The following is a 111,733-nucleotide window of genomic DNA, read 5'->3' on the forward strand; positions in this document are numbered from 1 at the left end:
ATAGACCACCGGTTCCTTTTTCACAAGGAAGCATCTTTTCACACTCAAAACCGGCCTTATAAAAGGTGAGTTTCTGATGAAGACGTTTGCAGCTCCATTAGGGTGTGGGCTTTCACAAGTATTCTTGGAGAAAGGAGATATGTCCTCATTTTACCCTTGACAACCTGCACAGGTTCTAGTGGTCTTCCTGTCCATTAGCTAAATTAGGAACAGATCTTTCCAGCTGGAAAAATGCCTGAGTAGCAGGGCAGGGTCTGATGAGATTTCAGCAGAAATCTGCAGACAGAAAATCTTTCCATCAACATCTGTGTCATCAAGCTGTTGGTTATATGGGCCTTGGGAAAAAGACCATGCTTTGCCTCTGAAGCGTGAGATCCTAGCTGGGAACACTGGGAGGGAACAATATTGTGGAAGGTTTCAATATCTAGACTTCCACTCTACTGCCCTTGTGAGCTGAGGGAACTTTCTCAAGATATCCAGGATCCAATAACTTGACTTTATTCCCTTCTTTTTAGGGAATGGTGCTAATGAGTTGGTTGCCAACAGACGCTCATTTTACAGTCCTCTGAGAATGCCTCTCTTGCTCGGTGCAATAAACATAGAAATAAATTCCAGATGATGTCCTGAAGGCAAAAATTAAGTCATTGGAAGGTTTATAAAACAGTTGCAAACCAGGACATCATTCCCAAGCAAGATGGTTAACAATCCAGAGGGGGAAAGATGAAAGTAGGGTGGAAAAAAATGAGGTGATGTGAAATCAGGCCTGTATCGGCTTATAGTCTTAGATGCATATCAGAGTTAGCAGATTCTCCATCTACCAGGGGACTTCTATCTTTTGCAAAGGATGAAAATAGTCTAAACATTAGCAGCTGGCTTTGACATTCCCAAAGATGGGGGATCTAGCTACTTCTTTGTTTTTTCTGCTTCCTAGTAAGGCCTGGAAAAATCCTTGACACAACACAGCACCACTGTAGACTTGATCGCACCACTTTGCAAGTACGTGAATCTTGTAATATATTATTTAAGATTCATCTGGCCCCAATAGGGTTTAAAAGCAACTCTATGTCATTTTTTCCCCCCGACCCTTTTCCTGGATTTGTAACCATCTTGCTTGACAAAGTATTTTTGGAAACTCCAAGATAGGAGATATTCTATAAGCCTGGAGTTGACCTAATAAATGTATGACTTCGAGATGGATTTGGGAATTTTTTTCTCCGTGTCATGATCAACACAGCTGTTTTTGCTTCTCATTTCGTACAGGCAGTGCAAAGGACCTTGGGGATCCTGAGATTTGTCTGCTCTAAAAATAAAAGTGGTATTACTTCCTGATATGAATCATTCCCAGAGCAAGCAAAAGAACAAACTCCATCTTTTTCACACAGGCCAGATACCCAACTCCAAGCATCTTTTAACATCACATTCTCCACCCACGGAATTGCTTTCCTACAGCAATCTCATTAAAACAATTGTCGTTGAAATGCAAATGTACAGCAAATGATCCATAATTGGGAACTGGCCACAATTTAGTTACTGGGCAATTCATCTTTCTTGAAGAATGTGCAATAAGTACCTTTTTGAAATCTTTCTTTGACTTATTACTTCTATAAAAGTAATGCCCAGTCATACTGCTTGTATTCGTTTCTGCTTGTAAGTGCTACCAAAACAATCTGGCAGAGTTTCTAAATTGCTGTTTTTAAAGAGAATAAAGGCAGGTGACTAAAAATACACCACATGGCATCTTGTTGTCCTGATAGACATTTTCTATCAGTCTGTCTTTAAGGATCACTCCCCAAGGGTGTCTGCAGAGCAAGGCACCTCATTGCAAGAAGGTTTGGTAGGAGATCCAGGGAATGTCCAAGGGAACAGCTCAGAACGGAGAATCAGAGCAAATTCAGGGGGTTCAAACAGGCAACCCACATTTTCCAAGGCCAGTTCAAACCCAGTAAGCCATTGTTTGGGGTAATGACGGTTTCTTCAGCAGCCCACAGTGACTCGGTTGACACACGATGACCACGTTTGGGTGACACGAATAACCAAATCATCTACAACGGGCCAAATCCAAAGAAAACATATCTCACAGCTGGGTAGTTTTACAAACTGTTCTTCTACCTTTGCATCTCTGCTGAAAATTTAGGCAATTATATATTATACTTTCCCTACACCAGCAAGAATTTGTCCGGTATGAGGTCATTACTTGAACTATAATGCTGTTTTCATTGTTACAGTTTTATGGTGTTTTTAACTGATAGCCACCCGGCGTCGTGAATTTGAGATGGGTGGCCATATAAATTGAAATAAATAAACAAACAAACAAATAAAATGTTTTCAGCACAGTCGGAGCATAGCCAACTACTCACTCTTCAATGATTGGGATATTTAACTGGGCGACTGCCCGGGCTAGCAAATTGGGAGCTTGTCCAACAGGCTTACAGAAGTATCTGTCAGATGAAAGAACACCAAATGCAAATCCTTTAATAATAAAATCTATGTAAAGACCGGAAGGGCAGGAAGGCATTTGAATGAGTTCGAACAAAACTGGGTATCAACTTTTTTTTTTAACTGCCATTTCCCCCCCTTCTTCATTTCCTTTATGTGGAGTCCAACCGCTCATTTGAAGGCCAGATGCTTTATTCACAGAACAGTACTCCTAATAGTTTGGACAAAGCCAATCCTTGTTCATTAGTGGCAATTCTTGAGAAGTTGGTGAACCAGCTGTTTTGGCACTGGGGAGAAGGCAGAAGGTTGGGTATAGCAGCATCGCAGGTGCCAAAAAACGACTTGGAAATCTAATTATGAAAGTACTCAAATCCTTTTTTTGGACACATACAGAGTTTGGTCTTCCTTGTTCATGATAGCCCTAAGTTTGGGGTTTCTTCTTCTTCCCCCTCATTTTTTTCCCTTGATTGTTTGTGACTCCTAGGCAGTCTTTTTTTAGTTATTGAGGCTTCTCTTTTCCCAGGCATCTCTGTTACATTTCTGTTTGCTCCCTCCCTCTTCCCTTTTGACAACATCACTGCTGAGACCATGTGATGTTCCCCTGGTTTATTTTAGGAGCCAGTATGACCTCCGGTTGGAAGAAAGGGAAGGCTGCACACGCTGTTCGATCTGGAATGAGAATCTGCCCTATGGAGGCTTGCAGGCTGGGTGGCACAATCGACCATGCCCGTTGCAGGGAAATGCGCTCCTGCCTGTCACAGCCTGTGTTTTCATGCAAGAGCTAGCACAGAAAAACAGGGGAGACAGACCCAAAATAAGCTAGGATCAGCCAAGTTCTTCCAGTCCCGGGTGGACATTTTGCTCTGATCTGCCTGCAGGGACCGAGTCCCAGAAAACAACAGGGGCTAAGGGCCAGGGTAACCCCAACCCACATCAAGGTTAAAGTCACTGAAGTGAAATGAATAATGGAATGATCTTCCAATCATACATTTAGATTGTTCTCCCCTCTCATTCTGCACCTTTAACCATTATAATTTGATGACAGTTCCTGGAGTCCTTAGGACAAGACTTGAAATGTGGGCTCTCAAGCCTCAAAGTGGGTATCTCTGATCAAAGCTGCACAACACAGACTGAGCTGCAGAATCTTAAGAACTTGATTTGCCCTGCTGTTCTCGTCCTTTCATCCTGAGCCATTTCCAGCAGGCTGAGTATATTTACCAAGACAATTTCCCACAAGGCCCTGATGTTATGCTCCTGGGGCATTGTGGGAAATTAACAGGGCAACTGTCAACCACCCAGGGCTGCTTTTCCCCTACCAACAGCCACTGCTGAGAGATAAGCTTGTGGTCCCCAGCAACTGATTGGAGAAATCCAGGAGGAATGGACTTTGTCAAGGCAGGTAAAAAATGGACTCAACCCTTCCATATTTCTGGGCCAATGGTACCAAGGAGATGAAGAAGTGGGATTTTTTTTAAAAGTAGTTTTTATTAAAAGATTTTTACATATCTAATAAGAAATACATTCACAGAAAAAATACAGTAAATGTGAAAAAGTAAAAAAAGAAAGGAAAGGAAGAGACAAAGAAAAAAGGAGATAGAAGAAAGAAAAAGAAAATAAAAAAACAGAAAACATGAAAAGAAATATAAAGAAATGGCTTCTGATCTTCCTCTCGGCAGTTATACATACAATTCTAATCATAATTCCCTTCCTTCTATAACTTATTATTTCTAATCATCAAAACCATAAGTCCCAAAATCATTTTCTTTTTTATGCAAAAAGTCCATAAGGGGTTTCCAGTCCTTGATGAATGTCAGCAAGGACCTTCCTCCAATCAAAGAAGTCAGTCTGTCCATCTCAGCAAGTTCTGTCCATTTCACCAACCGTTCCTCCGTGGGGGCTCGTGCCCAATCTGTCCATCTTTGCGCATTTTCCATTTGGGATTTTAATTGCTTTTTCCTCTCTTGTTATTTGCTCTCCTCTCCCATTTTAGATCAGGGAGATAAATGTTACATTCCTGGATGTTGGCCCAGAGTAATTCCCTTTTCACAGTTGCTCTATTCATTCTTAGGATTATTTGGGATTAATAACAATGTTAGTGATATTCAGAAGATGATTTCAGCTGCAATGAAATGAGCTGGACTTACTGTCCAGCTCGTGACATGTCAAGTGATTTGCTGACCACATGCTGACCATGACCTTCAATGGGTGGAGGTGAACATGGATCTTTTCTACACTGTTTTGCATTAGTGTCACCCAATGCCTTGTTCAGAGAAGGGATGAACCCCACTATAAAGGGCAGAGATGGGCAAAAGGCAAAGGTTTTGGGATGCAGAAGGACATGGAACAATCTGACCCCCTGGGAAATACACTGTGTTGTCACACACACCCAAACGGTGGTGCACGTGGAGGAGAATTCCACAACGTGGCATTTCTTTTCCTGGTGGGTGCAGAAAACTCAAACCTCAACAGTTTTCTCAGGTCAAGGTCTGAGAAATTTCAGCTCAGTCTAGTTATTCATCCGCTTCATGCATTTTTCAAATTCCTGATTACGGTAAATGGAGCTGCTAACATAGACGTAACTGTCCGTTCAAATTCATGCACGCTATTTTTTTCTCTAACATTCAGATAATCAAGGAAGGTGACAGTGAACTGGCCTCTGAAAGCTCAGCTCTGATTGTAACTGGAGAAGGAACACGGAGCAAAAAACTCAAAGTCCCACCCCTTATCCAAAAAGAGAAAGACTTAATTTCACCTTGTCCGTTTTATTATCCTTAGATCAAACAGTTATGTAACAAGAACAGCCACACATATAATTCCAAGAGATTACAAAGATAGAGAGAGGCATAATTTTATAGAGTTTGGGGATGGCATAATCCTGTTTTCTCTGTTCTTCCACTAATTTGCAATAAGAAGGGCAGGTCCTGGTCACCCTCTTGACTTTTTTGACCCTTCTCCCCTGAAAATCCTGTTTTTGGTCTTGAAAATGCTTTGGGAGAAATCAGCTTTGAAATGCTCGGTGTATGCATATATGATACATACATTATTTTATATAAAAAATGAAAAGTAACCTCCCCGGTCCCAACGTGATGTGGCCAAATGAAGTTTCTGAGTTTCCAAGATATCTGTATTACAAAAATGGTTAAAACCCCTCAACTTGTCCCTTTCAAGATAGGGTGGTTTGCTGCTTTGGTTCACATATTGCTCTAAGCCTCTTGTATGAGCCAGGCTAAGTTGTAAACCCTGGTTAATGGCTATTGACCCCAGCAAACTGTGATTGAAACTATGGGAAAATCCCAGTCAAGGCTCAGTGGGCGCGCTCTTTAACAGCCTTAGCAGACTCGCTGCTCTCCAGCTGGACCGGAGGACAGCTCCCATCCTCCCCAGCCAGCCAGCCAGCTCGGCGAGGGACGAGGAGAGCGGCCGCCGGCGCCTTGCGAGGGCATCGGGTTGGAGGAAGGGGGGAGAGGCGTGTCACGCGCCGGGCAGGGGAATTGGGCCGATTATCCGGGGCACACCGCAGAGCAAGCCCCAGACGGGCGTGCGCCCCTCCGGACCGCAGGAGACGCCGGGACCAGCCACGGGGACGGAGCGGAGCCCCAGGGGACCGTGCACGGGCCGCTGCCCGCCCGGACGGCTAACGGAAAAAAAAATCCCCGACCCCCACCCGCCCTTCGCGCCCCGAAGGAGTCGGGGTGCGTTTGGCCCCGAGAGGCGCGGCGCCTTGCCGTGCTCGGCTGTCGGGCGCAGGCTGAGCCGCCGCGCGCGGCTTCCCCTTTGGGGCGGCTCCGGCGCGAAGAAACCGCCCGCCCGCCGCGCCCGCCGCGCCCCCACCCGACCGCGGGCGGCACCGGCGAAGTCGGAGGGAAGCCCGCCCGCCCTCTCCGCTGGCTCGCGGCTTTCGGGGAAGGCGGAGCAGGGCGCGGGCCGCCGCCTCCGAGCCCGCGCACCCCTCCGGGGTCCTGCAGTTGCCGGCGCTTCCCGGGGCCCGGCCGCTGCGGCCAAAGCGAGCCGGACTGCGGCTCTCCCCAGGGGCTGCCCGCCTGCCAGGCTGGGCTGGCCGGAAGCCTCGCCCAGTGGCGGCGGTTCAGCAACTCAGCCGGTGCGCTGGCAGGTCTGAGCTGCGCCCGGCCAGCCTTGGAGCGTCGGCCTCCCCGATGCCAACAGGGGCCCGCCATGGCACCAAGCACCCCTTCTGCCAGGCGCTCCAAAGCCTCTGCTTCAGACCCAGATTTGTGGAGGAAATCATGAACAGCATCTCTTACGGGGAAGAGAGGAGTCTTTGGTTTGGAATACAGGTAGTCCTCACTTACTGACAGCAATTTGGGAGCAGCAACTCCATTGCTAAGCGACACGGTCATAAAGTGAAACCTCACATGACCTCGCCCAACCTATGACGGCAGTTCCAGCTGCGGTTGTTCAGCCAATCCCCGTGGGTCGTGACCGCCACTTGCGACTTCCTGCCGGCTTCCCCATTGACTTTGCTTGTTGGAAGTCGGCTGTGAAGGTTGCAGATGGCAATCATGTGACTGCGGGACGCTGCAACCGTCGTAAATGCGCAACAGTTGCCAAGCGCCCAAATTGCAATCGTGTGACTGCAGGGACGCTGTGACAGCTGCAACTTCGAGGACTGGTTGTAAATCTCCTTTTTGAGCACCGTTGTAACTGTGAACCGTTGCTGAACGAGCAGTCGATAAGCAAGAACTACCTCTATGCAGTAATGATCCAGAGACAAAACATAACCCTTTTCCTTCGACAGAGTGACTTTACTCGATATTTTGGCACGCAGAGTTACTTTGCCTAAAATAGTCCCAGGTAAATCCTTCTCGCTGTCACAGAAGTGTGGTGAGATTCCTCAGCCTGGCACCCAGGAGCACTGCACAGTGATTGTCAAACTGTTAGGGCAGAGACCTCAAGAATTTTGCCAAAAAACTGGGGTGGGTCACAGAGCCTGGCACTGCTGTTGAATGTGACGGACAGAGTGGAGCATAATTGGAAAAAAACAGGTAGTTTTGGGATAGATGGAGCATAATCCATCCCTTTGGTCTAAATCCGCTTAGACATCCAAATCAGAGATTTTCTGAACCGGTTCAAACATCCAGATCAAACCGGAGTTCGTTTCCAAATGAATTCAAAAACTGAATTGGACTTTGCAAAACCCGGGGATACTTCCCTCCACCCCCCAACCCCCCCCCCCCCCGGTAAATGAAAGAATGGAATAAACACCAACTCTCTTGCAGGGGTCAGAAAATAGTTTATGAAGACATTTCTCTGTCAGATTTTCCATCTTCCCTCAGTCAGGACATCCTGCCTGAACACCACCCTGGCACAACCCACTTGTAAACCTCTTGTTCTGGATTGCGCACTACAGTATGCGACTTCGACAAAACCACCCTGAGTTTAGTCCCTGCATGTTAAATGCTCGACAGCCCCTAATGTTACTTAACTTACTTAATGTTACTTAAATTCTATTTTGCCAGGCAGAAAAATAAATTAGGCCATTCAAACGTTGACAGTCTATAAAACTTCATACTCCCTAAAGTTTGCTCCTTCGGTCTGGGTTTGCGGATGGAACTCCACAACTCCCAAGCGCCACACCAGCAACTCTTAGGCCCAGTTACACAAACGGGGTCGAGGCTGCGATTGTCCTGCGCTCGCTGGTTTGAGGTACGGAGGCTACCAGGCACGCTCCTGGCAACCGGTCACTGTAAAGTACACGCTGAAAAAGGCAGGAGAGAAGGAAATTGGATTAAGCCTGAAATGAATCCCTTAAAAAAAAACCCGAACCACACTACTTTCAGGTTAGTTATAGCCAATTTTAAAGCTGATGTTCTAAATGGCTGGTTCGGGCTGGATTTGTTTCAAAGAAAATAAAAGTGTTATGAAAGGGAGGCGGAACCAAGATTCTCAATGTCCTTTTTTCGCCGGTTCAACTTGGAATGCAACGAAGATTCAGGTTCTTGGACGACGGAAGCCAAATTGGAGGAGTCGTTTCCTTCTGTCTGTTTTAAATACGGGGTTCTCGACACGCCACGAGGGTTATTTTTTGGCTGAGTGGGATGGGTGAACCTGGTCACTGTGGTTTGCAAATCACGGTTTATCAATTCTTTTGTGTGAGAGAGACTGGTCCCACTGAGGACAGGATTCTACACTTGGTGTGCACTCACACCACTCTCCTGGTGTCTGTGCAATGGGAAGTTTCATTCCTTTTGCGGAATAAAGTGCGGACCTCTAGCCAGATCCACACATTAAACCATGGTTTGTTTGGCCATGGCTAACAGAGTAAAACCCCACGTGGCTGGGTTCCGGCAAGAAGCTAAGCCAAAAATGAGGAAACCACATTATGGCTAGTGCAATGTGTGGACAAGGCCAGTGTTCTGTTTTGGAATCACAAACACTACATTTCTGAGTTACATCTGGTGGCAAGCCTTTTCTGCGCGGCACCCACTCTGTGGAACCTCATTCCCCCTGAGGTGAGATTGGCCCCATATTTGCCAACCTTCCAGAAGTCCCTTAAAATGTAGTTGTGTCAGCAGGCTTGGGGATCTCAGGGAAATGGAGAATTGCTGAGATGGCCACACGGTGTGTAACCCCAAAGATGCTCTCTCCTAGTTTTTTTTAAATAATATTAACATTTTTATTATGGTGTAATTTTTAATGTTTGTTTTCTATGGTCTGTTTTAATTGTACGCCACCCCAGAGTCACGTTCATGGTCTGGGTGGCTGTGCAAATGTGATGAATAAATAAATATAAATAAAAAAACAACCTGAAAAGCCTGCTTTGAGCACCCAAGGATTTGTGACACCTAAAAAAATACAAAACACCTTAAGGATTGAGAGAGAGAATGCTTCTGGAATTGACCGGCATTTGCAAACGAATTCTTTGCAGAACTTCGGCTACATTTGCGGGGGATCTCTTTGAGTCAAATTCGGCCCTTGGCAACTGTCTGAACAAGTCACTGTAGTTTTCTTGGCAAATTTTTAAAAAGTGGGTTGCCCTTGCCTCCTCTCTAGGGCTGAGAGAAAGTGATAGCCCAAAGTCATCCAGTTGGCTTCGTGCCTAAGGCAGGACTAGAACTCACCATCTCCTGGTTTCTAGTCCGGTGCCTTTAACCACTATACCAATGTTTCTCAACCTTGGCCACTTGAAGATGTGTGGACTTCAACTCCCAGAATTCCCCAGCCAGCCATGCTGGCTGAGGAATTCTGGGAGTTGAAGTCCACACATCTTCAAGTGGCCAAGGTTGAGAAACACTGCACGACATCAACCTAGTTCTCTACATTAATTTGGGTCCATCCAATTCTAGCCATGATGACTGGAGTCACACAATACCCCACAGATCACATTATTGCTTAAGGCAACAGGCAACCCCAGCCAGAATCTTAAAACCAGGGAAAGCAGATGGAGACAGGACATGGGGCACCAGTTCTAAATGTGTGTCCAAAGAAGAGAAGTCACTCGCGACATCAGACTTACAGTTTCTCACAGACTCGGAGAGGCCCTCATTTCCGATGGACTCGGCTTCCCAACGCGACTCCTTGATCTGTAAGGAAAAGAGATCGTGGTTTCTTTTGAGCTTCTAAGTGTCCCGGAAGCTATAATCTGCTCTCCTGGAGCCTCACCTAGTCCCTTCAGCTGCTAGAATTTAAGACATGCCACCTCTGAACATGAGAGCTCTGCTAGGTGCATGGAAAGCCACTCTTGCCAGAGCAAACTAAACGCTGGATATTTCAAGAAGTAGGACACAAAGGCAACGGAGCAAGTCCTGATTTGCTCCCATCCCTTCTAGGCCAACATTCAGCGAAGCATGGGAAATCTCCAGGGTTTTCATCTAGAAGCCAAACGGAGATGCAAGGCCCATTTGACTGAATGGCATGGTGGCAAGGGTACCCAGAGGTATCCACAGATGCCCACAGATGCTAGGGTGATTCCACCACGATGGAGAAGTGATGGCATTTCCTTGGACAGGCGATTTTACTTAGGAACTGAGTTCAGGGCTTCCCATTATTTCAGCTCCCACACTATTCCTATGCTCAGACTTCTAGAAAGCCATCTGTACGCCCACAATGCCTCCAATAATTTCCTTTTGCCACCGCACTTATTTTCACAGTCACCTCTGCTCTGGGTTTTAGGCGCATCCTGATTTGCAAGGCAACTGAAGCCAGCTCCATCCCCCCCATACCTTGATCTGTTCTTTCAGATATTCTGCTCGGCCCATCAGTGTCTGGATCTGCGAAGACAAATGTAAGCTCACGTTTGTATTTTCTTTTTTTAATTGACTGCAAACTCTTTTGAGAATTAGGAATCTAGGAAGCATTCTTGGAATGTCATCAATCAGTCAGTCCTAAGAAAGCACCAAGAACAACCTTGTTGGACCAACCTCTGGGTCCATCAAGTCCAGCACTGTCCTTCCCTCAATGGCCATTGAGAGCATTTGGGAAGCCCATTGGCCTGGTCTGGAGGGCTAGAACCCCTTCTCCTATCCCTTCCCAGCAAACAAGGATTCAGGAAGTAGAACCTGCCCGATCCCATTTGATAACCATTCAAAGTGGGTACTATTACCACAATTTTGAAGTCATACATACATATTTGCAGGTGTGAGTGAAAAGCAAGGAATGATCCCACCCTGCTGCTAAAGGAAAGCAGGAATCAGCCTGGTCCTGGGTGGGATAGGAGACCCTCCAAGAATATTTATATATGCCCCAGCAAATACATGGAAGAAAATGGGACTTTTCCAATTCTTCCAGCATTCAACATTTAAGCGCCAACGCTCTGGTGGCCATAACAGCACTACTTACCCACCAATAGTTTAGAGGTCCCAAGTTTATATACAAAAATGCCTAAAGAGTAGACCCTCAAATAGCTGAGTGTTGGTGGGCATGTTGAGTGTGGGCTGGTGTGCCAAAAAAAAAATGCATGCAGAAGATAAACGGGTACCGGGAAGAAGAATGGAATGGAGTCTAGAAGGAGGAGCATGGAAGTGACTGGAGAACGGAAAGGCTCCTCATGCTGCAATGCTTCGTGGCAGTCCCATTGCTGAACACATGCATTCAGCCTTTCTACACAAGGGTTTTCTTCTTTATATGGGGCACATGCAGACATGCGATGCACCCACTCTCAACCAACAATAGCGAATGCCGCGTGTGTGCTGTTGAACTGTGGCTCCTGACACAGGGGTTTTCCCTTGAATGCCACAGCCCTGCCTGTCCTGTAGGGCCCCAGATTCTGTTCCAGCGAGAGACCCAGAAGATACCTCGGCGTGTAGCAGCTCCCGTCTTCTCCCTGCAGGTTCCGCTGGATTTAGGAAACGAGAGAAAGGGGAAAGGGCGGAGTTTCATTGCTTAAAAACTGAAAAATGAATGCAGCGAGTCAGGTCATAAGCCTACCAATTACAGCAACATTATAGGGCTGTTCAGAGATCTGGATTTGAAAGATAAAATGTGACTTATTTATGAGATTTACCTATTGCCTCAGTCCAGAGGAACTCAAGGCAGATGCGCTGCACATATCGCCATCAGGAACACCTTAAAGCAATTGTGTCTTTTCCTGGGCTCATGCAGCTGCTCTCGGGAGCTGATGTGCGATCCTGGTTAAAGACATGTTGGTTTAATGTGTTCCCAATGTTGCATGCTTGGTTGAACGTGTTCCCAGCAAGAACATTTTGCCCTTCCAGTCTGACTCTGTGCACAGACTGTGGCGAGACTCTTACACGCGCAAAAATGGACGGATTTACAAATACCTATTGCTGAGGAATGGATATTGAAATCAATGGAAGTGGCAGAGATGGCGAAACTCACTGCTCTCCTCAAAGGGAGGGCACTAATTTTGTCTCTACTTGGAAACTCCTCTTAGACTTTTTGCTTGATACTCAGAAAACCCAACTCTGATTTTGGGATTTGCTGATGGATGTTATACTTACAGAAATAGCTTGTACAAATTATATGTATTATCCAAATAGATTGATTTTAGGAATCTTCTTGAATATTAGATTAAAAACTATTTTTTACTATGTAAACTTTTAGATATTAGAGTAAGAGGCAAATATATTCTATATCTGTACCTGTGCCAAGGAAAGTCGGAAGCTCCTCTTTCGTTCTTATGCCCCCCCTCCTTCCCCGCTTCTTTTTCTTTCTTTTTTTTCCTTCCTTTTTCTTGATTTTTCTGTATTTTAACTTTTTTTAAAAACATAATAAAATGTATGAATCTCTGCACAGCCGAGACCTATGGGTGATGGAAGTTGTACTCCAACTTATCTGGAAGACACCAGATTGAGGTTAAGTTTATTTACTGGATTTGTCTCCTGGTTCCTCGACTTTTTATTTATTTTTATTTATTTATATTTCGAATTTAGACACTGCCCCTCTCACTTTCCTTTTGCTTCTTACCTGTCTCCAGTTCAAAAGAAGCTGCATTTCTAAAACTGCCTTACGCAGACCCTGGATATTCACCCATTGAGTTCAGCAATATCTACTCAACTTGAGCTCACACATCACAGTAAGCCTTTCTTTGTTTTAAGCATGGGTGGTTGACTAAGCCACAATGGGCTGGGTTCTCACAGCCTGCTAAGTCATAAAGCACAGTGTACCGACCACGATAACCAGGTTCACAATATCCTGCAACTAAATCAAGGATGCCGTGCAACCGTTTAATGCAAAGCATGAATGTAGCCCAAAGCTCTCCCAAATATCCAGATGCAGAAATATTGCAATAAGATAAATTAAGCTACAGAGCTTGGGGCTGAATCTGAGTCTGCCTTGTCCAGCTTACCTCCTGTCAGCCCTGCAAGGTAGACCAGACTAGGAAACCCATGCCAGGTAGGTCAGTACTACTTTTACTGCAGAGCGAGTAGCAGAAACTTGCAACTCTGTGTGTGTTTCCCCCCTCCCTCCCTCCATCTTCATGTGAACTAAGGAGGGGCTCATCTGAGACGCTTACTCAGGTTACAGTACTGGCCCGGACTTAGACTTCTCTTATCTGCCCGTTGCCTTGGCAGTTGCTCTTCCTCCTGTCCATCAAGGGCTCTTCCTCCCTCTGCCCTTTACACCTCCCAGGGTCCCCGTGCAGTAGCATCAAGTAGGACTTGGGTGTCTCCATCCCTGACAAGCCCATGTGCTTCAGAAGCAACACCTGGTCATTTCCAGCCATTCTCCCGCCCCCTCCAGCCTTTTCCTGGTATCTCACGGCCAACTTTTCACTCACCAGCCAGTATCAGCAGCAACTCGCCCAAGCTCTGCTGATACAGATCAAGCGTTTCACTGTCATCTTTGCCTTCCTCTTCCTGGAGCCAAGAGAGATAGCAAACTCTCATTCTTCTCTTCCTCACCCTCTCAAAACGTGGGGTCATTGGATAAAATTAAGGGCGGGGGTTTAGGAGGGAGAAAGGACAGATGTCTTCACACAATGCTGAGTTAACCAGGGGGACGCCGTTGCCTCAATTCCTTTCTGAGTGCCACTGAACGCATTCCCACTTGAGGAGGCTGCAACAGCAGACAGGCGGGGCGGGGGGTGCAAAGTCTTGGCTGAACAGGTTTAGAGCAAAAAGTTCCATGAAACGCCTCTCCCATCATTTACATCAGGTGCCAAAAGTGGGGCTAACCCATCTCCCTTTGAGCCCCCCCACCAACATCTGGCCCTTATTTTTGCATTTCTGGACTGAGGGGCAGTTGAAGCGGCTTCGGACCCCCATTTCTTCCCTTAAATTAGTTAAATAAGTTAGATAGTTAAGGTAAACGGTGCAAAATGTTAAGCTGTAAAATGTTAGAAGGTTCTACTCCGTGAGCTGCCCAGAGTCCCCCATTAGGGGAGATGGGCGGAGATAAATTTAATGTCGTCGTTGTCATCCCCTGGACCCTTCCCCAGCCAAAGAAGTCACGACTCGGTTCATTTGGGAGTGCAGCCGGCCATGTGCCAAGCAGAGCCCTTGTCGCCTTTGAGCGGAGAGTAACTGCAGGCTCCCCGGTTCAACCAAGGAAACCCCACCGGGCTCCCCCCGCATCTGACCTTAGCCACAGCAGCCGATGCTACTTCCAGAGCAGTGTAAAGGCGAGGTTTGTCCTTGGACATCTCTGAAACAAAAGGAAAAAGGGTTTGCTGCTGAGCTGCAGAGGAAGAAAGACAAAATTCCTGGGGGTTTGGGTGGGCGGAGATTAGGAGCTGTTTTTTCCTATATAGAAAGCGAGGTGTAGGGAAACTGGTCCTCCTCCTCCTCCTCTTCTTCTTCTTACCTTTCTTCCTCCTCCCTCTCCTCTCTGTCTCTTCCCGCCCTCCCAAAGGTGTCCTCTGTGTAAAAATAGTCCCAGTCAGCGTGAAGACAGCTGCGCCTTGAAAAAAGGTTTCCAAGCCAAACACGGCCCTACGGAGCCTCAACTTGCCCGTCTAAAAATGGGGGAAGTAGCAACACAACAAAACGAGGTATCAAGGATTAAGCATGGTGCTGGAAAGAAAATGTTTCTTGGGCAACCCCCCCCCCGCCCGAAATCTATTGGCTCTCTTGGAAACCTACAATGTAGGCAAACACAACATGCCTCTCTTTTCCAGGCTCTCTCCTAAAATAGTAAATTTTAGGAAACAGAGGAGGCATCTTGATTGTAGGGAATGTAGGAAATGATTGTAGGGATTGTAGGGAATGATTTTGGAGAACTCAGAGGCTGTGAAGCAGCACCCTCTGGTGGTCCTCAACACTCCAACACGATGGACAGGGCAAGTTTTTAGGACCACCTTCAGGGGAAGGAGGAAAGCTGATGGAGCTGTGCCAGATGTGGCTATCCATCGCTCCAGCCAGTCTAGACGGGACGGGCACATGGAAGGCATCAGGGCAGGCGAGGCTGGTACGTGCAGACCACTTACGATGACGAAAAGACCACAAGAAACTAAAGTGGGCTTTCCCCTTACTTACCGACCACACTGAGCCACTGCTATATCCATTGGATGAAAGAATACTAGGGCCAACATTCCCATTTGCCCTTGTCTTCCAACCAGAACTACTGCCCCAAATATCTAGGATCTCATTGCAACATCTCATTTCTTTCCGGTGATCTCTTCAAAGTCCACCCTTCTGTGAATTTTTAGGCCCAACTCCCTCGTTCCCACTAATGCGTCGATGTTCAAGGGTGTTCCCTTCCCTTGACTTCAAAACAGTTGCAGCTACCTTCACTGGGTTCCTGGTATTTGGGCTGCGTGTCTTGCAGTTCGCCGCCCCGATGCACACCAGGGAGCCTTTCGAAGTGGGGGAGAAAAGAACCCCAAACAGGGCAGAGGGTAAAAACAGCTCTCAGAGAGCACTGAGCCCATTTATAGGGCATGAAAAGGAAAGGTGGCCACAAGGAGAGAAAAAACGGAGCATCCTTCGGCAAGGACACCAAGCAGGAAGAATCCACATGGCATCGTTTTGCAGCAGATCCCACTTGCTTATTCTCAACAATATGTTGTTTCAAGCAAGGCCCTGAGGGCACTACCCCACTTCAGCTTCTCTCCCTTGCAAATTACCTTTTAAAATGTCCCGACCAGGACAGCCTTTTTGCAAAAGAGCTTTGTTGTCTGATGCGACCAGCACCTTGAGCTGCTCTGCCCGTGAGATGTATTCACTCACCTGGGCAAGAGGAGAAACGGGGCATGAGCACAAAACTTCAGGCTTAACAGGGTGAGAACGTAGCCTCAGCTGACTGACCCGGCTGGTTCAAGGCAGCAGAAGAGGAATGCCGAAAAAAGAGCTCTTGTTATTTGCACCAAAATAGGCGCCGTGCAAATGGAGATGCCTGTTATTTTTTTAATTAAAAAAAAGGGGGCAGGCTCAGCCTGGCCCAAGGGCTCCTGGTGCAGAATAAGAAATAAACTGTTTCTGCGGTTTACGCACTGGCAAACTGCAATGGAATTTTACGCATTTAGGCATTGCTAAAGGCAATATATATTTATATAAATTTATTTTTATATAGATATATATTCCAAATTTGTCACTGCCCATCTCACCACAGAGTGACTCTGGGCAGTTTACAGGAAAAAACACAATAAATGTTAATTAAAATAGATAAATATTTATTAATTCATTAAAATATGCTTAAAAACAAGCTTCCTATATGATAGTTCCAAGAGGATGATGTTAATTAGGTGTTAATAAACTCAGGGCGCGTCGTCAAGGCGCCAGCCATCCCCAGGGCTGATTGTATCTTTCCTCACCCCACGCAAGTTGGCAGAGCCAAGTCTTCAATTCCCTCTGAAAAATTGGGAGGGAAGGGGCCCAGTTCACCTCTGGGGGACATGGTTGCTAAAAGTTATTCCCAGTTGGATTTAATTTTGACGACTTCGCGTGGATAAATGTGTTAATGATATTTTTGGACAACTGGGGCTACTTTATTAGTAAGGCAGGATATGCATTTAAAAAAAAAAAGAATGAATGAATATTTACATGCCTACCAATATAACAAATTAACCCATAGTTACCAGAGTTCACCCAGCTACTTAATTTAGTTTATTTTACTAAGCCTGTTCCGCAGCTCACTTTCCAGCCTAACTGCTTTTTATACATCTCAAGAGGAAACATATCAGGAGAAAATGCCAGTGGGGTCCATCTCTCCTCCCTGCCTAAGGCAGAAAGCCTTGTCGGGACCTGCACGCAAAGCACCATTTCAACCTACCCCAAAGGCCTGCATGAAAAGTTAGCCATCTGGTCGGTTGGAAAGCAGGTGGTCGACTAACCTTGGATCGGATCGCTTCCTTCCTCTGGGCGTCCCGTTCATCTGAAGACAACAAGGGAGACTGGGTGGGTGGGGGGTGGGTGGGGAGCAGGCTGCGTATTACACAGAGAGGCAAATGCCATGGTTTGGATAGATGGCCTTTCGAGGCCTCTTTTAAGAGTGATTTTGTCAGCCAATGTAGAAACAAGCAAACAAGGGACTCCAGGAAAACGAAAATCAGGTTGAGATGGAGAATGATCTGGGGGAATAGGTTTGTCCAGCAAGAACTGAACCAAGGCAGGGAGAGACCAGCCCGAAATGAAAATAAATCGATTCCCTCCAACCCAGACTCAGCTCTACGATGGCCAAACTGCTACCATCTCAAGCCCTTTGCTTTTACTCAAGAGTTGGTTGACTTTGGAGGAATGAAGGAGGGGGGAAAGCAAAGAGCAACTGGGCTACTCACAGCGTAAGGCAGGAACAAAGTACTCCAGCGCTCTGGAGTAGAGTGAGAGTGCAGCGGCCAGGTCACCTTCTTGGTCCTTCTTCACGGCTTCCATTACAAGTGTGGTCTGAAAAGAAGCAAAAAAAACACTAGAAGATGTTAAGAGAAGGGACAGTTGGCCAAGGGGTTCTATCCTCTGAAGGAGCCCTCTTTTTCTTGAAGGACAACGTAACTTCTCATGCAGGGGGGGATGGAAAGGCTAGTCCCACCTATCCCAAGCCTTCAAGGGGCAACGATCAACTCCCATCCATCCACCCCTTGGAAAATGTTGCAGGGTGAGAAGGTAAGACAAGAACCAATGTGTAGTAGCTTTAGAGCAGTGTCTCTCAACCTTGGCAACTTGAAGACCCGCAGACTTCAACTTCAACACAGACACCACACACACAGAGACACACTTGCCCCTTTGCTGGTACTCACGGCTTTCCCCAGACATTCCGCATTGGGCATATGCTCCATGTCCACAAATGGGTGAGCAAAGAACGCCTGGAAGGAGATGCGCTGCTGGGGATCCCTTTGCAGAAGACGCTGCAGGAGATCCCGGCATTCCGGCGAGAGACGGGGGCGGCTGGGGAGCTGGGAAGGCAAGGTGGGAGGAGTAGGTTAAGTCTTAAAAGTCTCCCCTTCCTGACCAGGGAGCATTTCTACCACTCAGCTGGAAGCCAAGATGGGCAGATGTTCTATAAAGCAGCGGGGATGGGGGTTGTGCTATGGATCCCTTTGAGGATCTGGGGAAACCTGTGGATCCCTTCTCAGAAAAATGCATAACTAAAGGCAAAAATAAAATAAAATAAAATAAAATAAAATAAAATAAATAAAATAATGTATAGAATAGAATAGAATAGAATAGAATAGAATAGAATAGAATAGAATAGAAAAAAAATAAAAAAAATAAAAATAAAAAAAAGGCATAAAGAACCAGTTTGGTGCAATGGTGAAGGTGCTGGTCTAGAAACCAGGAGATGGCGAGTTCTAGGCCTCCCTAGATGATGGGTACTGTTATCACTAGAGACATCCTTTTTCAGAATTTTATGACATAGTATTGTTGTTTTGTCCAGAGTGCTGGACAGCGTCAGCTGAACCCCCCAAAAAGGAGGTGTTTATCTTAAGGAACTCAGCACCTAAAGCAGAAGAGATCCCCCATGTCTCCTGAACCCCTTTTTCTTGAACTCCCAAAGCTCCTTCTGAACAAAATCAGCAGCGTGCATTTAGGTCATGCTGAGATAGGAAAGGTGCAAAAAAAACCCCAGAGGTCCTAAAACAGGTTTCTGGTGAGCGAGGCTTGAAGAAAGATTCGACTTCTGCACTGGCAAATCACACCGGCATCCGTTCCCTTTGAGTCTCCATCTGCAGCCTGGCGCGGTTACCTCAATAGGTTGACTGCTGCGGATCTTCTCCTCCAACTCAGCAAACGATTTGGAGGCAAAGGGAGGACGACCAAAGAGCGCCTCTAGAAGGAAAAACAAATAACTCGGTTAAGGATCTGACGTCTTCCATAGACGTCAGAAAGAATCACGCGGAAGCTGCAGAAAACGAAGCCACGTGCACCGTTTTCAAGTCACTTGGCCCCGGATGGATTCCAAGAGAAATGAACGCAGGGCATCGGGGACGTCCACCTCGGAGTCGGTGGTTGACCGCGTCATGTCAAGACCTTTGGCTTTCTGGCACCGCTGGAAGCTTTTGAAAAATGGGAGAAGCAGGTGCCGCAAGAAGTGGGTGGGATCGTTGCACCCCAACCACAACGAGGCAACTGGTTGAACGCCTGCCCAAATCACAACGCTGACAAGCTGACAACTGTGGCGAGTGGTAAAGGTCCAAAGCAAGGCTCTTGGGAAGAGACCAGAGTCACAACACAGGTCTCTGTGCCTCTCTTTCTAAAATGGGGCCAAGTTTCTAGCCCTTAGGGCAGTGTTTCTCAACCTCAGCAACTTTAAGCTGAGTGGACTTCAACTCCCAGAATTCCCCAGCCAGCCAGGCTGGCTGGGGAATTCTGGGAGTTGAAGTCCACCCAGCTTAAAGTTGCTGAGGTTGAGAAACACTGCTCTAATCATCTGTCCAACATCATGAGACATTAGAATACCCAGATATCCAGCCATCAATCTCCTGAGCCAGTTGTCTTCATAATTCATCCATCCCATTATGAAACGTAGACAGCCGTGGGAAGACAGCATCTGAACTTCACCCCTGATGTCGAAGATGGACTTACCGTAGAGGATCACCCCAACCGACCACAAATCTACTCGAGCATCGTATTGTCGACTGCACACCATTTCCGGGGCCATGTAAAGCGGCGAACCTCTCAGCACATGCTTCTCATCTCGGGGGGACATGTGCTGCGCAAATCCAAAATCTGGGGGCAAAGAGGGACGACTGATTAAAAACCTTCAAAGTAGGGGTCATCTCATCCCTGCATCTCGGGGGGATTGTTTGTTTATATTTTTTTATATTTCCAATTTGGTCACCGCCCATCTCACAAGGGAATCATGGTATATGTAGCCCCGGTGCAGAATTCCAGAATCTAGAAAAACGAGTGGGAATAACAATAATGTCAATGAAAGGAACACACCAAAGACAAAGGAATCTATGGAGTTTTCCTTGCTGTGGTTTTGGGGCACGTTTTGGATGTAAAACCCCCCACATCAAATCAGCTTTTTGCTTCAAAACCATTCTGGAAAAAAGTTAAGGGCTGATCACTTCCATACGACTGCAAGTGGACAACACAGATACATCTACACAACCAATATATAGGGGCATCTTCACTTTTCTTCCCCCTTTCCTTGGTTGGAGAAGGGGAAGGAGAAGGAGCGAAGTCCTACTGCTTCTGTTCATTGTGAGCAAAATCCATTTGAGGAGGGTTTAATGAGAAACTGAGCACATCCTCCACCTAACGTTCAAGTCCTTCCCGTACCTGCCAGTTTGAGATGAGGTTTCTGCAAAGACCTCAAAAGGATATTCTGGGGTTTGAGGTCCAAATGGGAGATATTCTTATCATGAAGGAACTTCAAGGCACAGGCTGCTTTGAAAAAAGAAATTGCACTCAGAAACAGTCTCTACTCTTTATGGCTATATCCCTAAAAAGTCAGTTTCTTTATATGATCTCAATCCAAATCCCAAGATTTGATATCCTGTCCTATTACACCAACTCCAGGGCTAAGCTAAACATTTCATGCAGAAAAATCCCCAAATTCTTAAGATTGAGAATAATGTTGATTAGACACCTCAGCAGATGCTGGAAATGTAATGCAATTGAAGGCACTTGGACACATATGATTTGGGTGTAGACTCTATGGCAGTGTTTCTCAACCTTGGCAGTTTGAAGATGAGTGGACTTCAATTCCCAGAATTCCCCAGCCAGCATGGTGGCTGGGGAATTCTGGGAGTCGAAGTCCACATATCTTCAAGTTCCCACAGTTGAGAAACACTGCTCTATGGCTTTCAGCTGATTTCAAACATTATGATTTTGGAAACAGAAATACAGTTTAAGATATTCATGTGATGTTCAATTATACACTGAAAATATGGAATATATCCGTTTACGAAGAACTTCGTATTTCTTAGCCTTGAAGCATAACTAAGAAGATGGAAATATCTACTCTGGACTTAAAATCCTGGACTGATTATTGTTTATGAACTGCTATAGTATAAACCCATTGTAATACATGCAACTTATTTCTGTGTGTGTGTATATTTATCTTGGTTTATTTTTTTAGCTTTTAATACATGTTCATTTGAATGCAGGTCCTAATGACTAGATTCACACAACACTTTAAACCACTGTTTCTCAACCTCAGCAACTTTAAGCTGGGTGGACTTCAACTCCCAGAATTCCCCAGCCAGCCTGGCTGGCTGGGGAATTCTGGGAGTTGAAGTCCACACATCTTAAAGTTCCTGAGGTTGAGAAACACTGTTCTAACCATATTCTAAAGCTGAATATGGCCTGGTTCTAGAACAACCGGATTCCCATGTCATGGTGAACCTCAAACTGACAGCCCTGCTTTCTCCCAATCTGGTACGAACCCAGCTTCAGTGGAGAAAACTATGGGTTCTCCCACTGAATGACGGCCAAAAGAAGAACCAGGTTTCTGGCCCGTATAATAAATGCTCTCACTAATGAGTTTTACCCTATTTCTTTCCTTGTTCCTCACCCAGTTGCTGTAGGAATATACAAGCCACCTTTTCTGGGAGAATCCTCCGGGTATGAATGAAGCGGGACAGATCACCCCCAGCACAATATTCCATGATCAGGTAGATGTACTCCTTGTCCCACTAAAAGAGAAGAAAATAAAAAAAAAATCAAGTTTATCAGAAGCACATCTTCTTTCCCATCCCCATCAAGCCACCCTCTTTATTCAAGTTCCTAGTCCTTATGGAGGCAAGCTGAGTGATATCTCGTCCCAGGTGGCAAGCCTGGGACTTATTGCTGAATAAATGTGGGCAGAATTGCACCATCAATCTCAGGAGGTGGTGCTCCAACTAGCTTAGTCATGGAAATGGCTGCCGTTCCTTTATCGGTACAAAAACATATTATTCTTGTTTAAATGTGTAAGTCCTTGTTTTAAATTTGAGAAGTGGCTTTTGTGCCACTTAACTGGAGATATGCTGGTCACAGGTGCTGGCGAAACGTTAGGAAACAAAACTTCATGAACACAGCCACACAGCCCGGAAGACCCACACCAGCCATCGTAACTGTTGTGGTTTGTTCCATAAATGGTGGTTAAGCAAACTAGGGCCTAGGACATCCCAGGTGGTTAAGCAAACTAGGGCCTAGGACATATGTGAACCCAGGCATCCTAACATTAAAAACAAGCTGGGGATGGTGGTGGTGAAGACTTAGGGTTTCAAGCCAACCAGCTTTCTTCTAACCGCATTCAACCTCAGATCGGCCACATTTCCCCCTTCTGCTGTGTACCTGGAAGTCCTTCAGCTCCACAATGTGGGGATGCCGAATAGTCTTGAGGATCTCGATCTCCGTCAGCAGGTTTTCAACAGAGGCCTTGTTCAGATTCTTCTTACTCACGCACTTGATGGCCACCACTTCCCGGGCATTCTTCTAACAAGACAGAAAGGAAAAGGGTCTGGAATTTTCTAGTAAGGTGGGACCATGACAGGCAAGTCCATGTTCTACCTCCTGGAGGCCAGCTAATGTAACCAACGTGGACTGTCTTTAATCAACTTCAAGGGAAGATTAGAGGAATTCATGGAAGAGGCCAGTGATGATCCTCAAGATTTAAAGGCAGCTGGGTCCCTATTTTGGGGAGCAGAAGATATCACTAAGAATAGACTCATTCCACCTGCCTTCCTTGAGGAGAGCTTTGTAAGTCTTCCCCAGTTAAGAGCTAATATTTAACAGACAAAACTGTACAGCATAGGGAATTCTGGGAGTTGAAGGCCACACATCTTAAAGTTGCCAAGTTTGAAAAACATTGTGTTAGACAATTAAAACTGAGTCCCATGTCCTATGTTGGAGTTAAGGTGACCTTCAAATCCAATAAAATAACAAATAATAATAATTTACTCAATAAATCTAAGTCAATCTTAACTGGTTTAGCACCACAGATGAACCTGGTACACAATCTTCCCTACCCCATAATGATTTGTTCGATTCCGGCTTAGCATGTTAACATAATCCCAATTAATTGTGGTTTATCCAAGGAATCACAATTAAGTAAACTGTGGCTCAGTGTGAGGCGTGAACCCAGTTTAGGGCAATGATCACACAGCAGACTTAACTGAATCAGAAGCAGAAGAAAATGTTCTGCTTCAAAAACACAAAGAGCCCCAAGTCCAGCATTCCTGGCAAGACACACAAAATTATCACCAGATTAACACTGCACGGCTAGTTCACACAGCCAGGCCGCTATCTTCAACACACAAAGGGAGCATTTGTCTAAATCAATGTTTCTTGAAGGGTGGACCTAGGACCCCTGCGGGTCCCCCTCTGGGGTCCTCAAAATTGAAATCAGACATTGAAGATACTTGCAAAACTGTAAAACAATGTCCCGCTTCTCATTATTATGTTTTACGTGTTAACAAAATATAGGGTTTTTTCCCATGAAAAATATTGCATTCCTCTTAATATTTCATGGGTTTCCTCTCGTTCTTTTTACAGGATTCAATAAACAAACATTCTATGAATTTTTGTTTATTTTGTTTATTATTCATTTTCATTTTTTAATACCGTCAATATCCATCGATATAACCCTTACTGACCAAAGCTCTTTTGGGGTCTTCCCTAGTTTGTAAAAGTGGGAAGGGGTCCTGAGAGCAAAGCGTTTAGGAACCAACAGCACGGACTATCTGTAGCTCAGGGTTGGACTGTGGAGTCCCTGGTGCGCTCGGTGGCTGGCTCGCAGACGTTTTACTACCCGACTAGGTAACATCTTCAGCGCGTGTGAATGGGGGGGTTGCTCCCTGTTTATATACAGTAGCTTGCCCCGTCAGCGCCAAGTAGGGATTAACACCGGACAAACAGCCAAGCAGAGAACGATACCCTAATCGAGGAGCCGCCAAGGAGAAAACCACGCTCCCAGCGACACTGGCGGGGCACGCCGCGGCATATAAGCAGGGAGCCAACCCCACACTCCCTGGCACTGATGGTGTGACCTAGTCGGGGAACGAAACGTCTCCAAGCTCAGAGAGCTCCAAGGTCTGCAGCTGGGGAACCCCGGCTCTAAATAACCCCCAACTCCTCCCCGGCTGCCCCCTTGCCCGCGCGTGCTTCGGGCGTGCCAACCTAGCCCGCCGGGCAGTGCCCCTCGCAGGTACTCTCCGTCGCGCCGGAGGCTCCGCTTCTGCTGGGCACGGCGCCCGGCTGGCCTTGCCCGCCAGACCCTGGAAGGGGCGCTGCCCGCTGCCCCGGCCGGCCCCCGCCCCGTTACCTTCCTGTAGGCTTTGAAGACGGTGGCGTAGGTGCCGCTGCCCAGCCGCTCGGTCAGCAGGAAGTCTTCCAGCTGCGGCGGCGCCCAGCCGGCCGCGGCCATCGCCCTCCACCGCCCGGCAGGCGACTGGGGCCCGCAGCAGGCGGGGCGGGGCGGGGCGGGGCGGGGGCGGCGGAGGCTCCTCCCGACGCCGCTTCCTGGTTGGCAGAGGCCACGCTGCCCGCCCGGCCGGGCGGCCGCCTTTGCTCCGCGCGCCCGGCAGCGCGCCCGCCCCGCCGCTTCCCCGGGCAGGAAGGTCCGGGGAGGGGCGGGGGAGCCCTGCTCCGGGGTGAAGGCGGAGGGGGAACCCCCGGCGCGGTCTGCCCTCCCGGGGAGCAAAGCCTGTTGCAGGGCATGGGGCAGCTCGGTTGGGAAGGGTCCCCACCCGCCACCCCCCGATTGCGGAGAGGCTCCGGCTCCCTCGGCTGTAACCTGCAGCACAAAGGGTGCTCTACTGAGCGCGTGGCCAAGCCAGCGGGTGCCCTTGGGCCAGTCGCTCCCTCTCAGCCCCAGGAAAGCAGGCAATTGCCAGGGAAAAAAACCTTGCCGAGGAAGCTGCAGGAACTCATCCAGGCGGCTGCCAGGTGTCGAACACTGACTCCAAGGCACAAAAGAATAAGAAGTAAATCAAATGACAAAGACCAGGCGTCTTGGGCATCTTCCCAAGGGGTTCTCCTTCCTAGGCTGATGACCACCTCCTTTCTGAAGCTAACCCCCAAGCTTTGAGGCGTCCAGGATGCGCGTTTCTGGTTTGCAAGAGAGCCTCTCAGCCACTGCTCCATCCAGGAGCCCGCCTGACCTGTGGATGTTCCCATCTTGGGGGTCCGGAAGGAAAGAAGGGGGGGAGTGGCGTAAGTGGGGTGCAGGGTAATAGTTGCATTTAAGCCAGCGAGGATTTTGAGGGGGAGTAAATCCCTTGCGGGTAGCATCGTGCGTTGCATGAGCCCAGCCTGTGTTAAGTTTGTGACTCAGTGCGTCTTGTAAAGCCAGAAAAGTGGATGGTGGGCAAACAGCCACGGAGATCCAGTCTGTCAGGGGATGCATTAAAATGGTGTCTTCAAGTTAATCCATCCTTAGGAGAGATGTCTGCTGAAATCTCTTTGCATCACTCCTGTTCATGTTTTGAAGACCGTCAAGGACACCTTCGGATCCTCTGCTGAAGGCCTCTGCCATGCCAAGTCATTGGCTCCAACCCTTTCCGCTCCTTTCTCAAAGGTCAGAGATCAAATGCTTTCCCCCTAAACATGAGGGCTAAGCAGGACACAGACTCAGAGATCCTTCAGGCAACGGCTCTTTATTCTGCCACCGAGTTTCAGCAAAGAAAAGTCTTTCCCATTGCACTCTGTGGGATACTTTTTAGCTAAGGACTGAAGCCAGCCTCGTACAAGGACAGTGGAGTCTCAGAGGGCGACTCAGGCCACAGGGCTTGGTTCACGTGGGCCAAGCCATCATTTACCTGGGGCTTACCGAATGAACTTAAGTAAGCCATAAGCCAAGATTTGGAAACTCCAGAGACTGCAAGGAACTGCAAGAGCCAAGTAAATCGCTTTATGGAGTAGGGTGATGACCCAGCCTCTATTTGGCCTGCTTCACAGGGTTGTTGTGAAAATAAAATGGCCCAAGAAACAATACTGGTGATAGAAATAGAAGATGATAACACAAGGAAATAAGAGAAAAGCAAGTGCTCCGATGCTTAATGGCATTCAAAAAAAGCACACAACTAAAAAAAACAAACCAAATTCAGAAGTTTCTACTAAGTCTTCATATTTTTATTCTGTATTTAAGCACAAAAGTTTGACATATACATTTTTTACATGAAAAAAAAAGATGGAAAATACATCCGAGAGGGGAAGATATTTTTTTAAAAAAATCTCATTTCTGCCATCATTACATATATTCAGAGAATAATAATAAAAATAAAAAAGAGACAGAAACCAAGAGATACCTCCCTAGGATGTACTGGGCTACATCCAACCTCACAACAGGTTTGGAAACATCTGGGGGGGGAAACCTACGTACTTTTGGGGAGGGGAGAAACACACCAAGTTCATCTAAATGAGTAAAAAGCAAGGAAAAAAATGGTCAGCAAGACTGCAACTGCATCTTAAGTCCTCTGAATATTCCCCCTTCATCAGACCTATCCAAAGTTATTTGCAAGCCTCTGATATACATCTTAGTTCCCTTAAATTATGTGGAGGAAAAGTAACAAAGAGTGACAGATTTAGTGTTTTTGAGAGCTACACTTCCAATCCTCTAGTTCTCCCCGAGACGGTATAACTCTTGGGGAATCAATCAAAACCCCAAACGTATCAGATGGGGCAGCTGAAGTTTTGCTTTGACGCTGATTTGTTTGCAGAGCCTAAAACGGGCCTTTGAGGAGTGACCGAACGCTTGTGAAGCCTGTCGCGCATCGCTTGGGTTGGATAACATGAGGATAACATATTGTACGCGGCTCCCTGTTGTCCAATCCTCCCCCAAACAAGCGTTTGCTAAAAAGGTCGTACTTCTCTCCAAACGGTATTTTGAATCCAGAGGTGCTGGCAACCGGGAAACCTATTTCTGTTCCTTCGCTGCAGTGAACTGAAATCAAACTTAAGACCTCCACCCACTCGAGAGGTGCAGAGGGGCTCTGCCCGTGGCATGGAAGAAGCAGAAGCACTGCCGGATTCGCAATCGGTTGGCTACCGAAAATCCTGCCAAGCGAATGGACGTTGCTGAATCGCGCCCAACTCACTGCGGTTTCAAGTCTGGTAGAAAGCAGGTGAGATGTTTCCATAGGCCTGTTTTTCAGAAAGAGGGGCTTTTGCTTACATGCTCTTTTTGAAGAACCGTTTGGTTTAGCAGTGGCATGGGGGGTGGGGGTGGGGGGAGAGAGCTTTTCGAAACAGAAATGACAGCATTAGTAGAATCAGCACAGGATCACTGAAAAGCCTTAAAAAAGGTGATTTAGAAACAATTGCCCCCTTCATCTCAACGTTTACTCAGTCGTTTGATCTGAAACCCCATCACCTCTACTCAAGATCCTAAGACAGCGCTCCAACCAGGTTGCTAACTTCTCAGGGGCCAATATAGCTGGTGAAATTATCCTCCCTGGCGCTCTAAAACTTCAGTCACAAATAGGAAACCTGCTTTTTTGGAGGCTGTAGGGGGGAAAATGAGCAAGGAGTGTATTTCTCAAATCGTGTCCTTCGCGTCTCGCAGAAAACACACACTAGGAAAAAAAAGGAGCAGGCCTTACGCCCATCCTATGCTGGCAGGTAAAGGTCTTCAACTAATTAAAAATCAGCAAGGGCAGCAGCTTGGATTATGAAGGGAGAGAAGGAAGGTAACTTCATAAATGCTTCCAGTGGGACAGTCAAGAGTGCAAAATCGCCTTCCCCAAACACCAGCAATGGAAGGAATGGAAAGTGCATGAAATATACACATATAAGTCAAAGGGACATATTTTGGAAGGGAGGGAGGGAGGGAGGAAGGAGGAAGAAAAGAACACACCAAAGGTTAGAGACCCCGATCTTTGCACTTTCCAACAAGACGCGGATGGAGACAGGGCAAAGTTTGAGAGAAAACTCCCACAAGCCTCTTGGGAGTTAAGGCTTGCACCCGTGGGAAAGAAATGCCTGAACATTCACGATCAGGTACCGATTAGAACAAGCATGGAGGGGAAGCGACACCCGAGCCCACACCGGGAAATTTCAGTTTCCCCGGAAAGTGTTTTGAGCGGCCGCAGAGGCTGCCCCGCTAGCAGCAGTCTGAAAGTTCCTGTTGGTGAGGATTCCTTGGGAGAACTCTTCCTGTGCTCTCTGGAAGCTGGCGCCCGTCCGGCGATAGAGCGAGTGCACCTTTGGGAGTGGAGAAAGCAGGATGAGAACAGAACTTCGCCAAACGCCCCACCAACAAGTACAGAGCTGGCCCTGCTCATCCAGTTCCAGTGGAGAAGCCCCCGGCCCCCCCAAGCAGGGTGATGGTGGTGGCACTCTGGCCATTTATGCAAATATTATAAATTAGCCATTGCAAATTGGATGGTCTGTCGATAATCCACAAGCTGCTTTTTGGCAAGTGCTTCACGTTGTACTTGCAATACAGTACAGTGTGAACGTTAGAATAATCCTAAAACATTCAAGGGTAACAAACAAGTGAACGATGATACGGTCCTCTTTGGGCCATGTAAGCTCAAAACTAAAACAATGATCATTGAGAAGTTCACCTGCTCCTGAGCATCCTGTGTATAAGAATCTAGCATTTCAAGGAGTAGGCTAGCCAACAATCAGCCTTCTATACGTAGGATTGTTTTCTTGGAGAAACATTTGAACAGACTTTCTCCCTTCCTGTATTCTGTGTTGGAAGATGTCCAGGAGAACTTGGTTTAAAAGGGGAAAATGTATACAGTGGTACCTCGGGTTACGAATTTAATTCGTTTCGTGACTCTGGTCGCACCCCGAAGCAAATTTTCCCATAAGGTTCAATGTAATTACCGTTAATCCATTCCAGCGTCCACGGACGACATGTCAAGGGCGGAAAAACGGCCGCGGACCACGTGGCACGGGAGGAAAAATGGCCGCGGACCACGTGTCAGGGTGGAAAATGGCCGCGGATCACGTGTCACGGCGGAAAATGGCTGTGGATCTGGTTCGTATCCCGAGGCGGAGTTTGCACATCAAGGTAAATTTTTGCGGCTGGAGCTGGTCGTATCCCGAAAAGTTTGTTAGCAGAGGCGTTCATAACCCGAGGTACCACTGTATACAGTATTTCTATTCCCCATCCCCCCACCCCCAATCAGGGAGCTGAGGACAGTCTGACCTAACGTAAGTGATGAAAAAAGAGTTGGGAATTATTGTAATGCATTGTCAGAGGGGTAGGCAACCAGTCCCCTTTCAGATATTTGGGACCATGGTATCCATCAGCCCCATTCAGCCTGGAAAAGACAAGGAGTGGGTGACCTCCAGTTGCTGAAAGGTTAAATCTGCCTCCCCGCCCCCCGTGTAAAGAAGAGGGAGGAAAGCTACATGAATGAATACATGTATGGAAATGACTGTAGAACCCTGGACCATGGTAGAGTTTTTACCCTTCTGCACCCAACTCACTCGCTTTAGCAAGAAGATGGAGAGAATAGCACAGGATGTGAAGAACACGGCCACCATCATCATGATAATCTTCACTGCCAAGTTCTGAGTCCCGGAGATTGCTAAAATCCAGCCACTGGAAGAAAAGCAGAGGGGAAAAAATACTGGGTGAGCAAGAGGAGAGCAGGAATCCAGACTGCACTGGGAACAGGGAATCAGCACCGCGGATACAGGAGACCACCTGATTCCCTTATTGGTTCGTAAGAAGCCACTTGAAAGAAAAGAAGAAAATTCTGTGCCCGAGCATCTGCTCTAGAGAGGCCTGTTTGGTCTACGTGTCTCATGTTATCATAGGTAGTAGCCAGGAATAACCAATTCCGAGCATTTAATTCAAGACTGCCCACAATTTGATAACTGTGGAAGGGTCTTTCTGCTTTTAAGTCCAGAGTGCTTTGCTAGTTGAAACAGAAATTAATTTTCATACCCTGCCTTGGCCACACACGTGGTTTGGGGTTTTTAAAAGACAGAATTTTAAAACAGTACTCTAAAACAAAGCTCCTTGGTGGGAGAGGTATGCAGAACCCACCAGCTTCCTCAAGGAACAGCGTCTCAAATTCATTTCTGAACAGAAAAGGTTCTGAAAGGGAATCCCATTCTTCTTTCTTCAACTCTTTCTTTTCTGAGCCATATATCTGAACTTAGCAAGGTTCTGAAATACTGGGCAATAAAAGGGTGAATGAGAAAAGAACATCGTCTTATACCAAGCCAGACCCACTGAGCACAACCAACTTGGTTCACAGACGCAGTTTTGTTTCCCAGCCGTTCTGGCATATAAATTGCGGCTGCACGAAGTCCTACGCACCGCTGGTAGATTTTGCACATACAACTGACACACGCAAGATCCAGAAACGCAAGACGAGCTTTCAGTTCTGTGCAAAACTGCATACTTCACCTACAGCTCCAAAGATGCCCTAAGAACCATTTCGTAGGGAGCCCTTTGTCTCCTCCTAATATAAACCAGGTGATGCCGATCAAAGGACTTAGACACCCAGTGAATTTGCAAAGCCCGCTTCACATGAGATCTTGACAACTTCTGGCCTCTCTACGGTTGTGTCCCTCCCCTGTTGCCTTGTTCCAGTCAAACGATTTCAGGACACGCAAACACCCCCAACAGACTTGATTCAGTTGGTTTCTTGAGGAGGGTTACAGAGGAGGGTTACAGAGATGAATGTTGAGGACCGTTAAGCCCGGAATGCCTCAAGATAGCAAGAACTGAAAATTCAGCCAGTGATGGAGAGAAGGCTGGTCAAAGCCACGGCAATCGAGAGAGAGATGGGCCGTTCAGGCACAGAAAGCATGCAAGGGGCAAGCACAGCACGGGCGGGATGCATGAGAACAGGTTAGAGGAGATACAGGCCTTTTGGGCGAAGGACTGAGAGCAGGAAGCATGGAGTTAGAGGTGCTTCAGCTGGGATCTGTGAAAGCCGCAGACCAGGAGAAAAAAGAGAGAGGCTTTAGAAGTGGGTCAGTAGGGAACCCCCAAGGCAACACTATTTTTGCCTGTGGGCAAAGGAGCCTGCTCTGTCCATCACAGCTTTTGGGTAGCAGCTAGGCTTACCTGTTCCCCCAATTAACCAAGCCAATAGCCTGGATGATGTAGACAGCTATTTGGCAAAAAAATATGAAGAAGAACACAAAGAAACTGAAGGAGCTGTCAGACCTGTGAAGAGACAGGGAGAGAGTCAAGCCGGGAGGCTGTCTTAGCAGCGAACCATTGACAACAGCAGGCGGCTTCTTAGCCAGAAGCCAAATTCTGGGCCAAACTTTATGGATTTGGCACGAGCACACCGTGGATCCAAGGATTCTTTTCCAGAACAAATAACTCTTAACAGTGAGCCCAACACTTTTACGTGACTATGCCTTTGAGGCAGGGCTGGTTAGCTTTAAGGGGAGCACTAGAACCACAGCAGGCCAAAGAACAAAGAATAACCCCTTTCGTCCCCAGAAGGTGTCCTGCCCCATTCTAAATGGCCCCATTCTTTTATATTTGTATAAAAGAAATTTCTTTATAAAAGAAATAATTGTATTTCTTCGTTTTTTTTGTGAGCCGCCCAGAGTCACCCGTGGGGGAGATGGGCGGCATACAAGCCGAATAAATAAATAAATAAATAAATAAATAATTATTTATTCAGTTTTTAATATCCTGCTTTTCCTTGAGGAGCTCAAGGTGGTGTTCAGAGCAATCTCTCCTCCCAACCATAATCCTGTAAGATTGGTTGGGCTGAAGGGGACTCACTGGCTCAAAGTCAGCCAAGTGAGTTTCTGTGGTTCAGTGTCTCCCGGGTCCCATCCAACACACGGACTACTAACCCACACCGTACTTAATGACACGGCTGTCTCCCAAGCCCTATGGCCAACATCATGCCATCACTGGGTTTCTTAGTGGAAAAAACAAGGGGCAAGTGGACCCTGTCAAATGATTCCCCAACGTCTACATCCAAGGATTAGGATGCTAAGCATGGAACAGTCACCTAGACAAGCAGATGTTCCCAGAGGCAGACTCCTAAAGTTGCCCAACAGCGAGCCATATTTGGCGAGCGTACTTAAGGCCCAAGCTATGAATTTCACTGCGAGGCCTTTTGCAACCCACAAGTTCTTAACCCAACTCTTTTTAATAGGGCTTTGGTTTATTTAATTTATTCATTAAATTTATATGCTGCCCGACTCCCCCAGAGGGTGACTGCTGCTGAGCAGGGACTACCCTCGGCCAAAGGAAGCGATAACCAATGTAACAAGCAGGTGGCCATGAAAGAGCTCTCTTCCTTCCCAGCTTTTTATCTGCGCAGTTTGTATCTCAGTGAGTTTTCTCAGAAACGTGCTTGCTATACAGACAGCGATGTGGGATCTCTCCATCCAGAACAAGGGAACTCCCACGACATCACCCTGTGCTTATGGCCCCTTTCAACAATAGATACCGCCCTGCCCCTCCGAGAGGAACGTGGTACTTGCCTGAAAGCCTTGTAAACTGGCCGATACCAACACAGGAAAGCACAGGGGGTGAACAAAACAAACCATAAGATAGACAGGCCGAACCCTGTTCCTGCGCTCTCGGGTGACACGATGAACAGCGCCAGGCAGGCAAGTAGGTTTAACAGCAGGGTGACTGAGTGAACTGGCCAGGATAGAAAAGAAAATGCAATCAGCAAAAAGGCTTTGGTGAAGATCTGAAATGCCTGTGAAGCTCTTTGAGGCCTGTGGGAAAGATAAGTATGCGTACTGTTGTATCAAGATTTCAAATTCTAGAGTGGTAACACGGTCTGCATCGTGTGGATGTTATGCAAAAGACTGTTTTATCTGAAAACACAGTCTTGGCCAAGATCCTACAATCATACCTCCACTTGATGAACTAAGCTGTCCAAAAGTTTTTTGCCTACAGGTAGTCCTCGACTTACGGCCACAATTGAGACTGGAACTTCTGCTGCTAAGCAATGTGGTTGTTCAGTGAGCCGCGCCTGATTTTATGGCCTGTCTGCCATAGTCATTAAGAGAATCACAGTGGTCGTTAAGCGAATCCAGCTTCCCCCATTGACTTTGCTTGTCAAAAGGCCCCTGAAAAGGTCACAAATGGTGATCACATGACCCGGAAATACATGCCAGTTGCCAAGCGCCCAAATTTTGATCACATGACCACTGCAATGGTCCTAAGTGCAAGGAATGGTCGTAAGTAATTTTTATTGCTGCCATAACTTCGACTGATCATTAAACGATCAGTCATAAGTTGAGGACTACCTGTATGTGGGACCTTTTCCTCATTGCTGCAAAAATGCCAGAAAATCTGTAATGAATTTGAGCTTCTTGTCACATCGGAGCCCAAAACTAAGGCTAATTTTGGAACAAGCTGGGGTTTAAAACTTTCAGATTGCGGTAAAAGAACTGGCTTGTTCCAGATCTCACAATTTAGAATTTTCTGACTTGCATATAATGGGAAATGGGTTACTGGATGGCAAATGGGAATATCTGATAGTGTTAAGAAGGGAAGAGGACTGTACGTATAGGAACAAGATTCATTTGTGTATCATCTTATATTTCATTACATTTAAGCTAAGTTATGATTGTTCCATCTAAGTTGCTGAAAAGGATAATTCTACCACTAGCGGCCTCTGGTTTGGGACAGATGATTGTTTATAAACACTGCAAGTAAGAGGAAGCCTAGGATGTCATCTTTTTTCTTAAAAAGGAGCACCAAAGAAGTGTATGCCATTTAGGGTCCGCTATTACGCAATGCACCCCAATCTCAGATGGAGCATGCAGAGCGAGCTGTGAGTTTCCCACCGTTCTTTCACATCCACATAAGTAGCCACAAATGCTGCCATGTCTCCAATGTACAGTTACAACACTGATAAGTCACTATCTATGATTAATCTAACTGCAGCCTTGCGCATGACTCATTTTGATAGCCGCTGGGGGAAAAGAAACCCAATGCAAAAGACAGAGCACCCCGGCAGATATCAAAAGGAAATACCAATACTCTGCAGTTCCCAGTTAGCAGCTCCCAAGCCTGCTATGATTTCTTTGCAATTCCACCGTCAGCAACCAGCCAATCCAAGCGAGGATGCCAAGAAGACGCCAAACTATTTTTATGGAATGCCAGGGCAAGGAATCTCTTCTCTGAACCCCAAAAATGCCCAGTTTAGAACTTCCTAAAGTGTCATACACTCTCACTGGCTCTGTGGCTCAATTAAACCAATTAAAAGTGGAAATCTTTTGCGCTACTCATAATCCAGAGTACAATGAGAGAAAATCCTTCTCCTGTGCCTGGTGCAAAGCCTTCAGGAGAGGCAACCCTGAGTTCAAGGAGAGGTTAATTCACGAACCAAATAAATTTTTATGGACCTCTGGACAATACAGAAGTGCTTCCCCCTCCAGCTTTTTAAACCTTTGTTAAATCTGTGGCATAATAATATAATAGCTGTGCTTTTCATGTTAACTTATGCCCCCTCCTCCCTCGTGCGAGAAGAGATCACTTATGGAAACAGGCATTACCAACCGTGCACTGGGCACTTTCAAATGGGCGTTTGTACCTATCTTTTTAATTTTAAAAAAGGGGCAATTGTTTCATTATCTTGGAGAACGCTTCCAAGCCTCCCTTCGCCACTTTTACTCACACATCCACAGGTAATACAGCATTTTGCAAATCTGCTGATAGTCGGCTGGGATGTCCGCAGAGAAATCTTGATAGAAGCAAGGTTTGATGGGGCAATTCTTTGGAAGTGGGGGCCAATTGTTCTGTTTGGCTGGGGGGAGAAAAGAGAACACATTTTCTGGAAGGGCTTCCACCACCACACCTGGATTGGGATGCCTGCCCTGAGGAGAGGGTTTTTATTTATTTGTTTATTGTATTTATACAGATGCCCATCTCACACAAAGCAAAGCAGTTGGAGTAGATGTCCTCCTCCACATTTATTATTTTATTGGGGCGGGGGGAAGGCCTGCATTACTCACGGTTGAAGCCTGCCGCGCTGTTCTGCAGCTCGCGCTCCTTCCTGTCCAACTCTGCAGCTTTCCTTTCTAACTCCTCTTGCTGCTGCAGAAGCCCAGCCTGTGCTGCTGAGGCAACAGACTGAAGGCAAGGAGAAGCAATAAAAATGTATTAGAAAAGGGGAGGGAAGGCTCAAAGTAAAGCTTGGGGGCAGGCAGGGGTGCTAGCCCAGGAGACTGTATGTATAATCGTTTTGGAGTGGAGGCTGTGTTGCTTTCTACCTCTTAAAACAGTGTTTTCCAAACTTGGCAACTTTAAGAGGGGTGGACTTCAATTCCCAGAATGCCCCAGCCAGCATGCTCCTTGCAGAGCATTCTGGGAGTTGAAGTCCACCCCTCTTAAAGCTGCCATGTTTGAAAAACGCTGCCTTAAACGCATCTAGGCATTCGGCAGATCTAGCACTTTCCACTCTGACCCAGCAAACAGCTAAACAGTGGCACAATTAAATACTCATGTTTTAGCATTTTGGAAGAATTTGGATATCTGTTTCTAGGTTTCTCCAAGGAGCCCATGGGAGCTAAAAAAAATCTTTCAACACACACACACACACCCCACAGGCCCTCAAAATATATTGCCTTCCAGTGTTTTGTGACAAGCTTTCATGACTTCCTACAAAATTGCAGACCCACGTGCAAATGAAATAAAGAATTTCAGAGGTGCAGATCCAAGACCTTATTCAAATCTCTCCCTCTCTGTGAGCAAACACTGCCATTTCTCCTGCAACACATTCCTCTGAATCTCTAGGTCCTTGTCTCAAATATAATTCCAGCTAGCATTAAGCATCAGGAAAGGACTAATATTTCAGAAGAAAAAGGGGTTTTATGGACAGGAGGAGTAACATTGAAACATAAGGTAGGTTCCTCCCTCCCTCGCTTTGGGAGAAGCAATTACATTTCTAGAGGGAGGGGTGCAACGTTCTTCGGGTGGGATTCCTACCCTTCCCGTTTTACCTGGTGGTGACTCTGAGAGCTGCTGTCTTCTAGCAACTTCTGCCTCTCTGAACCTTCTGAACTTGCTGAGATGAATTTAGGAGTCAGGTACTTGCTGGCCTGTCTAAGCAGCAGCTGTAACACACAACTAGGCTTGTTCTAAGCTTATGGGACGGGACTGGTCTGCTAGCTTCTGGAACTGAGTAACTTGCACTCGAAACAGGTTAGGGAAGTAGGACAAGGGCAGGGGAAGAGAAGAACGTGCGTGGGAAAACAGACCACTAGCAATATTTAATGCATCTCTTCCTTCATCAAAATGCAACAACTAAAAGAAAATTAAATATCCCTCAGATTTTATTTTCTTTGGGGAGGAGATTCAGGCAGTCACTGTCATCCATGGATAAACTGATCCTCGTGAAGTTTTTGCAAACCTTTTCTTTGTGTCGTTAGTTTAAGCTGGGAATCAGGAATCTGTGGTTCTTGGCACACTGGATGCCAAACCCCATCAGCCCCAGCAAACAAATAAGAAGGTGTCTGGCAGGCAGGATACCTAAGACTGAAATGCTGAAGAGGAAGAAAAAGCCAAGGCAGTGAAGAAACTACACTGTGGGAAGCCCAAAGTCAAGGGAGCAAGAAGCTGAAATACAGAAGTGTGAAGGACGTACTGTGAAACAGGTAAGAGAGAGAAGCAAGGAATGAACCAAGGGGAACCAAGGAAGTTCAGGCAAAGCCCCTTAAATGGCCAGTATACTTCTAAAAGAAGAGAGGGATCTAGCAGGAAAACTCCAGGTCAGTAGAGTGAAATGAAGGTGACAGTGGCAGAAGGTTGGTTTAATCCACCCAGTTCACATGTTACATTAGCCTTCTTCCACTTGGCCCCTCCTCCAGATGTGCTGAGATCGCAGCTCCCAGAAACCCCTGCTAGCTATGAACCCTGGGAGTTGGAGTCCCAACCTAACCGGACGAGGGGAATGGCAAGGAGTGTTCCAGGTTGCTGAAGGCTGTGTTACATGTCCAGAACACAAACTTGTTTTTCCCTCTGACCTCCTCCTCATGAGCAGAGCCAAAAAAAATCCACAGAAAAGTATATTAAGATCCCATTTCTGGAGGTCTACCACCCTGATCAGCATTACATGGGCCTATTATGGTAGCAGGGATGGAATCCTGCAGAGACAGTATCCAATAACATAAGGAGTAAAGTGGGGGGCACACCTGTGGGGTGGGCTCCACAGAAGGCTGCAGCACAGCAGGTTGAGAGGCACCAGCAGGCTGTGTTGCTGGAACGGTCTGAGCTGCATTCGCCTAAAGAAGGAGGGAAATATCAGAAAGTGAGAGACAGAAAATCTCAAACCAACTCCCAGTTGCAGAGCATCAAGAATATTACTCCCAAGCTCCCACACAGGGACTCAGCCATGATAGCTCATTCAAGGCTGAATCTAACCCTGAACTTACCAGCCGAGAGTTCTCCGAGAATGGGTTGAATTCATTCAGATTACCTTGGTTAGCATTGGTCAGCTGGGTGACTGAAGGATCCTGGAAGAGAAGCAGAGAGGAGGAGGAGGAGGAATAGTGATACATTTCCTGGAACATGCCACTGGTGTATGTTTAATTTTAGATGAGGTTCTTGGACCCATTCAGTTTACGCCTAGAGGAAATAACGGGAAAAACAGAGGAAGGGAAGAATGTGGCGAAATGCCATCATATTTACTTCAAGATGGGTCAGAACAGAACAGCTTGTCCCAAGCTGCTGCTCTTTGGATCTACTGAATGGCCCACGTTCCCTTTTGACTCTGCCGGCTCAGCTTAAATGTAAGCTGCAATTCAATGCAACCTTAAGGCACCAGCTCTGGGGAGATCAAAGAAAGAAGATAAGCTGTGGGCTCAGTGGAAAAGGGATTGGAAAGAGAAGGCTAGGTTGGCACCACTTGAATACTGAAAAGACAAGAGCATTTTAAGGCAGCAGGAAACCTTCAGCCAACCTTCTGAGGGAGGGACAGCAGACATACATGGGATGCAACAAGAAAGATGAGGTTGGGAAAGGAAGGCATAGCTTTAAAAGTAAAGACAAGGAAATAATGGGAAGGGACTGCTGGTCTACCAGAACATTCAGGTCTAATACTGCACAGACAGAGCCATTTGGCAGCTCTTTATCCCATCATCCACAGCTCAGTTTGCCTATCACAGTAAGCTTTGCTTTGTTTGACCATCCTTTGATTTACTAAGGCATATTAGCTTGGGTCTTAGCATTAATCAGCAAACTATAGTTAACCATTCAAAATGGAGGTTCCCACCCATCCTGTAAAGACAGGTGGGCCATCTGCATCTGACAAGACCCTGTTTTGTGGCGACAGAAACCCTCTAACCATGACTGCTGAGAACCAATGGCATTCCCAGGTGGATAACTATAAACCCTAAAACAGGCACATCAGTTACAAAATGAAGAACATTCACAGAACTCCCCCAAATCCAAGTCCCACCAAATGTGGACATACCTACTTTGCCACCCTCACTCCCCCAAAGTAAAGGGGGCCCTTGGCCACCAATGCATTGCTCCTTCTGTGCAAAGCACAGCAAAAGAACCTCTATTACAGCTTAGCCCCATAGATGAACTCTGCAAGCTCCCATTTAATGAATAACTTCAGGCAAACAGTCCAGGTCCTGATACTCCCACACTAAGCATGTTGTCATACAGCTTTGTGAATCACTCTGGGGAGGGAAACAGGTGCAAGCAGCAGGTAAGGAAGCCTGGAACCCATCGCAATGTTGTTACTATGGAGGTGGCCTGCTGAATTCAGGGTGACTTGCCTGGAAACGAGCACGAATGCTTATCCTGCTGCTTTGCAAAATTCAGAAGCCGCTGCTGAGGAGCCCGAAAAGAAACCGATGGAACTCGACCAAATTCTTGGCACTAAGACTTCTCTGCCACCCAACCCAGAGCGTTAAATCGGATGTAGTTCTTCCAGCAAAGTCCTTCCATGCAGGAGGCTGTAGCATGGCAGGGATTCTTTGCGGCCAGGCCATGCTACAAAATGAAGCCTTCTTGCAAAACACTTGCTTTGGATGCGAGCTGCTGAGGCAACGTTGCCCCAAACGCGGCAAAGCATATTTACTACTGGTCTAGTTGAACGTTGCCTACATGGACGGGAAGTGCTTCTCTAGGACTTTGGCAACTCTAGCTGGAGAAGCCAAGATTTGAACGTAGGAACGTCTGTGGGCAAAACGTGCCATCTGTTTGAGAGATCCAATCGCTCCTTTGTGACTTCTTGTGCTTCGAAACCTCACTTCTTCCCTAAGCATTGTGGCTACATTTTGCCTAACGTGACTGCTTTGGAGATGTTATTTTGAGTGAACAGCTTAGTTTTTAATTACTGTATATAAAGTAAGGAAATGAAAACACGCCTGTAATCTATTCAAACACTTCAAAATCCCACTGATAGACAACTAGGATTTTACTCGTTTGCTAAGAAAGCAAATAACTGGATTTTGTGCCAGATATAAAAGACTCTCCAATTTGCAGAACGTAACAGAGCAGCCAGTCTTATTGACAAAGAGAATACTGGTTTTTCTGTACATGCCGGAAAAACGTGTAAAGCAGGAATCATTACATTTTAGTAAGGAATTTCATTAAATGATAGAAGAACATTAAATGTTCATTAATTCTTATATATAATATTTCCCCAAACACATTATAATTTTTCTATTGTTATATGTCCTAGAGATCATAATTAGAGCTTACGGCAGGGGTAAATTTTGATTTTAAAATTTGCAGTTCATCTTTTTCTGATTGATTAATATTCATTTTGATATTATTTAGCATTGGTTGGTACAAGGTGGTTCACCCACTAATCCCAAAGCACAGCTCCTGTGTGTTGCAACCTACAGCTTTCCTGAAGTACTTATTTGGGTTAATTTTTGTAGAGAGGCAAGTTGCTTGATGCATGGGATGGAAATAAAAGAGAACAGCATGTACTGAAGAACATCTACTAAAGAAACAAGCCACAGGGAAGATCCGTATCATTCAACCCTCTAGCTAAGTCCTGGATTGAAACTTCACAGAAATGTTTCCCTTCAAGCATTTTCTCTCCTTCTCCCTCACTTGAAGAACAGCAACTTCTTTTGTGGGACCAAAGATAAGGGGGGGGGACCCACAGAGAAACTAAAACACCCACCCCATTCAAAGACTTTATATAAGTGCCCTAAGGATCAAGATAGCCTCGGGGTAGGGTGGCCCCTGTTTTTCTTGGGTGAATTGTGTTTGCTTTTCCTGGTTTCTATTGTTCTTTAGAATGTAAGCTGCCCAGAGTCATTTGGCTTCTGAAATTAAACAAATAAATGAATAAAATAAGGAAGCCCATAGACCCTTTTCTTAATCTTTCAACTAAAGTTCCCAATAGTCCCAGACTCTTCATATTTTCATTGAGATCATGGTTTAGGGTTTTCTCTACAAGGATGCAAAGGTCTGTAGAGAGCACAGAGCAGTGTTTTTGCCAAATCTGAAAAACACTGATATAGAAGATGACCTTGACAGAGAGAGGAGAGAGCAAAACTTTTTTGGGGGGGGGGTCTGGCTACAACATGGGGTTGACATGGTCTGATTCACTGGAAAGCAATACCAAGGTCTGGCTCAAAATACCTGTCTCCATAGCTGATTTCCCCAGCTATGGCCTCTACTTGTAGGGCTAAAAGTCAACTGAGTCAAATGGATCATTGAAAGTACTCCAAAACAGTGACTTTAAAATGATTATATTTTAAAGTTTGATTATATTTGATTTCCTTGACCAAGGAGATACCAGTTCCTTTGGAGAAAGTAAAAAAAAAAAGTTAATGTTAAGGCCTTTAAAAAAAATTAAAAAGGGAGAGAGGGGAAGAGAACCTAATAATATTAATACTGAAACATGGATTTCACTGAATATAGACTTAAATCTAACTGACGGGACAGGTTTTTTTTAAAAAACCAATTAGACACCAGAACCCTAGATTCTGTTTTAAGTACCAATAAAGCTTATCATCATAGGAGAAGCAGCGTTCTGAAAAAAACATCATGGGGCAGGCTGAACAACTTGAAAGGCTGCTATGTGATCGGCAGCTTTACTGAAATCACAGAATCCTCCCTTCGGTGAAAGGAGAGGAGGAGGGCTGCAAATTGCATCAGCTATTTTGTCACACCAAGTTTGCCTAAGTGTGAAAGCTTGACTTCCGGAACAGGTTGGAATAGGAGCCTCTATCCCATGGGGGAGGTGGTGTGGCGCCAACACCAGGATGCCTCCAGACAATTTTCTTAGTGGGCAGACTACCCGCTCCAGAGGATGTTTTGAAATCCTTTTTTTTTTAATTAAAAAAAAAACAAACTTTAAAAGGAAGCTGTGTTGCAAAACAATCTCCTAGCATTGTTTTAATTTGTAAATGTGTCTTCAGGCTTCACAAGAGGAACTGTGAATTCACCTTCAGGTTAAGGGAGGTTTTGTGACTGCCAGGACATATCCTGCCAGCTTTTGTTTTTCATTTAAGCAAGTCTTCCAGAACAACTATGGTGTAAAGGCCTCTACCACGCCCTCTCTAATGGTTACCTACCTGCGTGGTGTGCCACAGAGACTTTCCCTACAATGCTTGGGAATCATTCCGTTATGTATTACAAAGCCTATGCAGAACACCATAGGAAGCATTAGCCGCTGCCCCACACTCACACACCCAGTTCAACAAGATTAGGAGCTCAGAATCCAGCTGCCCACTCCCTTAGCAAACAAAGAGACGTTTCAAGGATGGACCAAAAAAATCTTTTTATTAAGATTCAAGCTGCATTCTAGAAATGGAGAAACTCCCCGGGGGATTTACTCCCCACCAAGCAGCTCTAAGACAACAAGGACTAGCAACTTCATGACTTCAAAAGTTAGGGAGTAAAGGACACGCGGTAGCAAAGGAATGCAGCAACCTGTCAATCAACACAGGGTGCGAAGCCAGCTAAATTCAGGACACTTTGTTTTGAGACTAGACGTGCTCCACCAGGCACGGCTGCAATAGCTGGTTCAGCCCAATGCTGACTTCCTGAGGATACGGATATGTTCTGCTCAATCAGCTGTTTGGCGTTGCCAGGAAAAGAGCAACCACAGGCCAGGAAGGGCTATCAGTCACCCGCAATTCTGTGAATGGAGGACATGTCTTTGGCCCAGATACAATATGCCTTTAGGAGCACAGAAATGTGTTGGATACAATCACACGGAGGCCAGAACTTGGTTTGAGTGGCTTCCTTCAGGGTTCCAGTGTTTCACCCTAATGCCTGTCATTTTGTAATGATGTGGTAAAAATCCATGTAATCGTATGACAGGCTGTTCACGCAAAGCTCAAACTACTTTTACAAGGCTGACTTCATGTGGCAAACAGGCCTTTGAAAAAGAAACTGTGAATTTTAAGAAAGCAACTGCCCCACCATCCATGCCCACCCATTCAAAGGGTCAAGCTTCTTCTACCCACTACTGGCTCAACACACCATTCCTCTGAATCTTACCAAAGAAAGGCTAGAGCCCTTCAAGATTCCCCCCCCCCCTTCTGGGAAAAAATACCAGAGTTCAGTGAAGCTTAATTCTAAGTAAACATCCACAGGATCAGAGTGCAGATCATCTTGCTTGCAATCTGTATATTGAAATTTATGAATGCTGTAATTTAAGATTAAAAACATAATTCTGTTACTTTCTAAGGGTTAGAACTGAAGCTGGTTAACTGAAAGCCTATTAAGGCTCATTTGTACTCAGTAGAAGGGACTGACTTTCCAGTGGAAATGGAACAGCACAATCCTATTTGTGATTACTAAGAAGACAGTATTCACTGTACTTGATGGGACTCACTCCCTTGTACACATGTTTAGGAGCTATGCTCATGTCATAACAGAAAGCTCACTATATAATTTCATATTGGATACTGTTTTTCTTCTGCCCCCTTTTCATAAAACCGAGTGTCACGAGTTATGAACCAGTAGGGCTGATGGTGTAAGAGCAACTGGACCAAGCAGCAGTTGAAAACCTACAGGCTAATCTCAGAAGTAAAGCAATATGGAAATATTACTCTATTAAATGCAATTCAGGCAGATCTACAGTTTTCAAATAATGTAAACTTTATAATGGTAATATTAGTGCTGAAGTCCATCTCATTAGATTAAAGGTTTTCCAGTGTTGTAAATTCACGTTTGTCATTTTTCTAAAAACACGCCTAAAAGATCCTAAGCATTGTATCAAAAGATACAAAAATATCTTCCTACAAGCTCACAGTCTAGAATAAAATGTATTTCACAAGTGGAAATGCTACATTACACAAAATATCTGAAGCGATAACACAGTACATTCTTAAAAATTTCTTCTAAAACCTATTGTCAGAGCTCTCAGAGAAAAAATTGCAACATGGCTGTAGTGCCTTTGTTAACAACTCCCATGTCATGAGGAAGAAAAGCTAGTGAATTAAGAAAAGCATTACAAACAAATTCCAGAGTACAAAAACTGTGACTCTTTGAAAGTGATATTAAAACAAAAAAAATCTTTCCCTCCCCCAAACAATAAAACAGAAGTTCTTTCTCCCAGCTACTAAGTTCTAAGGCTGGACTAACTTTCCCAGACAACGCTAAGCAGAAGTGGGAAGATGCAGCAACCATTCTAATGTGTGTGTAAAGGAATTTATTGCTGACCTTGGAGAAGGTATGAAAGAGCAATTAAGGAGGACTTGGAGAAGTTACACAGTCCAGAAATTGAAGGAAATATGGGAAAGAATAATCCTGCCTGGATTTACTATGAGACAGAGAGCAACTTGGATAAGCTTTCAAGATTCTGCAATTATACAATATCCTACAACAATAAAGTAGCATTCCTAGAATCCCTGCTCTGTTTCTTGAGCTGGCCTACCTCAAAGGGCTGCCAGCATGCACAGAAACAATCATGCTATCACACCTAGGAGATCATCATAAATTTTAAATTTTCATCCCACTTCCTTCAGAGTGCCAAAATGGGAGTAATTTTATTTTACCCTCATCCTAAATCCATAAAGTAAGCCAATATAGGAAAAAAGATACTGAGAAACTGGTCTTGGATAGGAAATTTCTACTCTTCCTCGTTCTAAATAAACGTATTATCAAGAGTAAACTTTTAAAAAATAATATCTGGAATAAGGTCTGTTCCATCGTTAGCTACTTGGAACAACAAACATCAAAGCACCAGATGTTAATGCTATCCAGCAGAATTATGAGGAAAGCAATGGGAAATGCATTTTAAAGCTGTAAAATCAAATGAAAAACAAATGAAATCAATTCTATACCAGACTATGAATAATAACATTCTTACAGCAGAGTTTGAATTATTACTCGTATTTAACAAACACATATTTCATACTTATTTAACATATTTAAAAGGTCATGAGCAGGGTACCAAAAAGTTGAAGAAAACCTGGAAAATAGGCCAGGAAGTATCTTAGCAAAGCAGAACAAAGAGCAGCAAAAGTTTGCAGAGGTTCTGCAGCACAGTCCCAAAAGCTAGCTAATATTTCAAGGAGAAAAATTGTGACAATTATGTAATTATGTAGCTCTGCGCATATATAACTTGCCGAATAGCCATTTCTCTGATCAGGGGGCCTCAAATTGCAGATCTAAGCCTCCTCCACAATCTTTTGTTTATTATTCACCTCCAAGAACTAGTATCCTTTTTGTGTTATATTATATACCCAACAGAGGAAACAGTATTTCTATACTGGTCAAATGAGCAACTTAAACACATCTGACCAACCTATTTAGCACAGCCATTTTTACATTTTATCTCTTCTCCCCCCCCCTCAATCTTTCTCCAAGAAGCTCAGGGCAGACAGTGCAATTAAGCTCTTCCTTTTCAAGCTCCTAGTTCAACACCCCCATCCTTCAGCTGGTTTAACCCAGTGCGCTACACCACTGTGTGCTAAAATAGAGATGGGTAGTTTGTGGCTCACAGTGTTGCAGGCTGTCATGTTAAAGTGCAAAATGGCTTATTTGCTCCAGCGCTGCATATTATGGGAATGAAAGCAACTATATTTTTATTCCTAGGGCCAGTGTTAAGCACACTACATTCACCCAACTAAAAGCTATAGCTCACAGCCAGAGAGCATAAAATGTCTAAATTAGCTAAAACCACAAAGAATGTTGGAGACAAACACATTTCTTACCTACATTGGGTTGAGTGCAGTGACCCACAATGCTCTTAAATGTTGCTTTGGCTGTAAGAGACTAACATGGCTACTTCTTTGGGTAAATCAGTTAAGGAAACAGTCACACTTTTCCTGGAAATTAGATTCACTAAATAATAGCCACATTTTATTTGGGGGGGGGGGGCAGCGTTTGCCTCTAGTTTGGCCGCTGTGAATGCCAGCACTGAGTTCCTGAACAGGCCAGGAAACCAAGGCTCAAATCCAGACATGATGGCTGGCCTTGGTTCTGCCACTGTTCCTAAGGCCACTTTTCCTCTGCAAGCGGTTGGGTTAAAAAAGGGAGCGAAATCTAAATGCGAAGCGGCAGCCGAGCCCCTGAAAAGGGCTACGGTGGGGTTCCAGGGCTGCCAACTGGCAACCCCCCCGGCCCAGGCCCATGAACCCCGCTGCAGCCCCTTCCCCCACCCTCGCCGACCCAGAATCCCCAGCCCAGGAGGGCTGGGAATGCTGGGAGTTGTAGTCCTCACCTACCTGGGGGGCACCAGGTGGGGAATGGCTGCCTTGCAGCCTCATTGGAGTCAAGGTAGCTCACTGCTCCCCCCACTGGGTATAGGTGTACGGGGGAGGCAAAGGCCCCCTCCCCGCACACAGGGTGGGGCCTACTCCCAGCCTCCCTCCCCCGCCCAAAGGGGACCTGGGGCTCGGCCTGGCTTACCTGGAAGGGATTGACGTCCACCGGATCCGCGAAGGGGTTCGCATCGAAGGCCGACATGGCCGCTTTTTCTTCCTCCCCGCCACCCGGGACGAAGGCCCGCCGCACCTGTTCCCAGCTCGGTCCGCTTCCTGCACCCTAGAAACCACACACTTCCGGGAGACTAGTTTCCGCCCCTTCGGGCTCCGCCGCGCCTGCGCAATGCTGCCTGGGGGGGCGAGGCACCGTTCCTTTGCACGTGACAACAATAAGCTCCTCCCCACCTTGTGACCTCATCGGCCGGGCGGAGGAGAAAGAGCGAGGCGAGACAGCGCATGCGTACAACGCCTTTCTTTTTTTGTCTCCGCCTTCCGGGGACTGGAAGAAGGTGGATTGGAGCAGTTGAGGCTGAGGCTGAAGAGGGGAAAAAAAAGAAGACTCTCTGAGCATGCGCACGGCGTACAGGTCTAGTCGTTACCGTATATATGGTGTAGTAGCGCAGAGGTTTATTTTTGTTTAAATCAGGAGTTTGGGTTGAGTTGCAGTGCTAACCACATTGTTCAAATTACTTGAAAAGCAGTTCTGTGTTATAAGAAGCATATACAAAGCGGCAGAAAAAAATTATGCTTGTACTACAAGAGATTTTATTTTCAATTTTCAAATGGTTTTTCACAGCCGTATGGCCAGATTTTATTTTCAATAACAATGCATTTTAATCCTGCATTTTAATGCCAGGCTAGTTTCTTTCATTGCTTTATTTATTTAAAACATATATGGTTCCACCTCTTCTTAAGTTTTGGAGGACAGGAAGGAATAATATTTTTTATTAATAAAGTTGCTGATCAACTTTCAGTCAAATAAATCACAAAATAACCAGATTTATGTTCTGCCTTTCAACCTGGTAAATGGCTTCTGAAAATATCTCAAAACCTTTCTTTTAACTCGAACTTAGAAGCATTCAACCAGAAAACACAGGAAGAACTAGTCTGCCGTCAGGGTAAATGAAAGAGGAGCCTAATTAGAAACCTAGAGCAGCTCTTTGTGGATAAAATGCCCGATCTCTAACCTGTGATTGCAGAATGTATTTATGTATGCTTGACTCGATCCAGATGTATTAAATTAACCCTGCGGGTGGGGAGTGGGGTCCCATGACATACCGAATCATAAACTAACCCCAGGGCCCCCGTTCATGCACAGCGCTGAAGCGCCACGGTGGCTATGGCCTTGGCTTGGGGCAGAAAAGGTTTCCATTTGCAAACCCAGCAGAACCCTTTGGCTGTTGGAAGCCCAGACATGCCAGCAGAATCAAAAGGCTAACACGGGGCGAGGTTCTGGTGCCAAACGCCCTAAGACCCTTGCCAGAGGCTTGAGGGCAGCTGTTTCAGAACCCCTGGGCTCTGAATCCCAATAAAGGCGTGAAATAGAAAAGAAAAAAACCGATTGCGAATATTTTAAGATTCCTGGGATTCTTTTATTTCCCTGTTATAAAGAAACGTTCCGATATGTTCTTCCTATTAAGAGAAAAACAGTCGCCTATGGACTGGGGACGACAAGATACGTTTCGTGGGGAGGAGTTTTTTTTTTTTTTTAATTGTATTAAGAGCTTTATTGAACAAGTTACAAAGTATCACCTACATCAGTGTTTCTCAACCTTGGCAACTTTAAGATGGGTGGACTTCAACTCCCAGAATTCCCCAGCCAGCATAGCTGGCTGGGGAATTCTGGGAGTTGAAGTCCACCCATCTTAAAGTTGCCAAGGTTGAGAAACACTGAAATGATAGATAGATAGATAGATAGATAGATAGATAGATAGATAGATAGATAGATAGATAGATAGATAGATAGATAGATAGATAGATAGATTGATTTAAAAAAAAAAGCATCCCTTACTGCACTGGCTGGGGGTACGGGGTTTATAGGAACTGTAGTCCAAAGCAACGGGAGGTCAGGGCAGCCCGGTGGAATGTCTGCCTGCCTCCTGTGCTTGTGTTTCCACTGCCCCCTTTACAGGTTTCTAGAAACAGGATCCCGGCTCCGAAGTCACCCCGGTTTGGCGCGCGCCCCCCTGCTCCCCAGCCCGGGCCGCGCCGCTTCTCCCAGACCTGGCCGCGATTTCCGCGGAGCGGCTCCGGATTGAAGAACTACTTTTCCCAGCCTGCCCGGCCGGTGCCTGGAAGAGGCGTGGCGGCCGCGGCGAGCCTCTTTCCCCCGGCTTGGGAAGAGGCTGGACGCGGTCGGAAGTATGGCAGAGTTAAGAGGTGAGGGGCCGGGGCCGGAGGAGGTTGACGCGGCCGCGAGGGGCGCGTTCCGACGTGCAGCCGCATCCGGGCCGGGGCGGGGGCGCGCGAGGCGGCGGCGGCGGCGGCGGCGGCGGCGGCTCGCTCGCTCTGCCCGTGAATGAGCCTCGGCGCGCGCCCAGTCCCGGGCCAGCTGCGCAAGGCTGCACGTCTGGACGGAGGGCCGGGGGCGCGGTGCACGCGCCCTGCAGAGAACGAGCCCCCTCGGGCCGTGCAGAAGAGCGTCGGGGCCCGAGCAGACGCTGCATTCGCGGCCCTTTGCTGGGGTTGGCTTGGCGGGGGTGGGGGGGGGGACGCGACCCTTGAGTTGTGTGGGGCTTCCTCCTCCTGCTCCTCCTCCCCCCCCCCCGTGGCTCAGTTTCCAGGCTGGGAGTCGCAGTGCCAGCTGCCCTGGAGGATGCCCGGCTGATGGGGGGCACGTGCCTTCCGAGCCCCCTTCGGTCTCTGCTCCGAGGAAGTCTCTCTGCCTGCGCTGCTGACTTCGCGAGGCCTCCCGGATACCAAGGGGACTAGAGGCGGTTTCCTTGCCCCCTTTATGCCCAGGGGGTATTTTAAGGGGCATGGCCTGCCATTCAGAAAGGAGGGGGCTGAGACCAGGATGTTTGAGGGAAGGTGGCTGGGGGCCCCCAGCTCTGCAGCAGCCCCCAGCTCCTGCCACACTCACCTGGGCTGGGAAGCTAAGCTGGGTCAAGCCTGGGGAGGGTTTGGATGGGAGGCTACCTGGAAGGCCCTGGACTGCAGGTTATCCTGGGAAATAATTTTTTTTAAAAACCTAGAAAAAAAGGCCATGGTCAAACCCTTGCAGTTGCAGGCATTCTGGCTAGAAGGCGACTTCCTTTGTCTTCCTGCAGAGATACGATAACAACCCACCTTGCAGATTCTGCATCTCTGTATGAATCTGCCTTTTGGGGTTTCGGTGGGGAGATTTTCCAGCCCTGCTTGCTTGTGCTGGATCTGAAACCGAGACCTTCTGCGAGTAAACAGGACGCTTGAGCAGTGAGCTACGGTCGCTTCTAAGCCAAGGAAATTGACTATACGAGGCTGCCGGATGTATAATATTTCTGTCTGGGGAGGCAGGTTGGACCTACCGTCGGTGGATATTGCGTGGATGAATGCAGAAAAGTCCTTGCAACCCCTGGGGTGGTTTCTCCCTGCCGGTCTGCTCTGCGATGTTCCCAAATTAGGCATTCATCTCAGGTCAGGTCAGGCACACGATGCTACGCTTTAAAAGTGCTGCGGCTATTTATAGCAAATCGTGTCCCTGGAATCATAATCCTTGTAATCTTTTTATCACTTTGCTTTTCTCTCTTCAGTGAGAAATGGATAGAAATGGCACAAATTGCTATAAAAAAGGGGGGGGGAGATCATGACGTGCACCTTGTTTGCACTGCTGGATATCTCGCAGTGAAATCATCCTCAGGTTTATTAACGCACTGAGAGGTTCGTGGAACCCAGCAAAGTGTCGTTTTTTGAATAAACCAAAGTTGGCTAGGTTCATAAACGAAGACTTAAGTTTTGGCTTACAAATCATCATGGTGGGGTTTGCACAGCGTGCTAAGCTAAACCCAACTAAGCACGTTTTATGGCTTGGTTTAACTCAGAGGTTGACGTGAGCAGAAAGAGTGTTAACGGTTCTTTGCAAGATCATGCCCTGGATTCACCTCTCTCTGCCATTAAGGAATAATTCTAGTTTGGGGAAGGACCCCAAAGAAAGGCTAAGCACCAGGGAATTTTTATTTGCTTGCATGAAATTTCCATCTTGGCGAAACAAGCTTTCCAGAATCATCTTTGAACCCAGATTGAGCAACCAACATGTTTCGTTATGAAGGTTTCCCTAAGAGGGTCAACGGTATCTAAATGAGGTTTGCAAGACTCCAAATGTGGATATCAACCTTATTTTCCAAGAGAAGGGAGATTCTGTTCATACAAGATAAGAGTGTTAGGCTTCTAGATCAGGGCTGTTCAAACTACCATATATACTAAGCTGAGAATTTTATGTTCCCAAATACAACTCCAAAATTGGGTTCAGCTTATCTGTGGACCAGAGCTCAGATTTTTTAAAGCCCATCACAGCCTTAAAATTGTGCAGCTCTAGAAATGGTATAAGTTTGCAGTTTCCCGCCTGTTGCTGTGGTCAAAAATTTGAGGGTTGGCTTATCCAAGGGTGACACATTTTTCACGGTATTTTGGTTGAAATTTTGCAGGTTGGCTTATCCGCAGGTGGGCTTATCCGCAATTATATATGGTACATTCCATGGAATTCTAGGGTTCTGCGAGAATTTGATGGGGTCTGTGAACAAATAAGGGCAAAACAAAAATTCACTCAAACCTAGTTGGTTTCCTGTCACTAGAGCAGTGTTTCTCAACCTTGGCAACTTTAAGATGGGTGGGCTTCAACTCCCAGAATTCCCCAGCCAGCATGGAATTCTGGGAGTTGAAGTCCACCCATCTTAAAGTTGCCAAAGTTGAGAAACACTGCGCTAGAGCTTTGTCTCTTCCTCAGGGGCTCCAAGTTTTTTTCTTTTTTAATAGGTTCCACGGCCAGAAAAAGTTTGAAAACCCCTGCTCTAGATTTTGGAAAGAAAAAAGAGGAAATTGATATGGGATGTTTTTATTCCATTGTCTTCTGGAGAACATGGAGTGGAATATGTAGGGTTCCTCAAAGAGCTGATCAGAATCCAAAGCTGATCTGGACCTTCCTAAGCCACATTCTGCCCTAGATTGTTTTTAGCAGGTGGTTAAGAAGGAGATGGAGATAGGTTTCTTGGTGGAGAAGCCCAGCCGTGAGAAACCTTTGGTGGCCAGGGGGACGTTCTTAGGTGATGCTTGTTAGATGGTGTCCTTCAATGACTTCTTCTCTCTTCGGTTTGCTCAGTGTTTCCCCTGGTCTGTGCTGTGCAAAACTATGCATGGGGTAAGCGAGGCCGGGACAGCCAAGTTGCCAAGTTCTTAGAAAGCAATGACCCTGTGGCACAGATTGAAGCTGACAAACCATACGCTGAGGTGAGTTCCTGTTCTTGCAGACCAACCAAGTTGCTGGCATCCATTTTTTAAAAAATTTCCTCTGGTCTTCCTTCATGTGAAGCTGAACAGACCTAATAAATTATGAAAATGGAACCAAACGACGTCTCCCACAACCCTCCCAAAAGACATGTTCTGGGAATCCTGGCCATCTCCCTGACGGGAACGTTTTCAAGTCACATCTGTTCATGTGGTGCCCTTGAGTCACCACCTGTCCACAATCTTGTACACACAAGATTGTGTGGGTGTGGGTGTCCCTTCAAGTCAATGTTGACTCCTGGCAACTGCCTGGACAAGTCCCTGGAGTTTTCATGGTAAGATTTTTGGAAATGGTTTGCCATTGCCTCCTTCCTAGGGCTGAGAGAGAAGGACTGGCACAAGGTCACCCAGTTGACTTCATGTCTAAGGAGGGACTAGAACTCAAGGTCTCCCAGTTTCTAGCCTGATACCTTAACCGCTACACCAAACTGGCTCTCTACTCTAACCCCAAGATTACAAGGGAAAAAAAAGTGTGTTGCCCGTCCCTTTGCTAAAACCGAGTGTTGTTCTCTGGCTGGGTTCACTCGTTTTGTGAAGCCATGACTGATCTAACCAGGGTTATTGGGTCCATCACAACGGGCTGAGCTCACTTTTCATGTTACCCCAAATCCAAAGGTGCTGTGGGATCCCCAGTGCAAGCTCTGTCTTCCTTTCCAGCTCTGGATGGGTGCACACCCCAAGGGAGATGCAGTCATTCTGGATAACCGCATTCCCCAAAAGGCTTTAAGCCGGTGGATCACAGATAACCCTGCCTGCCTGGGTTCAAAGGTGAAGGACACCTTTCAAGGTCAGCTGCCTTTCCTCTTCAAAGTGCTGTCGGTCAATTCCGCTTTGTCCATCCAGGCACATCCTACCAAGGTAAGGGCTTTTCCTGGCTGTGCATGGGAAATCTTCTGCCGTTCTCCCATTGTGGTTTCTCGGCTGGAAAGACTGGTGTTTCCTCTTGGCTGATGGCCCTGAAGAGGGTTCGTTGTCATGTCTTGTTGCCGGGTGTTGTTATCTCTCTGATTTTAACTTTTTGTTTTCCTTTCTTTTGGGGAAGGGAAGCGTGTGGTGTGCTCTCATTTTAGCACCTTACAGTAAGTTTTTTGGAGGGGGGCTTTAAATTGGCATTTAGAAGGAGCCTTGGGTTGCAGAAAAGGGGGGGCAGAGAACCTATATAGGTTGCCTGTTACTAATATATAAATGCAAAGTCTCCTTTGATTTGACTCCTGGTAACAACCAGACATGTCCGGTTGCTTTTCTTGGCAACCCTTCAGAAATGGTTTGTTACTGTCTTCTTCTAGGAAGGCCTTTTGACTTTGCAGTATGGCCCATAATCCTAGTATGTCCTGCTGGTCTCCCTTCCAAATAATAACCAGATCGATGCCTGCTTAGTTTCTGGAGATCACCCAAGGTTGGTTAGGTGCTGCTACTGAATTGGGCTCTCCTGTTTTATATGACATTGTCTGTGACGGCATCAGAGTGTCAACGATTGGCAGGCAATTTTGTCTTGGGCTCTACGACAAGGAGAGAGAAGCAATGGGGACAACCAGGGTTAATTTCAGGGTCAAAATAGACCATTTGTGCCGGATCATCATGCCAGTCCAATTGATTCCTTCTCTGTTGATGTTAAAGAATGGGTCCCAACCTAGCTGCCTTTAACAGAAGGAATCTTTTGGATCCATCTCCAAATTCTATTGCTTCTGGGTCACTTCTGATCCTTTGGGATCAGGTTGTTTCTCTTCACTAGCCCACCTATCTCAGGTGTCTCCCAGATTCTGCGATCCATCGATCAGAGAATGATCAGGTATAGGTTCAGTGTCCCAGGGATCCTGGTCTTACCGTCTGCCCATTTCTCCTCTCGTAGGAACTGGCAGAGAAACTTCATGCTCAATATCCAGAGCACTACCCAGATGCCAATCACAAGCCTGAGATGGCCATCGCCCTAACTCCCTTTGAGGGCCTGTGCGGTTTCCGGCCTGTGGAAGAGATTGTAGGTTTCCTCCAGAGTAAGTGTATGATGGGAAAGGGAAAAAGTATCACCCAGGGGCAAGTCCTAGTAAGGTAAATGATCTGGCTTAGCAGATCCTGGGAGTTTGGGACAGAGGCCTTCTTACTTAAAGTGAGGCAGGGAAAACGTTGCATTGGAACTGTGGGTACCTCTCTGGGTGTTTAGTTAGTAATGAGTTTTGAGTTAAAGTAATAGTAGAGCAATATAATCTCACACGTGAAATTTGAGGCATTCAGGAGTGGAGTTGAGTGTGGAAAAGCTGTGAGTTCCAGGCACAAACAGGTGGTGACCTCTTGGAACAGGTAGGCATGAGAGAGCAGTCATCATCTCTCCAAATAGTTTTTCCCCAGCTGATGTCAACCCACTAGGTAGGCCAGATCATGAAACCAACTCCACAGGAAGGCTACAACTACTTTGACTGAGATTGGCTATCTCCACCAAGGTCATCTTCCATATTCTCTACAATCAGAGAGACTAAACGGAAGATCAGCCATCCGTTGGTCAATGCACATGGTGAGACTCTCGCCATTTCTCTGGCCTTTCTGCAGATGTCCCTGAATTTCGAGCTCTGATCGGGAGTGTGGCGGCGGAACAACTGGAGCGAAGCGTGAGGGACGACCCCCGAGGCGTGTCAGCTGCTCTGCGGATTTGCTTCACCAGGATGATGAAGAGCGAGAAGAAAGTCTTTGTGGATCACCTCAACCTGCTGGTCAAGCGGATTTCCCGGGAAGGTTAGTCTTGTAAGAGATCAGGAGAGCCTAGTACAGAGGCGCCACATTCCAGGTGAGGAGAGTTAATGGATGAAGAGAGAAGTGGACTGCTCCATTTCCATTCTGCGTAGAAATTAATGGGGCTGACAGAAGTGGGAAGACCATCCTCCAATACAGAAATGTATAGATCAGTGTTTCTCAATCTTGGTAACCCGAAGATGTGTGGACTTCAACTCCCAGAATTCCCCTGGCTGGGGAATTCTGGGAGTTGAAGTCCACATATCTTCAAGCTGCCAAGGTTGAGAAACACTGGTATAGATTCTTTGACCTGCTTCTTGCCCAGAATGTTTTTGCAGCAAATCGCTTTTGGGGGCTGTAATTTAAGCCTAGGTTAAGCTCAGCACACTGACCTTGTATCAGGATGAGGGTGTTGATGGCAAGATACAGAGGCTAATCTGGACCAGCCCTCACTCATCTCCCTTTCCTGTATCTTGTTACCAGCTGCTGCAGGGAGAGATATTTCAGCCAGTTGTGGTGAACTGCTTCTCAAGTTGCACTCCCAGTTCCCAGGAGATATCGGTTGCTTCGTTATCTACTTCCTGAACCAGATGAAGCTGCAGCCTGGGGAATGCATGTTTCTGGGAGCAAATGAACCTCACGCGTACCTCTACGGAGGTGAGTTTCTCCACAGGGATGGGAAGCAAGGATCTCCATAGAGGACATTCTGTTTCGGGAGTGGGGCGGCGTTCAGGATCTCTCTTTCCCAAGGGCCCGACATTGCGTTCCCACATTACCTAAGCCAGTGATGGCGAACCTTTTGGGCTCGGTATGTCAAAAATTCGGAAATGGCCTAACTTGATTCTGCTGGCGTCTCATCCCCACTAAACCAAAGAGAAACAATTCTTTACGTATTCATTTATTTTAAAAAAATACAGTCCAATCATGTGTGGTGCCCTGTAAAGAAACGTCAGATCATGACAAAAATGAAATACGAGTAAAGCGAACTCAGTTTCTTTGGTAACTCAAACAGAGAGAATAGTTGTCAGGTGTTGGTGAACGCTGGTGTGTCACCCAGAACATCGTGGCGTGTGACCTTTGACACGCGCATCATAGGTTTGCCATCACTGACCTCAGCCATAATCTGATTTCTGACTTGGCATGAGCTCCATTGCCTGATGAGCGGCTGTCCTTATTCTGCAGACTGCATTGAATGTATGGCTTGTTCTGACAACACGGTGCGCGCTGGTCTGACGCCCAAATTCATTGATGTTCTGACCCTGTGCGAAATGTTGAACTACGCACCCGCTCCTCCCAACTCAAAGTTGTTGGCCCCCACTCAAAGCCGCCTGGATCCTTGCGTCTCCCTGTATGACCCACCCATTCCTGATTTTGCTGTCATGAGGATAGAGGTAAGGGTTCCCCTCACCTGACTTCCCCCAGGGGGATATGCAGCTCTCTCCTCTCTTTGGCTGGGTTCCTGCATCTTGTTAAGATATACTGAGTTTGGTTGGCTTTGGCTTGGCCTTTTGGGTGAAGGCCGCTGCTGTATTATCATCCAGGATTTAGGACGTAAAACTATATGAGAACTCAGCCAGTTGTGTTTTATTCAGTAAATCATGGTTAAGTAATCCATGGTTTAACGTATATGACCCCAACCAATAAGAGTCACCGGCCAAGAGGTTAACATAACAGTTAGAGCAGAAAAGAAGGCTGATTACTAATTCTAGTCGCATGCCAAAAATTCACTCTGGGAGGCTTTTCCAGAAACAGAAGGAATGGACAGACCATCGTGATTCTAATCTCGGCGGGTTAGAAGTTTCTGTCTTCAGTCCATTTTCTTCTGGAATTCAGCTCCTTTGTCCTGTTCGGGATGCTTGTGAGAGTAGAAGGGATTCAGGGTTTGGTCTGTTCCAGCTTCAGTTGCTTCCTGTTCCAGCTTCAGTTGTTTCCTGTTCCAGCAATGCAGGAAGCCATTTTTCCCCCTTACCTCCTAGGTTGAGCAGCATCTCTGCTTTTCATTACAGATCCCTTCCTCCGTCAAGCTGTACCTTGTTTCGGCCATCGACTCAGCAAGCATCTTGCTGGTGGTCCGGGGCTCAGCCGTTGGCACTTCCACGGCAGCTGGGTCTGAAATGGCTCTACGCCCAGGTGCTGTCCTTTTCATGTCTGCCAACGAGAGCGTCTCATTGCATTTCTCGTCGGCCAAGGGGATGCTTCTCTTTCGGGCCTGCTGCCTCTTATAACAAGGGACACCGAGCTCTTTTCCTCCTTCGTGTGACTCAGCTTAAGATCAATAGAAACTGCACTTTGCTCTACGTGTCTCCAGTTTGTTCCACCCTTCGAGTCATCACATTCAAAGCCTTCAAGGACTGAGGCTCAGGCTACTTATGCGTATCAACTGTTTTCTCTCCTCGGTTGGCTTTCGGCCAATGCCACCATCTGTTAATTGCTCTGAAATGTGGGGTTGGAAATGCTCTAGTCGCCCTGCTGCCCCCTAGGCGGAGGCACACAGAGGCTGCGGGCAATGTTTTGTTTTCTGCTGCCACAGACTGAGTTGCCAAAGAACATAATGTCTCAATAGATGCTTCTCCTGTGTCATGCTTCTTTGATTGGTAGGGCATTGGTCTCTGTACCTTAGACTAAAACAGTGTTTCTCAACCTTGACAACTTGAAGATGCGTGGACTTCAACTCCCAGAATTCCCCAGCCAGCATGCTGGCTGGGGAATTCTGGGGGTTGAAGTCCACAGATCGTCAAGGTTGAGAAACACTGGGCTAGCCTTACATACTGTGCAAATCCAGCCACCACATTAAGCCATAATACTTTGCTCACCCAGGTGTGGCATGCTATGAACCTGTTTTTTTAGCATGCTATAACAAACCCAGCATAAGGATGAGTACACTGATCAAAAAGTCTATAGTTGGCATTCTTAGCAAGATCAGAAGATGATCAGTTTCAGCTAAACAAAGATACAAGGGTGTCTAGTAGAAGGTATTTTATTGATAGACATTTTCCTTGGTTAGAATGTACAAAAAAAAAGGACACACAATTAACTGAGTATACAATAATATTAAATATCCCATAAGATTGTCCTCTGTGCAGTTCAGTTTAAAAAAAAAAACTTCATATAATGCATTTCAGTGTTTTAAGGCAGCTTTAAAAAACTCTACTGGGCAGATTTAGTGATCTCTACTCTAAAAATGCCCATATATGTAGAAACATCCATTCCCTCGGCTTTGTAGCAGGGAGCTGAGGAAGGCTGTGTTTCTACAATGCCGCTAGTGTTTTCGGTCCTCCCCTGCAAAATTATATATGTAGATATCTGCTCTGGCCAGGGGTTTGGACTAAATGCTTTTAGTCCCATCCAAGCCTTAAATGCTAAGCCTCTGTGAAGATACATGTCATTAAAGCTTATTGAACTAGCTATGCATAAGTAACATGAGCTCCATCGTGAACATTTTACTTTCTGTCCTGGAGAAACCACCTGTGGTGATCCTACCACAAAGCCCATGTTCCTAATAAAGGAAAGGAACAGCAGCTTTTAAAAAAGGGAACCCAAACCACAAAGTTACTGTTTTAGTTTAGTACAGTTTTCTCCAACCTGGTATTTTCCTGACTGGTTAAGACTTCAATTCTGAACATTCTCGCTATTGCAATCCGGCACATATGGAGGGAATCCAGTTGGGAAATGCAGATTTTATAGCTCTAGCAAGCCAATTCTACAAAGACTTGTATGCACAAGGTCGCTTTTTTAAAAATTAACTTGCTGGTGATGTTCCCCAGCAGGGCACAAAACCCAGCATGCACAGTTGCTACCTGCCAGTAACTGATGTTGGATCGTTTGATTAAAAAAAAGGCTGGAGCAACCAGATTTGGGGTGGAAAAATCCAGATAACTAATACAAGACAGCCTAGTAGCTTTAAAAAGGACAGCGTAATTTGTGCCAATGGAAGCAAGTCAGATGCCAGAGTAGCATCTTTGTATTTCACTCCGGACAATGTCAACTGAAGCCGGGGAAGATGTGGACTTAGAGTCACAAGACGTGTCTGAAGAAGAAACAGCTTTTTTTGGCTGTGAGCAGCAATGAAATGCCCAGGATGTTCACACTGGGACATCCTCAACTTGCAGGGATGCAGTTGAAGATCTCTAGATCCTCAGCGATCAAACTACATGCCCTGAGAAACAACACTGAATCCCTGCCCCCCCTGCAACCAAGGAAGCAAAGATGGACAAGTTCAGGGTGATGAACTCCACTACCCCCTCCTAGAGTACAGCTGATCCCCCTCCCAAAATTCCCACCACACATTGTCACTAGAGCTGGATGTTTCAGCTGCCCCATCCACGCCTCTGAGAAGCACTTGGCTGAGAAATGCTGCTTCAGAACAACCGACTTAAAACGGTCAACGATAAATCCTTTCTGTTCTGTGTCAGTCAGTGCTGGTGATCCAGGAAGATTAGATCTTACCCCCTTGTTCCCTCCTATTGCTTGGCACACAAGTTGCACACTTACACTGTCCGTGCAAGCTGCCTAAAACTTTTACTTTTTTTCCCCTACAAGAAGCTCCAGAGGTGAAATGGGTTGAGGGTATGCAGGGGTACTTTTATATGGGTTAATTTAAAGCACGCTGCATTCACTTGATGGTCTCCAGATGCTGGTTCTATGCATGGGAATGATGGGATTTGTAATCCAATCCATCCGAAGGACGCCAGGTTAGAGAATGTTAAAAGTAATGGATCTTTCAGTAACATGAAAGCGTTGAGTGACCTACCAACCTGATTAGGCCAAGCCAGGCAGGGCACAAATGAGGCTATGCACCCAAGATGGCTCAGCCTGGTCCTCCTCACTTAGCCTCCCCTATTATTCCCTTTAACTTCCCAAGGAAGGAAGTGGGTCCAAACCAGCACCGAGTCCCATCAGAATCACCAAAGGAATCAATGGTTCAGCTACTAAATGTCAGCCATCGCTCCCATGTTAAGTTCAGCAGTTTCATTGTCAGGCTGCCCACGGAACTGAGAGGGCCAACCTTCAAACAGGAGAGGGAGCCCATCCCTTCACCTGTAAAGGATAAGCTATTGCTATGGTTAAGTTGCCTTGGGAGTCTTCCATAAGGTCAATTAAAGGCTGGATTCCAGCTCAGTCACCTTCAACCACCTCCCCTTCTACTTCCCAAAGGGAATGTAATCAGCAATCCATGGTTCCAGGCACCAAAGCCATCAGTAGGCTGGCTGGAGGCCAAAAGAAGGCCCAAGTCCTCAAGAAACTTGGCACCAGCTGCTCTGCCCATCTTGCGCGAGACAAGATCTCCATCCTAAGGAGCTCACGCAGAAACATCTCAAGGACCTTTCCCCCTGCAGAAAAAGCAACCCAAGACTACAGGAGCCTGGACAGACCAGGAAAATCCTCTGTCCCTATGCAGCTTTGAGGGTTTTTTTTTCTTCATTTATTGACCTCGGCAACATCAGTCTTTTGTAAAACTAGTATCAGAATTGCTATTGTTCACTTCTACACACACATGCACACACACACACACACACAAAGGTTTTCTGTTCACCTTTTATGGGGAGATCTTGCCTTCCGATTACTCCTCAGGCGTGCCGAGCCTATCCAGAGAAGTGACTCTATGCAAGGGGAATCCCACCAGCCTCCTGAACAACTGCAGTCAATACACTTGGACGTTGCACCACCGAGAGGACGCTCAGAGCTCCAAGCAAGGTGCCAAGAGTGCAATGCGTTGCCCTTCCAGGTGCCTAACCTCCAGGGTTCCCCTGCCCCGCTGGTGTGACCTAGGATTCTGTGCCGGGCTCAGCAGGCACCCACAAATCCAAAAGAGAGAGAGGGGGTTGGGAGAAAAAGTGCTGAATTCTTGACCCGTGCAGTGCAGTCCTCCAATCCTTCTTCCTATTGGATGGAGCAGGAGGCAGACTCCCCAAAACAACACGAGCAAGGTGAGGATGAAATGGGTTTGGGTGGAATGAGATCAAGGTCCTCATCGTCAGGGATCTCATCCAGGCGGTAGCCGTCTTGCAGCAGTTGGCGACTGAGATCCTGGTTGACCTGAGGGAGAAAGGGAAATATGGAATAATAACCTCCAATTTACACCTCACTGGCACATTCAAGGCTGTATCTAGAACTCCAACTGGTCCTCCCTTTCCAGGACATGCATGTACAAGATTAAGCCTGGCCTCTGTAAATAAGGATTAGCATTTGAATCCCAACTGGTACCCCTATTTGTGGAATGGGGTGGCCTGGATGTTTTTTAATCTTCCTGCTGCAGCTCCAGTTTCCTTCTTCTCAAAATCTCCTGAGTTTGGGAGCCCAAATGTGTGGAGCAGGGTAACCGTTTCTGTGAGATTTTTTTTTAGGTTTTTTTTATCCGCCTTTATTATTTTTTTTTTATAAATAACTCAAGGGGAAAAACATACCTAATATTTCTTCCTCCTCCTCTTTTCCCCACAACAACAACAACCCTGTGAGGTGGGTTGGGCTGAGAGCGAGCGACTGGCTTAAAGTCTCCCAGCCGGCTTTTGTGCCCAAGGCGGGACTAGAACTCACCCTCTCCTGCTTTCTAGCAGACAGATCAAGCAAACCCTTGGCTTTCTCAAAGAGGATGAGCTCTGAAGCGTGTAAGACAACAAAACCGAGGAATAAGCGTTACATAAAATATTTGACTCACCTCAGCCGAGGAATAACCAGAGGAACATCTCGATTCCAGGTCATCACTAGGAGAAGAAAATTAAGGACAAGTTGAAAGGATACAGCAGGCCTCATTTTCAGCTACCCAATCACTGATAAAAATCAACGGGCCTCCCACAAGACTGTAAGTTGTCCTGTGATTGACCTGCATTTTTCAATGAACACCCAGAAGAGAGGTTACTTAGATAAGCTAGCTCTTCCTATTTATTCTTGGAGCTGGGAGATAACCAACGTTTTGCTCTAACTACAATCAGATATTTCCCTCTTTTCTTGTAGCAGGAGCCCAGTGCTTGCTAGACCCTTAATCCTCATTAATATCTAACCTTCCTTTGCGGATGTCTAAACTGAGCAACTCTGGGGGTAGAGGGGCAAGGAGAGAATGCAGGGCTCTAAAACTTGCCCAACCTCTTAGTGAGATGAATTCCAAATTCTGTAGATCGTCCCTGCCACTTGGGCTCACTGTGCCAGATGGAGGAGGGCCCCCATGGCTGGCTGGGGAATTCTGGGAGTTGAAGTCTACACATCTTCAAGCAGCCAAGGTTGAGAAACGCTGATTTAAATAAACATGATGCTGTTTGTTTTGGTCCTGGCACCATTTTTAATGTCCTACTTCAGTATCCGCCCTGCAAATTCTAAATTAGCCAGCAATACAAGAATTTCAGAAAACAGTGCCATATTCAATCAGACCCCAAGGGACTCTCTCGATCCCAGTTTAAGGTCCCAGGCCTGCAAACAATCCCAAAACTTGCTGTGAAACTGGGATTTTCAATAGGAGGTCCTAGCTTCACTCACTGTTCATTAGCGTGTGGTCTTCAGCCCGGAAAGGTTACTTGCCCCAATCCAGAGAGTCCAGAATTGTTTCCTCTAAAAGGTGCATAACAGAGAACTACTTTCCCATTACTGTCACAGATCTTAGAAGTATATTATGTTTGAATCTAGGGGTGCTAAATATCCCCCAGGATGAAGATCCTACAGCCCTTGATTATGATTCCATGGTTATACTTGTATGACGTGCAGAATCTTTTTCAGACTGGAGTGGATTATTAGCATTGTGAGTCATAAATAGAGCCAACTCAACTGAGGGACAGCACTCAACCATCTTTGGTTTTTCTGACCAAAAAGTCAAGCAACTCTAACGTGCCTCTCACCTGTCGGAATCAAGGGACACCAGGGTTTCATCCGAGATCTGGCTGAGTGCAGTGTAGCCTTTGTTGAATTTCACCGTCCTGGTAGAAGAGGAAGAAACTGCCATGAAACACCGCTGTGCAGGGGGGAATGGAAGGGGATGGTGCAGGGTTCACGAATAGAAGCAGATGTACCCATGTTCAAATCCTATCTCAGCCACAAAGTGACCTTGAGCAGGACATTTTGTCTCAACCTGACATATCAAATGGGATTCCTGGCAGTAAAGCAGTAATCAAAGTAAAAGTAAGATTGATGTCAGCCTTGCAGGGTAAACCAGACAGGAATCACAACCAGATGAGCTAAGTCTACTTTATTGTAAAGCTACATTGACAAAATCTTGCAAGTTTGAAAGTACAATTCTCCCCCCATCTCCTTTACAGGCTGAGAAACTAGGGAGGGTCCCTTCCGAGCCTCTTGCCCCATCCACATTCCTGCTGCGGGCTAAGTTGCCTTTTATCTGATCGTTCCCCTGGCAGCATCTTTCCCACATACCATTATATCTACTAACTGAATGGACTAATGCTCTTCTAATGATGGGAACTGTTTCCCCCCCCCCCCCGAAAGATATACTAAATAGGAAATTATTTCTAGGGAGAAGGGGAATTCTTTGCAGGCTGTGTGTTCTTCACCTACGCAACTGGTCCTGAACAAAAAGTGGTTTGCTCCTCCTGATACACAGGGTCCAATTTTCAAGTTGCCGATTTCCCCCCTGTATATGCCCTGCACCCCAGCCAATCCTGAAAAGCAATCCTCCCCACCATTCAACAAGAAAAGGAAATGAACTCAGACCTCACGGCTCCTGGCTTGGGCTGTTGCCGAACAGCTCCTGAAAGCACCCCCTTCCTCCGCAGCATTGCCTTTGCCATCTCACGATGTTTTTCTGCGACACCGAAAAACAGTCAGAGGAACTCAGTAACTAGCTGTACCCTTTGGGCTTCTGTAAATAACAACCCATTACTCACTAAATGATGACCCATCACTGAAAAATTTATAGCATCAGTTACTGCTGGTGGACAAGGGGAGAATAGAGAGAGAAAGCACTTGGACCCACAATTTAAGGGTCATCATTTGGATCAGTGTTTCTCACCCTTGGCAACTTTAAGATGTGGGGACTTTAGCTCCCAGAATTCCCCAGCCAGCATGGCTGGCTGGGGAATTCTGGGAGCTAAAGTCCACACATCTTAAAGTTGCCAAGGGTGAGAAACACTGATTTGGATCACTAAAATATTGGCCAGCTCTCAACAAGAGCTTGGAATCCAGGCTGCAGCACAAAGAGATCCCCTGTGCAGCTGGAACCCTGCAGAGAAGTCCCCAGAATCTCCCTGCGCAGTAAAGGGAAGAGAGGGAATATGCCAGAAGAGGCATCTCATTCTTGGCCAGCCCAACCAGCTTTGTAAACTTTCTGCAAAGACGTGCTGGATCGACTTGAGAAGCAGCTGATGATGCTGGCCGGCCATAGCCATCTGTACACATCTGGAGGGCATCAGCTTGGGGAACCTGTTGCGCATCAGGTGCTCCTGAACTATAAGCATGGCAGTCAGCAGAGCAGAGTCAAAGGCGAAGAAGGTTACTTCAACATCCAGAGGGCTGTAAGTTCCCTAGCTTGGTTTTATTGCAACGTCCAAATACCATCAATTACAATATGCTACTAATGGAATACATTAATGGACTTGTAAGGAGGGGAGTTGTTTTCCCCAAAAAGATATAAACAGCACATTTCTGGGGGGATGGAGGATCGCCTGAAGACTGTGTTTTCTTTACTTACGCAGCTTGTTCTGAATAGACGATGGTTTGCTCATAATGTAGGGCCCCCTTTTCTCTATTGGGGGCTCTCGGCACATCCTTCGTTTGTCCAGTTGCCCCTGTAAAAAGGAAAGGTAGGAGTGAGAAGTTGGATAGCAGCTGCATTGAACACTATCCACCTCAAAAGCAAATCACAAAAAGAGCAAAATTGGCAAGGTGGTTATTCTGGGGTTGCTGTTTACCCACAGTCTACAAAGAGCTCTGATTGGATTTAGTACTTTTGACCGCTGATTCCTTCCCAAGAATCTGGGATAGTTAAAGAAATTGTCGTCAGATGTGCCCTGTTCCAAGTAAAGAAACTTTTTGTAATTGATGAGTTGAGCTTCTCTTCATTCCCACTGTGTCTGAGTGCTTTTCCAGATCTTTCGGTATGGCACGAAGATTGTTATAATAATATTTTCTGCTGTTCGTTCTGCAAAATGTTCTATTGCTAGCCTCCCATAAGCAGTTTTATCTGTTGTTTCTATTGCAGAATAACAAGAAGACAGAATAAAGACAAGATGATAGTGCAACACCCTATGACTATACCCTGAAAATGGTGATTATAATAATGCCCAATTACAATCCTCTTTCATGATGGACCTGCAAGCCGTAGATAAACTTAAGAGACACAAGTGCAGGGCCTTGTCCAATCCTTTTAGATGTGCCAGCTGCAAATTTGCAGGGCCTTCTCTCCAAATTAATGGACATTCCCAGTCTTCCAACTTCCTCATCATAACCAGCCCATTTTTATCAATGACTCCATGATTTTTGCAGCGGCCCACGCGACTTCTTCCCTGCGTAACGCTCAACAAGCCTTGCTTTGTATTTTGTGCAAAGCAAACAAGCTAACTGTAAGAGCAGAGGATGCCCCCACTCTTTGGAATATTCTGCCCCCGTCACTCCTGGCCTTCTGGAGGGCTTTGAAGACCTGGTTCTGCCACTTGGCCTGGGGTGGGGAGGGAAGACATCAAGCATGGGGATGGCTAGCCCTATAGAGGCCTGCTGTCTTCAGCCCCAGATCCTTCATCTCCTTGGACTCTCTTCTTCCTTTTTAGTATTTTCTTTTAATTTTTATGTTTTATGTATTTATATGTATTTATGGTTTTAACGTTTTCTGTGAGCTGCCCAGAGTCCCCCATTGGGGGAGATGGGCGGGGGAGAAATTTAATAAATAAAATTAAATAAATAAATACAAGAACTGGAGTCGTGGAGGTTCAAGAGGAAGGATTCCGTGATTTCTGTTATCTTAGAGCAGTGTTTTTTCAAACTTGGCAACTTTAAGAGGGGTGGACTTCAACTCCCAGAATTCCCCAGCCAGCTGGCTGGGGAATTCTGGGAGTTGAAGTCCACCCCTCTTAAAGTTGCCAAGTTTGAAAAAACACTGTCCTAGAGTTTCCAGTCCCTCCCTTCCAAATCTGCTCTCTTCTGATGAGACTGCCTTCTGCCCGAGAAACCCACCCGCCGTTTCAGATCTGAACGTACATCGTCCACCTCCAATAAGAAAAAAATTAGAGGGCTGGGATGCCAGGCAAGGACCACCTCTGCAGGGGCACCCTGAATGAAGAACATCCCAACTGGGGTTCACACAGCCACCTGCCTTGGTCAGTCAGAAGACCCAGACAAGGCACCGGCCCCAGGTGCTGTGCCGGGTTAATGCTAAACTGAGCTGGTTTTGTCCTCCTCCAGCATGTTGGGGGGAACCCGCTGGGTCAGGTCGCAACTCAACGTCTTAGAAAAAGGAGTGAATCCAGAATCTGGGCGAAACGTGGGGCATGAAGCCAGGATTTCTCTTTAAGCCACTGGGAGAGCTGCCCCCCCTTCAAACCTTCCACTGGGGCAGCTGAGAAGCAGAGGCTAACACCGACCCCCCCCCACCTTCCAAGGGGCTAGGGGCATGTGTGTGTATATTTTTTATAGATATGATATGATGTATGATATGATATAATATAAGCCTCTCCCACCCACCACGAATCTTGCGGGGTGGGGGTGGGGGCACCACCCCACCCCGCAAGTGCGCCAGTTTGGAAAAGACCGGATCTCCATCCTTGCTCGACGGCCTGGCAGTTCAGAATGGAGCCTCCCCGGACAGGAGCAGTCTACCCCTCCCCTCTCGGGTAGGGAAAGCAGCCAAGAGGCCGTGGTTTTCGGCATCCCAGAGGCGTTAAGAGGAATAAAGGGAGGACTGCCCGGCCTGATTCAGCCGAGCTCCAAGGGCCGACCCAGAACCAGCCCGCCAACCGGGAAGGGGCCCTCGCCCGCCCTCCTCCCGGAGGCCCGCGGCTGCCGCTGCCTCACCAGGTCGCCGCTGGGCACAAGCTGCGGCCCGGCATCCTTCCCCGGCGGCGGCTCCCCCTCGCCTCCCTCTCCCGTCGCCATCGCCGCTTCTCCCAGAGAGTGTCCGCGAAGCCGCGCCCCCTCCGGCCGTCATCGCGCCACTCCGCCAATAGGAAACGCGCCTCCGCAGGACCCCAAAATTAGTATCTGACGCTCTCCCTCATTGGTCGGTCTGTAGGGCCCCACCCTTGCTCTCTAGTGGGCAACGCCTACTGGCAGAGGAGGGGGAAGAGAGCCAACCAATGGGAGGCGGATCCTCTTTTTTTATTTTTGGAAGAGCAACGGCGGAATGGAAGGGGCGCTCTAGGATGCTGGCGGTCTTCCACTCCGTGGTGTGTGTCAAGCCCTCCGATTGCTTAATAATAATAATAATAATAATAATAATAATAATAATAATAATAATAATAATAATAATAATGCTCCTGCTGCTCCTGCTCCTGCTGCTGCTCCTGCTGCTCCTGCTGCTCCTCCCCCCTCCAGTAACTTTATTAAATAAACAAAAAATCCAAGTGTCATCTTGCCTCATTTATGGGAAGAAGGTTAGAACGAATTTTTCCAGCCTGGTCCAGATGTCTTGGACTACAGCTCCCATCACTGTCGACGCAAGGGACTTTTCCACCCGTAACTCCAAATTGCCAAGAAATTCGGAAGGCTGCTTTAAGCCAAAGGTTTTCTCCTCCAGGCGACTTACAAAAATGGTAGCAATTGCCTATCATGAGCACCGAGCGCCACCGAAAGCTCATTTAACATTAATTTGCCACCCTAGCATCTTTTTTTCCGGGCACCATTTTCATTTGCCACCATGGGACCTTTAAATTGGCAGCATTTAAATTGAACGCCCCCCCCCACCCCCCCATGGTGGAAACTTGGTTCCAAACACTACGGAGTAAAGGAAAAGAGTCTGTCTGCCCTTAGATGGGATGGGTAAAATATAACTTACCCATTTATTACAACTAATAACATTCCCCAAAGAAATCCCAACAGAGATTCACATCCCTTTAGTTAAACTGTCATCTATGGCAGGGTTCCTCAACCTCAGCAACTTTAAGCTGGGTGGACTTCAACTCCCAGAATTCCCCAGCCAGCCTGGCTGGCTGGGGAATTCTGGGAATTGAAGTCCACCCAGCTTAAAGTTGCTGAGGTTGAGGAACTCTGATCTATGGGGTCCCAGGAAGTGTGCCTTCTCTGATGCAGCTTCAAGCTCTCTGGAACGAAGCGCCCCCCGTATCCGTGCGGCTCCCACTGTGAGACTAGACTGAAGCTGCCATAACCTAAAGATGAACCAGGCAGGTAAGCAGAGAGGACAAAAGCCAGGAAACTTATCTATGAGATAAAAGGGGTCCCAAAGCCCGCCCACTCGGAGTCCTCTGAGTTGTCTGAGTCACCTTTGGATCCAGACTTTGCGGCTTCCGTCCCTCTAGCTAGTGCCTGGCAGCCTAGTTGGGAAGGACGTGGGTAAGTGTGGATGAGCGTGTGTGTGTGTGTGTGTGTGTGAGAAAGAGCAAATGTACCTTGCAACCAGTAAAGTTTTGCTGTTACTTTAAATTCACTGGGTCTCCATGTATTACAAAGAACTTCTTGTGCCTCAGTGTTTGGTTGGAAGTGATTTGTGAGTATCCCTAATTATTTCCCGGCTGTTGACCAGGGGTGTGTGTCTGTCTGCTCCAGCCGCACCTATCTGGAAAACCCAGGTAGAAAGCAAGGGGGGCTGACAAGATCCGCGTGCCTCGACAGGCTGTGACTGTGTGAGTGGCCATAAGCTGAACCTGGGAGCAGCGTGTGTAACACCACCCTGGCGGCATTCCAGAAAGCCTTAAAGACCTGACTGTCCTCCCAGGCCTTGGGGTGGTTGGGGCCCCTGCTGGATTCAGTGGTGAGTGCGAGCGCTTAGCTGGACTAGCCATCTTGTTCTCCAGCCCTTTCTTGCTCCTTTTTTATAATTATTAGTGTGCGTTTTCCATTCTCTTTGGTTTTATGGTATACCGCCCAGAGCCAGTTTGGAGTCGGGTGGTGCCTACAATGAATACATTAAAATGAATTTACAATTTTTCTTGAAAACCACATAACTGATACTCATCTAGCTGTGCTTTTAAGACTTGTAATTTCCTCTTGCTCTTGTTAAGACTATGAAAGTACCACCTAGGCAAGGAAATAGGAACTGGAATAAAATTAAAATCTGATTTCTGCAAGAGCATCATCATCATCCCTTTTTATATATAACTCAAGGTAGAAAACATACCTAATACTCCTGCCTCTTACATTTCCCACAACAACCACCTTGTGAGGTGGGTTGGGCTGAGAGAGAGGGACTGGCCCAGTCACCCAGCCGGCTTTCAAGCATCAGGCGGGACTGGAACTCACCGTCTCCTGCTTTCTAGCCTGGTGCCTTCACTACTAGACCAAACTAGCTCTCCCAGTTATGCTATAAGATTCAGAGAAAAGTTGACAAAACGAGTGGGGTTTCTCATCTTAAAATACATATGCCAACATTCTTTCACCTCAAACCAATTCTATTGATTAGATTTATAACTGCCTTTGTTTTGTACAACTCAAAGTGGTGTACATAATGCTCCCACCTACTACTTTCCCCACGACCACCATTCTCTAAGCTGGGCTGGGCTGAGAGAGAGGGACTGGCCACAAAGGCACCCAGCCAGCTTCCATTTCTATGGGAGGACTAGAACTCACAGCCTCCTAGTTTCTTCACACCACCACCAAACCAGCTACACCAGGGCTTGCAAAATAAAATTTAGAGCAATGTTTCTCAACCTTGGCCACTTTAAGATGTGTGGACTTCAACTCCCATAATTCCTCAGCCAGCCCCAGAATTCTGGGAGCTAATGTCCACACATCTTAAAGTGGCCAAGGCTGAGAAACACTGATTTAGAGAGATGAACCCATTTCCATAAAGTGATGCATTAGCAGCTGCAATTGCCTCCAGGAAGGTGGGTAACAGAGAGGGACGTGGGGCTCTCTTAGCCATAATGTTAAGAGGGGGCCAACAGTATTACAGCTCTTCCTAAGCTCTTTCTTGATGGACCACAGGGGTACAATGGTTTCATGTCAAGATGTAATGCATTTATACATTTAGTCTATCTTATTTACCAATATAAATTATGTAAGCTTGATACATCTGCCTTGTTTTCTTATTTTACACCAGTCTCCACTTCAGTATTTTCTTAGTGATACAAGAAAAAGCCACCTGATCAATGGAAGTCACAGCCAGCAAGTTAACAGATCTCATGAAGCACTCACGACATATTTTCAAGGATTCTAAACAACCACTAGGACTAGAAACTTCTGGTTTTTTTTTAAAGTGGTATAACTGACACATTAAGGTGCTTAATTTGGTGACTTCTGAGATTTTCTTTTTATGTGGCAAACACTAAGACCTGTGTAAGTGGCTGAAGTCATTCAAACTTCTTGCCCAATTTATGTTCCGTGAAAGCAGTATGATACAATTCCATACAATTAAACATGAATTAATGCAGAGGCACTCAAAATTATAATTTTATAATTGGTGTTAACACATTAAAATGCTGGATTGCTGTTTCGTTTTTGAAATGTGGAGAACTACCTTTTGTGCAGAAACGTACAGAATTCAACGTCTGAATAATACGTTGTTCAACATCCTATGTTTGCTCAATCTTGACTTACGAAATATTTCTTTTTTAATCTATAATCACAGGCTATAAAGACTAAGGTCAATTCAAACCATTTCCTCTTTATTAGGTCAGCTTCACAATAACATCCAGGACTCAATAAAAGGAAGAAATAATTTCAAATAAGTAATTATAATGTCTATATCCAGGTAATTGTTGTACAATCACAGAACCTTAACAGTACACTCATGGGAAGTTCATCTGGAAGAGAACAGATAGTTGGAATTAGTTTGGATGTATTCGAGTTCCATCTCTCTTCACAAGCCTCTTGAAGAGGAAGTGGGTAGAATGGTTAAGAAAAGATGCTCCAACTTTAATGCTAGCTGCAGATGAATACCTGGCTACATAAAGCAATTTGAAGAACTGCTTTTGCCATTTAATTACCACTTGTCTGCCCCTGGGATCCTTAGTGTCATGCCCAGGCTGCTACTGTATACAAAAACACCTCTGCTGAGGTCTAGCGGGCTCCTTGCCCTGACTTTACATTTTAAAAAACAGATTGGAAAAAAGAAAAGCTGATGTAGACAGACAAGCAGAGATTGTAGGCAGGAGAGAGACTAGAAAGTGTGGCAGGAAGCATTCCAATTAACTGGGGCTTGGTAACTAGTTACCTCCACATCACAGCCATTTTATGAACGGGGAAGCCCCAATCCATTCTGCAAGAGCGCCTGCAATGTATTCTCCAAAGACCCCATGTGCCCAATAGCCAATAAAATGTTAGAGACCCCTGGTCTACTCTTGTCCTGTAACATGGGACCTTTTTCTGCACCTCCACTATGTAAGCTTCCACTAAGCATGCAGTTTCCATAGAACTGTCATATTTTAACAATAAACTTGTTTGTGCTAATTTCCCTAATCTAGCTTTGTTGGCAGAATGCTTCCACTAGCTCTGTGTGCATGTGCATGTGCGTGAATCAGGAGAAATAAGGGGTCAATAGGAGCAAATAGTTACTTAAGAAGGTAACAGGATTATATTTGAATCATATTTAGAAATACAGAGCTTGACTTCCTGTATTTGATGTCCACTGTATTTTAAAAAAGTGAGCCCTGTGAAAAGTAAACTGAACAAGTACAAGAAGACTGAGTTATCTTTTCATTTTTAATACACTTTAAATCCCACAGGCATTAGAGCCTAAGCATTCTGCAGGAAATTAGATTCTAGTTATTGAGAACATATCACACACCCTACATTTTCTGTCGACAGCAATATTTTTCTCCATCTTATCAAAACAGCAGGCAAATGTGTTTTCTACAATTTTTAGAAACCTATGTTAACATTTAAATACCAAACAGAATATTAAAGGATATATGTACACAAGCCAAAAACTGAAGATGTATTCCCTTACTATTAAGTTTATATTGTGTCCATGTCAAGTTCTTCTGGAGTTGAAATTCCCAGTTCATCCAAAGTTGGTCTAAGCTCCTGGATAACATATGGATATATATCCTTGTATCTGCCTGCTTTGTACTAATTCAAAGAGAACACAAAACAAATTCAGAATTTAAAAGGTAGATTTGGCAAGACAAGATGTGTATACTTAAACCCAAAAGCTTAATTTTTCTACAGTCCTCATTTCATTCGAGAATAAATATGCAAAGATACACACGTGAGAAGTAAACATTTTGACTGCTATAAAGCTGCAATTATTGTCACTCAGACGTAGTCTCACCAAACTTATTTCTGAGTACTTATTTCTTATCGCTGGCCTTATTTCTGAGTAGACGTGTAGAGCAGAGGGATGAAGAAAAACATTCACGCACAGGGAAGCTATAATACATAGACAAAGCCTATGCTTATTAAGTTCGGCACCTTGAATTCCCTTTTAAACAGATGACAGTGTTAACGAACTAGGAGGAGCGACTCTGCACATGTAGAAGTAGACACTTTATCACCACCTACTAGGCTAGCTATACTATCTTTGAGATATGGCCAGTGAATATAAACGATCTGGTGTACTGGGCCACCAGTTCCTTTCTGATTCCTCCCCCTCTTGCCATTCAGGGTCCATTCAGCTTGTAGTGAACGCTTTATTACAAGGGAACTTGAAGCAGTTCCCATGAACTGGGGAGTGGGGAGGAATCTCATGGGCTTGGTCGTGAATGCAGCTCGTGTGTGTGTGGAAGGTTTGCCTCCTGCTCAGGTTCATTATCCCTTTACTCACCTTTACCATTTCCAAGATGCGGATTGTAGTAGCAAAGTCGTTTAGTCGTCTGCATGCCCTTAAAGCAGCATCTATGATTTTTGGTTCTGGAACCATGTCTGCATCCACCAGCGTGTTAATGCCTATCAAAAGAAACAAACATTTAAGGCAGTGTTGTCCAAACTTGGCCACTTTAAGATGTTGTTGTTCAGTCGTTAAGTCGCGTCCGACTCTTCGTGACCCCATGAACCATATTGCGCCAGGCCTTCCTGTCCTTCACTGCCTCCCTGAGTTTGCTCAGTTTCATGCTCATTGCTTCAGTGATGCTATCTAACCATCTCATCCTCTGCCGTCCTCTTCTCCTTTTGCCTTCAATCTTTCCCAGCATCAGGGTCTTTTCCAAAGACTCCTCTCTTTGCATTAGGTGACCAAAGTATCTGAGCTTGAGCTTCATTATCAGTCCTTCCAATGAGCAATCAGGGTTGATTTCCTTTAAGATTGACTGGTTTGACCTCCTAGCAGTCCAGGGGACTCTTAAGAGTCTTCTCCAGCACCACAGTTCAAAGGCAACAATTCTTCGGTGCTCAGCCTTCTTTATGGTCCAGCTCTCACAGCCACACATTACTACTGGAAAAACCATAGCTTTGACTATGCGGATCTTTGTCGGCAAGGTGACGTCTCTGCTTTTTAATATGCTATCTAGGCTTGCCATAGCTTTCCTCCCAAGGAGCAAGCGTCTTTTAATTTCATGGCTGCAGTCTCTGTCTGCGGTGATCTTGGAGCCCAAATAAATGAAGTCTGTTACTGCTTCCATTTCTACCCCTTCTATTTTCCAGGAATTAATGGGTCCAGATGCCATGATCTTAGTTTTTTTAATGTTGAGTTTCAAGCCAGCTTTTGCACTCTCCTCCTTCACCCTCATCAAGAGGCTCTTTAGTTCTTCTTCACTTTCTGCAATTAGGGTGGTATCGTCTGCATATCTGAGGTTATTGATGATTCTCCCTGCAATCTTAATTCCGGCTTGCGATTCTTCCAGCCTGGCATTTCTCATGATGTACTCTGCATATAGGTTAAATAAGCAGGGTGACAGTATACAGCCTTGTCGTACTCCTTTCCCTATTTTGAACCAATCGGTTGTTCCGTGACTGGTTCTAAGTGTTGCTTCTTGGCCCGCATACAGATTTCTCAGGAGACAGGTGAGATGGTCTGGTACCCCCATCTCTTTAAGAATTTGCCACAGTTTGTTGTGATCCACACAATCGAAGGCTTTTGCATAGTCAATGAAGCAGAAGTGGATGTTTTTCTGGAACTCTCGTGCTTTCTCCATGATCCAGCGAATGTTGGCAATTTGATCTCTAGTTCCTCTGCCTCTTCGAAACCCAGCTTGTACATCTGGTAGTTCTCGGTTCACGTACTGCTGAAGCCTAGCTTGTAGGATTTTGAGCATAACCTTGCTAGCATGTGAAATGAGTGCAATTGTGCGATAGTTTGAGCATTCTTTGGCATTGCCCTTCTTTGGAATTGGAACGTAAACTGACCTTTTCCAATCCCGTGGCCACTGTTGCGTTTTCCAAACTTGCTGGCATATTGAGTGCAGCACTTTAACAGCATCATCTTTTAGTATTTTAAATAACTCAGCTGGAATACTGTCATCTCCACTAGCTTTGTTGTTAGCAATGCTTCCTAAGGCCCACTTGACTTCACTCTCTAGGATGTCTGGCTCAAGGTCAGTGACCACACCAGCATGGACATCAGGGACATTAAGATCTTTCTTGTATAGTTCTTCTGTGTATTCTTGCCACCTCTTCTTAATCTCTTCTGCTTCTGTTAGGTCCCTGCCTTTTTTGTCCTTTATCATGCCCATCTTTGCACTAAACGTTCCTTTGATATCTCCAATTTTCTTGAAGAGATCTCTAGTCTTCCCCATTCTATTGTTTTTCTCAATTTCTTTGCACTGTTCATTTAAGAAGGCCTTCTTATCTCTCCTTGCTATTCTCTGGAAATCTGCATTCAGTTGCTTATATCTTTCCCTTTCACCCTTGCTTTTCACATTCCTTCTTTCCACAGCTATTTGTAATGCCTCATCAGACAGCCATTTTGCTTTCTTGCATTTCTTTTTCTTTGGGATGGTTTTAGTTGCTGCCTCCTGTACAATGTTACAGACCTCTGTCCATAGTTCTTCAGGCACTCTGTCTACCAAATCTAGTCCTCTAAATCTATTCATCACCTTCACTGTGTACTCACAAGGAATATGATCTAAGTCATACCTGAGTGGTCTAGTGGTTTTCCCTACATTCTTCAATTTAAGCCTAAATTTTGCAGTAAGAAGCTCATGATCTGAGCCACAGTCAGCTCCTGGTCTTGTTTTTGCTGTCTGTATAGAGCTTCTCCATCTTTGGCTGCAAAGTATATAATCAATCTGGTTTCGGTATTGACCATCTGGTGATGTCCATGTGTAGAGTCGTCTCTTGTGTTGTTGGAAAAGAGTGTTTGCTATGACTAGCTTGTTCTCTTGACAGAACTCTATTAGCCTTTGCCCTGCTTCATTTTGTGCTCCAAGACCAAACTTGCCTGTTATTCCGATTACTCCTTGACTTCCTACTTTAGCATTCCAATCCCCTATGATGAAAAGGACATCTTTTTTTGGTGCTAGTTCTAGAAGGTGTTGTAGGTCTTCATAGAACCGGTCAACTTCAGCTTCTTCGGCATCAGTGGTTGGGGCATAGACTTGGATTACTGTGATGTTGAATGGTTTGCCTTGGATACACACTGAGATCATTCTGTCGTTTTTGAGGTTGTACCCCATTACTGCCTTTCCCACTCTCTTATTGACTATGAGTGCAACTCCATTTCTTCCCCCAGCTCATAGCTGGCTGGGGAATTCTGGGAGTTGAAGTCCACTCATCTTAAAGTGGCCAAGTTTGGACGACACTGATTTAAGGAGAGCGCTGCATTTATTCTAGTCCTCCCCCCTCCCATATTTGTGATGTATTGAACAGCTTGGTAATATAAAATTGAATTCTTCTCTCCCTCTATGTCCCTTATTTTATCATACCATTTTGGATATTGCCATGGAGCATTATAACGTGCAGTAACAACCTAACTTTGCTTATATTCAGATACAGAATCTAAGGTAAAATTTAAATTCTGTTACTTCAGGGTTAAAATTGTAATTCTTTTACCTTTATTTTAATCTCAAATTCTAACATTTGTCTTTGGATTCAAAATTCTAGTACAAAGATTCATTGAATTTCATATTAAAAAACAAATGTTGAAAATTCTGTACATCTGTAAATATTCTGTTCCCTGCCTATTATGGAGCATTCACAGGAAGTTATGTATTAAATTAGCCACTGCTCTTTAACCTCTACTCCTACGAAGAATAAACACAATTTTTTAAAAAATACAGTACTTTCAGTTAGATATGTGGATATAATAATACTATTAGTATCTAAACATTCTCATTCTTTGCTCATCAACTCCATCCTTTTTAACTTAAATAGAGGACTTCAAATAATCCAACTGTCAACACAGTTCATGATTTTAGTTCTCATTATCAGATAGTGCAATAGTAGGAGAGCCTGTTTGAATAAATCTAATCTCTCTACCCCTAAGAGAATGGGATTATTGATAAAAGTTAGGAATAGGATGAAGGATTGAACACTGTTTCAGTCTGGCTTCATACAACATGTTAATACATGATTTGCTTAACCACAGTATACTGAATAAACTACAAATGGCTAGGTTTGCACACAAAGGACGAATTCCTAAAGCTACTGTGCCAAAATCAAGGAAACTTTGTGGCTTAATGTGATGTGTAAATCCAGAGTTAACATAATCATAATACGTTACAGTTAATTTTGCTGTACTAATGTAGCTGTTAAAAATGGAAAAAACTTGAGATTTTTGTGATTCTTGCTCCTATTAGGTCCAGGAAAGGGCCATGTATAATTCATATTGTTTTGCACAAATCAACGAGAATCTTTAGAAAGTCTAATTTCTGTAATGCAAGAACACAGAAGCCACCCACTCACTGATATTTCCTATGTGTGTTACCTTTCCTTAGCTCCCACTCGTCAATATTTGGTTTGTTGAAGAACATCACCCAGCGAGCATCAAGTTCTTCATCTGTAATCTCTGTTTTATTAGAAGAGCAGCGCGCAGGTAACACTGCTGTGGAACAAAAATGGGAATGAGTAAAAGACAAAGATGTTAAACATTCAAGGGTAAAGTTACAACGCTACAGGTGAAGGCAAGAAGTGTTCTTACACAAGACACCTCTGAGTTAATACCAATTTTCTCAGTATCCAAAGGGTCTGGTTAGAACTCTAGGTTGAACTATTTAGTTATGTACTTTCAGAGGAAAGCATTCACTTGTAGCCTATAGTGGATGCTGAGAAGCAGTTAAAGGAGGGTGACTTTAAGGATTATTTTTTGCAGTCATGTTTCAAAGATGTCACAGTCTTTGGAATTCTTGCAGTTGAGCAGAAAGAATATTTGTTTCTTTACGCTTAAATAATTCAACTCAGCAAGACAGTTAAATACTCAAGAGGCATAAAAGAAACTGGGGATATTCAACATCGTATAATTTCAGAAGTTTGATTATACAAGGCACAGAAAGAAAATACTAATATGAAATTGCTAAATTTAATTGAATTTTTTGTAATTTTACTTTACTAACTTAGTCACAGAACATTTTAAAGTGGGCTATGCCAGAGTAAATGAGGCAACCTTGTCATGTTGGTTGACTAATACTAATTTTTAATTCCACAGATATGAAAGAGATTAGTAATATCTTTTGCAACTAACACATTTTTATTAAAAGGTGCATGTTTTCATGAGCATATATAAACTGTGCTAAATGAATGTAAAACCTTACGTATTTAATATGCATGCAATTTCATTTCCCTCATCTGCCAAATTCTTCTACCTACATTGAGCAATTAAACTGTCAACATCTGTTAAGTAACTAGGCCTTTAGTTAGAGATATTAAGATGTCATCAACAGCATTTGCCAACACAAGATAGCAACTGTGAAAATTACTGTGCTTATTTCTTCATCATTTCTTCCTTATATGCAATTGATTTCAAGCACAATCATTTTGCATTTAGGGATCTCACTGCATTTTAAAGATTAATTTATTACAAGATGGGCAACTTCTTTTTTTAGGCACCAGAAACTTAGGTTTGCTTTAAGCATTGTTAATTCAAATAAGTTCTTTGCATCTCCATTACTGCCATTACTAATTTGGTTCCATCTGTTTTTCTTACTATTTCAGCACTACTGACCATTATAATGGTAAGCAGACTGAAGTTTATAGGATAACAGAAATATTAATGCAAAGAAAAAACTTCTCTTTGGGTATTTTGATATTCTACTGTAGCTGATTAAAAACTGGGTCCTTTAGAATTGCCATTATTGTAAGGATCATTATTTTATACTTTTCTGGATAAAACATTTTGGAAGCTCAACTCCTGCTCAATAATATCCTACGTGTCCTGATGCTAACACCTGACGTAAAGAGCTTCTAGGCACATCAGTATGAAATAAAACCCTACCCACAGCAAATAGGAGTAACAAATATTCTTTTATTTTATTTATTTATATTTCAAATTTGTCACCACCCATCTCACTGTGGAGTGACTCTTGAGGCAGCCTCTAAAAACAATTCCTACTCTGAAATAGGAAAATGCTGAAAAGGAACACCCGTGTAAAATCTAAAGAAAAATTTAGTCACGCAAGACTGTGGACCTAAAGGTACAAAGTCCATAGGGAGGCAGGGAGGTTATAACTAACAGGCTCTTCAACCAAAGCTTATTGCTGATAAAAGAAAAAATAAAAGGGAGAGTAAAAACACAAAAGAATGTCCTTGCAGTTTCCTTAAAGTTCTGACGCTTTTGTTCTACTGTACATAATTGCTGGGTGTGGCCTATTAATACACAAAGCCATACTTTCAATTTTGAGTAATGTCAGTTAATAAGTATAAATCAGAACATATGTCACTGACTGACGTTTGCATCTCATTTCAGAAAAGCCAAAGGCACTGCATAAGAATTTTTAAAATGTGTAACCAGAAAAAGGGAGATGATGCTTTCATCCACCGAAGCAGAGCAGAACAAGGGCACAATACGCATTTTCGCAGCCGTCCCACTTGAGAGAATACCTTAGCTTCCAAGAGAACCCACACCAGATACCTTCATATCCCCCCAAAAAAAGACAGCCCTTGGATAAGCAAGCTCATGCACGTCACTCTATGCTGTAATATTGGTTTCCATAGTATATCATTACACAGTATACAAGGAAATATAGGAGGCCAGGTCATGGCTGGGTGGGAGAGGGCTGCAACAGAGGCAAAAGACACCACAGATAAAACCACAAAGGGGGAAGAGGGAGGAAGGGGTAATAAACCCCCAGAGATCATCCCCCCCCAAGTCCATACAGCCCCAACCCTGCTGGCCTTCAAGAAAGCCTTAAGGCAGGGTTCCCCACACGCATCAGCTCGACCCCTTCATGAAGTTTCAGACGGTCCATCGCCCCCCCCCCCCACATTTATCCTACGAAAATAACTGAATCAATACTACTTTAATACTACCGTGAATAATAAATAACCACCTCGGCCCCTTGGGGGTCGATACTGGCCACCTTGGGGATCCCTGCCTTAAGGGCTCTTGGGCTGGGCCACACCGGGCTGGGCCTCGGGGCCATCCCGCTCTGAGCGGACCAAGCGTCACCGTTGCAGCAGCCCCCCCCCATCACAGCCGTTGCTTTTAACCCTTCGCGGGCCGCCCAGGGCAGCAGCCCTCCGGGCGAGCACCTCTAACCGCCTCCAGGGAAGGCCCGACTTCCCCCGAGCGCTTCCTGGGGGGGGCGGCGGCGGGCCTCCCCCTTCCGCAGGCGGGCCTCGCCTTCTCCTTTCCGCCAGGCCTCTTTCAATGTCACCTTCCCTCGCGGGGCGCAGAGGGCGGAAGCGGGGAAGCCGCTGGGGTCCTGCCGCTCGGGGCGGGGCGGGGCGGGGGGCCACGCAGGCGGAGGCGGGGGTGGAAGGGGGAGCCGCCCTGCAGGACCACCTCCCCCCCCGCCAAATCTGACAGGAGGCGTTGAGGGGCGCTGAGGGACTTTCCCTCCAGGCAGCAGGGGAGGATGGGAGCTGTAGTCCCCCGCGGGGAAGAGGGGGCGCCCCCCCAGGGAGGGGTCCCGGGGGCTCACCTGCCGCGGCGGGCGTCCTGGGGACCAGTCCGCGCACGGCGGGGCCGGCGCAGCGGCGAAGGAGCCGGGCGGCGGCCAGCATGGCTGAGGGGGCGGAAGGGAGGCGAGGCCAGGCGGCGGGGAGCGCGGAACGAAGGCTGCCTGCAGGCCGGCGCGCGACTGCGGCTGCTCGCTCGCCACACGCGGCCCCCGGTCACCCTTCGGCGCGGAGGACAAAAATGGGACGAGCCCGGCTACGGCGGCGCGCGGGGGACAAGCAGTGACGCCACGCAGGCCCGCGGGGAGGGAGCGAGGCGCGCGCGCAGGCGCCGTTGCGGCTCGTCAGGGCCCGGCCAGGAGAGCGGGCGGGGCTTGCCGTCCAAAGGGAAAGGGGCGGGGGGTTCTGCTGCACTGGAGGGCACGTGGGGAGGGGGCGGGGCCGTCTGGCTGGCAGCCAATCAGGGAGGGTGAGGATTATTATTATTATTATTATTATTATTATTATTATTATTATTATTATTATTATTATATTTGTATGCCACTCATCTCCCCTACAGGGGATGATGATGATGATGATGATGATGATGATGATGATGATGATGATTTATTACATTTATATGCCGCCTGTCTCCCCCAGAGGGGGGGAGGAGGAGGACAGAGATTAGTAGAAAGAGAGAAAGGTTGGAGTGACTGGAAGATTATAATAGTCCTCACTGTAATACAGTGTTTCTCAACCTTGGCCGCTTGAAGATGGGTGGACTTCAACTCCCAGAATTCCCCAGCCAGCAAGGCTGGCTGGGGAATTCTGGGAGTTGAAGTCCACCCATCTTCAAGCGGCCAAGGTTGAGAAACACAGTTCTGCAGCAAAGCTTAAAATCAGTACACCAGATAAGCAAATGCAAGAGCTATACCTTCTATTTTAGGCACGCTGAATTGGGAGCAAGGCTTCCTCCTGTGATTTCAGCGACAGGGTCCATAAGTGAACGGGCGCATTATGCATCCATGTGGGGAATATGCCGCTGTCATTTTCATGGGGGTGGTGCCAACTACATGCTATCTGGGGATAAAATGGGAAGTCTTCATGCCAAGTGAGCATTCGACTGCCCAATGATGTTTTTACTTTGCTTCATGCTCCGTCTCCCTTTTGTGAGATCAGCCGCTTCTCGGCTGCCATGTCACCTTGTGGCTTGTGGACACATTTCTGAATATTCTCTTAAAACTTGTTTCTTTTGAACATTCACGGTGGATTGTTGCAGATTCCAAAAGTGGTTTTTTTTTGCTCTGCGCATACATTGCTGGCAAATTGCGTTTTGAGCATGCTTGGAGCGTATACAGTTGTGTGATATTCTAAACAGAAAATATTTAACATCTACAATAGGAAACAAACCTTGTGTCTCCAGGCCACAAGTAACGATGGGCTTGCACAACTCTGCATATGTCAGTCCTTCAAGGTAGATCAGACTAGGGTGCTGGAGTTATGAATGCTAATACTACTTTTATTATAGGATTATACTACAGTAACAGAATCCTGCAAGACTGAATGTGCTTCCCCCTTCCCTCCCTTTATCTTCAAGGGAACTAGGGAGGGTCAAGTCTGAGTCTCTTTCTCAAATTACATTTCTGCCCCAGACTCAAATTTCTTTTATGTGATTGTTGTTTTGGTCAAGGCTCTTCCCCCTGTTCCTCAAGGTTATTCCTTCTGTCCATTCTAGTATACTATGGTTTTTAATGACGACTTACTGAATAAACCAGTGGCTGGAGTTATTTAACCCACTGAGTGTCAGTCCTTCAGTGTAGGTCAGGACAGTAAACAGATTCCACAGGGACTCCTGGAACTCCGTTATTGCAAGATATAATAACAGAATGTTGAAAACCTGACAGGGATGTTCTCTCTTATTTCTTTTAGCCAAGAGAATCAAGGCATGTCTTGTATTTCTTTCTCACTCCCTTCTGCCTTCCAGGGCTACGCTGGTGTTTAGGTAATGTCTGTTGTATACCTTCTTCAAGGCCACGTCTGTACTCCTCTACGTTGAGCCATAGATCATGTTTTACAAATTGCAACGGTTGGCTTGGTGCAATATATTAAATTAGAATTAAATACACTACATTATAGATTTGCATCACTGCAGTTCTGTTGGCCTCGTGGGGTAAACCAGATAGGAATCACAACCAGATGAGCTAATTCTACTTTATTGTAAAGCTACCTTGACAGAATCTTGCAAGTCTGAAAGGACAATTCCCCCCACCCACCGTCTCCTTTACAGCCTGAGAAACTAGGGAGGGTCCCTTCTGAGCTTCTTCCACCCTTTATGCAGCTGTGGGCTACTCCCCTCTTATCTGACCATTCCCTTGGCAGCGTCTCTTGGCCCAGTCTCCTAAGGTCTTTTCCACATACTATTACAAGTTCCAGCCATTGTATATTTGAAAAGGGTGCTTAACTTTCTTATGATAGAGTCTGCATTTCACTTCTGAAATTTATTTATTTATTTGTCACATTTATACGGCCGCCCATCTTGCAAAAAGAGACTTTGGGCAGCATATAACAATCAGTAGAACAACAAATACATGCCAATATGAATATATAACAGTTGTTATAAAAATGTCATTATTAAGAATAAAAATATTATCAAAAATTTAAAATATCCAAACCCCACGGAGAGAGTAAAAAGATCAATCACAGTGGAGCCATCTAAGCTCTATCTTGGATGTGCACTCCCCTCAATTTTTTTTTTATGTTTCTGGAGGTGAGACTCAAACATTTTTATTGGGCTCAAGAGGCCACAGTGCTCATTGAAAGCTCCATCACAGGCTGAAATTCACCAGATGAAGCTCTCCCATAGGCCGGCTTGGCATGACTCATGAACCTGGTGCTCAGGGCATAATTTTTATAGGCACGCTAAAGCTCTTAGTGCCTGTAACAATTTGACAAATGAGACTCCAGGATCCTGTGGAGCATGATCCTTAGGGATATATAGTATGACAACATTTAAAACATTGCTTGTAGAAATGACTGATCTGCCGCCAATACACGCCACGGGCCTGGTGCTCTCACCCGCGAGGCTGCCTGAAATGGAAACCAATGATTAATTCTAATGATATTAATTAGAATGAATGCTTCCATTTGGCTTCTTATCTCCTTAAAAAAAAATCCTTACAAATCTCACCACTTAAGGCTGGTGATTTGCCATCTAATTTTAGCAACACGATCAAAGGAGCCTTCTCTGGGAAGCCAAAAACTTCCTTGAGGCTGCTGTTCCCGCCCTTGGCGTACAACCTCATTCTGTTGCCAGTCAACAAAATAATTATCATTCATATACTATATATTTATTAATAATGTGTCGTCCCTGTGAAAGTACATGGGAAGAGGTTGGTTTCTCCATTCTCCCAACTCACCCTTCATTGGAAGCCATGATGTATGCAGACCTTAGAAAAGATGGGAACTTTGTGGCTGAGTTGCACTTCAGTTTGCCCAACCAGGTGCCCTTTTAAAGTTTGGGGTGCCAACTCCCATAATTCCCACCCAGAGTCTTCTGCAAGAGTCCTATGATAATTATGGGAATTCGGCATCGGAAGACACCAGTGGGAGAAAAACTAAGCGAGCTAGTTGTCACCAGCCAGTGAATGCCGATGTCCTTCCTGATCTTCAGTTTTGATTTTCTGTTTTGAATGATTTTGGCCCAAGATTGGATCAAGATCTGCTCCAGGATGTGGAAATCCTTCAAGTGTAGCCGCATCTTTGATCAGGCTGCATTGAGTTATCTGAGATAGGCTGTGCGAAATGAAATAAAGAAACGTGAGACCTGTTTGAGGGGGGTGGGGTTGCAATCTGCAAGAAATGACACCTGGGAAAATGCCCACATTAACCAACCTTCAGGACCATCTCTGACATTTCTAGAGGTCTCCTGCGAGAAACGAAGAAATGATCTGGTGGCTTCCTACGGCAGTATTTAGTTCGGCTGGGAGTTAAAATGGCCCTGCGTGCCTCTTTAATTCTGACCCTCTCTTCCCCTCCTCCTCCCCTCGGGTGCATTAGCCAAGTTTCCAAGACCCAAGTCCATCATGGCAGCCTTTCTCCACCCCACAAAGCCTGCAGGGAAGAAGGCATTGATCACGTCTCTCAACTGTGTCCAAACAACACAAATTGCCACAAATTAAACCCATCAATCAGATCAGCTACATTGGAGTGGAAGTTTCCAGGAGTGTTTGAGTGATGAGAAGGACCTGGGGTTTCTCTCTGTTATGGCAGCTGGAGAACGAGGTCCTTGTTCTTCACAGCGTAGGTGTGGCAAGAAACGTATATTCATCTCTACCCTAGAAAAGTCAGTTTCAGGTTCGAGGGAGCCCTGAGGCCCTGTGGAACACGCCTTCCTGTCTTGGCTAATGTTGATTGGCAACACGTTGAGGCTGTAAGCCAAGGGCAGGAACGGTGGCTTCCAGTCACTTTTTTATGCCACCCAAACTGTATGCCTCCCCTTCATCCAGCTGCTGGAATTCGATGGCAAAGCACCACATTTAATTGGGGATATTTGTGAGGGTTTAAAAAAAGAAAAGAAAAGAAGAAACCAAATAAACGCCTTAAGCCTCCCATAGGTATAATCCACTTATTTTACTTTAAGCCCTTCCTGAAAACAGGCCAAAAAGAAAAAAGAAAGAAAGAAAGAAACGGCTCGTGCCTGTCTCTTTTTCTCACCACTGTGGGTTTTAGTTAATTTTTATTAAGAAGGTTTACATAGTTAAAAGACAAACATAGAAATATATAAAGAAAAGAAAGGAAAAAAAAGGAAACTGCAAAAAAGAATACAGTTAAAGAAAGGAAAAGAAGAAGAAAAATAGTTAAAAAGCGACTTCCACTCTTCTTTACAGCAGTTACAAATTCATTATCCTTTCTCTCTCCTTAAGATGACAAGAAGCCCTTCAGCCCCTTATTCATTCTGTTTCAGTCATCAGATCCAGAAATCACCATTTCACTTTTTTCCATTTTCAGCAAAAAGGTTTCCAGTCTTTTATAAAAGCATTTATTGTCTTGTCCCTGACCAAACAGGTCAATTCTGCCATCCTCACAATCCATTCCTCCCTTATGGGTATTTCAGTATTTCTTTGTCTCACCACTATGGACCCTGAAGTCTTTAGAGGCAGATTTTTCTTTTTAAAGGAAAGATGAATAAAGTTCCCCAAAGCAGTAAACCAACCCCATCATAGATAGAATTGCCACTCTGAGCTTCATCCAAAGCACCAAGGTCCCACTTCCTTCTTCCTAAATTCTTTAGCCGTTATCAGCCAGATGTTCTACAGCAGGGTTTCTCAACCTTGTCAACGTTAAGATGTGTGGACTTCAACTCCCAGAATTCCCCCAGCTAGCAGGCTGGGGGAATTCTGGGAGTTGAAGTCCACACATCTTAACGTTGACAAGGTTGAGAAACCCTGTTCTACAGGGTTGTTGATCTGGGGGGACCTAAAGCTTATGTTGAGGTGCAGAAATGTGCTCCTCATTGGGACCGATTGAGGTGTGCACCAGGAAAGGCAGCCTCTTTGTGGCCCTTGTACTTGGACAAAGGACATCTGCACCTAAGATGGACAACTGTCCTTTCACATTGCCACTCAACCTAAAGCAATAAGAGGAAGAGCAATCCCAGCAACAGATGGGCGTTGGGTCTCAAGACTGAAGGATGGATTAAGTCTCCAAGCTTCGATCCCTAGCTTCAATTTCCTGTCATTTCCTGATTGTCTCATCTTCTCCGAGGCCTAAGACAGGACCATCTCCCCACTGGAATCGGGCTGACTGTTGTGCTGGGAGAGACAGCTAATTGTTCCCCATGTTGGGGAGGTCAAGGGGGCTGATGCTCAGAGTTGATATTTTTGGATGGCCTTTAGAATGGCCTCCTGCTTGAGTTAGGTCAAACCCAATGCTGACCATCTTCCAGAAGAAGCTGAAGACCAACTCTTCCAGAGGGCATTGATCCTGGGTAGATGGGATTTAGGTTTATGCCTTCTTTGAAGTTATTCTTGTTCTTTTGCTGTAATGGAACTTATTTTATCGTTAAGTTGCCAAGGGTCTGAATAGATTGGGGGGGGGCAAAATCAAATCAATCAATCCTTCCCCCCAAGGCCCCGATTCATTTTCCTTGATGGTTTGAGTTCCTGCACACCTCCACGCCTGGTCCCAACCCTGTTGGGAAGGATGTGGGAGAAGAAAATCAACGAGGGGGTGAAGGAGAACAACAGCTGAAAATTAATATTCAATCACGCAGCAGGAAGATGAGCAAAGTGAATTGATCTGTGCTGCAAAGAGATAAGGGTCCACCGTTAGCCTCAAGGAACCAGCTGCTTGTTGGGAGATAAGAAGGCAATCTAACAACAAATCCTATTACAAGCCTCCCTTCCTCTCTCCAGTGGATTTCACAGAGCATACTGTCTTTTTTCCTTATTTTCATTCATCTCCATTAGGGCAAGGATGGTGTTTTCAAAGGAAAGGGCCCTTGACGATAGGAGACAGAGAGACGGTGGGATTCCAGAAGGGGGGGGGGTCTTCTTTCCCCCTCTCTTACCTTCTCTAAAGTTTGTGCCATTTTCCATTCCAGGTTTGTCATTCTTTGCAGCCACCCCACAGCCCTGTCACCAGAAGTTGGCAGATGAAGAGAGAGATACGGAGAAGCCGAGCTGAGAGGGTTACAGTCGATCTGCTGGTTGGAGGCTTAGAGAAACCATTACGGCGTTTGACAGACTGCAGATGCCGATCGTGAGCCGGTGGGAATGCAAATGTGTGCAAATGTGGTCTGTCCAAAGCCAGAGCTGTGCCCCTCTTGCCAACCTTTTGTTTAGGGTCTTGGTAAGGGAGCAGCATTCTCCTCATTCTGAAAAGCAAGAGCCGAGGAATAAGAAAGTGCCTGCCAATAGATAGGAAATGGTTGATGCAGGTCAAGGTGGGTGTGAAGAAGGAGATTAGTCCTGGCTGATCAGGTGACAACCAGCAGCCCAGTGCAGCGTGGATGGCTGAGTCTCCCCTATGATGACCCATAGATGCCTTATTAAAAAAAAAATCACCATCCATTGGGGGCGTGGAGCCTTTGCCCTCATTTATTCCAGCTCACTGGTGTCAGGAAGACTGTATTACTACTGGGTACACAAACATCATGTTGAATTCTGCATTTCCCCCCCCAGTCTAAAAATAGGGAGGGGAGGCACCTCTCATTTGGCTATCTGAGGGCTGGGAAGATACGCCACAAGAAACAAATCAGATTATGGTTTACAGGGAAGGTTGTGTGAACTTTCAGCCAAAGGTTGCAGGGATGTAAATGGCAAAGCACGACCTCTCTCCTCTCAGGAGAGCTAGATTCAGGGCTGGGCAGGGACAAATTCTGACAGACAATTACCTTTACTAGTGTGACCCGCAATACAATGTTGTTTTCTGAACTCTGATTTGGAGTGCAGACGTTGCACGTGCAGCGACAGCTTATGATATAAACAGTGTTTTTCAAACTTGGCAGTTTTAAGATGTGTGGACTCCAACTCCCAGTATTCCCCAGCCAGCATGCAATTCTGGGAGTTGAAGTCCACACATCTTAAAGTTGTCAAGTTTGACTGATATAAACAATATCTCTTTCAAGTTCAGCTCAGTGCCTGTGACTTCAGGGACCCGTCCAAGTTGTTTTCTGGGCAACATTTGGAAATCATGGAGTCCTTGGGGTTCTCTGAGCTTGGCTGTTTTCTTGCAAACGTTTCATTACCCCGCTAGGTAACATCTTCAGTGCTGGGATGGGATGGGATTTGCTCTCTGTTTATATACTCTTGCATGCCCTGCCAGTGTTGGTGGGGGTGGGGGGGTGGATTTTGTTTTATTTTTTCCCTCTGGTGGTTCCTTGATTAGGGTATTGCTCACTGCTGATTGTATGTCTGGTGATAATCTTGGTGTTAATCTCTGCTTATCTGGGTGATGATTGCTGGTGAGGAGATGTTCTGGTCTTTTGTTTTCCTTTCTAGTGTCTCTTTTGAATAGTGTGTAGATGTTGTTTATCTCTATGTGCCTGTTGATGGCTGCCTTGTCTGAATACGAAGCATCCAGGAATTCCCTTGCATTTTTGGATTTAGCTTGGTCTAAGATGCTGACAGTTTCCCAGTTGAAACTATGGTTAAGTCTGTCCATGTGTTGTGAGATTAAGGAGTTTTCATCATGTCTTCTGACTGCTAGTTGGTGTTCATGGATGTGCTCTGCCAGTCTTCTGCCTGTCTGTCCTACACAGTGGTTGTTACAGTCCTTACACTGTATGTTGTAGATGACTCCTGTTTTTTCTTCTAGGGCTACTGGGTCTTTTGGTTTGCTTAAGAAGTTTTGGAGGGCTTTAGTTGGTTTGTGTGCTACAGAGATGCCATGTGGTTGTAATCTGGAAATCGTTTGGCACTGCCTTCTTGGATATTTCCCAGTTTAGCCTATACATCTGTGCTTCCTGGTGGTCTCCCATCCAAGTGCTAACCCAGTCCAACCTTGCTTAACCTTTGGAAATTGGCCAAGACAGACTGAGTACTGCTATCTGGCCAGTTCAAAGAATCATTATCTGCTATTTGACAAATATTGTTATGATCTGATGCTGGAACTCCTTGCTTGGGGTTTCTGTCTTTCACTGTTAGCCTTTCAGTACAACATTTGGACTTTCTGCTTTAAAAATCATCATCTTTAACCTGGAGAGACCAAATGGTTCTATCCCTTGCCTGGCATCATTATACACAAATCTTCCAGTTTTCCGTTTGAGCTTTTTATTACCTTTTATTACTTTTTCTATCTGCCGTCGCTTTTAAAAAGGCTGGGGCTTCAATCACATAGTTGCGTTCTGCCCTTTTTTGACCTCAGTGGTGGACATACCTACTGTATTCCCCCCCCCCCCCCTCTTATGTTCTCTAAAGATTGCAGGGAGACATTGCTGGAACAGACTGTTTTGATATTCTGGGCTTTCTTATTTGAAGAATTTGAATTATCGTAGTAACTGGGGAGATTAAATTGTACAGATTTAAAAGTATGCTGTTGCCAAAGGATTGGGGTGATGCAATTCTACAGGGATCTCAGGATTGAAAAAAAAAAAAAAACGACCTTAGGGAGGGCACCCAGATCTTACAGGGCACCTAGTGTTCATTCCTGCCCTGTCTTGCTAGCTGTGAGTTGATGCGGGTTCATCTAGAGATGTAGGCCAACATTTTTCATCACCTGGCAAAAATCCTTAGCACCAAATGGCAACTTGACTCCATTTTGTGCTGGCTACTCCAAAATGTTCTATAGATGTTTTTACTTTGGTGGCAAATCAAGATATTCCCGATCCAGACAGAATAATGGCTAGGGAGGTGTTAGAGACCAAGCTCTGCCTTCTCCTACCATCCTTGACGTCTGAAGCCTTCTCTGTTAGTTCTCCTGCCCAAAAGCTCAAAGCAGCACTGTTGGAATGCAAAGAGAAAAAGGGAGGTAGAACTATAGCTCTGGAAGCCTGGCTGATAAGCAGAAGCAGAGATTTATGGAGAGATTGCTTTTTATAACCTTGATGAGAAATTAACCATGCAGTGAAGTATCAGGCAAAGAGAGTGCTTGGGTTCCTTGGTGGAGCAACAGAAGTGGTGTAGTGGTGGTGGTGGGGAATCCACTTGCCCCCAGCAGTCTGGATCTTCCAAATAAATCCCGTCTTCTGTCACTGGGTCAACAGAGACAAGACTTCCTGCTTTCTTCCACTGTTCATCTTTGTCAGTCCTTTCGTCTCTATTGTATTAACAACAGTGAAATTGAAATAGATGGCGAATCAGGGAGAATCCATCTTTGCCTGTCCAAAGAGCGGGCTGTCCTCACTCGTTCTAAACTTTGTATGTGCAATTCATGTTTTGGAAGCTTTTTCCTTAGGAAGTAGAAAAGCAAAACACCGAGCAAACTTTGGAAGATAGGGAAAAAAAAGAACTTGAGTGGAGTCTTCCCATTTCCTCCTCCCCACCCAGAAGAAATCAAGTCTCATCTGGACAACTAAAAACTCTATTTTGTGTGTGTGTACCTTTGAGTCAGTCTTGACTCCTGGCAACTGCCTGGACAAGTCCCTGCAATTTTCTTGGCAAGGTTTTTCAGAAGTGGTTTGCCATTGCCTCCTTCCTGGGGCTGAGAGAGAGGGACTGGCCCAAGTCACCCAGCTGGCTTCGTGCCTCGGGCAGGACGAGAACTCACCGTCTCCCAGTTTCTAGCCCGATGCTTTAACCACCTACTTAACTCTGTACCTAAGGATTATTTTCCATTTAAAATGAGTATGTGACAAGCCTTTATTAGGTTGGAAGAGGGAGTTCCGAAAAAACAATGCAAACAAGCACTATATTTAAAGGGTGCGCAAGGACTTCATGAATTAGATTTTCGCTCTGACATATGCTGTACACATTGCACAACCTTTGACAGTATATTCGTGGACATCTGATATGAACATTTATATTCCCCAAGACTTGGGAGCAGCCTTCGGAGCCCCCTCCCCCACAGCAACTGAGGAAGAAAATGATTAAATACACAAAGCGGAACCATGCTACCTGCACTTAATTAACTTCATCATAATTAGGCCTACATTTAAATTGCTTTTAATGCAGTTGTTATCCTGGAGCCTTCTATCCTGGATCCTGTCTTTCCGAGTGCTGCCCCAGCACGTGATGCCAAGGCCACGCGTGGCCTCGGATGCAAAACAAGGTGTTGGTTCTTAATGAGCATCTTTCCATGACCCACCTGCATCTTGATGAGCTCACAAAATGGACTTTGCCACAGGAGATGGCAAGGCTTATACTTTCACACAACTTCCTTAATCTGGGAGATGAAGTCCACCACTTCCTGGGTTCTTCCAAGACATTGAACCTTAAACTAAGCAAATGGGTTAGGTTGGCCACCAGAGTCCCCCACCAACATTAAAATGAACCAGACTTGAAACATGAAGGAAATGCGAGATTTTTAACTGGGCCGGTTAAGGGTATTGTGTAAACACAGCCATAGAGTCTCCTTTGAAGGCTGTTCTTGGCTGGAATCAGAGAGATGGAGGCTTTTCATGAATGTATGAATTACCCAGACCTGATCATTACCAGCTTGGAAGAAAGCCTTAATGCCCAATTTATTTGTTCTCTTTCCCTGAATGGATTTCAGCTGTAGCTGCATCTGATGGGAGTACTGTGGCGAAATTTTAATTCTGGTTATCAATGGGCTGTGATCATGTTTGATTATGATGTACTTTAATTGCATGCAACTGATTGCTGAGGGCTACTTTCAGGGGAGGGGGGATTGTCTTGAAAGTTGGCTGGAGACATATCTATGTTTAAAATCAATGGATTAGTGATTAAGCAGAAGTGTAGCTAGTGGGTGCTGGGAGCAAGTGAGGCCAACCTTTCAAACCTGTGACTCCACCATCCATTCAGCAGATGAGGACTATTGTTTGAACACCATTGCGGAGTTTTTTAGCATGGCTGAGGGGGGGGAGTGTCAGAAGTCCTTGCACCTTACAAGGGTGCCAAATCTACCTTGCCTATCACTCCAATCATCAGGTGTCCCCAAGTAAGGAGAACATCCCTTGTAGCTGAAGGCCAAGGAAGGTTGGCATCAGTCCACCTAGTAATCTTGCCCTGATACTTGATGAGCCAAGTGCCCTGCAAAGATGGCAAGCTGGAATATGTTTCATGGTGCAGGGTTGAATTTGATATCTCATGCTTGGCTGCCCACCTGGGCAAAACATGAGAAGCTAGCTTGTTCTCAGAAGTCATCCTTCTGAGTCATGTGGACATCTTGTATGGGTTAAGAGAGGGATGAAAAGGCAGCAGAGAAGGACAGAGGCTTAGGGGGACAACATATGCTTTGAATGTAGATGGTCCAATGTTCAACCCTACCTTAAAAGATCAGGAAGTAACAGAGAAAGACCTTCTGATGCCAAACCATGAAGGAAGGCTGGGCAGATTTAGACGTAGATTAAGGATTCTAAATTTGCAACTCGGCTTCTATAGAAGAGGTACAATCCAGGAAAAAGTATTGTCATTATCTGCTAAAAGTGTTAAGACAGGATTCATCCCAACACATAACATCCTTCACAAATACCACACCAGCAAAAAAGAGTAGTTAGACTCGTTGTTTCTAGCACTATGGAGAGCGCCAGTGGGATCGCTCACCCCAACAGTAGGCCGGATGTGACCTTTGGGGCTGAGGACTACAGCTGGGTTAACCCAGGGTTATAAGCAGTGGCCTGTTTAGTCATGCTTTTTGGAATAAGCCATAATTGCTTGGGTTCACACAACTCTCTAAAGCCAACTAAACCCAACAGTGGCTGGGATTACACCAAACACTTTAGGGTTTAGCACATTCTTCTGTGATTTAGGTTTACAGAACACTCTAATTCATGGTTTTATTTAAACAAGTTCTACAGAGTAAACTACAGTTGACTGGGTTTGTTCATGAGCATAAGCCAACAGCCAGCAAGTCCCATTATTTGTACAGACCCAGCCTGTGACTGGAATCCTTCAAAGGCCAGCCTCTTCTCTTGAGAGTGAATACTTTGGTGAAGCTGAAGGAGTTGGCTGAGATGGCGAAATTGACTGCTTCGATTTGAGATAAACATTGTGTAATTTTAATGCTAACTGGAAACTTTTTTGGACTTTTTGCAGGAAACAGAAAAGAATGAAATTATGCAGTATGGATCTGATGATAGAAATAATATGGGTTAATGGAAACAATGGAAGTTATGTTTTAAATTTAGAGTAAGAGTTTGACGTATATTGTTTCTTATATCTGTTGCAAGGAGGGTCAGAAGTCAATTCTTTTTTTCCGTGGTCGTTTCTTTTTCTTTTCTTTTCTGCACTTTCGATCTTTACTTTCTTTTTTTTCAATTTTCTTTTCTTTCCTCTTATTCTTTTTCTGAATATTAAGTTTTTGTTAGTTTTATTATCCTTTTGAAAAATAATGAAGTTATTATAAAAAAAAAAGAGAGTGTATATTTCTTCTCATCTCCATGGTGGTGAACTAGACATATTTCTTATATCCAGCTGACGCATTATTTGTCTCCAAGAAAGATCTCTCTTGATGGGTTTTCCACCTGCTTTTGAAATGCTCAACTTTATGAAGCCTCTGGCCCTGGTATTGTGTCACTTTTATAATATTTGCTTGAAGCCTAGAAAGCTTTTTAAACGAAAGCACCATACACATGCCAGGAAGGAGAAAAACACCTGATGTTCACTAAGGAATAACTAGTTCTCTCATCTTTGGGTTCAGGGCAAGGGGAGATGCCCCTGGCCTGCTCCCCCAGTCCCTAGGATTGTATTGCCAAAATTAAATAGCAATCTGTGAAAAATGGTCGTGTGATTCTCCCCTGATGTTTGGGGGGGGGGGATGAGTCAAAATAGCTCATTCGATAGACCAAGATGCCTTATGTGCCCATTTAATGTTTTGTTAAAAAGAAAAAAAAAGGAAAAAGAAATGGGGAGATTGCTGAACAACCCCCCAGCCTTGCCCCATCAATGATTTCACAGGATCTGACCTTTTATGCCCCACAGCTCTGAACGGAGGCAGCTCCTGTTCGTGCAGCAATTGCTTGCATAGCATCAGACTTTCTGACAATCTAGCCGGGGCTTCTTTGCACCGATGCAAAGCTCCTGTCCATCCGTTCCATCATAAAACAAACCACGTAGGCACAGAGGTGAACCCTAGGAGTAGTGCAAAAGCAGCGACGGCTCCTCCAAATATTTAATGGCTTCCGGTCCCTGACTTGCATCTTTCTGATCCGATGCACCGCACTGAAGAGAAGAGCAAAATAGGTCCATCTGTCTGTTTCTGGGTCTTACTCAAAACAAATCATTTGGCTGCAGCCTGGGAGCTGGCCATTAATAACCCCGACAGCTGCATGCTGGTAATGAAGGGGTGACTTCAACGGGGCTTCCATTCTTCCTGCTAACCCAGACATCTCAATGCAGGCTTGTCAGCTCCCTATCACTGCAAGTGGAGAACTGGCTGCAAACTGGTGGTTTGGGGGAGGTTCCCGGCCTCCACTTGGGGGCTGTTAAGTCCCAAGGAGACATTTGGGCCTTTGCCCCTCATTGAGCTATGGTTGAGCATCCAACATCTCAGGAAGATTGATGTCAGGGAGAGCTCTACCATGGTAGGGTCACTCTTGGCCCATGAGAAGGTGACATTTTTCCAGGATAAAATAACTAGAAGTATACAAGAAAAGACTCACCTTGGGCTGGTACAAGGGTAAGGAATGCGCAGTTCTCTCAGGGTGCCAAACTACAACTTTCAGGAGCTCCAGACCACAGGGCCAGTGGTAAGGGAGGCTGGGAATTAGAATCCAGGAACATCTATAGGGCCACAAATTCCCCACCCCTGTTAGCAATGGGGCTACATCACACATACTAAGCCTTGGTTTGAAAGCCATAGTATATTGAATATTGGCTGTAGAGGAGTACAGAGATTGCTTTGAAGAAAGTACGCACCGGCCGTTTAAAAAAAATTAGCCCAGCATAGGAAAACAGGAGTGGGTGAGGATGAAACTCAAGACTGGCCTGCTCTCAGCCCCACCAGGGAGATGAGACCAGGAAATTAACTCCATGGGAAGACCAGAACTACATTTATTGAGATTGGCCCTAATAGCAGAATCTTGCAAGTCTCATTGTGCTATTCCTCCCCCCACCCTTCTTATACTCCAGTGAATCAGGGAGGTGTCTGTCTGAGCCACTTCCAAATTCTATCTGGATCTTCTGGACTTAAAAAATGTTTCAGCCCCTTTTGCCTAGGCAATGGTTCCTGCATATTTCTGTCAAGTTTATCTTCCTTACTCTCTACTTGCCTTGGCTATAAGAGGAAAGGAAAGAGAAACTCTATCAGGCTTTCAATAATCTGTTACTATAGCCTGTATTTATAAAATGGAGTTCTAGTATTTTGTGTGATTTCCCAACCTGATCCATCTCAAATTCACCTCTATTGGTACCATCTCAAAGAGCTGACATCAACTCCATTTCCACAATATACTAAATCATGGCCCAGGGGCCACTAACCTCAACAAGAGTTGTACAAGCTGCTTAAACAAAAACAAACCACATTATAATTTAGCATGAGGTGGGAAGTCTTATCTAACGTGAGCATCTGGATGAGTTGGGTTCTAACGCTAATCAGATCCAGCTGTGACGATCAGTGTGGTAGTCTGGCACATCTGGAGCCCACCAACTGGAGAAGGTGGAAGTATATGATGGAAAAGGAGGGTGGGGAACCTGTCTGATTGTTTTCCCTATATCTGGCATGATTATCACCCCCTTTATCATCCTCCCCCACAGACAAGGATATGGGTTCAACAAAAGAGAAAGTTGACAGCTGAGCTGATAGGTTGCATTCAACCATGGCTTGTTCAACCATACTTTATTGAATCAACTGCCACTGGTGGGGTGCACACAACATTCCAAACCTGAACCCATGTTTTACAAACCACAGTGCCCAGGTTTACACAACCTTCTAAGCCCGAACCAACAAAAATCCTGCCATTTCCCACAATGTGTGAATCTCCTCTTGTGTTAAGAGTCAATGGGGACATACCCATTTTTTTCCTCTTAAGGGACATCCAACAAGTACTTTAGACAGACAGGTTTGTATTCATGCAACTTTCCATAGGACAAAAAGTAACAGCGTTCTGGGCATTCTACAAAATATTTTCCTTTCTTACTGGTATACGATATAAACGTGTTCCTTTGCATAAGCTCTTATCATATGTACCACCTATGGCTCTTGAGCATTTGGGGCATCAGGTGCCACCCTCTTTAGCCAGCCTGTCATTCAGCTGGGTGCATCTACAAAATAGACAGTCTCTCTTCTCCCCCCTCCACTCTACCCTCCATTCCTGTGATGGAATCATGAAGGCCGGGCTCAGGGAGATAAGCATTTTCTTGACTGATGTCAGGCCTAGCCCGAGGAACTCCAAGAGACAATGCAAAATCAGTTCAGCTTTGTTTATTAGCTACAACCTCTAGCAAGAATCTTCCCAGACTGAAACCCCAGGTCCCAAGTCAGCCAGCCATAACAGTGTGAATTCCTCAGGGAGGTGCCAGCCTCATTCTCTTGTAGTTCCCACGCTCCTGCGGTGAGCTAAGAAAATGCTTATCTCCCTGAGCCTGGCCTTCATCATTCCATTCCATCACAATTCCAGCTCTATCTCACATCCAAAGTCCGCCTAAATTTGGCTTTGTTCACCACCCAAGACAAGGTAGCATAAGTTCCATGCGGCTCTAAACCACTCAGACAAGTCAGCACTGGGGAAAAGATTATGGTTGGATCAAGCTAAGTTCCCCTTGTACATGGCGACAATGCGACCAGCGATACCACCTCTCTTGCAACCTGCCTTTTCTTTGCAGAGCATCTCTAAAAGTAAAGTGCAACCTTGGCCAATTGTCCTTGTGCGACTGGCATATGGCTTGGATTTTTTTTTTTCCACATTTGCCCAAGGCAGGAAGGGATGGATGGGCGCGCAACTGAGTCACAAAATCCACAACCTGCATCCTCCCAGAATTCTTGCTTTTGGGCTGTCTGGTTGAGCTAGTCCTCTTCGTGGGGTGCAAGCAATCTTCTCTTGGTTCCCTTTGGGGAGGCCCTGCTCTCAGCCCAGAGGCTGGCAGGAGGGCTGGGGGCTTGGTAGCCCATTTGGTTGGGATCCACCAAGTCCTTGGACAACAGGATATAGATGGAGGGTACATTCTTGTGGACGGTGAGGTGTTCAGGGGGACCCTCTGGCCTGGGTCCCTGGTTCTCCCAGACCTCCACCAAGGTCCGGTATTGCAGCTTGGTGACCTGGTGGAGACCGCCCAGCTTCCGCTTCATGATCTCCACGCAGGTGATAGTTTTGGTGACCGCCCGTCCACAGCCGCTGAAGACGATCTGGCGGATCTCCTCCTGCTCCATCCTGGCCATGGCGAAGCCCATCAAGTTCCGGATTTTGCTGCCTTCCTTCACCCTCATCTCCACCACGTGCGGGGGCAAGTCTGAGAAGGGCAAGGGGCTGCCTTGCTCTGAGGTCTTAACCTTCCTGAAGTTCTCCATCCTGGACTGGATGGCCGGGGGTCCGGCGGGGAGCAGGGCGGCCGCGGCCTCGGCCGCTCCAGAACTCGGTCTTTGGGTCGTCTGCGGACCGCCGGCCAGGGACGAGGATCCCCCCCGCTCGGCGTCTCCCGGCTGCATCTCCCAGCCTTCCGCGCCCCAGGAAGGGAGAGGCTCGCCAAGCCCCCCGCCTGGCCAAGACTTCTCAAGGGAAGGACTCACCGGGAAGGCAAGTGCCCCAAAGCTCCGGAGATCGCCAGCGCTGTCCTCCGGCGGGAGGGCGGCGGGGAGCCCTACTTCGCGCCCGCTGCGTCTCGCCGGCCGGCTGCACCCGCCGGTGCCTTCTCGGCTTCATCCTGGACCGACTTCGATTCCGCCGACCGTCCACGAGCGATGGGCGGCAGGTATGACGGATTCTGCCGGGGAGGGAGCGCGATTTCAGGGGCCAGCCCTCCGCCTCGTCCAGCGCCTCGGCTCAGCCCTTCCTGGCCGGGGGCAGAGCCCGCCCGCCCGCGCGCCCATTTGCCCTGCCCTGCCCGCGCCCGACTTCTCTGCCTCCGTCGAGGCGCGGCTGAGCGCCAGGACGGGGCTCCTGGCCACACGATCCGCGGCGCCCGGCCCCCTGGAAGCGTCCCGGCGCGCTCTCGCCGCTTCGCTCGGCGGCGCCCGAGTCTTCTCCGGCTCAAGGACGAGCGCTGGGGCTCCGCCGGGCGCGGGTGGGTTGTGCGCAACTAGGAATCGCCCGTGTCAGCAAAGTGCAGGCGGCGGCTGTCCCTGTCGCGGAGGCGTCGCCGCCTCTCTCCCCGCCTCCCGGGAGAGCCCTCTGCCGAGGGGGAGCGCTCCAGAAAGGGGACCCTGCCATCGATGGATGCCGCGCGGACGTCCCGGCAGGGTAGGACGAGGCCCGGGGGTGGGGGGTGGGGGCGGTCTGCCTAGCAGGAAGGCTAGAGGCACCTTGCCGTTTCGGGACAGAGCAGCATTTCGCAACCTTGACAACTTGAAGATGTGTGGACTTCAACTCCCAGAATTCCCCAGCCAGCATGCTGGCTGGGGAATTCTGGGAGTTGAAGTCCACACATCTTCAAGTTGCCAAGGTTGAGAAACACTGGGATAGAGGCTTCGGGTTTGGTCTGTGTGTGTAGCCCTGGAGACCCTGCCCACCCTCACCTGACAGCTCTCTGGGTCTCATCCCTCTGAGTCCCCGGTCTGGAAAGTCAGATCGTTGGCCCCTAGTGGAAGCCCTTCTCTTTCGAGCCTGGAGGTGGGACTTGTCTCCTGTCCTGATGGCACTCTTGAGAAGCAACTGTGTTCCCTGGAGGGGAAGAGCTTCTCACCTCCTGAAGCCAAGTAACAGTAACTTCTCCTTCTCCTTCTCCTTCTCCTTCTCCTTCTCCTTCTCCTTCTCCTTCTCCTTCTCCTTCTCCTTCTCCTTCTCCTTCTCCTTCTCCTTCTCCTTCTCCTAACTGAGTATTAAATGCAGCGTCCCTCTAAACTGGCCTAACTCTACCTTCGGTTTCAACCTTTTGGCAAGCAGTTGCCCTCCAGCTGTGTTGGATTACAACTCCCATTGGTTTTATTCTGGCTCAGAGTTGGGCCATTTCCATCCTAGTGATCCAGAGCATTGCAAGTCTCTTCTGGCTATTGCTGAGATCTTGTGAAGGCCCCCTCTGCTGGGACAACATAGGCTGCGGGAGGTTCTAAGATGCTCCAAATCAGTAGGGTGGAAATGGCAGTATTTCCTTTGGTTTTTCTTCTCCTGAAATCCCAGGGTTCCCCTGCTAGTGGCTAGGTGGTAAGAAATTCAGATGTTAAAGAATATCTAAGCATCCAGCAGTGCCAAAACCGAACTGAACCTCCAGTGCTTTGATGCAATGTGCAATTCCACTCATCCCCATTCTGCAGCAGTAGAATTGGCAGGGCCTCCCCTTGCATTGAGCTCTGTGGCTGACTGAATGTTGAACCAGTGAGGAGAACTAATCCCATTATGGCTTAGCCCACAAACCTCAGTTAGGCAAGCATGGCAATGGGGTAAGGTGCCAGCTGCATCATTTTGCTGTTGCCATGGCTGACAATCGGGAGGAGAAAATCTCTGTCTGCAAAATGTGCTCTAGTAAGAGATGTGCTTCCAAGAGGCATGGGCGCTCCAGGTCTTCCATCGCTGGCTCCTGAGATCATTTAAAACTGAAGCTGCTGGGAATTGAACCTGAGATCTTTACAGGCCAAGCAGTAATGGTGAGCTTCCAGGGACAAGGGCACATTGTGATGTACATTTTGTCAAAGATACCCTCTCTGGCCACCAGAGAGATCGGCCCGAGGGTATTGTTGTTGCTCCTATCCCATAAGAAAGAAGAAGTACCACTCCTATGACTAAATTCATGCAATGCTTTTTGATTGACTTGCAGCACTGCAGGCTAAAAAGAAACAGTTGAAAGATGGATAAACTGTGCAGGATATTGATTTGCAATTGAGAAATCAGCTGTGTGGGGCACTCATGGACTGTTTTTATGCCTCTCAGAGATTGTAAATCTCTCCCTTTTGTCTGTCAAGTATCTGGATGGAATTTGGGCATTTTTAGATCAGCATCAAAGCAGCCAAATGTTCCGCCAGCCTCTCCATGAGAGGAGCTTGGCTTAGCCATTGGGTTTTAGGTTAGCATTTTATTTATTTATTTATTTATTGAGTTTTCAGCCATTGTGACTTGCAAGCCATTGGCTTCAGGATGTGTGAACCCAGCCAATTCTGTCTGATTCAGTAAACTGTGGTTAGCCACAACTTAGCTCCATGTGGGAATTCAGTTCTGCTACCCCGATTTTCCAGGAGCAGAAGATATTTTCCTCTGTAGTTTTATTTACTACTTTCTATCCCACCCATGGACCCCAAGTTCTCTATGCTGGTCGCAAACCGGAGTTAAAAGCAGGAAAAAATAAAAACGGAGCAGAATCACACGACCTTGAAGAAGTCCCAACAGCAGTCGAAGAAAGTTGGAATCAAACCCTAGCCGGATTAGGCAAGTATCATCTGTCCTGGTAGGAATGATTGGCGGAAGAGCTGGAACAGCATTAACAGCCCCCTGTGAATTGCTGGAGGGAACTTTCTCCAACGGATTGTCCATGTCATAGCTCTTGCCTTCAGCCTAATGACTTGAAGCACTCGTTGGGTTGGCTGGACTTTGTCTAACCCAGGAAGTTGGAAAGAAGGAGTTCCATTATTAAGATTCTCCCTCTGGCTCTTTCTTGTTCATATTGGTTTGGTAGACTCCTAGCTGAACTGAGTTCCTGGTGACTTCCTGGACAATGTTGGATTTTTGTTTTAGCAACAATACAAAAATGGTTTGACATGCCTTCAGGGATGGTTTTATTGTCTTGCCAGTCTAACCTGCAGCTCCAAAATTTCCTGGTGTTGTCCCATCCAACTACCACCCCTACTTAACTTTCTGAGATCTAAAAATTATCTGGCCCAAAGGTAAGGATGTGCTGCTTCGCCTTGGTTGCCAAGACGTTTGCAGAAGTTGAGGTCGGTTCAAGGAAGACATTACTTTTCATGCCTTTCATTAGTGTGAAAGTTGGCTGCACATCCCGTCTGGCCTTTCAAAGAGGTTTTGAGGGATTTTGGTGGCTGATCTTTTAATGAGGGAGACCCTGTGGCAGCTCTAGGTAGCTTTATTCTTTATAAGGCTGAAGCTCAAACATGACCATGAAGGTCTTCAGTTTTCTTGGTCTTATTCGGGCCTGAGTTTAGGTTGCTTCCAACTTTATATAGTTGGTTGGGTTTGGGCTAAGCACGATGGAGGAACTCAAGCCCTGCAGATGACATCATGGCTAATTTTGGCTTGTTCAATAAACCATGGCTTACTACAGTATATGAACTAGTAATGGGGTAAATGCCCACCAAATTATTTATTTATGTATTTATGTATTTATTAAATTTGAATGCCACCCATCTCCCTTAGAGGGTGACTTATGACAGAAGCATTCTAGAAGCATAGCCCACTGGAACTGTATTCGTAAAAAGCCACAAGGACGGGTCTTGAGGCACACACCGGTGATTGCATAAGCTTTCATAAATCATTGTCCCCATCATTGGATGTGTGGAATACAGTATGGAGAAAACAGGAATACCCAGATATACCACAAGCTGCTGGGATGGAAGGGGGAAAGATGAGACCGTGGGAATGATTTCTAGATTGGGATTGTGAGCAAAACAGCTGGGAACCATCACCCAGACGTTCTGCCCTCGATGATCTGGTCCACAACCTTCTGTAATCTGGTGCTTGGCAGATATGCTGGATTACAGCTCCCATTGTACATAGCAAGCATGGCTGTAGGCTGGAGAAGGCTGCTGTAAAGGCCAGGGATTTGCAATCTAATTAGATAAATTGATGATGAGGTTGTTTATTTGGATAAAGCGTGGCAATTATATAGCCTCCTTGACCTATATTTCAGTTAGCAGCTGAGTTGCCTTGTTCATTTGATCCATCTGAATGACTGTTTGCTAAACATCTCCAGTTGGTCTATGCATATGTGTGCGCGCGCGTGTATTATAAGCTATCTATCTGGAATACTACTAAATATTACTACGACTACTACTAATCCCCGTCTGTAAGACAAGCCAGCGTGGTGATCTTACACATTTGCATGCATGATAGGCTCAGCTTTTTGGCTGCTGAGCTGAGCTAGGTTTATGGAGCTTAAAGGTGCTCCTTCAGGCTGTGCTGAGCAAAGAGAAGCTGTAGTATATTTTTTAAAATGTATGTTTGATGTCTCTTGAGTTGCGATATGGTTTTAATTGTTACCCTGCTCGTAAGCCGCCCAGAGCCACTTTTTGTGAGATGGGTGGCTATATAAATTTGCTAAATAAATAAGTAAATACATACATACACGGGGCTAGCATGGAACGAAGATCACGAACTCATGATTGCACCAGAAACAATTTCCATGGCTTATTGATACGCCGTGATCAGGGAAGGAAGAAAAGCGTGAAGCTGTCAGCTTAAATAAGAAATGTAAAGTGGTTTCCATCAGTGCCACCGATGGGAACAAATTGCTCTGTGGATAATAGCATGGAGGAATTTATAAAGCAATTGCTTTTGAAGGAAGAATAAATGTACAAGTTATTTCTCTTAAAATAGACACAATTGCCAAGGCTGGCTTTGTACATCCTAGCTCCTCCACTTTAAAAGTATCCTGTGTTGTTGTTTTAAACATACGTGTTTTGAGTTGTAAAAATGCAGTGTAAAATTTTGAAAAGCCTGGCTATTGGGGGCACACTAACCTACCCCACTAGGTGTGTGGCCTTGAGAAGGACAAATTGAGCAAGCTCTTGTGAAAATTAATTCCCATTTAATTCTTTCTCCATCCCTAGCTGCCTGTGGATGCAAAAGGGATTTGCCTTCCCATCACAAAACAAACAGCCCTTGAGGAATGACCACCGGCCTTCAGTATCCCTAGGAAGACCACCATATTTTGCAATGAATGCCTGCTTTTTGTTTTTTGGTTTTTTTTGAAAAAATGGGTTGCTGCTAGTTGCAAAATTGCAGATGGAGAATGGATAGAAATGGAGCTGAAATTAAACTTCCAGGATGACCCTCCTTCCAGCATTTCTTTCTTGGCTTCACCCCACCAGAGTTATGGAATCTCTCAGGAGTCACATTTCAGGGCTGGGCGGGGCTGAAAAAGGATGTGGGCGGGGCCAGTGACAAAAGTGGGTGGGGCCATCTTCCCCCTCTTTTTTTCTGATCCCATCTGCTCTCTTCCTTTTTTTATAAATAATTTCTATTCAAGATTTTTTAAAGAGGAAAATAAAAACTAATACAAACTAATATAAAGTAAGAAAAAGAAAAGAGAAGGAAATCAAAGAGAAAGTTAAAAGTGTAAGAAGGGGGAAAAAAGTAAAAGAAAAATAGAAAAGAAAGAAAAAAGTTACAAAGGAGTAGCTTCCAATCTTTGCAGCAGTTATAAGTACAATTAAAAATTTGCCTCTTTCTCTAAAGTTACATCACGACCCTCTTCTTTCTATAATCTATCCTGTCCAATCATCAAAATCCTAAATCATAAGTTGATTTTTTTCTGTTTCATGCAAAAAGCTCATAAGGGGTTTCCAGTCAGCAATAAACATAGATATTGTCCTTTTGCTGATCCAAGAAGTCAATTTGACCATCTTAGCAAGCTCCATCATCTTCATCAGCCGTTCCCCATCTACTCTCTTCCAAGCAGTAGGCTTTGGGGAAAGAGATGCATTAAGATCACCCGCAGAAGCCTTTTGAGACTTGCCTGGGGGCCCCCATAAAGGTAGAATGAGCGTCAAGCATAGGCTACAGTTTGCAAGCTGGGCCCCCCACTCTAAGCTGCGGTCCATGCTAGGGAACGCTGCATCTTGGGGAAGCCGAATGAGCGGATCAGCAGGTGAATCTCTTCCCAGCGCTTTGCCTTTCACTGCTGCTGACCCCTCCCCTCCCAGCCCCCTGTGCTGTGCAATGCAATGGCTTCTGAGTCCCCCCATGGACCTCAAGATTCCCTCTCAGGTAAGGAAGAGAAGAAACAGGTGAAGAAGAGAAGAAACTCACACTGATGATGTTCCCTACTTGGCTAACAAAATGTCTGTAAGCCAACCACCGATCTCAGAGAGCACCCGGGACTCCAAAGAGAAAAAAAACACGTTTGTTCCCCAACTCTATCCTTGGTGAGCAAATTGTTGGCATGGGGTCTAACCTCCCTCCCCACCACCCCGAGGTGCAAAAGCAGGTGCAAGCCCACTCCACGTGATCCCCCTTGTTTCCCCCCATGGGGGGCCATTTCCACCCGCCTCCCCGCCAAAGAGGCTTGATTGGATATTGAAATCCAAGGCGACGTTGGTGTTTCATCACCGGGCTTAACCAACTCTTTTTCTTCATTTTGCAGCCTGCTAAACAAGGACAACCGGTGCAATCATGTTAAACAGTTTCCACCTCACTGAAATGGATTGGTAGGGTTTGGAAAGGAGGAAGGGGGGTGCTAATGACACCAAGCCCTTCTTTCCAGTCTGCTTCCCCCTCTATCTCTCCGCAGTGCTTAAAATGTAAATGAATTTCATTATTAGCAGCTCCATCCTCTAATTGCCATCCAGAGCCATTCATTACTCTGTCAGCTTATTGGATGGAGGACAACAGCGAGGTCTCCGTTATTCTAGGCTGAAGAAAAGCTGAAATTAGCTCAGACACTTCAAGCAAAAAAGAAGAAGAAAAGAAAAGCCCTAGCCAAGATTAGGGAGTGGGATGGAGGAGGGGGGATAGACGGGCGGGGGGGGGGGGCAAAGGAGATTGGGAGAATTGGCTGATTGATTTAAATGAGGAGAGGCTAGAGAAAATGATGGGGAGTGATTAAAATGGAGGGCAAAGAAGAAAAGTGGTTCTTTCTCTGCTTGGTTCGCTGTCTCATTGCTATCCATCAGTTTCCTCTCCCCTCCCTCTCTGTCCTGACCTATCCTTTGACTTAAAAACAAAAACTGGACAGTATTTTTAATCAAGTCTCCTTGTTTGGAGCATATTTTATCACTGCACCCTCAGTGGGGTTGGAACATCAGTGCCCCCATGCATAATGTAGTGGCGTCGACCCCCAAACTACAACAGGTCACTTCGCAGCAACGGCTGCCTCTCGGTGATTTCAGGCAAGGCTTGGCCTTGAAGGTCCCCTAAGATTATGCTGCTGAAATTGGGCAAAAGAACAACATCTCTGATGCAGAAGTTCTTCCACCCCCCTCCTTTTTTTTTTTTTTTGAAGATGGGAGCAGGCAGAACTTGGAGACAGAACTCTGTTCCTGCCCTTAAAGCCGACCAAAATCATGCACAGAGATTTGGATGTTTCAAACTATTTTTAACAAATAATTTAACAAATAACAGAACAACAGTGTTTTCTTTTTATCTTTCTTATATTTAGTTTTTCTGAATTTTTTCTTGCTATGGTCGTCCCTCCCTCCCTCCCTCCCTCCCTCCCTCCCTCCCTCCCTCCCTTCCTTCCTTCCTTCCTTCCTTCCTTCCTTCCTTCCTTCCTTCCTTCCTTCCTTCCTTCCTTCCTTCCTTCCTTCCAGAGCATTCCTTAACCCATGATGCAAAGCAAGAGCTGGCGTAGAAGTGGCTGGAACTTCTTTTAGACCATCTCTGGCTCTGGCACCCTGGCATCTGCAGATGGGTGAGATGCTTCAGTCATTTTATCAGCTTTCTCATTTGGAAATTATGGACTCAACCTTTGGGGAGCAAATGTCATTTTTGGTCTTTCAAGTTGGCCATCTCTATGTCTCCTTCAAGGGGTGACACAAGTCCTTTCTACTCCACTTAGGAACAGGCCATGCTTTAGGTGACTAGCTCAGCAGAAAATAAGCAACTGGAGTGGGAAGATAACGTGACTTTGGACCTTCTTGGCAGAACCAGCCCTACTGTTTGGCAACCACTGCTGGAAGGGAGAGAGAAGAAGTAGGAATTGATGCATGAATGGCCCAAGGAGACCTCAGAGGACTGGCTGTAGCAGAGATGATTTGGGCTCCATTTCCAAATGTTTGAGACCATCATTGATCTCCCCCAACCCCAGAAGTTGGTTACGCTGGCCAGTAGGGTAGCTTATCCCATTGCTGGATCCCTGCAGTGGCTTCAGAAACAAGGTGTTTTTTAAACAGTGATGATTGTTTAACATCTCCCTAATCCATCATGGGCTAAATCACATGCTTGATTAACCCCAGTCAGCTGAGCTCATACATCCCATTTAGCAATATGGGGCTGGGTGGGGAATTCTGGGAGCTGAAGTCCACCCATCTTAGAGTTGCCAAGGTTGAGAAATACTGCCCTAGGCTGACACCCACCCCTCCCACCCCCCATTATAGCATTTGTGTGACATGGGCACCGGGCAGGGGCATCCAGGGAGGGGATGGGGTTTAAAAACATCAAGACCTCCATCTGGCCTTTTTAAATACCCTCCCCACCACTGTGGACCCCCCCCCAACCAAACAGAAATGTTAAAAGAGCCATGTCCTGAACCTTCAGGCCCATTCCAATTGTTTAAGTATGCTTTCTTCAAAAATGGGGCCCATCCAGATGAATTGGACCACGTCAAAGAAAACACATTTATTATGGGAGCAGTAAAATAATGGGCTTGTAGTTCTCTTCCAAGAAAATGGAACGCTTGAAACAATGCCCCTCCTCACCCAGATGCAAATAGATTGCGTTCCTTCTGAACTTCCTTCCCCCAGATATATGCTTTGGTCTTCTCCGGTCAAGAGGTGAGACTATGAAGGTCCTCATACCTGGTTAGCCGAGCAACTTGAAACCCTTTCTCCTTTCACAACAGCCGAAGAAGGAAGGGCCTGAAAGCATATTGATTTCTCCAGACCTTTTAATGGCATTGTCTTGTATGGTGGTGTTGGGTACAGGTGAAGTTTTTAATGTAGACTCTCTGGAGCCATTAAGGGACTGGAAATCATATACTCTTTCTTCATTCATTCATTCATTCATTCATTCATTCATTCACTCACTCACTCACTCACTCACTCACTCACTCACTCATCCCCTCACTTATTCATTCTCTCATTCATTCTATAGCTTTGCTGCAGCTATAATAACTAAGATGCACGAGAGACTTAACAAGAAATATTATCAGTCAGGGACCGGGCCAAAAAGAGCAGGGTAATCAGATCTCTGGCCCTCCTGCTGTTTCCTCCCACCCCTCCTGTCCTTTATCAGAGCAATATGGAAAATTAGAGCATCTGATACTGAAGGATTGGCACTGGGCACCCCGCACCTTTCTATCTGTGCCTGGCATCACTCCTTGGGTCTCTGTCTAATGTTGCATTGCAGGTGAAAGGCGGTTGAACAGGCTATCTTATTGAGCCCCAGATGGTGCAGGTGGCATTTCTCCAATTGTGGTAGATGGTGCTGGAGGGAGGGAGTCATCGTGGCTGGGGATTCAGGGAGTCCCAACACATTGGGGAGGTTCTAGGTTGGGGAATGCATCTTATGGACAGGTTCATACAACACATTAATCCATAACATAGATTGCTTGTTTGGGGCTTGATCTGTTTGCTGGCTGAGCCCCAAGGTTTGTAGGCCATGGATTATGTCTTTCTCCCCATTCTGACTCCACACATCCTTGGGTGCATTGAAGGAGGATTCAAAAATTTAAGAAAGCAGACTGATTGGTGAAAATGATTGTGAATGGCTGTAGGACTATTTTACTGTAAATCGTAATAGTAAAGTTAAATCATAGGTAAGCTCAGGTTTTGATCGTTGCATTTTCACTTCCTCATGAGATGGGCGGTGTCCAAATTTGAAATATAAATAAATAAAGAAATAATTTTTGTTGTGATTGTAAATATATTGTGACACACATTGTTTTGATTCCCTTTGTGTAATTTTAACGGCTTATTTTTAATACTTTTATTGTGATTGGATCATGCCCCAATGGGGTCATGTTATCAATAAATGTTTGTTTGCTTGCTTGTAATGGATTAGTTCTGTTAGTCCAGCCAATTGTGGCTTATTCAGTAAGCCGTGATTAAACAAACATAGCTTGGCCCAAGAGGTCTTAGAATACCAAGGGCCACCCTGTATATCTGGATAACAACGTTAACAATTAACAATGTTAACCTAATATACAAAAAACCCAATGTTAATTTAATATATAAAAATGCACGTTGGAGGGATGATGAACTTCTGAGATTCAACGAGAGTAGCTTACCCAGGCCCTTTCAGTTCAATCCACGAGAGTTCTGTTTTTGTTTTTTAACATCCGTATGAAGCCATTGAGGTCATCCAACAGTTCGGGGAACAGTATCCTCAGTATGCTGGTGACACCTCGCTATACATCGCTGCCCAGGAGCTGTTGATGTTCTGTCCCAGCGCCTGGAGGCTGTGATGGGAAAGAACAAGTTGGGATTGCCATTTGTAAATTAGGTTCTCTTTTGGTAATGGTGTTATCCCCAGATAAGACAGGCCCAACCTGTCCAGGAGCAGGTTCATGATCTGGGGGTCCTTCTGGACTCGTGGCTTCTGCTTGAAGAGCAGGTAGAGACCATGGCTGGAAGAGCCTTTGCCCAGTGAGTCCTCCACATCCCTGCCTTAGTCAACCCGCTCCACCCGCATAATGCATTCCTATTCGTTTCCTTTTCTCATCAGGTGACCCATCTCCACGAGGAAATAGGCCAAGCTGTTGGCATGTAATAGTTACATCTGCTCTATCCTTCGCAAAGATGTCAGGCTGGAGGGTGCCTCTGTCTCTCGGGGGGAGGGTGAGCTTAGAGGGGAGAAAGCGGGACATTTGGCCAAAGACAAAGCTCTGTGGCTCCCTCAGGAAAGCAGTTTGCTTGTCGTGCAGCGTGAGCTGCCTGGAGCCCTTTGAATTGGGGAGAGAACTGGGAAGCCAACTCCCTAACCAGCGAAGCAGGGAAGCAGAGTGGGAAACAATGAAAGCCCCCCCCCCCCCCGCTTCACTTCTACAACTGTGCCTTCTGCACAATTGCTTTCCATGAAAAAGAACACAGGAATTGGAGCAGCTTGTCCAAGAAATATTGTGTCATCTTTGGCTCCATCTGGACTGGGTGCTGTGGGTACAGTCATAAAATGATCCAACCTTCATGAGGAGAGCGCTGGCAATAGCATGTCATGACTGAGGATGGCTGTAAAGAACAGTTCGAATTCTCTGGGGTGCCTTGTTTTCATGGCTGTCGTTTCAAGCATGCTAATTTGATTTTGTATTTTTATTCTATCCTTTTCTTTCTTTTTTAAAATCACACCCGCCGGCTGGAGTGTCCTGCTTGGATGGAAAAGTGGCATCCAAAATCAAATTGATGAGGGGAGTGAAACTGACTGATGATTCTCCAGCTTCTTCTAGCATAAGCAAGATGGTCAGAAGTTTCCCCTTTGGATTCCAATTAACCATGGTTTAATTCTATTTCCCAAACCCTAAACTCTTATTAATTTTAACCATGGGTGAAACAAGCTGGCAGCAACAACAGAGATTCCAAGGCTAGCTTCTTAGAACTGGAAAAAACAGGCTGGAGATAGATAGGTGATAGATAGATATATATATATAGATAGATAGATAGATAGATAGATAGATAGATAGATAGATAGATAGATGGATGGATGGATGGATGGATGGATGGATGGATGGATGGATGGATGGATGGATAGATAGATAGATAGATAGATAGATAGATAGATAGATAGATAGATAGATAGATAGATAGATAATCTGTTGTGAGCCACCCAGAGTCACTTAGATGAGATGGGTGGCCATTCAAACCAAATCAAATTAAATCAAATCAATTTCCTGACTCACTGAAGATGTGCATAAAAAAATCCAGGCCAAAGACCTCGTATATTACAATGACATAGAAAATTCCAAATGCTCTTGGAATCCCTTCTTCTTCCCCTGAGTGGTTGATTTTTATATTGGATATATTGATTCTATGTGTTCTGGTATTGCATTTCAGTCCTTGTATTTATCAATTGACTTGATTATATCCCATTTTCCCTCTTGAAGTTCAAGGTAGTGTGCATAGCTTTTCTTATTTTTTTTCTCCTGCAACAACAGTCCTGTGAGGTAGGCTGAGCTGAGAGCTCCATCTTTGACTTTTTTTTACTTCTTCCGCAGACATTTCTCCTGGCCCACAACCCTCATCCTAGGCTAGAGAATCTGAAAATATGTAACCCGGTTGTGAACTAAATACCTCTGCTTTCCTTAAACAAGTCCAGATACAAGAGAAATGCACTTTCCATAGTCACTAGTCATTATGACCTGGAAGAAAGTTCCTTGTCCTTTTATTTTCTTTAAACTAATTTAATTTTACCGCTTGGAATGGTCAGCGGTAAAAGGAAATAAGGCCGCCAAAAAACACAGTGGGTAGACACCCTCAAAGCCAACAGCAGCTAGAGCATAAAACAATTAAAAGAGGCCATACAAGATTGGAAAATGTGGAGAGGGCTGGTCCGTAGAATTGCCAAGGATCGGACATGGTTGAACAGAGAGTATCAACACCATCGTTTTAATTTTGCTTGTGCTGTCCTTCAGTAATGCAGAGTAACAAAATGATTATAGAAAGGAAAGGGTGCCCTCTACCGCTCCCAGCAAGGCCTTCCCTTAAGACTCAGGATCTCCGTGTGATTTTACTTCATTTAACCCAATGTTGGAGGGTCGATTCTACTGGTTTCCTTAAAAGCAGGACTTCAGCTGGTTTCCTGTATAGCTGGTTGAAAATGGCACAGTGAGTCATTCGTGCATGGCCAATGGTTTGCAAGTCACATCTGCTGAATGTTCACTTTAAGCCAAAACCCAAAAAACACACAATGGCTTTGTGCAATGTGACAACCCCATGGATTACCAGCCGCAGTTCATTTTGCGCAATGAAGAATTTAGCACCACTTCAAGGTCAGTTGATTCCTGGTCAGATCTGTGGGTTTGATTTGGATAGTCTTTACAATTCTTCTCTTATGAATTATGTTTATTATTAAATATCATGAATTGCTAATTCATTATTCATTCATTAATATTATTATTAAATGTTGCTCATGGCTTCTCTTATGGCGAAGGTTTCATGCAGAAATGAGTTTGCATGTGTGAATGAGGACACAGTTAGGAAAATTGCTACATCAACTCCGCACATTTTGGTCTGTAAGCATGTTAGGCACCATGTTTCACCAAGGTTTCCGGTATTTGCAGAAATCACCTGTGTGCAAAGAAATAAAAATATCACAATGCAAGTCTGGAAGGACATTTGATAGGAAAGAAGTAACTTCAGAAAGTTGATGCAACCAGGGAGAAAGGAAGAAGCATGAATTACTTCAGTGTTTCTCAACCTTAGCCACTTTAAGATGGGTGGACTTCAACTCCCAGAATTCCCCAGCCAGCATGCTGGCTGGGGGATTCTGGGAGTTGAAGTCCACCCAACGTAAAGTGGCTAAGGTTGAGAAACACTGAATTACATGTTGCTTCCTCAAAGGGGACCCAGAGAAAAAGGGAGACAGAAGCCAGAGGAATTTTTTGGAGTATTTGTGGAGAGACAGAGAGATGGAAAGAAAGCAGAAAGTCTTTAAACTAAGACATTTAAGGAGTCCTAGCAAGAAAGAACGACAATTTTGAGTGACTTTCCTAGTTGCGAGGCCTCCTTCCTCCTGTACTATTTATTAGGAATTCAGCTAAGCAATTAGGCTGAATTAAAGCATGAGACAGAATTATATGGGGATAAAATAAAGGTCTTGTTGACATTTCTGAAGCAAAAACAAAACAGAACAAAGTGGGCTTGTGTGCTTGAGGTAACCTACCCTCAATTCCACTGAAGAGGGCGTTGAGGCACCCTGATATTTCGCCATTGTTGCAAAATTTTCTATATAACATGCTTGGAACACAAGGTGTGTATGAATGATATGATTTTGGAAGGAACCAGGTATTGTTCATCTCCAGACCATATTTATTTATTTATTTATTTGCTTGTTTGTTTATTTAATTAATTAATTAATTAAATTTCTCCCCCGCCCATCTCCCCCCAATGGGGGACTCTGAGCAACTCACACAAAATATTAAAACCATAAATACATATAAATACATAAAACATCAACATTTAAAAACATTACTAAAAAAGAGGAAAAGGAGAGTCCAAGAAGATGAAGAATCTGGGGCTGAAGACAGCAGGCCTCTATGGGGCTAGCCCTCCCCATGCTTGATGTCTTCCCTCCCCACCCCAGGCCAAGTGGCAGAACCAGGTCTTCAAGGCCCTTTGGAAGGCCAGGAGTCAGGGGGCCAATTGCACCTCTGGGGGCAGAATGTTCCAAAGAGCGGGGGCTACCGCAGAGAAGGCCCGCCTTCTGGACCCCGCTAATCGGAGTTCTTTTACTGAGGGGGTCCGAAGCATGTCCCCTCTGTGTGATTGGGTGGGACGGGTTGAAGTCATGGGGGAGAGGCGGTCCCTTAGGTAACCTGGTCCCATGCCATGTAGGGCTTTAAAGGTGATAACCAACACCTTGAATTGGACCCGGAAGCAAACTGGTACCCAGTGCAGCTCGCAGAGCAACGGTGTTACATGGGCCCTTCTTGGGGCTCCAAAAATAGCCTGCGCGGCTGCATTCTGGACCAGCTGTAGCTTCCGGATAGTCTTCAAGGGTAGCCCCATGTAGAGTGCATTGCAGTAGTCTATCTGGGAGATAACAAGGGCATGAGTGACTGTTCATATCAGTTGCAGCAAGCAGGGCCAAGGGTTAGGATGATGGGAATTAACACAACAATATTTGGAGGGTCACAAGTCTCTGCCCTGCCTTATTGCTCATCCTCACGTCTTACACAAGAGTTGCATTTGCACAATACATTAAAACAATCCAATGCCATCCAAGGGTATCAGAAAGACCACTTCCATCCTGCATTGGACCCATGCAGGCCAGGAATTCAGAGGATTGTAGCTTCTCCCCCATCCAGTAAGTGCTGGAGAAGGCTGAAAGATGATTACTGATATTAGTACTAGGGTTTATGCATGCCTTCAAGCCCATCTTGACTCCTGGTGACTGCCTGGACTAGTTCCTGCAGTGTTCTTGGCAAGGTTTTGTTCGAAGTGGTTTGCCATTGCCTCCTTCCCAGGGCTGAGAGAGAGTGACTGGCCCAGGGTCACCCAGCTGGCTTCGTGCCTAAGGTGGGACTAGAACTCCCAGTCTTCTGAAGTAATGGTAAGTGGGAAAGACCGTGGGAGGCTGGGCCAAGAGACGCTGTGAAGGGAACGGTCAGATAAGAGACAGCATAGCCCACAGCTGGATAGTGGGT

General features: G+C 45.8%; 6 protein-coding genes across 11 annotated transcripts; 1 reads left to right on the top strand and 5 right to left on the bottom strand.

Annotated features, from left to right (window-relative positions):
• Positions 1 to 7,667: 7,667 nt before the first annotated feature.
• On the bottom strand, positions 7,668 to 24,642 carry ULK3 (unc-51 like kinase 3). Of its 3 annotated transcripts, none has more exons than XM_088148427.1 (16): positions 24,484 to 24,642; positions 22,515 to 22,655; positions 21,751 to 21,871; positions 20,514 to 20,618; positions 19,812 to 19,955; positions 18,973 to 19,055; positions 18,026 to 18,181; positions 17,570 to 17,675; positions 17,126 to 17,166; positions 15,920 to 16,022; positions 14,435 to 14,499; positions 13,634 to 13,712; positions 11,688 to 11,728; positions 10,617 to 10,664; positions 9,911 to 9,977; positions 7,668 to 8,152 (listed from the first exon to the last, which is right to left on the bottom strand). In XM_088148427.1, the coding sequence occupies exons 1-16, from the start codon at positions 24,583 to 24,585 to the stop codon at positions 8,136 to 8,138; spliced, it is 1,419 nt and encodes a 472-aa protein (XP_088004553.1). In that variant the 5' UTR covers positions 24,586 to 24,642; the 3' UTR covers positions 7,668 to 8,135. The 3 variants fall into 3 exon arrangements, with proteins under 3 accessions (XP_088004553.1, XP_088004552.1, XP_007435653.1); XM_088148426.1 differs by having other exon boundaries at positions 20,514 to 20,621; XM_007435591.3 differs by having other exon boundaries at positions 20,514 to 20,621; positions 24,339 to 24,621.
• Positions 24,643 to 27,974: 3,332 nt separating this feature from the next.
• SCAMP2 (secretory carrier membrane protein 2) lies at positions 27,975 to 46,118 on the bottom strand. The gene is made up of 9 exons (XM_007435594.4): positions 45,913 to 46,118; positions 37,503 to 37,583; positions 37,263 to 37,352; positions 35,085 to 35,202; positions 34,748 to 34,876; positions 32,592 to 32,754; positions 31,201 to 31,302; positions 29,604 to 29,718; positions 27,975 to 28,361 (listed from the first exon to the last, which is right to left on the bottom strand). The coding sequence occupies exons 1-9, from the start codon at positions 45,967 to 45,969 to the stop codon at positions 28,215 to 28,217; spliced, it is 1,002 nt and encodes a 333-aa protein (XP_007435656.1). The 5' UTR covers positions 45,970 to 46,118; the 3' UTR covers positions 27,975 to 28,214.
• A 1,797-nt stretch (positions 46,119 to 47,915) lies between these two features.
• MPI (mannose phosphate isomerase) lies at positions 47,916 to 56,534 on the top strand. Of its 3 annotated transcripts, none has more exons than XM_088148424.1 (8): positions 47,916 to 48,146; positions 51,061 to 51,188; positions 51,903 to 52,103; positions 53,095 to 53,236; positions 53,787 to 53,969; positions 54,450 to 54,623; positions 55,149 to 55,357; positions 55,973 to 56,534. In XM_088148424.1, the coding sequence occupies exons 1-8, from the start codon at positions 48,131 to 48,133 to the stop codon at positions 56,189 to 56,191; spliced, it is 1,272 nt and encodes a 423-aa protein (XP_088004550.1). In that variant the 5' UTR covers positions 47,916 to 48,130; the 3' UTR covers positions 56,192 to 56,534. The 3 variants fall into 3 exon arrangements, with proteins under 3 accessions (XP_088004550.1, XP_088004549.1, XP_088004551.1); XM_088148423.1 differs by lacking the exon at positions 47,916 to 48,146 and adding an exon at positions 48,268 to 48,451; XM_088148425.1 differs by lacking the exon at positions 47,916 to 48,146 and adding an exon at positions 48,526 to 50,047.
• Positions 56,535 to 56,933: 399 nt separating this feature from the next.
• FAM219B (family with sequence similarity 219 member B) lies at positions 56,934 to 66,051 on the bottom strand. The gene is made up of 6 exons (XM_088148441.1): positions 65,907 to 66,051; positions 63,592 to 63,688; positions 62,616 to 62,706; positions 61,790 to 61,867; positions 60,622 to 60,667; positions 56,934 to 60,002 (listed from the first exon to the last, which is right to left on the bottom strand). The coding sequence occupies exons 1-6, from the start codon at positions 65,985 to 65,987 to the stop codon at positions 59,847 to 59,849; spliced, it is 549 nt and encodes a 182-aa protein (XP_088004567.1). The 5' UTR covers positions 65,988 to 66,051; the 3' UTR covers positions 56,934 to 59,846.
• Positions 66,052 to 69,649: 3,598 nt separating this feature from the next.
• Positions 69,650 to 79,222, bottom strand: COX5A (cytochrome c oxidase subunit 5A). 2 transcript variants are annotated; one of them, XM_088148444.1, is made up of 5 exons: positions 78,956 to 79,222; positions 75,805 to 75,918; positions 71,770 to 71,891; positions 70,954 to 71,075; positions 69,650 to 69,808 (listed from the first exon to the last, which is right to left on the bottom strand). In XM_088148444.1, the coding sequence occupies exons 1-4, from the start codon at positions 79,035 to 79,037 to the stop codon at positions 70,962 to 70,964; spliced, it is 432 nt and encodes a 143-aa protein (XP_088004570.1). In that variant the 5' UTR covers positions 79,038 to 79,222; the 3' UTR covers positions 69,650 to 69,808; positions 70,954 to 70,961. The 2 variants fall into 2 exon arrangements, with proteins under 2 accessions (XP_088004570.1, XP_088004568.1); XM_088148442.1 differs by having other exon boundaries at positions 75,805 to 75,921; positions 78,956 to 79,214.
• A 16,249-nt stretch (positions 79,223 to 95,471) lies between these two features.
• RPP25 (ribonuclease P/MRP subunit p25) lies at positions 95,472 to 96,110 on the bottom strand. The gene has a single exon (XM_007434139.3). It carries the CDS (start codon positions 96,108 to 96,110, stop codon positions 95,472 to 95,474), a length of 639 nt encoding a protein of 212 aa, XP_007434201.2.
• Positions 96,111 to 111,733: the final 15,623 nt, after the last annotated feature.

The sequence above is a fragment of the Python bivittatus genome, unplaced genomic scaffold (genome assembly GCF_059951505.1).
Source record: "Python bivittatus isolate LINGU-HERP-01145 unplaced genomic scaffold, Pbiv_v1 ctg000530_np1212, whole genome shotgun sequence".
NCBI classification, from domain to species: Eukaryota; Metazoa; Chordata; class Lepidosauria; order Squamata; family Pythonidae; genus Python; species Python bivittatus.

Coding starts and splice junctions, on each gene's coding strand:
- ULK3 (XM_088148426.1), bottom strand. CDS start 24,585: ATGGCCGCGGCCGGCTGGGCGCCGCCGCAGCTGGAAGACTTCCTGCTG. Junction 22,656..24,483: donor TCTTCAAAGCCTACAGGAAG/GTAACGGGGCGG, acceptor CTGTCTTGTTAG/AAGAATGCCCGGGAAGTGGT. Junction 10,665..11,687: donor GGGAGCTGCTACACGCCGAG/GTATCTTCTGGG, acceptor TTGTCTTCGCAG/ATCCAGACACTGATGGGCCG.
- SCAMP2 (XM_007435594.4), bottom strand. CDS start 45,969: ATGTCGGCCTTCGATGCGAACCCCTTCGCGGATCCGGTGGACGTCAAT. Junction 37,584..45,912: donor TGGACGTCAATCCCTTCCAG/GTAAGCCAGGCC, acceptor CTTCTCTTCCAG/GATCCTTCAGTCACCCAGCT. Junction 29,719..31,200: donor TTGGTTAATTGGGGGAACAG/GTAAGCCTAGCT, acceptor CTTTTCTTCCAG/TGGCTGGATTTTAGCAATCT.
- MPI (XM_088148423.1), top strand. CDS start 48,286: ATGAGCCTCGGCGCGCGCCCAGTCCCGGGCCAGCTGCGCAAGGCTGCA. Junction 53,970..54,449: donor CAAGCGGATTTCCCGGGAAG/GTTAGTCTTGTA, acceptor TCTTGTTACCAG/CTGCTGCAGGGAGAGATATT. Junction 55,358..55,972: donor TTGCTGTCATGAGGATAGAG/GTAAGGGTTCCC, acceptor TTTTCATTACAG/ATCCCTTCCTCCGTCAAGCT.
- FAM219B (XM_088148441.1), bottom strand. CDS start 65,987: ATGGCGACGGGAGAGGGAGGCGAGGGGGAGCCGCCGCCGGGGAAGGAT. Junction 62,707..63,591: donor GTCTATTCAGAACAAGCTGC/GTAAGTAAAGAA, acceptor TCGGTGTCGCAG/AAAAACATCGTGAGATGGCA. Junction 60,668..61,789: donor GTGTCCCTTGATTCCGACAG/GTGAGAGGCACG, acceptor TTCTTCTCCTAG/TGATGACCTGGAATCGAGAT.
- COX5A (XM_088148442.1), bottom strand. CDS start 79,037: ATGCTGGCCGCCGCCCGGCTCCTTCGCCGCTGCGCCGGCCCCGCCGTG. Junction 75,922..78,955: donor CAGGACGCCCGCCGCGGCAG/GTGAGCCCCCGG, acceptor TTTGTTCCACAG/CAGTGTTACCTGCGCGCTGC. Junction 71,076..71,769: donor GCATCTTGGAAATGGTAAAG/GTGAGTAAAGGG, acceptor TCTTTGAATTAG/TACAAAGCAGGCAGATACAA.
- RPP25 (XM_007434139.3), bottom strand. CDS start 96,110: ATGCAGCCGGGAGACGCCGAGCGGGGGGGATCCTCGTCCCTGGCCGGC.